This window comes from Copadichromis virginalis, linkage group LG6 (genome assembly GCF_057382275.1).
Source record: "Copadichromis virginalis isolate Kocher_CV1m ecotype Utaka linkage group LG6, C_Virginalis_male_GT1.1, whole genome shotgun sequence".
Taxonomy (NCBI): Eukaryota; Metazoa; Chordata; class Actinopteri; order Cichliformes; family Cichlidae; genus Copadichromis; species Copadichromis virginalis.
The window spans coordinates 31,484,237-31,612,715 of NC_140623.1; the positions used below are offsets into that span (position 1 = coordinate 31,484,237).

General features: G+C 40.6%; 6 protein-coding genes across 15 annotated transcripts; 5 read left to right on the forward strand and 1 right to left on the reverse strand.

Moving 5' to 3' along the window:
• Positions 1-1,857: 1,857 nt before the first annotated feature.
• On the forward strand, positions 1,858-43,576 carry LOC146708106 (phospholipid-transporting ATPase ABCA1-like). 2 transcript variants are annotated; one of them, XM_085459842.1, is made up of 49 exons: positions 1,858-2,237; positions 2,604-2,712; positions 3,883-3,976; positions 4,761-4,902; positions 5,019-5,137; positions 8,860-8,981; positions 10,626-10,817; positions 13,011-13,100; positions 22,578-22,821; positions 22,941-23,080; positions 23,165-23,281; positions 24,045-24,239; positions 25,266-25,474; positions 25,556-25,732; positions 25,815-26,037; positions 26,268-26,489; positions 26,665-26,869; positions 26,973-27,086; positions 27,210-27,384; positions 27,523-27,654; positions 27,748-27,887; positions 27,998-28,135; positions 28,250-28,479; positions 28,657-28,729; positions 28,875-29,077; positions 29,205-29,256; positions 29,473-29,577; positions 29,822-29,970; positions 30,181-30,305; positions 30,553-30,651; positions 30,791-30,980; positions 31,267-31,361; positions 31,473-31,505; positions 31,618-31,723; positions 31,958-32,032; positions 37,455-37,624; positions 37,722-37,899; positions 38,025-38,140; positions 38,236-38,380; positions 38,519-38,642; positions 38,751-38,880; positions 38,989-39,172; positions 39,296-39,402; positions 39,551-39,692; positions 39,905-40,039; positions 40,168-40,271; positions 40,385-40,477; positions 40,698-40,941; positions 41,033-43,576. In XM_085459842.1, the coding sequence occupies exons 2-49, from the start codon at positions 2,647-2,649 to the stop codon at positions 41,174-41,176; spliced, it is 6,807 nt and encodes a 2,268-aa protein (XP_085315968.1). In that variant the 5' UTR covers positions 1,858-2,237; positions 2,604-2,646; the 3' UTR covers positions 41,177-43,576. The 2 variants fall into 2 exon arrangements, with proteins under 2 accessions (XP_085315968.1, XP_085315967.1); XM_085459841.1 differs by having other exon boundaries at positions 1,859-2,237; positions 29,473-29,586.
• Positions 43,577-43,796: 220 nt separating this feature from the next.
• On the forward strand, positions 43,797-45,733 carry spink4 (serine peptidase inhibitor, Kazal type 4). The gene is made up of 4 exons (XM_085459844.1): positions 43,797-43,966; positions 44,534-44,565; positions 44,716-44,828; positions 45,582-45,733. Exons 1-4 carry the CDS (start codon positions 43,915-43,917, stop codon positions 45,625-45,627), a joined length of 243 nt encoding a protein of 80 aa, XP_085315970.1. The 5' UTR covers positions 43,797-43,914; the 3' UTR covers positions 45,628-45,733.
• A 255-nt stretch (positions 45,734-45,988) lies between these two features.
• Positions 45,989-54,200, forward strand: stra6l (STRA6-like). The gene is made up of 18 exons (XM_085459843.1): positions 45,989-46,298; positions 46,720-46,792; positions 47,546-47,646; positions 48,212-48,342; positions 48,427-48,547; positions 48,771-48,816; positions 48,977-49,102; positions 49,766-49,839; positions 50,472-50,580; positions 50,709-50,862; positions 51,146-51,221; positions 51,357-51,438; positions 51,549-51,597; positions 51,854-51,971; positions 52,072-52,191; positions 52,595-52,758; positions 53,165-53,308; positions 53,425-54,200. Exons 1-18 carry the CDS (start codon positions 46,273-46,275, stop codon positions 53,643-53,645), a joined length of 1,935 nt encoding a protein of 644 aa, XP_085315969.1. The 5' UTR covers positions 45,989-46,272; the 3' UTR covers positions 53,646-54,200.
• Positions 54,201-54,673: 473 nt separating this feature from the next.
• Positions 54,674-72,561, forward strand: tdrd7a (tudor domain containing 7 a). 5 transcript variants are annotated; one of them, XM_085459848.1, is made up of 23 exons: positions 54,686-54,758; positions 55,131-55,205; positions 55,376-55,605; positions 55,723-55,867; positions 56,031-56,145; positions 56,262-56,357; positions 56,540-56,568; positions 57,087-57,127; positions 57,396-57,566; positions 59,831-60,262; positions 60,425-60,621; positions 61,578-61,770; positions 65,190-65,301; positions 65,453-65,664; positions 66,328-66,462; positions 67,076-67,159; positions 67,291-67,425; positions 67,529-67,639; positions 68,201-68,372; positions 68,522-68,682; positions 69,233-69,426; positions 69,710-69,870; positions 71,584-72,561. In XM_085459848.1, the coding sequence occupies exons 3-23, from the start codon at positions 55,402-55,404 to the stop codon at positions 71,805-71,807; spliced, it is 3,324 nt and encodes a 1,107-aa protein (XP_085315974.1). In that variant the 5' UTR covers positions 54,686-54,758; positions 55,131-55,205; positions 55,376-55,401; the 3' UTR covers positions 71,808-72,561. The 5 variants fall into 5 exon arrangements, with proteins under 5 accessions (XP_085315976.1, XP_085315971.1, XP_085315974.1 ...); XM_085459847.1 differs by lacking the exon at positions 54,686-54,758 and adding an exon at positions 54,766-55,034; XM_085459850.1 differs by lacking the exon at positions 55,131-55,205 and having other exon boundaries at positions 54,674-54,752.
• A 909-nt stretch (positions 72,562-73,470) lies between these two features.
• Positions 73,471-93,960, forward strand: tmod1 (tropomodulin 1). Of its 5 annotated transcripts, none has more exons than XM_085459853.1 (12): positions 73,471-73,864; positions 77,120-77,378; positions 77,603-77,739; positions 83,043-83,199; positions 85,225-85,341; positions 86,992-87,081; positions 88,330-88,460; positions 88,729-88,836; positions 89,911-90,054; positions 90,429-90,573; positions 91,243-91,342; positions 92,193-93,960. In XM_085459853.1, the coding sequence occupies exons 3-12, from the start codon at positions 77,617-77,619 to the stop codon at positions 92,209-92,211; spliced, it is 1,134 nt and encodes a 377-aa protein (XP_085315979.1). In that variant the 5' UTR covers positions 73,471-73,864; positions 77,120-77,378; positions 77,603-77,616; the 3' UTR covers positions 92,212-93,960. The 5 variants fall into 5 exon arrangements, with proteins under 5 accessions (XP_085315979.1, XP_085315978.1, XP_085315980.1 ...); XM_085459852.1 differs by having other exon boundaries at positions 77,120-77,197; positions 77,319-77,739; XM_085459854.1 differs by having other exon boundaries at positions 77,120-77,197.
• Positions 93,961-94,955: 995 nt separating this feature from the next.
• On the reverse strand, positions 94,956-112,745 carry cplx2a (complexin 2a). The gene is made up of 4 exons (XM_085459856.1): positions 112,526-112,745; positions 111,096-111,179; positions 97,858-98,036; positions 94,956-96,615 (listed from the first exon to the last, which is right to left on the reverse strand). Exons 2-4 carry the CDS (start codon positions 111,124-111,126, stop codon positions 96,424-96,426), a joined length of 402 nt encoding a protein of 133 aa, XP_085315982.1. The 5' UTR covers positions 111,127-111,179; positions 112,526-112,745; the 3' UTR covers positions 94,956-96,423.
• Positions 112,746-128,479: the final 15,734 nt, after the last annotated feature.

Below are 128,479 nucleotides of genomic sequence, written 5' to 3' on the forward strand. Positions count from 1 at the left end.
AAGTCAAGGGGGGGAAATCATGTGTGAGAGTGATATAACACGTGAGCGAGGATTGATGGTAAACAAGTATTAAAAAGAAAAAAAATTTGTGTGTCTACCACTAGAGGCGCATTGGCTCTGCACTGTACGGGCTTCTCATCACTAAGCAGAACCGCTCGTGTCTCTCTGTATGCGACGCATTTCCACCACGTCGTGTCTCAGAATCATACAAATCCCGGAGGGTGGACTGATCGATAATGATTTATCGGGATGTCATGTTGAGCTGGTTGTATTATTGGAGAAAATATAGATAGAATTAAAGGTAAATGAATGCAAAGGTTTGTAATTGGCAATAAGGACGCAAACGCGGGGTTCAGTTGAGGGGAAGGGGGGTGGGCAGTTACAGAACAATAAATTTTGCCAGTAAAAAGACAAAACATATGTTTTTCTTTTTAAATCCCATGTATTTAGTAGAAAAGAATAGTGACATCTATTCACTGTGTGTGTTAAATGACGAAATGCATAGAAAGAATGCATTGTATGCATAGTTCACCATCTGCTACAGCACCATTGCTGTCTCTGATATGGTAATAAGCATGGTGTTCTCCGCATTCACCATCAGCTGTGATAAAACACAAGATCGTGCTGATGATGTTTTTTTGTCTTCGGGGTTTTCAGAATTCTCCCCCACATCCTCAGTGAATGGTCATCACAAATGGTCAACAGCGTTAAAATAATAACGAAAAATCAGACAGCTGATGTTTTGCTTTTAGTTTAGTTTTTTCAGTGAAGAGGCTCTCAACATGTCAGTTCCAGGTATCTTACATTGTTTCTCTGAAACTGTTATATATGCCCCCGAGTTCTGTTATTAAAATAAGTGACTCATGGAGAAAACAGATGTAGGAGTACAGCTGAATAAGGACAGGGGTTAGAGTATTGTTTGCTGTTCCCAAAGTTCATGTTAGTTTTTAATTGCGACATTTAATGCATTTAAGTGGATTTACTGATTACTTATAAATTCGCTGCAAAACACCTGAGAATGTGGTTAGATTGACTAAAATGTTATTTGCTTGAAATAGCAAAAATGCGGTGTAAAACCATAGAGAAGTGTATGAATGGCTTAATAAGGACAAGGTTTTTCAGCCCACAGGCAGATCAGTTAAGATCGTGTTTCAACATCACCCTGTCCTTGACATTGTTATTTTGTCATCCTGCTCTTTGTGAAATCCAGCCAGCTTTTCTCTGTATAAAGGACTTCTGCGTAATAAACAGCACAGCATTAATTCTCCCACCAAAAATAATCCAACTTCATCACCAATAAAACCATCAAATCTGAAAATACATAAAGTGCATTACTGTTAATAGTTTTTGAGCTCAGTGAAATGTTGAGATGTCAGGAATGAGCCCTTATACTATTTTTGATATGTCATGCTACAACGTCTTCCTCTCTAACTGCAGTTAACATCAAGTAAAATAGATTTCAGTGACCTTAATTAATAATTGTATCAGCCTTGAGCAGCAGTGACTCTTAAGTTCTTTATTAAAGAGTTTTTATGTTAACTTTTGATCACCAGGAGACCAAATTTACTGACTAATTCTTGATAATGCCGTGTTTCAGATTTCCAAGGCTTTCTTGTTTTAATTATTCACATTGATTAATTTTCTATCATCAGTTGTTCCTGGTATTAAAAAAAAGAAACTGAAATAAAACTATAAGTGACTGTATAGGTAGTCTCATTAGATCGCGTTGCATAAAACACATCTGAGCAAATATCCAAGGACTTTTTGAGCTGCAGATAGAGCAAACAAATAGGCAGGGAAAGGTTTCCACCCACGCAGATTTTCACAAGCATTTGAAAGAAACTCTGATTAATCAGTGGATTATTTTGTTTTAAACAATAGGAATAAATGGGTTTACGGTGATAACTTTAACTTTTAAACGAGACACAGTATTGTGTGCGATACTGAGTGTTAACAGGATGAATTTTATTTTGTGATTAAAGAAAAGAAGGGATTGGAGGGGTAGGGGGGTGGTAGCTAACAACTCGTACCAGATGACGAATTTGCCCCCCACCCACCCAGTCATTCTCCCAGAAGAAGCGTCACTTAACTTTGGTACAGACGGGGCTACATGAAGTGGACCTGAGTTTGCAGGGTTTAGCACCCTTCCTCAGTCAGTAGAGTTGGCTTCATTTGTCGACTGTAGCGATACTTTCGGCTTGGCTCTGAGTTTCAGATTGAAACAGTTTGTTAAATAGGTGAATGTTTTTGCCATCATTATTATTTTTTGATTTCTTGTTTCTATGTTCATGGCCTACTGTCACATGACGAGGCCGAGTTTACAGCCATATTCGGTAGAAATGCGTGATCTTGGTAATCATGGTTTTGCTAATGTAACATGTAACAACTTCCTGTTCTTTTTTTTTTTTTTTTTTTTTTTTTTTTTTTGTGCGTCAGTGGGGTATATTTTTTGTCATCCGTGTCTTTATCCACAGGGAATAGAGGTTTAGTTAGTCAGTTAGCTGACTTTGTTTAATTAGTGGACTTTTCACGCGGAGCAGATTGTTATTGATGAGTCCTTTATACAGTGTTTGATCCTCTTTCTTGTCTGTGTGGATTCACAGTGAGGAGCAGGAGCGTGCTCAGTGAGGTTGGGAAGACGGCAACATGGCAGTCTCCACTCAGCTGGGTTTACTGCTTTGGAAGAACTTCACCTACCGACGGAGACAGACTGTAAGTAGCAGTGTAGCTCAATTGACTGATTAATCCTGTATTTGGGTATTTGTTTCATCTGTTTGTCGTGACTCTTAAAATGTTTTCCTATTTATCAGTGTTTCACTAAACCAATTTTTTGGGGGTTAAATACCTTTTATTCAGTACCCACAAGGAAATTGTGTACCTTTTATTTTTCTTCTTTCAGTTTGGTTTTATCGTTGCTATAATTTCCTACTATTGCCCATGGTATTGTTCGTCACAAAAAAGACAGATCCATCGTTTATGATTTCCCAGCAATGCTTTGTCTCACTTTTTAGTTGGTTTACTTTAAATGTAATCTTTGAATGTGATCTTCCAATGCCACATGCCTAGTCATAAAAGCATTGCAGAAGCTTGTTTATACGGGTTATTGCATTGCATAGCCCAATGCAATGGCAACAGTGTAATTGTCCTTTGTGCCACTTGGAAAGAAAAGTGCTGCTGTTTACTGTGAATCAGTTGAAGACAGCTTGATGACACAATTATGTGTCAGATCCATTATCCAGTTACTCTTGTGTTGGTTGATGCCTACACACTCAAAGTTATGTAAATGAAATTCAGTTCCCAAGTGTTGAATAGTATTCCATTATAAATGGAGAGGCTTCTCTGTGTACAATTAAGCCATTTGTCCATCAAGTCGAAAATGCTGCTCAAAGTGACGGCTTAGCTGCGTGACTTTCGGTCCAATTATTTGCAACAATGGGATACAGTACATTTTCTGAGACGTTGGCTTTGTTCTTTATCCCTACATTGTATGTCTAGCATGCTGTTAAAGCCTGTGTCAAAAGCAGATGAAGCGAGGAAGCCATATGGAGCAGATGGACAAATCCACAGTCCTTAAATCCAGCAGATCTCTCTGTCTCACTCCATCTCCTCTTATTAACCCATATACTTTACTTTAGAGTCATGCTGGGATTAATGTTTGAAGAGCAACAGCTGATAGCCCCTTTCCTCACGCACTTGATATTTTTCTGTCTTAAAGCAGTAGAAATACCCTTAGATGAACTGTAAATACACAAACACACAAAAGCAAGGTAAAAAATAGATTACCCATTGTTTTGGGATGATTAACTTATTTTTTCACATGAAGATTTTAAAGCCTGCTTTCTTTTCATTGATTAAGCTTTGTCATCATCCATTGTGTCTTAGATCCAGTTGCTGATTGAGATCGTCTGGCCCCTGTTCATCTTTTTCATCCTGATATCAGTCCGAATATATTATCCGCCCTATGAACAACATGAATGTAAGTGTTGTTAAAAGCATCATCTTAAAAATTTCTGCAAGTTTTTCCTACTTTTAAGTGAACTTGGTATCATCGGTCTGAACTTTCTAACAGTTGTTCTGCATTTTATAAAAAAAATTTCAGGAAAACTATGCCAAATGGGTTAGATCACTACTTTACTCATCCAGGGAATTTTTGTTTTATTCATAGAAGAATCTGTTGGACTTGCCAACATTTACTTGCACTGACTGAACATGTGATAAGACTCGGGGAATTACATTACTGGCTGTCAATACAGCTGGTTTCACAACTTTGGCCCCATTTAAGTCAATAAGATTGCAACTCATTGATTGAAAGCACAAAATAATCCTGGTAGTATTCATAAAGATTTCTTTTTCCACTTTTGAAAAGGAAAGTTGTCACCTCCAACAGAATTTCCTCAAATTTTCAATTCAGCTGCATCGCAATTAACCCAATAAACTCATGACAGAAAGTTAATCATGGCTGTGTCAACTTTCTGACAATGGTTGGCTTTCTCTTCTTATCTTTTGTATTATAATAACTGGTTCTACTCTGTCAGTTGTGGTTATATCGGTAATGTTAGCTCATGAGAGTTCAAATTATGTTAAAGATAAAATCAGCACTCTTTAATACTGATGTTGCAATGATGTATATGTTCCCAGTTGGTAGTTTAATGCTATCAGGTTTTCTTCTGCAGTGTCTGTCATCTGTTTTATGACTTCATTTAACAAAAGCTGATATTATTACATCAAATTATATCTGAATTTGTATGTATATTTTTCAGGTCACTTCCCAAACAAGGCCATGCCTTCAGCAGGTACTCTGCCCTGGGTACAAGGTATCATCTGTAATGCCAACAACCCCTGCTTCCGTAATCCCACACCTGGAGAGAGTCCTGGGGTGGTGGGAAATTTTAATGATTCTATGTGAGTACTTTGGCTGTCAAATGTATTAATATTTAACAATTTATGCACTGATTCACAGAATTCAAACAACACATTTTTTTTGTTTCATCCAATTCTCATCCTTCTCTAAACACCAGAATCTCCCGTCTGTTCACTGATGCCAAGAAGATCCTGTTGTACACTCAGAATGATAAGAGCTATGAAGGCTACAAGGGACTGCTAAGAGCCCTCAGGAATCTTCAGAAAAACACTGCTCGTAAGTTTGTGCCTTTGATTATTTGGTATTTTTTGTGTTAGTAAGTGTTTGAGGATCAGGTGACTGATCATTGATCACCCTTTAACCCACTCCTCCTCCCTTTTTACTCTGAAAAAGACCCAAGAATATATTTCCAGGTACAAGTAAGAGCTGTAATGTCTTGTGATCTGCAGTGAGATAGACTTCAGTCGTTGCAGATCAATACACTGACAAAAATATGCTAAACGTAGATAAAGTGACTTAAGATCACGTTTGCAGTGTACCAGCTCGTGCAACTAATGGTACCCTGAGTACTCAGAGGCCCCTTATCTCAGTCCACCAGATGTCATGGGCCCGTTTTCTGAGCAGCTAGTGGGTGTTGCACTTCTCCACTTTTATGTGTCGCTGGTGGTAGCAAAGTCTAAACTGCCCTGACAATCACAGCATAATCATAATAAGGATTTTCTACTTTGTCTGGATTGGAGTATTGTTTCTTCCTGTCTGTTACCGATAAAGTTTGCACATTTAGGGGGGAAACATATAATGATGTTATGGAAAAAACATTATTAAAGGATAAAAAGGAGGACCAGAAGGATGGCATTTCAGGACAGTGTATAACAACATTAAACAGCAGTGATGTAACTACTAACCTCCCTTAATTGGTGATGTGAAACGAGGAAGTCTAATTAATCTGGCTGCTCTTTTGTTTGACTCATTAGTGTTTCCTTGCTTTTATACTCACACAATAATAAGTACATTTATTTTCTGATATACTGAGAAGCTAAAGCAATTATAAATTATGCAATAAAACACGGCAATCAGTTTCTTGTTATTTTGGGTACCTTAGCTGACTTTGCCGTTTTGTTAGCCTGGAGATACAATTCATTATGCAATGATTCCTACAAAGCAAAGCATGGTTTGCAAACAAATCAGCTCACACAAAGAAAATATGGACTGGCAGTTTTCAATTGTAAAGATTTCTCAGTTTCCATGCCTTGTGTGGCGTGTGATATTGTATTCCTTTTTTCTGTCAGAATTTCTTTGGAATGCCTTAAAAACCAGTGATATATCTTATCTATCTGTGCGTTATTACATTTTATTTTAAATGGAGTGAACAGGGAGCCATGGGGTTTCTTTTTAACACAGTTTCTCTGTATCTGTGCACTTCATCATAATTGCTTTGTGAAAGCGCAGCGGTCTGATAGTTGTCAATCCCATATTCCACTCAGTATCTCTTTTAATCCACAAAAGGAAATGAGCTGATATAGAGCAGAGACAGCGCTGTGTGATGCCAAAGAGGGCAAACAGAGCTGGTGCTGCTTCAGAGTGATGCTATAAGAATAACAGCCTAGATCAAAGAGCTGAGAGTGGAGCCTCTCACATGTTGGTTAATAATTCAGCACTTGTAGGGAGGTCATTTCAATAAGACCTTAACTGATAAAGGTGGATTGTGAAGTGTTGTGGACACGGATAAGCTTTTTGACTTTAGATAACAAGACAAGTGGATGACACTGTATGTTATTTTCATTGATCAGATCTAACAGATATCTGTGGTGTGAGATGACATGGACAATTACATCAAAGTAAACAATTCAGCAGTAATTTGCAATATCCAATATGCTGCATATTGCCATTGCTATATATGCAATATGTTTTTGAAATGTGTTTAATATCATAAGAGTAGATGAGAGGTAAATATATTTTGATTTTGATTCCTAACCATATTGCTAATCTTCAGAGAAGTAAAGCTTAATTGCAATTGCATAGTGAATCTTCCACCGTCTTCAATCTGCCTGACTGCTTTAAAAGACTTTATTTGAGTGTTGTTTTGTTTTTTGAGCCCGAGCTTTTGAAGTAGAGACTTTAACAACAGTTTGCAAAGACACTGAAAAACTTTCAGAACAGTGATTATAGTTCTTATTATGTAACATCAATAATCAGTGAATGGAGAGTGATCTACAACACAAATAGGCTCACATGCCAACATACTCGTAGACAGTCCAGCAGGTTTTTTCCCCCCTTGAGGTTAATTTCACCTTAAGTCTGTTAGATGAGTTTTTGTGACAGATTTGGTATCACAGAAATGACAGCTTGATTTTGAACTAGTTTGACCAGTGATGCCACGGTCGCTAAGGTGTGTGATGTCAGTACTGTTTAATTACAAACAAGATTGATAGGTAATGCCAGGAACATGTACAGACTTGCAAATGTTAATATGGGACTTGTCCTCATATCAGGCTGGCACCAACGCAGGAAAAACACACATAAACAAATACTTCAAAAACTGTTCCTGTTCCTGATAAGTGATAAGTTGCTGACTGCACAAAGTACTGCTAGATTTTCCATTTCAACAAGGTTGCACCATCCACACTGGTGTGTCCCGAAGGGTCTTTGGATGCGGTGCACCATGGGAGCTTTGACTTCCTACTGGGGCGCTGATTAGACCTTATTAATACTCCCTAGCTGTTACCAGCTGGGACTTGAGGTCACACATAGACAAAGACACACAAAGGCACACAATTAGTTGTACATGCACAGGTCCATAAGGACTGGTAAGGGTATTTAGGACTTTAAAAGGATGTAGATGTTAAAACTTTCACCCTTACAAACAATTCACACACTACGGCGCGTAGATATTGCAGGCAGTAAAAAAAGTGACAACACACATGTGCCCTCAAACACACAGAAACACACTGTTCCCTTTCATTTCCTCTCGGGGGATGTTCAGTTCAGTCGAGACAAGTGTTTCCTGTCTGCATGAGTTTGTGTGCGTTTGCATCTGTGCTTGTTATAAAAACCAGAGAGCAGAAAAAGATTTACTTAAGATAATGGGAAAGGAATGGAAGATGAGAGGGGTTGTAGGAAGATGTTTTTTAAACAAGCATTCCTGATTTATAGTTGAGAACAGACTAGATGAGAGCAGATAAAAACAGAATAGACGGCCAGTAATCAGGCAGGGTGGTAAAAGAATGCGTAAACCTTTTTTTAAAGGGAAAAAGTTGATATAAAAGTATGTCGTTCCACCAACAATCTATTCTTGCGAACTGAAGGAGTTCCTGTTCTTGCTACATGATTATTCTAGTTAGTAGTTTCATTCACGGCTAGTAAATAGATGGCTTTCAAATGGTCTAAAATGTTAGTTAGAGGGCAGAACGCTGTGTGAAAGGAGAGATGGGAAAATCTGGGGAGATAAATCCTTATAGAGGAGAAGAAGACACAATATTTAGTCCAAAGTTGAATGCCCTGTAGTAACCCTGAGTTCCAAACCTGGAGCTGAGGAATAGAGAGAAGTCAGTGTGTGTGCGTGCATGTGTTTAACCACACAGCTTACTCAAGCCAGTTTCTGAAATGGTTTGACTTCACTGGAATGCAGCAAAGTACAACGAGTGCAGATGAGACATTGTGTTTCTGGGTAAAGCCATCATTGTTCATTTCCTTTATCTTTTTTTGGAATTAGCCAAAAAAACAAGGATTATCTGTGTGTGGAGGTCATTTATCATCGAATCACTGAATCTTTAATTAAGGCCTTTAAATTTTACAATTGTGAGATTGAATTTTGACAATATAAAAACAGTCTCTTTGCAGATATGTGCTTAGGTAGAGCTTATAATTTTTTGAAAGCAGTTTGTTTAAACCTCTTCTCCTGGGATATCTGCTATTTGTCTTTATGTCAGAATCAACCACTAGAAAGTGGTATTATTATTATTATTTTTAATCAGTGTATCTGGATTTCTTTCCTTTAGGTTTCAAGCTGAAAGACTTTTTGCGTGATGATGAAACCCTTTCTCACTTCCTGCATCACAATGCGTCACTTCCTCGTCACGCCCTGAAGCATATAGTGGAGGCTGATGTCAATCTTGAGAAGGTAAATGAAGACAGTTGTCTAGAATCATTATTATTTATTTTAAAGTAACATTCACCAATGGGTTAAATGTTTTCGTGCAGCTTCTCTTACCACCTGAGAACCACTACCAATACTTGTATCACTGTTTTTTTTTTCTTTTTTATGAGATAATCATAACCACCCCTGGCCACAGTGTTTGTGAATAAATCCAATGACCTTGGCTTCATAGCGTCTATTGGGCCACTGTATTCTGCTGTGGCACAGCTAAGCCCTTAATACCCGAGAGAAAAATCAGAGTGGGTGAGGGGCAGATGGGTGAAGAGGTTGTCCCCTTATCATTAGTCTTTTTGTTCAGTTTGTTTTTTCTCTAAACCCAGTGTAATGGAAACAATTTAAATGAGGTCATGTATGCTTATATATATTGTTTTTTTCTTTTTTAAGTCAGTAATTTAATTATTTTCCATTATTTTTACATTCAAAACTCCCTTTTCTGTTGCTCCCTCCCTCACTTTTAAACGATTCCTCTCGTCTTGTGTTTAATTTTCCATAATTCAGAACATGCTCATGCGCAGGTCAACACACAGAACACTTCTTCTATGCAAACAAACTCCATAGAACATACATTGACTGATCTGCCTACCCTCAACAACAGCTCCCACCTCAGCACATCACATCATCCTTGCTTAGCAGTTGGAGGGCTGAAGTCACATGGCCGCTCCTCCTTCCCCACATTTCTCCTCACGTGCAGAGACCAAAGCTCAGAGACAAATTCCCACTCTGGGATCATGTTTTACCATCTGTTCATCTCATTCCTCTCTCCCGGACAGCTATTGATCAGATAGGGCGATGTCCTTTTGGTCAGAAATTTCATAAAGAGCATTATTGAAGGAGAGGAGAGAAAATTCAAGGAAGTATGTGTTGCCATATATTGCTGTGTCCTTTGTTGTATAAAGTGAGAGTGATTCCCAGTCCCTCGACCTGTCTGCTGTAAGCACTGATGTTTTCCCAGTGAAAACACTGGAAGTCGTGTATGTCTGTGCAGATTGTGAAGTCTAATCGACATGATGGCATAACAAAAAATGTTAAAGGACATTTACAAAACAAGATACTGACACAAATACACACATTTCTACAGTCTTGAGGAAAAGGGGCCTTAATTGTGGCTGCAGCTGCTTAATAAAATTTCTTTCTATCTTTGTGAGTTTTTAAAAGAGAAAAAGAGGGATAATTTTTTAAGGCAAAATGAATTTCTTGGAATTGAGTTTTGCTTGGAGTACTGGAGTACTTTTAACGTTTGTCCAGTTTGTTCTTGGCTTACCCAGCATCGCCATTCAGAACGTTTCTTACCTCATAATTGCTCAATAATATTTTTTCTGGGAACATCATTGTTTTGCTTACATGGTCAGCTTTCAGGAATTTATCAGTTTGTGCGTGTTTTTTGGATATTAGTCATATAAGAGCCAGTAACAGTCACCTAGCAAACTTTGTTATTCACCAAATTTTGATGCAGTTTTACTTGTAAATCCATCGTAGCTTAACTCAATATATAAAACACACACAGACATTAAAATTCTCCTGTTACATTATCTCACCTATGCATTCTTTTTCATTATTCTCTATATTATCTCAATCCTGTTTTGTCTTTTTTCCCTCCTCTCTTTTTAGGTCCTCACAAAAGGTTTCGGCTTCCATCTCAGAGATCTCTGCAACACCACACCACTGGAGGAGTTTGTCCACATTGCTGACCGCAACGTGTCCCGCATGACTCAAGAGATCATCTGTAAGAGTTCCAGTGATTGGCTGAACAAGGCCCAGAGCCACTTCCTGTCTAACTTGGACTTCCTAAAACCTGTTCGGGTAAGTTGAAATCCATGAAATGATAAGTTTAGAATGGATCTTAATTTTGACATCAAATGTAATATTGCTAATAATACCTATATAACGTCTTATTTTAGTATTTCTGGCATAAAATGAAACATAAGAAAACAGATGAAAAAAAGCAACAAACTTGTAACTCAATAGTGTGTCAGAGTACAGCACTCTAAATCTGCCATCTGTGTTTACATATTTGACCGGGATGTGGTATTTTGTGTCACGGTCTGGCTGGCAGACCGTGGGGATGTGGGGAAAGGAGGACCCAAAACGCAGACTCTGCGATGCAAACAGTGCTCTTTATTCACAGTGAAAAACTGTAAACACAATAACTCCCCGTTGCTCCCTTGAACCCCGTGTGCGTGCTTCCCTCCGACGTCTGTGCTCGTGCTCCCCGCTGTTGTGTTTCCGCACACCCCGTGCGTGCTGCCTTTCTGGACCACTCTTCCTCCTGCAGGGAAACCATAGAGGCAGCCGTCAACACTAACCCTCGGCGGGCATATACGAACAACACAGACATATGCTGACACACTAACTTGGTACGATAACTCAATGATCCCGCGCCGGTGGGAGCTCCAACACTCTCCTAAGTAGCTCCCCCGACGAGCCCTGATCACCAACAGGTGTGGCAGGAACTTCAGGTGTGGCCAGTCCTTCGCAGGGCCACACCTATCAGGCCTGCAGGTGGCTGTGCTCCATCCTCCAGCCACACCCGCAGACATACACACGTATACACCCACACCCTGCCTATACATACGAGTGGGACACAGACTAACACAGCATTGTGGAGAAAACACACATCACCAAATAACAATAATACTAACAACAATAACAACAGTCAAAACTGGTCACGGACCCCCGAGTCCTCCAGAGCCGGGTCCGTGACATTTTGTGTACCTGCCCGGAACTAGGAAGACATGCCCTTCCTGTTTAAAATGGAAAATATGCATTATTGTCACGGAACTGTGACGCTTCGTGGTTATAGTAAAACTATTACTAGTGCTCATGTATTTATTCAGATATCCCCAAAGTGTTTTTCAGTCAAACAAAGTACTTTTTTTTAGAAGTCCCTAGCTTTCTTTTGCAAGGAGAATCACAAATGTTCTTTATAAAAACACCTTTTGACCAGTCAGTGGTCAAAAGGAATTATAGTTATAACCACAATCTCTTATATTTTGTGCTCCCATGTCTATTTTTTGTTTGCTTTGGGTTTTTTTTTTTCTTTTCAGCTTAACCTCCCTTCTCCCTGCATGTTTCCAAAATGCCTGCCCTATCCCTCCAAACCCATGATAGAAATGTGAGTCATGATTGGAAGGATGGGAAGAGGTCAGCCAACATTATGCAGCACAGAATGTTCAAACAAGAAACAAACACAGGAGGAGAGAAATGGAGAATATCTCTGAATGTCATCATTGTCAGTAAAGTTAATAACCATTGCTGGTGTTGTCTTGCTCACTCGCGTGTAAATAAGGAACATTTCTGGCTCAGAGAAGCGTGATTTTATCAAGCCAAAAAATCATGTGTATGTCTTTTTAATTGAGTCTTTAAAACAATGATGCAAGACTGGGAAATTTTTCCGACAGGAAAAAATTTGAATTGCATAATATGAAGACCGGAACTTGCATAAGTCCGTTTCTCCCCATTTGTGCATGTGTATGTGCATGTGTGTGTGTGTGTAAAACAGAGGGACAGTGGAGAAATTGTTATGGCAAGAGAAAGTCAGGCAGACGAGCGAGCAACTTAGAGAGAAAGAACTTACTAGAAAGTTAAATTGTCTTTCTCTCTTCTTAGAAAGCCACTCTGTCTTCAGAAGCACCTGTGCTTTATCGAATTTCAGACATTCCAGCAGCTGACAACTAAATGTGATATATGAGAACACTCTCACGCACTTGTATACTCACAGCAGTCTGACAAATGGAAACCTAGGTCAAACTAACATTGACCTGTTGTTCTTTCTTGGGTCCCTCTTCATTCACCTTTGACCCAAATGTTATTCTTCCTCTTTACCCCACAACTTTCTCACCTTTCTCTGCCTGTGTGATAAATCTTTTCCTGTGGTCATTAGTAGTATATTATGCAAGAACAAAAGCAATTAGAAAATAGCCAATCAATTTTTATTTGTGCAGGCTACCTTAAAAATCTCTACAGCACAGTAACTGTCCTCTTTGTATCTCACAGAGGGATGTGAGGTCTGATCCAAAAGACATTCAGGAAGTCTCAGCTGCAACCGACAATCTTCTGGAAAGCCTGGGAGCACTGGCCGTTGAGGTAAACACACCGCCGATGTATACAGATAACGCAACCCCCCCATGTTAACATAACACGAACAAACAAGGTTACTGAGGTATTTGTGTCCAAAGTTCAGTCCCCTATAAAATCAATGCTTACCAAGAACCAAATCTCACTAAAGATATTTAAAGTTAGGGTCGAGGTAGTAATAAGTAATAGAAAGCACACTGTGCACTTTGATTCGAAAAGGTTGTTCTTATATGAGTCTTTTATAACACCTCATATAAAATCAGATCTCCTCTACTGACACAGTGTGCTCTGATTTACTAGGGTCCCTCTGTTTTTAAGCGATTTTGCACCACAGATCACGTTATTGTACAAACAGTAGAAAATAAATTATAGTCTAAAGCATAAAAAACTGCAGTAATGCATCTTGTTGAAGCTTAGATAAAAGTAAGCAGGCTGTGAAATATTCCTGTAAAAGCTTTGCTCAGCAGGCAACCAGGTGCACTGTCTTCACTTGTCTCACATCATTGCAGACAAGCAGTATAGAATCACGTGCATGCACGCTCACTTCCACGTCTGAGCTAATGTATCTTAGCGTTGCTGGAGTGTAGTTAGAAACGAGAGTGTCATGTTTCGGCTGTGTGGCAGGCAGGAGAGGACCCAAATGCAAACTCAGAGACAAAAGGTAAACTCAAAAAACACAGCTTTATTGCTGGCGTGGAGTGGGACACGAAAAACAATACAAAATAAACTAAACTGGGAAAACTAAAGCACAGGGGGAAAAAAAAAAAAAAAAAAAAAAAAAAAAAAAAAAAAAAAAAAAAAAAAAAAAATCACACAGCTATGATGGAGGACACAACACTGACAAAGAGAAACATGGGGCTTAAATACACTGAGGGATAACGAGGGGGAATGAGCCACAGGAGGAGAGCACAGCTGAGAGTAATTGAGCAGGACGAGGCAAGGGAAGCAAAACTAGAAACATTAACATAGAACAGACTGTGAAAGTAAAACAGGAAACACACTGACGGAACTCAAGACATGTGGACTTAACAGACTGGGGGAGACAGAACATAGGGATCTGAAACATGGAACAGAAAGGCACAGTAGATCAACATGAACATAACGCCACAGGGGAAGAGTAAAACTGAACACGATGAACACAGAAACACCAGACCTCTTCACAATAAAACAGGAAACTTAATGAGACGTAGACATGACAACCCAAACTTCACAATGTAAGACACAGACATGAAACACATGAAAAGCAGGGGAGATTTACCATAGTTGGAAACACGAGGGGGAAATAATAAGAACTAGAAACACTTAAGCATGATAACAAATGAACTTAGGAACCTGAAGGGCTTACATAAACTAAAACATCAAAATGAACTAAAACTCAAAACACTGGGTCATAAGACCCAGGATCGTGACAGAGCCCCCCCTTCAAGGGCGGATTCCAGACGCCCAAAACCATGAACAAAGAAACAAACACGAAACAAAACCAAAACAACCCGCCCAGGGCGGGCAGTGGGGGTCCAGGACGGAGGGCCAGAAACAAGGCCAAAAAACAAAAAAAACACAAAATGTCCATCAAAATCACAGGAGCGCAGGGAACAGTTCATGACTCCTCAGGGGGCCGACCCGGAGGGTGACGGTCCAGAAAGTCGTAGTTCATGTGATCAGGGGGCCGTCCGTGCGGACGGCAACGGCGGCGACATGGAAACGGTTCAGGGGGCCGACCTCGACGGCGGTGACGTGGGAACCGTTCAGGGGGCCGGCCGTGCGGAAGGCGGCGGTGGCGCCCAAGTGTCAGGCGTACCGGCCGAGGCTTGGAGGGCACAGGACCAGGCGTAGCCGAAGACTCTGACCAGGCCGGGCCAGGCGTAGCCGAAGACTCTGACCAGGCCGGGCCAGGCGTAGCCGAAGACTCTGACCAGGCCGGGCCAGGCGTAGCCGAAGACTCTGACCAGGCCGGGCCAGGTGGAGCAGGAGCAGCTGATGCAGAGGCCGGACCGGGCGAGGATGAAGGCCCTGAGGCTGCGGCTGACGAAGCACAGGCCGGAGCTGCGGCTGACGAAGCACAGGCCGGAGCTGCGGCTGACGAAGCACAGGCCGGAGCTGCGGCTGACGAAGCACAGGCCGGAGCTGCGGCTGACGAAGCACAGGCCGGAGCTGCGGCTGACGAAGCACAGGCCGGAGCTGCGGCTGACGAAGCACAGGCCGGAGCTGGTCCTGGCGTAGCAGAGGCAGAACCAGGTGACAGTGAGGCAGCCACAGGTGGTGAAGCAGAAGGTGGCCAGACGGGCTCCTCAGGCCCTCCAGCTGACGAGGCGTGAGGCTGAACGGGCTCCTCGGGCCCGCCAGCAGACGTGGCGTGAGGCTGGACGGGCTCCTCGGGCCCGCCAGCAGACGTGGCGTGAGGCTGGACGGGCTCCTCGGGCCCGCCAGCAGACGTGGCGTGAGGCTGGACGGGCTCCTCGGGCCCGCCAGCAGACGTGGCGTGAGGCCGGACATGGCGAGGCTGATGTGGTTCTCCTGAACCTTCAGCAGACGAGACATGAAGCTGGCTGGGTTCTCCCGAACCTCCAGCTGACGTGGCGCGAGGCCGGACGGGCTCCTCGGGCCCCCCAGCTGACGTGGCGCGAGGCCGGACGGGCTCCTCGGGCCCCCCAGCTGACATGGCATGAGGCGGCGTGGGAGCCGCGGAGTGCTGAGCAGACTGTTGAGCGGTTGGTTGTTCAGATGATTGGGCCAAAGAAAGGGGTATGGGCGACAAAACTGAAGCCTGACCTGGAGACAAAACTGAAGCCTGACCTGGAGACAAAACTGAAGCCTGACCTGGAGACAAAACTGAAGCCTGAACACACGACTGAGCTAACTGAGCAACAGACTGAACTATGGAAAAAATGAGAGGTTGTAGTGATTGTGGTAGTTGTTGCTGACATATCTCCGAGCCTACAGAACACAAGGACAGGGGCTGGATAGGCTCGTCTGAGACTTCAGCGGACACAGGAATGGGTGCAGGCACCCGCCGGACACGAGCCGCTCCCACCTGAGGAGTAGGTACGGGTGCGGAGGTAGGCTGTGCCCTGGCTGGCCTCACCCTGGGAGCCGGGACAGGTGGTGGAGAGCGGAGCTCAGGAGCGGTCACAGGCGTAGGTAGGTTTGCAAAGGCAGTTTCTGAATAAGCTGACTGGTGAGCAGCAAAGTCCAGGGGTGAGGCCACACCCAAAACAGTCACTTGAGGTGCAGGTTGAACTTGGTCTGACTCTAAAACATGGTGAGTGTGTTTGAACATGGCTGGCTGTGGAACACAAAATTCAACTTGATTCATGAGCTCAGTGGCATCAAGTCCAAGTCTTCTAGCCAGTTTAACTATGGTGGGAGGCACTCTGTTACTGTTTACACCTCCCAGCTGAGGCACAGAAAAAATAACTGCCTGAGATACTGGAAGAGCGTCACGTAGAGTCCCAGACACAGGATTGGAATCATGAAGGTTCGGAGGAGCTGGTTGAAAAACTAAAGTGTTCATAGGAGCAGCATGACTAACAGTGGATGAAATGGCAGAAGGTTTGGAGTCAGAATGTGGCAAACAGTCACTTTTACTCACAAAAACGGTCTGCTCAGCTGCTGTGGAGCGATGGCGGCGTGAATGCCGCTTTCTCCTGGAAGAGGGAGGAGATGAGTCGGCCCGCAAATCCTCAAGCGGACTCGTCTGAAAAGCCTCCGGCTCTTCACACAGGAGTGGCTGCTCAGTGCAGACACGCACAGTAGAAACAAGGAAGTCCTGGATTAAAGGGTGGAGCATGCCAAATAACCAGGGGAGTCCAGAGATCATCCGTTGTAAGCGGAGAGCTAGTTCCTCCTGGTATTCCTTAAATGGCAGCGCAAACCACTCCTGGCAGAGAAATTCTACCGTGTAGATCATGTCCTCCTGGAGCTCAGCAGAGGGATTGTGAGCTGCTGGGTCCATTGTCTGGTCGTAGTCTTCTGTCATGTTTCGGCTGTGTGGCAGGCAGGAGAGGACCCAAACGCAAACTCACAGAGACAAAAGGTAAACTCAAAAAACACAGCTTTATTGCTGGCGTGGAGTGGGACACGAAAAACAATACAAAATAAACTAAACTGGGAAAACTAAAGCACAGGGAAAAATCACACAGCTATGATGGAGGACGCAACACTGACAAAGAGAAACATGGGGCTTAAATACACTGAGGGATAACGAGGGGGAATGAGCCACAGGAGGAGAGCACAGCTGAGAGTAATTGAGCAGGACGAGGCAAGGGAAGCAAAACTAGAAACATTAACATAGAACAGACTGTGAAAGTAAAACAGGAAACACACTGACGGAACTCAAGACATGTGGACTTAACAGACTGGGGGAGACAGAACATAGGGATCTGAAACATGGAACAGAAAGGCACAGTAGATCAACATGAACATAACGCCAAAGGGGAAGAGTAAAACTGAACACGATGAACACAGAAACACCAGACCTCTTCACAATAAAACAGGAAACATAATGAGACGTAGACATGACAACCCAAACTTCACAATGTAAGACACAGACATGAAACACATGAAAAGCAGGGGAGATTTACCATAGTTGGAAACACGAGGGGGAAATAATAAGAACTAGAAACACTTAAGCATGATAACAAATGAACTTAGGAACCTGAAGGGCTTACATAAACTAAAACATCAAAATGAACTAAAACTCAAAACACTGGGTCATAAGACCCAGGATCGTGACAGAGAGAAGCTACAACAGAACCTTCTTTCTCTCAGGCCCCTGCTTGGTGAGTTGGCAAAACATAAAGATCCAGTCGTGAATGCAAGTGTGTGTATGTGTTGGTGTATGTTCCTCCTAAGCAGCTGCAAGAACACCAATGTACTTCTGTCTTCTCCTCTTCTCGGCAGCTGATGTTGCATTATTCCACTCTCTGTTCTGTGTAAATGATTTATAAGCATAATCTCATGAAATCTTTTTTAAAAAAGAATTTCAACTGAAATCATTCTTGCACAACTTCCTCTGTGCTTTACCATGATTATATTCATTTTGGCCACAGCTGCTTGGAAACTTTTACACGTCACTGGAGACTTGGTTATGTTTTAGGTTGCTGAAATTGGGAATGAATTGCTATCATGCAGTGGCGTAATGACCAAAAAAAGACTATAATTCTTTTCAGTCTGTTACTTTGTTAGAAGCAGATTATATGACGTTGCTTAGCTGGCTGATAGATGAGATATGCAGCTGCCAGAATGGAGACGTGCAATCATGTACCCTCTTGTTCCCAACCAAAAATCATTCACAGCCTGTGTTTCAAGCCAAGGCTTATCACTATTGAATGGCATAAAGAGCTTAATGCATTTTCAGAATTTTTCTTCAGGAGCAAAGAAAAAGCCCTTTTCCACATTACCAGCCCTGTGACAAACCTCATGAAAAAAAGTACAGATGTTAATGTTTTTAATGTGTCAGGTTTATATTGTTGATTGTCATTTATGCTTAGAAATATTTACTCATATATGCTTAGAAGTATATAATCATTTGTAGATTGAAAGAATGTCTCATCCTAGGAGGTCTGTAACAACTCTGTGTAGCATGAAGAGGGGGGTGCGTTCACTCCTCTCCAGAGTGTTCTGGCATAGATCACTCTTGGGATCATGAGCAAGGTTGTATCTTTTCTTGCTGATACATGGTATAGCAAACACATCTATATCTGTTTTACTCTAAGTGCCTTTTGTTTAGATGAACTGCTGGACTTCCAGACCAGCAGGTTTAGGGAAGTCGTTTATGGGGTCACACTCTGACCCAACGCACAGGCAAGGTACTCTTTGTGTGTATGTAGACGTCATATGTTAATGAACCTATGTATATTCATGTAACCTCAAAAAGAGCAGTGTTACGGGGGAGCGGACGAGAGCAACTGGGGTCAAGTGAAGGAACGACGTTTGTCCAGTTCTCTCCCGTGCACGAGAAACATGAAGAACTTTGCCTACTCGTGTCTTGCTTTGCTGTGTAGTTAAAATGTCTTGAACGTTCCAGCGAATAGGTTTAAGCTACAAACCTATCAAATGTTTGTTTGGGTTTTTTTTTTTCAAAAATGTCTACTTTTTAAGCTACCTCGTGGCTTTTCATTAAACACTGGATAAGTAGTATGAGCGAGCCTGGCATTATGGAGCAATGAGATGTAACTATTCTTATCAACCAGCATCTCATAACTACATGGAAAATTATGCAAAAAGAAATGGTCCATGTCAGACTTACATAATGGTCGTTGTCTGAATCAGACATCGCTGCCTTTTATTTCTCTGCTAGCCATGATGAGTTTAAATTTTTAATGTATTGTTAAACTAATTACTTAAGTACTTTATCTGAAGCCTTTTCTCAGTTTGTAAGTAGATTATTTTGGTTTTGCTGAGGAGGCAGGCATTTGTGCACTAATAATCTGGAATCCCCCCTTAGAATTTATACTAAAACCTTCATTATGATTGGTGGCAATTATTGAAAAGGGGGTCATGAATTGTCTTCTCTGGCAAGACTGGCAAATGCAGACTATTTGTGAAAAATTGATTTAAAACTCTTTTTAGAGTTTTTAAAGTCAGCTGAATCTCTTAACATGACCAGATGAACAAGAGAGAACAAGCTTATAACTTAACTTTTTTGACTCGTATAGTGTTCATTAGAATTTTTCACAAAGAAGCCCAGTTTACAGTGCATACAGCAACATTCTTAGCTTATTTACTCTTTCCTGCTTTAAAATGATCAGTGTATTGTTATGTGTTTTTCTAATAGGTTTACGTTATTAGAAAGAACAACTGTGTGCACCTGCAACTCCCATTCTATTGTTTTGTCTGAGAATTTGGATCTCTTTGGAAGTTATCTAAATGTATTTTATACTTGTGACTTGATGTTCACAATTATTTTAGGATTGCCCTCCGAGGGTCTGTTCTCGTCTAAATAGCTGTGTGCTTGAGCGGAAACTTGAACTTTAGTAACCTGTGTAGACTCAGCTGTGGGGTTACTCTAGGATGATCTTTCTCTGCTGCCTCCATGTCTGTGTCGATGTGCGTGTGTGTATTTTTGTGCAAGTTCCTGCATGGATGTGTGTATTAGTCACCTAGTCACCCAAGATAACATGGGCAGTAACCCACTAGGGAAATGACACATTAATTTAGTCACACAAAAGCGTTTTCAGCACAAGGCAAGTACGCACTCATGCAGACCTATATATAAATTTTGCCTGGTGGCTACATGCAGTGTTAAATACAAACACACACATACACATATGCACAGCCTGATATTTTTTTAATGTTCTTTGACAGCCACAAAACAAAACTTCCTAAAAGACTCTGATATGCACCCAGTCAGCACTACAGACAGACACATACTGGCAGAAATAATCACCCACAGTTCTTTGTACATGACAGAGCAGGAAAGCATGTGACCATTTGATGTGGCTGCAGGATCAGCTGCAAAGCGACCGCATACAAAACGAGCTCAGCGAGTGCAAATGTAGGACGCAACAGGTCTTTAAATTACGGCTCAGTTTCTCTTTGTTTGAAACTTACGTTGAATATTTGTTTGCCTGGCAAATAGCGAATAAATAAATGAATAAAAATGACATGGAGCAGCTGATATTAAGTGACAAAGATGACAAAGAAAATTGCAGATTTCAGTCTAAAACAGGAATGCGTGGCATTTCAGAAAGCCGTGTGCGTTTCTACTTGTCTGGCTTGAATGTGTTTATATGCGTTTGTGTGTGTGCATGTGTGTTTCTGTGTCAATGAGCATGTACTCAGTAACAGTTGTCAGAATAATAGGGCTGTACTTGTGGAGCCTGCGGATGTTTGCCAGTTACGAGAACGCCCGATAGTAACCTTTCTTTGTTCTTGTACCTTCCTCTGCTTTCTGTGCTCATTTCTACCTCCTGCTGCAGCCTCTCACACACTGTCTTGTTTGTTTGTTTGTCTTCAGTTTCTTTCTTTCACATTTTTATCTCATTTTTTCAAGAAAGGGTCTGATTTCTTCATCCTCCATGCTTAAAGCACAAAGCTCAAAATTACCGTATGCCCTAGTACCCCCCTTCCTTTCACAAAAGTCCCCCTTTGAGTGGACTTGAAATGCTTGATTTTTTTTTTGTGCGTGTGTGACGCTGGAATTGCTGAAGTTATCGTCTGTTTTCTTTCTTTTTTACTTTAACAAAAGACATCCTTCTCTGTCACGAGTCGGTGACATAATTGCGTGTGTAGGTAGCTGATGACCAGTTTGGAAACTTAACAGTGAACTAGTGTGGACTTGTCTGATGACCTATAGTAACCTCAGTGTGAACCAGAATGAACTCCCTGCTTCCTTCACTTTGATGAAACAATGCAAATGTATGTTGACATCACAATAATTCCAGTTTTTCTGGAGATTAAAACTGGAAGGATATGCAAAAGAAGATAATCTTGGTCATTTTATATTTGTTACATTTTGTGCCAATGCCAAACAAATGTTTAACAGAATGATGAGTGAATGTCACAAAGTTTATCTAACTTAAAAGTCAATTTCCCTTTATCTGTGTGCACATTAAAAACACATGCATAAGCAGCAGAAAACTAGCAGAGATAACTGCTGTTGAAATGCAATGCAAGTTCTGTGTTATTTGTTACAAAACGTACACATGTGAGATGTACACTATGATAAATATCATCATCACAGCTGCTTTTTATGTAAGTTGCTCAGCAGTAGCATGCAAGTCACGTGCAGAAATACGTGTTACATTTTATCTGACCTCTCCTCATGCACACACATACTCAGGCATAACGATAGACCAGGAACACCAGTTAAATTTATCTGAGGCAGGCAGACAGCTAAGTGTCTCCACCCCTCAGTGCAGCACTTGACTTCCACGTCCAGAATACCAACCATAGAGGAGATGATAACCTTCAATATCTTCACACCTCCTGCGTCACACACAGGCACTCAAACATTTTATATTACTGTTGTCACAAATGATCCCTTTTCAAATAAGGATGTGGGCATATTATTTTCATTTTGCTCGTTATCTGTTTAATCATTCAGGACATTTGAGAATACCTGAAGAAGAAATGTGTGCAGAGCAACTTTGAACACATATGGGATGACACTTGAAGTGATCAGCGGTGCATTAAACACACTCATGTTGTCATTCAGGATGAATTTCAACCATGTGGATCTGCATAATTAAAAAAAAAAAAAGTGACAGTCTTAAATATATGCAGTTACTTTACTGTAAAAAGGCAATATGGTAAAAAAAAAAAAAAAAGCCTCCTGCCTGAAACATAAAAATTGTTCTAATATATTAAGATGATATTTTGTGTCTAAAATAGGTCTTTTCAGGAGCATTATCTCTATTTGTGTAGACAAACCAAAGATTGTCAACCGATTTTTTGAGGACATGAGAAGTAGATCTCTAATTTGACCTACTGCCACCTAGCAATCATCAATATGTTGACATTTCTATCTGCCTCTCTCTACTACAGCTTTCCAGCATGAAGAGTTGGAAGGATATGCGAAAGGAGATCCTGTATCTTACCGCAAATGCTACAGGGTCTCCAAATCAGATGTACCAGGCCGTGTCACGTATCGTCTGTGGACATCCTGAGGGAGGGGGCCTCAAAATCAAGTCTCTCAACTGGTATGAAGACAACAACTACAAGGCCCTTTTTGGAAACCACGGCAACGATAATGACAGTGAACCCATTTCCACTTACGATAACTCCTCCAGTAAGTGTCCAGAGCTCACCTATCAATTTAGTTTCACAATAGTACAGTTTGTTAGTCAAATATTTTGTTGTTACTAATACAAGGTTCACCATTTAAATGTCTCTATTTTTATTTTTCAGCTCCTTATTGTAACAATTTGATGAAGAACCTGGAGTCCAGTCCCATTTCCAGAATGATCTGGCGAGCTCTGAAGCCCCTTCTCATGGGGAAGATCCTTTATACACCAGACACTCCAGCAACACAGAGGATCATCCACGAGGTATAGCTATCGCTTAACATATAAAATCCCCATTAGAGGTGTGTATGAACCATTAAATGAAATTATCTTTGGTGGGTCTTTCAGGTTAATAAGACCTTCCAGGAGCTGGGTGTGCTGAGGGACCTTGGAGGGATGTGGGAGGAGATGAAGCCCAAGATTTGGAACTTCATGGAGAATAGCGAGGAAATGGACATGGTCAGGGTGAGTGCGTGCAGGGGCATTTTCCTTTGGCACACATCAGCACTGTCTGCTTTGTGTGCTTCCTGTTTACATGAAAGGATCGCCTTTACTGAAATGTAATTATGTATAATTATATATCTGATGTGACCTCAATAGCAAAGAGTGTTTATGTTCTGGGATTTTTTTGATGAATTTATTTGAAGCTATCGAAATGAGAATTTGGCAGCTGAGGAAAAAAACCTCGTAAACCAAAACTAAGAACTGATCTCATTTAGGCCACACTTGTTCTCGTTCAAATAAGAAAAGAGCCGGACCAACCACACATGTGCTTGGTTGACTACTTGTTCTGCCACGATTAGTGAGCATCGTTCTGGATTCATCCTATTGGAGTCAGTTTACTTGTTATTATGTTCTCAAAAATACATCAGTGCATGGCTGTGCCTGAGAAATCTGTTCAGCATTTTCATGTGGGAATTACATAAAGCACCACCTGGTGGTGAAGGGTTGTAAAAATACTTTGATGTTACTGACTGATAATGAGCTGCATTTTGAGTTTAATGATAAGTTGCTGTCAGGGATAAACTGCCTGAACAAGCAAGAATGCATGCAGGAGTTTTTCACAGTTTGGCATTTTGCATCACAAAAAGAAGAAGGTTAAAAGACAATTTAAATGAAAGAAAAAAGAACTTTCAGCTTTTCCAGCATCTTAAAAATTTTTTCTATCAAAATCAGCATTGTTATTTTGATTTTATTTGTTATTAAATGTTATTTTTTCTTTTTGCAGACCCTGCTCCAGAATAATGCCAGCGCTATGTTCCTTAACACCCAGCTTAGTGGGACTGAGTTGCGCGTGTCAGACATAGCAGCATTCCTCTCTAAGACCTCAGTTAACAAAAAACACGCAGGATCGGTCTACACCTGGAGAGACGTCTTCAATGAAACCAACCACGCCATACAGACCATTTCTCGTTTCATGGAGGTTAGTGTTAATAAAAGGATGTATTAGCAAAAAGTGCACAACAAACTGTCATGTGCTGCCATGTTTTTTGAGATTTTGGGATTAAAGCCATAATAACGTGAGTCTGAAGTTATGTCTGTAGAATAGGTGTTCATGCATGCAGAAAAATAACAGCTAATTTCACATTTTTTGGCATCACAGTACAAATCTGCCATCATCTTCGACTGTTCAGTGCATTTGAACTGCTTTCAGATCCTCACAGCTATTTACTTCCCATATATAGATAATTTTATTACTGTAATTGATCATTTTAGTGTGAATCTCAATGTGAATCTGACCTGGTTTTGTCTGACCTGTTGTCTCTAGCCACTGCGGATAATGTTATTAAATGCACAAATGCAATACAAATCACTTAAAAAGCCTCACTTAGGGTCAATTACATGTTCAGCAAAATCACAAACAACTCACTGACCTACTGACTGTTTCACCCTTTAAGATCATATGATGTGTGAAGCTTCTTGCACTGTGAACTGTGTCGAGGACAACCGTACACAGTCAAAAATGACATACATATGTAGCATATGGTGTATTTTAATTGTTATCGTCCACCCACATTTCATTATGCTTTCTAGCTTTCTGTTGGCACAGTAGAGACTTGCTGTGGGAGGATCTGGTACAAGTCTGCTTCTGTCAACTAAAAAAGTCTGAAGCTAATCTGTAGGAGCTCTCAACAAATCAGCTAAACAATCCTGGTGTGGTTACAAAAGCACCTGAGTTTGTGCAATCAGGTGTAAAGTTCATTGCTGTTTTCCAGTTTAAATAAATGTAATTCTGAGAAACTGTGTGACTACTTGAGCTGAAACTTTTTTAGCATTCGTAAGAGCTGAGTAGTTTGTTTTGGAGCTGTTAAGGACTTAACACTTGAACTGGATGTCTGCAGGCTGATGGCGTCTTCAGTATGAACACTTTTCAGATAAAAGTTATTGCAAAAGTGCCTTTTTTCTAGCTAAACTGAAATTAAAACCATTCTTTATCAAAATCCTTCAGTGTGTGAACCTGGACAAGCTGGAGCCAGTGGCTAATGAGGAGCGATTGGTCAACAAGTCCATGGGTCTTCTTGATAACCAGAGGTTTTGGGCTGGAATCGTGTTTCCTGACATTGCCCACAACAACAGCACTGACCTGCCACCCAATGTCAATTACAAAATTCGTATGGACATCGATAATGTGGAGAGAACAAACAAGATTAAAGACGGGTAAGTGGCCGTGTTGACCAGACGTTTTTTATTTATTTTCCCTTTTCCTTTGACCCTCTTGATTTTCATCTTGTTTTGCAGATATTGGGACCCTGGTCCCAGGGCAGACCCCTTTGAGGACCTGCGGTATGTCTGGGGTGGGTTTTCCTACCTGCAGGATGTAATCGAACAAGGAATTATCAGAGCTGTCACCGGCACCAAGCAGAAGACAGGAATCTACATTCAGCAGATGCCCTACCCCTGCTACGTTGATGATATGTAAGTGAATGCTGTGGTTAAAAAAAGAATGTGTTTCAGTTCTACAGAGGATATGTGTGTAACATTCAATGCGCTTTTTCAGATTCCTGCGTGTGATGAGTCGGTCAATGCCTCTTTTCATGACCTTGGCATGGATGTACTCAGTAGCTATCATCATCAAGGGAGTGGTATACGAGAAAGAGGCACGTCTCAAAGAGACTATGAGAATCATGGGACTGAACAACGGCACCCTTTGGCTCAGCTGGTTCATCAGCAGTTTAATCCCCCTGCTGATCAGCGCTGGGTTGTTGGTGATGTTATTGAAGGTTGGTGCAGCCACAGGCACACACACGTATGCCCAATATGTCACCATGAAGGAATGTCAGCAAATTATAGAAAACAAGTGAACATGCTCGCACTGATCATTGCAGATGTTCATACTCAGCACAATTAAGTCACTCTTTTTCCATGATGTCTCCAAATTTAATTAAAAGGTGGAAAACAACTGACATCATTCTTTTCTCTCCCTGTCTCTTTTGTCTGACGTCCTTCTCAGATGGGTAACCTGCTGCCTTACAGTGACTCCGGCGTTGTGTTTCTCTTCCTGGGATCGTTTGGCGTAGTTACCATCATGCAGTGCTTTCTCATCAGCACGCTGTTTTCTCGTGCCAACTTGGCAGCCGCCTGCGGTGGCATTATATACTTCACTCTCTACCTGCCCTACGTGCTTTGTGTTGCCTGGCAGGACTACGTGGGCTTTGGAGCAAAAATTGTTGTGGTGTGTTGAATAGATTTAATTACACACTTATGAATACAAACATGATTCTTTTGCATTTTGTACTCTTTGTCTTAAAATATTACTTCTATGTTTGAATATAGTGATTAAAAACAAGCTTGCTGTATGCAGGCATAATTTTCTGTCCTAAAATTTGAATGCTCTTTCATTTTCACAGAGTCTCCTTTCTCCTGTGGCTTTCGGTTTTGGATGTGAGTACTTTGCCCTCTTTGAGGAGCAAGGAGTGGGAATACAGTGGTCAAACCTACTTGCCAGCCCTCTAGAGGAAGACAGCTACAACCTGACCACCTCCATCTGCCTCATGCTGTTTGACGCTGTGTTGTACGGAATAATGACCTGGTACATTGAAGCTGTGTTCCCTGGTGAGTTGTGCAAAAACTTTGCAGTTTGGGTATTTTTCCCTTTAGCGGACAAATTGCACATGAGCAATATGAATTATTTGACAAGCAATACATTCTGTTACAGGTCAGTATGGGATCCCTAGGCCCTGGTATTTTCCCTTCACTAGGACATATTGGTGTGGAGAAAAAGAGAACAAGAACATCTCCACCCCTCTGTCAAAGAAGGGTAACGCTGATGGTACATATCATAATCATTATTATCATAATTTTTAGATATACAACACATCTTCACTTTAAACTACTTAAAGTTTGGATGGCATACCAGGATAAATTATGCTGTTTTTTTGTGTCTGATTTGCAGCTGTCTGCATTGAGGAAGAGCCAAGCCACATAGAGCCAGGTGTTTACATTGAGAATCTCGTGAAGATCTACAGCCATGGAAACAAACTGGCCGTGGACGGGCTGTCCCTGAGATTCTATGAGGGACAGATCACCTCCTTCCTCGGACACAATGGAGCTGGCAAAACCACAACTATGTAAGATAGTGCACATGTTGTCTACAGTACTCCCAAGTTTTGCTGAGCTGAGAGTTTGACACTTGATAAAGGATTTAAAAGTTTGCTCAGCTGAAGTGCTGACTGTATTTTTGTGTTTCCTTCTTGTTTCTGATCAAGGTCAATCCTGACAGGGCTGTTTCCACCCACCTCTGGCACAGCCTACATTCTCGGCAAAGACATTCGTTCTGAACTCAGCACAATCCGGCAGAATCTGGGTGTATGCCCTCAACACAACGTACTTTTCAGCATGTACGTATGCGTTACTGGGGGACAGACTTTTGTGGAAACTTTCAGTCTTTTGTGCTTTGGCTGTTAAGTGAACTGTTGCTTGCTGTAATGCAGGTTGACAGTCGAGGAACACATCTGGTTCTACGCCCGCCTGAAGGGTCTTTCAGAGGAGAAGGTGAAGGCGGAAATGGAACAAATTGTGAATGATGTTGGACTGCCTCACAAACGAAAGTCTCGCACAAGCACCCTGTCCGGTCAGTTTAAATTTGATTTATTTCAGTGGGCAGGTTGTGCAAAGGGATTTTCTGTTTAACGCTTCTACAGAAAGTCTGTCTCTGACTTTTATTTCTTGATGTCTTTTTAGGTGGGATGCAGAGGAAGCTGTCAGTGGCCTTGGCTTTTGTTGGTGGTTCAAAGGTTGTGATTCTGGATGAACCCACAGCTGGTGTTGATCCCTACGCACGCAGGGGCATCTGGGATCTCTTGCTCAAATACAGACAAGGTAACTAGATCTGATATTGTCTTAGCTTGTTATTTTTGTAGTTTTACATAGAATTTGAGTCAAGAAATCCACCCCCAAGAATGAAATGACAAATTCAGTTTTTTCTATTCTTAGGCCGCACTATCATCCTGTCCACTCATCACATGGACGAGGCTGACATCCTGGGTGACCGCATTGCCATCATTTCGCACGGGAAGCTGTGTTGCGTAGGCTCCTCTCTTTTCCTGAAGACCCACTTGGGGACAGGCTACTACCTGACCCTGGTCAAGAGAGACTATGACTTGACACTACAGTCATGCAGGAATTCTGCCAGCACAGTCTCCTATAGCAAGAAAACAGAAAAGGTACAAGAAATGTAAAAAGCAATATTAAGCTTTTTCAAATGAAGAAAAAAAAACTTTCTGTATCATTAATACAGAAATATACTCTACTATAGTAAAATAGAAAATATACATGCTGATTGCTAATGAAGGACAACTGATTTAGTCTTCCCTCTTAACATTGTCTTGTCTTTTAAACAGGAGGACAATGTATCAGAAAGCAGTTCAGATGCTGGTCTTGGCAGTGAACCAGAAAGTGAAACCACTACTATTGGTAAGAATCAATAACAAAGTGGCTGTCTTTCTTATAAAATTAAGCCCACATTATCAGTTTGAGCTCCAAAAAGGAAAGCTGTAATGTAAAATGACCTCTGTCCGTTTACTAACTTCTCACTCTCTCTGCTTTTTCTTCCCCACAGATGTCTCCCTCATTTCCAATGTGATTTTCAAGCATGTCCCTGAGGCTCGCCTGGTGGAGGATCTCGGCCATGAACTCGCCTATGTCTTGCCCTACCAGGCTGCAAAAGATGGCGCCTTTGTGGAGCTCTTTCATGAGCTTGATGACCGACTGACTGACTTGGGAATCTCAAGTTATGGAATATCTGATACCACCCTAGAAGAAGTAAGATACTACATTTTCATTTGGTTGGAGTTAACTTTTTTACATATTTATATGTCATTTGCATTATTTTTTGCAGTCTGTTTTCACCTTAGCCAGTATTTTAATTTATTTCCCTCTAACTCTTCAGATTTTCTTGAAAGTGGCTGAGGACAGTGGAGTGGATTCAGTTGAGCTCTCAGGTAAATCTGGGATATTTATTCCAACATTTCCACACCTAACGTCTCCTATGCAATCTACATTATAACACCATTTGTTGGTAAACATTAGATGAAATAATTAGAAATTAAATGCTGTGTAACTGAGTCTTAAATAAGAAGCATCAGGGAACATAGAAAAGACAAAACAATGGAATTTAAATAGTTTAGCTCAGCTCACTGATTCTCATGTGGCTGCAGATGGAGTCGTGCCCACCAGAACCCGTCGTCGTCATGCGTTCGGAGATCACCAGAGCTGCCTGAAACCCTTCACTGAGGATGACTTTGATTTCAATGACTCTGAAGGTGACCCAGGTAGAAATGGATTACCCAGCATGAAGTGCAGTGATAGCAAAGATCTTTTTCGCTATCATTCATCAAATCTTTCAGCCTATGCTTGTACCTAAAGTTTCATTTTACCAGATATATAAATATAAACAAAATTACAAATTTGCAGACATTAAGTTATTACAATCCATGTGTCACAAGTTATGTTTCCATGTTGTCACACTGCAGTTTTGCTGATGGGTATCATGTTGTCTGTGTTCAGAATCCCGTGAGACCGACTGGCTTAGTGGAACAGATGGCAAAGGGTCATACCAAGTGACAGGCTGGAGTCTGAAGAGACAGCAGTTTGTAGCACTACTGTGGAAACGATTCCTCTATGCTCGACGCTCTAGGAAGGGCTTTTTTGCCCAGGTATACTGGCATTAAACCCACATATATGGGCTCTACACACAGTGCTAGCCATTATATGAATGTTTATGCCTCGCTCAATCATGAGGCTCTTCCTAACTACTAACTTAATTGCCCCTTGGGGATAAATAAAAGTCTTTCTGATGCTGATTCTGATTCTATAAAATAATAGCTGTATTTTTCTCTTTTAACATCAGTGCTGTTATCTTTCAGATTGTGCTTCCGGCAGTGTTTGTGTGTATTGCCTTGGTCTTCAGCCTGATCGTTCCTCCATTTGGAAAGTACCCCAGCCTGGCTCTGGATCCTGGCATGTATGGAGAACAGTTTACCTTCATCAGGTAAGATAAAATCTGTCTGCAAAGAACTTTAATCCATTGTTTTGCAAAATAGCCCATTTTTCTCAGCCCATTAAAGATGTAAAACGTTACATAACGCTGCCTATCCTTTAGTGTTCTTACCAAAGCTGTAAATGCTAAGTAGAATTTTGTGACGATGTTCTTTTAACATGTATTTCTCCTACTTTTAGAGATAGTTTAAAATGGCATGTGTTATTAAAAGGAATGTGTTTTGTTTGTGCCTTTGCAGTAATGACATGCCTGAAGACCCTCATACCAACAATCTGCTTGGAGCTCTGACAGCAGAACCTGGCTTTGGAACACGCTGCATGGAAGGACAGCCAATACCGTGAGTTAACTTACATTTAGGAAAAATATTTAGATCTATATTATAGATCGTGTAAGAATCAGTCAGAATTTCAGGAAGAATGCTTAATGCATATGGACAAATTGGAGATTTTAATATGAGCGCCCTCTTTATGCTCCAGGGACATTCCCTGCACTGCAGTTCAAGATGAGTGGTCGGTCCCTCAAGTCTCTCAAAGTGTGAAGGACATGTTTGACAAAGGAAATTGGACCATGCAGAATCCGTCTCCATTGTGTGAGTGCAGCTGCGAAGGGCGCAAGAGGATGCTGCCCGAGTGTCCATCTGGAGCTGGGGGGCTTCCACCACCACAGGTTAGAGTTCTTTCCTTCTCATTGTTACCAAAGCACTTGCTCATAGGGGGTCATATGATTATATTTTCTCTGTTTTCTTTGTATTATTCTAGGGTCTTTACTTTACAACATAAATTACCTTGAGGCGACTGTTGTTGTGATTTGGCTCTGTATAAATAAATAATTGAAATTGAGATGGCAAATAAAATCTAAAACCAGTTAAAACAAAAGTCATATAATAAGTGTGAGCAACCAACTAGATGAATAATGAACACGAAATAACTGATTTGTCTGTTTTTGTATCCAGATGAAGCTCAGTGAGACAGACACTCTGCAGAATTTGACAGGCAGAAACGTTTCAGACTATCTGGTTAAGACCTACGCTCAGATCATTGGCAAGAGGTAACACTCCTCTGACATGTTATTATTATTTACCTTGATTTTTTTTTAATGCAAATTGTTCTCATTCAAGCAACTATCAAGCACTGAGTAATTTCTTTTCCTTTCTTACAGCCTGAAGAACAAGATCTGGGTCAACGAGTTCAGGTACAGTAACAGACATGATGCATCTTTAGTTCCTTCACAAATCAATAATACTGAGTGAGTGCTTCTCCGCTGTGTCCTTTCAAAGTATTAAAATGGCTGTAATCTATTGCAGATATGGCGGATTCTCATTAGGTGCAAGGAGTTCACAATTTCTGGCCCACGCAGATGAAACTGATCGGGCAATTGCTCAGCTGAGGAGACGTTTCCATCTTGAAAGAGTAAGAGATTTTATTACATTATGTACTACATAATCCATAAACCGTTCCATAATGGCCTGCTTTGATTTTGTCGGGATAAGACTCTTACAGGGGGTCTGTCTGTGCTGTTATAATTACAGCTGTACTGATGATAAACATGGTATCTTATTACAAGTCTGAGCAGTGTCAGTTTACACATGTGCTAAAAAAAGACTTGGCTCACTTCTTCTGTCTGCTGCCTCGCCCATTCTCCAGGGAGCTGCAGCAGATCGTTTCTTTCACAGTCTTTCCAGTTTCATCCAAGGATTGGACACCAAGAATAACGTCAAGGTTAGCACACACACGCACACATGCACACACGAGACAGCAGTTATACAACAGCACGTGGCTCTGGACATTACAGTTAAGCCTCCTTGATCAATTCCTTCAACAGTGCCATTGTTAAACCTGCAGCTTGCACACAAAATGTGTAGTACTCAACTGTAACGGTGGACCCAAGAAATACCAGCCGGAGCGACTTTTGACAGTGCAGAACTTTTTATTAAGCTCGGGTTGTAGTGGACACATATACTCCGCGCTCTCTTTCTCTGCTGTCACGTTCCGTCTCCGTCTGTCACTGCCAACACATAAAGAGACACAATCACTGTCAGATCCCAGCACACCTGTTCACCCCGCCCCTGCGCCGCCCCGGGAGCTCACTGCGTCACGCCTCCTCTGCAGCTGGCCAAGGACCACACCCACGCCACACATCCCCACCGCCCGACTGAGGCCGGGGCCCATCCGGCCGAACCTACTCCCCCCCCCCGCGAGCGAGAGAGGAAATCGGCCACGACCATCTGCGCGCCCGGCCTATGGATCACCTTGAACTTAAAGGGCTGCATGGCCAGATACCACCGAGTGATCCGGGCGTTGGCATCCTTCATGCGGTGGAGCCACTGCAGCGGGGCGTGGTCCGAGCAGAGGGTGAACGGGCGGCCCAGGAGGTAGTAGCGAAGGGAGTCGACCGCCCACCGGATCGCCAGGCACTCCTTCTCTACGGTGCTGTACCGTGACTCGCGGTCCGTGAGCTTCCGGCTGATGTAAGCGACCGGCCGGTCAACTCCCCCCACCTGCTGGGACAAAACGGCCCCCAGCCCTCTGCTCGAGGCGTCAGTCTGCAGACAGAAAGGGAGGGAGAAGTTAGGTGTGAACAGCAGCGGCTCTCCACAGAGAGCCCGTTTCACCTGCACAAACGCCGCCTGGCACCGCTCCGTCCACTGGACCAGATCTGGGGCACCCTTGCGGGTGAGATCAGTCAGGGGGCTGGTCAGGTCCGCGAACCCTGGGACGAACCGCCGGTAATAGCCGGCCAGCCCCAGAAACCGTCTCACCTCTTTTTTCGTCTTGGGACGCGGGCAGGATGCAATCGCCGCCGTCTTCTCCACTTGAGGTCGCACCTGCCCGCTCCCCAAGTGGTACCCCAAATACTGTACCTCCCTCCGTCCAACCGCACACTTCTTCGGGTTGGCCGTGAGCCCCGCCTGCCTCAGGGACTCCAGCACCGCGGCCACACACCGCACATGCCCCGCCCACGTGTCACTGTAAATGATGACGTCGTCTAGGTAGGCGGCAGCATAGGCAGCGTGGGGCCGCAGCACCCGGTCCATGAGGCGCTGAAAAGTGGCAGGGGCGCCGAACAAGCCGAACGGAAGCGTCACGAATTGGTACAACCCATACGGAGTGGAGAAGGCCGTCTTTTCCTGGGACTCTGTAGACAAGGGAATCTGCCAGTAGCCCTTGGTTAAATCCAGAGTCGTAAAAAAGCGAGCGGTACCCAACCGGTCCAGGAGCTCGTCGACCTGGGGCATGGGATAAGCATCAAAACGTGACACCTCATTCACTCTGCGATAATCGACACAGAACCGTATAGACCCATCCTTCTTTGCTACAAGGACGATGGGGCTACACCAAGCACTGTGTGATTCTTCTATTACTCCCAGCCTCAGCATTTCCTTCAATTCCCGGAAAACAATTTGCCTTCTATGTTCCGGCAGCCTGTAGGGCCGTGAACGCACCGTCACGCCAGGCCGCGTCTCAAAATGGTGCTCTATGAGAGAAGTACGGCCGGGCAAGGGGGAGAACACGTCGGCAAAGCGCTGTTGCAATGCAGCAACATCCGCCCTCTGGGCCTGTGTGAGATGGTCACTGCAATGGAGGGAGGCGGGGATGCTAGACTTTGGCGCCTCCGGCCCCAACTCATCTCTCCCTCTTACCAAGCTCACTAGAGAAGCGGTCTCCGCCTCCCTCCAGGCTTTGAGGAGGTTGAGGTGGTAAATCTGCGTGGCCCCGCCCCTGTCCGACCGTACTACTTCATAATCAATGTCCCCCACTCGCTGTGTGACCACGAAGGGTCCTTGCCACTTGGCGAGTAATTTAGAGCTGGAAGAAGGAAGTAACACAAGCACCTTATCTCCCGGTGAAAATTGCCTGAGTCTAGCCCCTCTGTCATACAGGCGTCGCTGCCGCTGCTGGGCCTGGAGCAAATTCTCCCGCGAGAGCCTCCCCAGTGTGTGCAGCTTTGCTCGCAGGTCCAGCACGTACTGAATTTCACTTTTCGCAGGGCTCGGACCTTCCTCCCAGTTTTCCTTAATCAGGTCGAGCACCCCCCGCGGCTTCCTGCCGTATAACAGCTCGAAGGGAGAAAATCCCGTGGAGGCCTGGGGCACCTCCCGCACTGCAAACAACAGAGGGTCTAACCAGCGATCCCAATTGCGTTCATCCTCGCGAATGAACTTACGAATCATGGATTTTAAAGTCTTATTCAGCCTCTCCACCAACCCATCAGTCTGAGGGTGGTAGACGCTGGTCCGAATAGATTTAATACCCAGTAATTCATACAGTTCCCGCAATGTGCGCGACATGAACGACGTGCCCTGGTCAGTCAGTATTTCTTTCGGAATACCGACTCGGGAGATGACCTGAAACAGTGCCTGCGCCACGCTCTTCGCTGAAATGGTGCGTAGCGGCACTGCTTCCGGGTACCGCGTTGCGTAGTCCACCAGGACCAGCACAAAGCGATAGCCGCGTGCACTCCGGTGCAATGGCCCGATGAGATCCATGCCAATACGCTCAAACGGGATCTCCATCAGCGGTAATGGGCGCAACGGCGCCTTTGGTACGGCCGGCTGGTTAACCAGCTGGCATTCGGGGCACGACGCACACCAACGGCGCACGTCGGCCCAAATGCCCGGCCAATAGAATCGGGCCATTATGCGCTCCAGAGTTTTCTCGCCACCCAAGTGCCCTGCCATGGGGTTCGAATGAGCCGCCTGGAAAATCATTTCCCGGCGGCTTTGCGGCACCAACAACTGTGTGCGGATTTCATTAGTGTGAGTGTCACGGCTCACTCTATAAAGCCGATCGTTCCGCAATTGGAAATGAGGGTACGTTCGCGCAGCGTCGGGGCGCACCGAGCGACCATCAATATCCATCACTTGGTCATAGGCTGAGCGTAGGGTGTCGTCCCGAGACTGCTCTAGTGGAAAATCTTCCGTGGGGTACACAACGGGAGGCGGCGGGGCTTCCGTGGAAGTCCCCGCCTCCTCCTCCCCCCCAGAGTCAGCGTCGGTCGACCCCGCGTCACCGCCGAGCGCCGCGCAAACGTCACACGAATTTACAGACCGCGATCGCATCCCCGCGTACTGCCCCAGTAAGCTGTGGAACCCCGGCCAATTCGTACCCAAAATAAGGGGATGCGACAGGCGCGGGCTAACCGCCGCCTTCACTCTATGCGTTTTGCCCCTGAATTTCAGCAACAGTGACACTACTGGGTACTTGTGAACATCCCCGTGCACACATTTAACCTCCACCCAGTCAGCCTCCAACAATGCCCCGGGGCGAACCAAACTTTGGTGGACCAGAGTCTGCGTGCAGCCCGTGTCCACCAAAGCATGGCGAATACCCCCTTGACACCTTACCGGCACGCGGTACGTCACTCCTGGACCGGGGGCGGGCGCTGGAGCGCCGGCAACGCGGAACACCTGCCCCACCTCCATGAGCGGACAGTCTCGGCGCAGGTGCCCCGGCCGCCCACACTTCCAACAGTCCGGCCCCGGCGTCTGTGCGGCTCCCCGTGGCTCCGGGGCAACCTCGGCGGCCGCCGGGGTTCCGGCGGGAAGCAGCGGCCGGAACGGGTTCCTGGGGCTCCACCCTGCTGCCTGCTCCGTTCCCGCAGGGCCGCCGCCTCTCCTCTGCGACGCCGCCGCCGGTGGCCTGGGCGGCGGAACACGGGCGCCCCGCCGCGGCTCCTCACGGCCCGGTCCCGGGTCGGCCGCCAGATGGTCCTCTGCCAGCGTCACCGCCGCCGTCAAATCCGCCGGGCGGTGGCAGCGAACCCAACGAGCCGTCGCCTCGGGCAGGCCTCCCACGAACTGCTCGAGGACGACCATGGTCAGCATCCGCGTCTCCCCAGCCGAGGGGCCCGGTCGCAGCCACCTCGCCGCCGCATCCTCCAGCTGCCGAGCCCAGGCAAACGGCCGCTCCCCCCCCGACATCCTGCTGGCCCGGAACTGACGGCGGTAATCCTCCGGGGAGAGCCCCAAACGATCCAGCACCGCCCGGCACACGTCCTCGAACACCCCCCGCGAGCCGGGGGGCAGGCTCAGCGCCGCCGTCTGGGCCTCACCCGACAGAAGCGGCAGCAGCCGGGCGGCCCACTCCTCCTCCGGCCACCGACAGGCCACCGCCGTGGCCTGGAAAGCCTCGATGAAAACCAGCGGGTCCTCCCCATCCCGCATCCGGTGCAACGTCACCGACAGCGGAGGGGCGGGAGCCGGCGCGGCCGCATTCCCCAGCAGCTGCCCCAGAGCCGCGGTCTGCTGCTCCGATTGCAGGCGAAGCAACGCCAACTGTTGGTCCTGCGTGGCCGCCTGACGAGCCGCCATCGCCGCCATGTCCATCATCATCTGGCCCAAGATCTGCAGCGGCTGGGCGGGCGGTGGGGCGGGCGGCGGCGCCGCCGGGGGAGCAGGGGGAGCCGGCAGGGGACCGGACATCACGCGTGGGTTTCGGCACCAGTGTAACGGTGGACCCAAGAAATACCAGCCGGAGCGACTTTTGACAGTGCAGAACTTTTTATTAAGCTCGGGTTGTAGTGGACACATATACTCCGCGCTCTCTTTCTCTGCTGTCACGTTCCGTCTCCGTCTGTCACTGCCAACACATAAAGAGACACAATCACTGTCAGATCCCAGCACACCTGTTCACCCCGCCCCTGCGCCGCCCCGGGAGCTCACTGCGTCACGCCTCCTCTGCAGCTGGCCAAGGACCACACCCACGCCACATCAACCTACATGCTATTTATGTTGAGTATGTCATAGATAATGAACATTACATAGATTCCCCTCCACATTGGTGAGATTTATTGCCCTGTTTTCTTTCTTACAGAGTATCAAGTAATGTGTATTTTTCTTGTACTTGTACTTTCACATTTTAAATGCAAATGGTGTCTGGCACTATTTGGTGTCCAAAATAACAGCAAATGCACTATAACATTAGAACCTAAGTGGGTTTTTTTAAGTGCTACTTTGACTGTGGAAAGATAATAAGTGCTCAAGAGGGGGTAAAATAAATGAATGCTGTAGACTTTCCTTTACTCTTACAGACTTGTAACACTTAGCTGATCTCCAAGCTGCTGTTTTATGTCTAAGCTCCTTTTATTTAGTCTCTAATGTTACATCAAGTGAAACTCTCACAATTGCCTCTCTTAATGCAGATTTGGTTTAACAACAAAGGCTGGCACAGCATTGGTTCCTTCCTCAATGTGATGAACAACGCCATTCTACGGGTCAGTCTGCCAGGTGGAAAAGACCCCACAAAGTTTGGCATCACTGCCTACAATCATCCACTCAACCTCACCAAGGAGCAGCTCTCACAAGTCGCGTTGTGAGTATTACAGTGACTACAGTGCTGAATTCAAAGGTTTAACTATCTCTTTGGCCTCTCCTTACTCCCGTTGTGTCTTTTGTTATTTCTTTTCCAGGATGACAACATCGGTGGACGTGCTCGTGTCCATTTGCGTCATCTTCGCCATGTCCTTTGTGCCCGCCAGTTTTGTGGTCTTTCTCATCCAAGAGAGAGTGAACAAGGCTAAACACATGCACTTCATTAGTGGAGTACAACCCTTCCTCTACTGGCTGGCCAACTTTGTCTGGGATATGGTAAGTCATTTTAGTTTTTCGAAACTTAAGGTTCATTTGGCTCAAGACTTGAAAAAGACTTGAAAACCACAGTCGTGATACAACATCTAGCTTATTGAAAGTACATTTTTTTATCCCATTTGCAGTGTAACTACATCGTTCCCGCCACACTGGTGATCATCATCTTTGTGTGTTTCCAACAAGACGCCTACGTCTCCTCCACCAATCTGCCTGTGCTGGCTCTGCTGCTGCTACTATATGGGTAAATTAGGCACAAACACAATTTCTTTGTCTCTTTCCGTTTTTGTTTATCTTTAACCTGTTTTCATATAAAATTCTGTTTGTGTCTTTTTTCAGATGGTCAATCACCCCTCTGATGTACCCAGCTTCATTTTTCTTTAAAATACCCAGCACAGCCTACGTGGTTCTTACTAGCGTCAACATACTGATAGGAATCAACGGCAGCGTGTCCACATTTGTTCTCGAGCTGTTTGGAAGCAATGTAAGCAGTTATTAGTAGCAGGAGACTTGTAAATTTGTAAGGAATTACTCAAAAATATCTAGAGTTGCAGGTTTTTGAATGACTGACATTGAATTTTCAACCTTTCTTGGCTAAATGCTGCCTTCATTCCTCCTTCAGGAAATCGGTGGCATTAATGATATCCTGAAGAATGTGTTCCTCATCTTCCCTCACTTCTGCTTGGGAAGAGGACTTATTGACATGGTGAAGAATCAAGCAATGGCTGATGCTCTGGAGAGATTCGGTAAACACAGCAGGCAGTTGTTAACTACAGCAATAAATGTGTTCTTATTAGTTTTTGACAAGGTACGAAAAATAAGTGTTTGTTCCTAAAATGTATGTCCTGTTGTAGGTGAAAACCGGTTCCGCTCTCCTCTGGCCTGGGACATGGTTGGAAAGAACTTGTTTGCAATGGCCATTGAGGGTGTTGTCTTCTTCTGTATAACCGTCCTCATTCAGTATCACTTCTGCTTCAAGGCCAGGTGGGGGAAACTTATTACATACATGTGATTATTCTGTTTTAAATGCATTAAACTTTGTTCTCCATATCACAACACTCAGACTTAACTCCTTTCCTCCGTAACTTTCAGGTCATCCACTAGTCATCTGAAGCCCATCGGAGAGGAAGACGAGGATGTGGCAAGAGAGCGACAGCGGATCCTCAGCGGTGGAGGACAGTCAGACATCCTGGAGCTCAGACAGCTCACCAAGATTTACAAGCGTAAACAGAAGCCAGCAGTGGACCGGCTGTGTGTTGGCATCCCTCCTGGAGAGGTATTGCTGTCTTTTAGCTTTTATACATATGAGGATGAGTAATTTCTTTTTCAGTTAAGGATTAGCAAATGGCATTTTGAATGTGAAATATTAAGTAGAATATATTCTTCCTCTTTCCTGCAGTGTTTTGGTTTGCTGGGGGTGAATGGAGCAGGAAAAACCAGCACCTTCAAAATGCTGACAGGAGATTCTGTGGTAACAAGTGGCGAGGCCTACCTGGCTGGCAAGAGGTGAGAGACAAGAAAAGACGTCATATCATACGACACTATGTAGATTACAACACTACTTAATTCATGAAAAGGTGTTACATTTCAGGTTTCTTTTTCTTTCTTCATATCACTTAAAAAAAACACTTTAATCTATTTTCTCTTACTGCAGTGTAACCACAGAGATAGATGAAGTCCATCAGAACATGGGCTACTGTCCTCAGTTTGATGCTATCAATGACCTACTGACTGGCAGAGAGCATCTCGAGTTTTATGCTATCCTGAGAGGAGTGCCCGAGAAGGAAGTCTGTGAGGTCAGCAACAAGCATACACACGTGATACATATTTGCCTTTTACACGTAAACTACACCTATAATTCTACTTGTGCAGTGTTGTTGTTTGGGTTTTTTTCCTATTTTATATTTCAACTAGACACTTTACCTGATAATGATAACACTTTCAGCCATGATATGATGTTTCAGCCAGAAGTCAGTTTAACACACGCAAAACTCTAACCCTCCACTAGGTGGCAGACTGGGGCATCCGTAAACTGGGTTTGATGAAGTATGTGGACAAGGCAGCTGGCAGCTACAGTGGAGGAAATATGAGGAAACTGTCTACTGCTATTGCTCTAATAGGAGGACCACCTGTTGTGTTTCTGGTCAGTGAAACTAATAATAACAATAATAATAAAGCATTGCTGAATGTTAAAGCTCCTAAAGTCAGTGAACTGTCTCGTAAATATGATTGTGTAGCAGCAGCTGAGTACCTGCTCTTACATGTTCGCAGGATGAACCAACTACAGGCATGGACCCCAAGGCACGTCGTGCTCTCTGGAACGCCATCCTGAGCATCATCAAAGAGGGGCGATCTGTAGTCCTGACCTCTCACAGGTTCGACAGGCCCTTCCGGTCCATGTGTTTGTTTACCTGGACATTCTTTCTTTTTTTTTCTTTTTTTTCTAATTCCCCCCTTATGAATATCTTTCTTATGTGTCTTGTAATAGTATGGAGGAGTGTGAAGCTCTTTGCACCAGGATGGCCATCATGGTCAACGGCAGGTTCCGCTGTCTGGGCAGCGTGCAGCATCTCAAAAACAGGTCAGACCACAAAAAATCACCTCTCACAACATTGTAGCTCACAAAAAGTCGTTTTACACTTTTAGCAAGATTAATGGTATTATTTTATGTTTATGACTATATATGGCAGCAATCCTGATTCTGTATTTCTGTCAGCTGATTCATATGAAGGAAAGACTGGTCTTCAGCCCCATAGCAGGGGAAAAAAACTGAATGTATATATATTTAATATACTTGTTAGATTTGGAGATGGCTACACAATCATCCTACGGGTGGCGGGACCAGACCCAGACCTTAGGCCAGTAATGGACTTCATAGAAAGGGAGCTACCAGGGAGCACGTTGAAGGAGAAGCACCGCAACATGCTCCAGTACCAGCTTCCCTCATCCCTCACCTCTCTCGCCCGAATCTTCTCCCTGCTCTCAAAGAACAAAGAGGCTCTCAGCATAGAGGACTACTCTGTTTCTCAGACCACTTTAGACCAAGTAAGCAAACTTACAAACAATCATTATGAACATCCAACTTCAATTTAAGCATGCTCATTTGTTTTTCCTCTTCTTCGCCCTCCTTTTCCAGGTGTTCGTAAATTTTGCCAAGGACCAAAGTGACGAGGACCACTTGAAAGATGTCCATCTGAGCAAGCGGGACGCTGTTGTAGTGGACATTTCCCAGCTGAACTCTTTTCTCACAGACAACAAGACCAGGGAGAGCTGTGTCTGATTCCACAACATACCATCTGTGGGAGTTGCAATGCTTCGCCCACCCTCCCCACGACCGAGAAAAGATGGACCACTAAACTCTGGGGAGACAGACTGCGTTCATTTTTTTTTTCTACTTTTTAGTCTTTTTCAATTGTCATCATTTCTCAGTGGACCTGCATTTCAATGCACAGCCTCTTGAAAAGGCAGAGACTGCAGGTATTGTGACAGACACTGAAACAATGAAAGCTCAATGCAAATCAATGCAAGAAATATATATATAATTATGTTTAAGATGACGAGATATTTCTGTGAGGGTAGGAGACAGGTGCTTCTCCTTCACTAGATTGACAGAAAGAAAGGAAAGACTCAGAACACTTGAACTGACAGCAGAATTTTAATGCTGTATTAGACTGGAAAGCATGTGTAGCCTAGCTACCCACTCAATGGGCAAGACCCAGGGGACGGCAGAAGATCTCTCAGTTTTAAACCCCTTTCCTAAAGTAGTTAGCTGTGGTCAGTGAGGGTGTTAATGTATTTGCCTGTATGGAGAAATCAGGATGATATAAAAAAACAAATTTGGATCAGTCACTGCCAGCTGTTAAATCTGTTCAACCTTTTTAACCTGGTTAAAAACAGACTGACTGCTTTTTTATTCAGGGTCAAACCTTTCTAGATTTCTTTTCATTACCAAGCGCAGTTTGGGGGATTTTTTTCTATATCAAATGATGGTTAAAAAAAAAGCTTTTACAATCCACTTTTAGTCACAAATGTGCAATCATCAGCATAGTAATTTTTACTAATTACATTTTTAAAGGTAATTTAATTCCTCCAGGCAAACATAACCTTGACAGAGTTACTTTTCTTCAAATAACAATTAAGAACTGCTAACCAAGTTGTTTTGTTTTTATTTGTCGTACTTGGTGTCCTTGACATTGTCCAGCATAGTGCCTAAACTGGCGGAGACAGAAATTTGAGCACTCCATTAAAACAACAATGTATGTAGGCTGCCAAGGAATGTATAAGACAGATACCAACATGCATCAAAGCACAAAAAAAGCCCAATTTCTTTGTGTGTATAGAGAAACTTGACTGTTTTGTTTTAAAGTGTGTCCTTCATCGTGAAAAAACAACAACAACAACAAAAAAAATCTTGTGGTTCTTTGTTATATGCACAAGATGTACAGTCTGCTATGCTGGCTTGTTGTTACTCACTCTGTCCTGTTCGGACAAAGGAGGGCTAAGGATTACTGAAGAATTTTTGAAAGTCAAATGGAAATATATAGTGCATGCTTTCCAATGGGCCACACACCTGGACTGTCTGGCCTTTTTTCTGTGTACCAAAGCATGCCGCCAGATCTGAGTGTGACCAGGATGTGCTTTTATAAACATCAGTGCGAGGGTACCACGGAAGCTTTTCAGACCTGAGCCAGTGCCGATGTGGATATTATGTACAGTAGCAATTTTGTGACGTCAAGTCGAAAAAAAAGATGTTACCAGTGGAGTGAACAAACAGTATCTGTGCCAAATGAAGATGAATATGTATCCTTAACCAACCAGCATAATCTGGAGGAGGCAAATGTTTTTTAAAGTTTGTGTTGTGCTTTTATCCATCAGCTCAGTCAAAATCCTCCTATTCTCATTGTCAACAGCGTGAAACAAACTTGTGCTCTCATTCAGTCTTATTTAGACTGCAAGTTCTTTCTATCCTCTGGTCATGTTGCCAAATTCTACTCTGTCCACGTCCATAAACTGCCACACTGAAGGTATCTGTGCTGTCAGTAGCTCTGATATAGGACAAGCTGTTGAGATATTTTGTTTATAAGAGCTAGTCAGTAAGCCAGGCTAAAATCGAGGACCATGTCAATTAATACTTATGCTTGTAATGCTTTATAGTTCAGAAGTCCAATCCAGGCTTTAAGGTGATAACAGGTGCTCTGTTTCACGCGGAATCTCGGAAGGGGGTTCCAATATCTCGGGGATAACTGCTCTGGGGCTGACTCTGTTACCAACACAAAGGGTCTGATCCCCATCCCACCAAACCCCTGTTTTAAATTTGAGCACTTTATAGGTTTAGTATAGTCTTTTATTTCAACTATTTTAAAGTGGAAATCATGGCAAAAGAGACATGTAAAAACAAATCTCTGCACTGGAATACAGACAAAACAAAGTTAATCCACTGCATAAAACGATTTGTTTGAAACTTGAAATAGAGAACAAAGGCTTACATGTGATCGTGAGAAATGAGTGAAATAGTCAAAAGCAGAGATAGTAGCAAGTTAACGAGAGAGCGAGACAGTACTAAGGTAGGGATTTTTCTCTTCTCATGCTCAATATTATTATTTGTTTACATTTTTAAGTATTATGGCCGTTTGTGGTTGTTACCCATTATGTATAGTTATTCTTTACAGTAATAAATTCATACATTTTCAAAAAAAAAAAAAGGTTCACGATGTGATTACTTTGACTTTGCTTTCACAGTACCTGTGTGCTAGATTAAAAAAAGAAAAAAAGGGTGGGCTTGTCACATGGAAGTTTGTAGCTACTGGATGAACAAAAGATCAGTTTATGTTTGGGTGTGTGGGTTAATGTGTGCTGGTGACTAAGTTTCTAGAGATTTCATGCGTCTGTGTGTCCATTTTCATCTGCTGTGTTCCCACACACGTATACACACCCACCACACACACATTTTATTTGCCTTTAAAAAGAGAAGCATACTCACGGGTTCCTGTCACTCCGAGTTATTCACCCACCAACATCATGACTGGGAGAGTTGTTTTTCTGGGACTTCTGCTCATCTGTATGACTGCAGGTAACAAAGAAAAGCCCTCTATTCTAAACAAACAATCATTCTTCTGTATGTGGGGTACTTTTAAGTGAAATTATATTTGTGTTAGATCGGGGTTAGTTAGTTTGGGGAGCAGCTGCAGTTGTAGAAGCACACTGACATAATGAAGTTTTATTGTTTTACAACACTGAGTTGAAGGGTTTATGCTTCAACACTGATCACCAAAAACAACAGTCAAATGTCACAGACAAAATATCTCTGTAAAGTATAGTTAAGTTGACTTCATTATAAATAGGAAATACAGAATACTTGGTTACATATGCATACGCATTTTGCAATATGGGGCTGTTATGTCAGGTGTGTCAGTTTTACTTTAGTTATTAAATTCTATGCACTCATACACTTAGTGAACATTTTACATATTAACAATACAGCAGTAGTAGTTTCTCATTCTAGTGCACAGTTTGAATCAGTGTAGTTACTTCTTTGAAGGCCAAATTTTTTTTTTTGGCCTTTCTTTATTTCTTGACTATTATATGAACTATTTTTAATATATATATATTTTTAAAGTTTTCTTTGGGTTTTTTTAAGGTGCAGAAGAGAGGTCTGGACTCATGAGAAAGGTGACATATTTTTAAATAGAAACTTTATATTTGAGTACTTTCGGGGATTGGATTTGTTTTAACTGAAGCTACAGCTTTGTTGCTGAAATGTTGTTAGTATTATTGTATCTATTATAGAATATAAATGACAAATGTTTACCTTTCTGCCAGCCTACTTGTCCTGACACGGCAGAGATTGTGGCGTGTCCTTTGAACCTCTCTCCTGTATGTGGCAGCGATGGAAACACTTATGCAAATGAGTGTCAGCTGTGTGCCCAGAGACAGTGAGTACACACAGCTGCTCTACACTCCCAGTATTCACACATTACTTCAACATCACCCAAGCCTGCATTAAGGAGGATATAATACTTGCACATCCATCTGTTTGTAAAAAATAAATTAAAAAATAAATTAGACAAATAATTGCTTCATGATTCAAATAATGAAGCTTTCCAGGTCATTCTTGATTCATTTTTACGAGTAATAAGCATGTAGATGTTAGTGATTTTTTTAGGAAAGTAATAGTTATATCATGGGAAATGATAAAGTTCTACATTTGAACAGGTAATTTAGCAGCAATGCTCTTATTCAATATTGCCAAAAATACTGACAAAACTATAGAAGATAGGATTAAGATAAGATAAAATCCTTACATAGGGAATATTGTGAGTCTGAGTAAAATAAATAAAGTCAATGCTGCGGTAATGTGAGGGTTTTTTTTAATTATCAGATAATGATTAAAATAAAACATTATCTTATATAGGCTTGAATCTTCCTCAAATGACAGACAGATTTAGCTACAGGAAAGTAATGCTATTTTAGGATGATGTATTTCTTTTAAAAAAAGATCTCTGTCTCTGTTTCTCCCTCTTTCTGTTTGTTCATGACCCGGTAACTCCTGACACATTTTATCTCTGTTCACAGATGAAATGTGACCTGTAGTTAACATGACCTCATTTTCACTCTTTATCATATGTTAAACTAAAAGTCATTTGACAGAAATCATCCCAGTCATGTCGTTATTATTTTCTTATCAGATCAACGAAGGTGGACATTATGATTGTCAAAGAGCAGAGCTGCTGACCTCCACACCTGGTGAAGTCACTGTCAAGGGCCCAATCAGAATCAAGTGAAATGATTCCAACTGTTTTAAATACTTACCGCAATCAATAAATATCATTCAACAGTGTGCTTGGGGTATTTTCTTTTGTTATCCACCAAATTCACATTTCACCAAAGCAGACAATAATAAGGAGAGTGAAACAGACGAAAGATTGAACAAATGTTTCAGTGAAGACAATGCTGAATAGAAGAAAGAAAGAAGAGATTTGTTATTTAGAGACAGGAATCAGTGTAACATTCCTTTGTAAAGTGAAGACACAAGGTGAATGAACACTTGGTTATCTAACTGGGTGAGCTAACTGTTTACACTCCTTTCACTGAGTAACACAGTGGTCGATAGTGTATGTGTGTGGCAGAAAGAGTGACAGAAAGAGGAAGGACTGGACAGACAAAGAGCGAGACCAAACGAAAAAAGAAAAAACACAGAGGACAGTAAAACAGCAGAGTTATAAAAGTGTTGAGTCCTGAGGCCAAAGGTCAACTTCATATTAGTCACATGACTAAAACCAGGAAAAGGAGAAGTGGGATCACTCCACAGCCTGCTTTATCTTTACAGCACAGCAGAAACAAAGTTTTCTGGACAGTAATGAACCAACTTATCGAAAGATGATTAGAAACTTGCTGGAACATGAGTGAGTACAAACTTTAAACACTAAATGTTAAATGTGTTACATTACAGATCTTTACTTTGTTGTAATCAGCTGTATATTGTTGTCGCCGTTCGAGTTTACAAACTGATTCTAGGAGTTTGAAACAAAGACACAGGGACAGAACTTGAACTGACTTTATCAGTGCACTATGAACCCTTTTTATTAAATGCTCTTTTATCTCTATCTGATTTAGTAAGTAAAGCTTTGGTAAGGTTTTGTAAGGCTTATTCCACTCAGATCAGCACTTTAGTTTAAATAGGCTCTGTCCTGTTGGTGTCTTTTTAGTCTATCAAATTAATTTGTACTCAGCAGAACAAAAGGGAACAAACTAGGTGTTCCTTAATTTGTCATGTGTTACAGTGCATTATGTTACATTGTGTTCATAGTATCGTTGTGTCTCCAGGGTCTCCCCGGATGAGGATTGTCACCAAAGAGTGTCTGTGGAGCTAATCTTGCATCTTTCACTCATACCAGCAGTAAGCTATTCATTCATTAAAACTGGATCTTAGACATGGTCAACTACAACACTGCCTATAATAAGACCATATTAATAATGCAGAGTTTCAGAAACTCCCTTAATAATTGAAATTTGTTTTGTATTTGAACAACTCAAGTATGTAGTGTCCCAACTTAATTTCAGCCAGGCCTATTTTATTCAAAAGATGTCTATTATCCATGGTGGGGTGTTTTTTTTATTATTAACTTTTTTTGTAGAGAATTGAAAAATATTTGTAATGCAAGTAATGTGTTAAATTACGTTATCAAAAAAAAAATTATATTTACTATACCACCCAACAGTGGCCAGAAATACAAGCCAGAAACTGTCACCTAACTCAAGAAATGAATAAGTGTTGTGTGTGCTCACAACAGAAAACTTAGCACTCTAACTTTGAATGGTAACTTTAGTCACTTTTACTGAAGACAACATTGAAAAAAAATAAAAGAAAGTCTGGGGTGACTCTAAACTTTTGCATAGTATTGTGTAACCAAGGATTACGAGTAGCACTAGCGCAGTGCTACTGGGAATGCAGGGTAACAGCATAGCAACATACAAAAAAACTGCTGCCACAATAAGTGAGCAGCACTGACTGGTGCAGCAATATATAAGGATCAAATAAAGCCTTTATAAGAGACCCATATGCTCACCCTATTTCCTTGTTCACACAGTTGATGCGAACATGACATTATTATTTATTATAGTATTTATGATGTGATATCTTTTCATCCAGGTGTTGATTGCAGGGGTGCTGTCATTCCTTCAGAAACGAGCCCAGAGGCTGGCCATTGACGACAGACTGCCATTCCTAGATCGACGTTTTGCTATAGTTGTGTAAGTCAACAGGAGTAGTAACAACAGATGGGTCCTCAAGTCAGTGTCTTATCTTTTATTATACAATAGAACGAGACGTAAATATCAGTCATAAGTTTGTAGTTTTAAACTAATGTATTGGTGTAAAAATTAATTAAGTATGCAATCATCTAGGTAAGGAATTCTCAGAAAGTTGATTTTGTTCTTCGTTTTCAGTGGGAGAAAGTTTTCGTCACTCTTCCTCTCATGACTGAAACCAGCACCACTGATGAACAATGGGAACAATTACTCGTCAGCCCGTTGTTTGTCAGTAGTGCTAGTTTCAGTCATTATGCAAAACCACTGTTTATAACGTTGGGGAAACCTGCATTCAGCTGAGACCGAAGAAGTCACTTGGATGGGTGACGAAACCGTTGTCCTACTGAAAACGCTACGTCCAGATGACCAGAATCAACTTTTTGGGATATCCCCTACTAAGTTTCACTGACATCCTTTAAGAATCATTTACTTGTGTCTGTATGACTACAGCATCACTATGGCTTTTTCTGTACTTATGGTTGTTTTTCTATTAATCATTGTGCCTCAGCCCTTTGGATACTGTAGGCAGCCTCAGTAATCGTTGGTCTTATGGCTTTGCCTTTGGGGCCGTATCAAGCAGCGTCTTGCTCCTGTTCTCTGAAAACTATGTCCCGTTCACTGTTCCATCCTGGGCCAGAGGTACATTGTTATCCTCTTACTTTTTTACTGTAGAGTTTCCAAGAATTGTGTTGACAGATACACTGTTCTGACTGTTATCCTCAGCTTTTCTGTTCCTGATTGGAGCTTTAGAAGTGGGCTTGGTTTATTTCCCTTTCTTTGCCTGTCTGTCCACACCATTCAGAATGACAGGGGCAGTGCTGGGAATACTCTACTCTCTATTTTGGTAAATATTCAGACATAGTCTATGTATGCATGTTTTACAACATCATTTAAAGCTTCTCATAAACTAAAACAAAAATAAACTAATGGTTAATTTAAAAAAGGAACTAAAAACACAAAATATAATAAAAAAAGTTGGAGATTAAATAGATAGATTAACTGGTTGATGTGTGGGTGATTTAATTTTATTAACAACCGTATTACACATTTGTGTTTTTATGTTGTAGGATAGGAATTACAGCCTGGGAAACAGTCACTTGTCCCAGTGGTAAGGTAGGAAACCCAGCAATGTACCGTCCATCAAGCTTTCACAATATTCGACCCATGTTAATTAAAGGCATTCAAACTCTGCTGAACATTTAGCTATGAAGTTGCCTAGTGCATTAAGCTTTGAAGAACACATTTATGATTGTCTGTGTTTATGGTTTTAAAGATACTGGGTAAATACCAAAAGGTGATTTCCCAGTGGCCCCGTATGCTCTCCCTCATCTTCCTCTTCGGGCGATTTATTTACATCCTGGTCAAAGCTATTCGAATACGCCTGCACATGGAACAAGAGGTCAGAAATACCAATACATGGATTGTGATGATTCCTACTAAATACGTGTACAACATAACGTCATTACTGCCATCAAGAATATTATGTTGTTGGTAGCAAATGTGTGTGCATGTGCCCCATTCTGCCTGTAAACACAATAGCTCACATATTTTTTAAATTCTGATAAAACTTTGTAAGGGTGTAGAGTGGGGATGTGTTAACATTACATTAAAATTTGACTTACATTCACCAAGGTCTTCAAGTTGAACTTAATGATTTATTGGTTAAAAATGGACAAAAAGTCTCATTACCTCATCACACAAACTATTATTCTTACCAGTGTAGTTTGTATTTTCAACACACATACACATTTTACTAAAAATAATTACAATAAAAATTATGTCAGGTATTCTCTATTGAAATGGGCTTCAGCAGGGCAAACAACAATAGCCTGCAGTACAAACTTCCATACATTTTAAAAAAAGAACAAAGAAAACAAAATTCATACATTAAAAATACAAAGATAATAAAATGAATACTACCCAGATAGTAGCTGCCTTGGTTGAAGTCGATGTCAGTTGCTATCTTAATAACGTTTTTTTTTTCATAATAGATTAGAAAGTTACAATTTTTTATGAATATAGTGAATTTTGTCCGAGTATGAATGTCTGAATCTGTTGCCAGGACTCTGCAGAGCTAACTGAGCGACACCAGGTTCAGCATGTTAAGAGACTGCTGCAAAAGACACCCGGACATAGGTAAATACACCCACTCGTGTACACGACTGAAATTGGTTTAAGGCTGCCGGCAACCAGCGCCATCTTACCCTTCCTCCCGTACAGACATTACACAGACATCACATGGGGAAGACAGGTCAGAGAGGTAGAACAATGGAGGAGAAAAAGGAACTCCACCCATACTGATACTGAGCCGCTAAAGTGAGATCAGTTTGAGAACAAAATAGAGAACAGAATAGACATCCCCCCTCATTGCATAGACAGCATGCATCTGTTATCATGGTTCCGAATAGGTAGATGTTGTTCAATCTCCTCCATCAAGATCTGTCACCAGTATTTGTATTTTTACAAATCTTCAGGGTATCCTAGTTTCATTCTAATATAAAATGTGACTCAACATTGGATGTTAAGTTTTAATGACTGCATTTTATAGAAACCCAGTCTCAGACTGATTTAAAGTCCAGTCTGCTGTGTTCAAGCCATTTCAAAAGGTTTTAGTATCAAAAATGTGAGAGTTAACAATCCAGCTAATTGAAAATCACACGTGTCACAGTTCTGTAGAGAATTTTCAGTGCTGTTAAAAAAATGCTGCAGCTGCTATTGAACCTAAGAACAGGACAAATTGAAACTTTTCATCCATGTTTGTGTTGCAGTATGCCACTTACCTGGTTCCAAAGGAGGGTTTATGAGTGGGACCCCCACTTCAAGTATCCCAGCAGAATCATTGGCACTGTTGTAATATCCCTAATAGGCCTATATACGGTACGGAAAAATATATTTTATGATTTTCTTGAATTGTCTAATTGATTCCCTTTGTTTGGTGTTATTTAAATGATTTATACTTCTTCTGCAGGGACTCCTATATTCATTTATCTTTTCCATTCCTTTAGATGACACTAGCAGACTACAGTGTCAGTAGTTCTACTTTTGACAAAATTGAAACTTGGAAAAATACACTGAAAGATGTGGTTACTGCATGTAACGAGACAGAATCCCTGGGATACATGGTACCACAGCTGGAAGAATTTATCGTTGTGGCCAGGAGTAAGTAGTCCCTTCAGACTTTTAAAGGGGGAGCATTTATGAACCCTGTGATTAATATCACATATTATGTGTAAAGTGGATATCAGACACATTTTATTTCCTGCTGTTTTGAGAGTTAATATTGCCAGTAGGAATTACCAAATAAACCTCTATTAGAAAATTGAATAATATTTTTGTTAAATATTAGGAACACAATGGTCATCGCCATTTATAAGAATACAAAGTAATATACAGTAATATAAAGTTATGTATGTTTGAATTTATGTTTGTTTGTTTATTTAAGAATCCTGGCTAGCCACCACCATCTTTGCCAGTCTTAACTCTGTTGCCTACACCTTCCATGTTTTGGCATGTTACAGGTAAGAAATTTAAGAAACGGGTATAATGACTGTTAGCTATATTTAGTTTACAGCAAGACTACCATTTCTACTACCAGCAAGCAGACAAACAGATCTGAATTTGTCTGTAATTTAATGAGCTTACTGTTGCTTTAGGAAACACTTAAGGAGGCTCTGGAAAGGACAGAAAGTATTTCTTCCTGAGAAGTTTCATAAGCCTAGATCTGCTACGAGTGTGGTAAGCAAAACACTTGGATGCAAACACGCATACTGTAGAGCTGAAGTGATTTTAAATTATTGCATTCTTAACAAAGTACACAAAAATGTTTGTGCCATGAATTTTACCAGGCTTCCATTGCAAGATACTCGGGCTGGCAAATCGCTTTCACACTGTGGGGTAAGCTTTTCTTACCGTAAACTTTCAAAACAAGGACAACTGGCCTGATCTAAATAGGACATCCTGTATTAGGACTTGAGAACCAAATCTTAAGAATCATTTTCATACAGTAGCTTTCATCAAAATGCAAATCTATGTAGATGTAATCTATGCCAATAGATGAAATTAATCACAGAAAAGCTGTCTGACTTATTATACAGGCAGCTATTATAAGGAAAATATTTTTACAGTTGTTAATTATTTCTGCTTTTTTTAGGCTACCTGATTGTCCATTTTGTCCACTTCCTGTTTGCTTTGCTGATTGCTTACGTGGTGGTTCTTCCTATACTGAATGGGAAAGTGCTTAGCATGCTCTCCACACTGGGAACTATATTGTAAGGCTGTTTTTCTTTCTATAAGTGTGTTGCTATGATTACATATATAAATTAATGTGCACTCTGGCTGACCTTTAATGTTTTTCTGTGTCTCTTTTAGTCTGACCATCTGCATTGTAATTAGCCTGGTGATTCTTCAAATAATTTTGGTTCAGATCTTCTTCCTTCAGAACAAAATAGATGCCACAGACAAAGAGAAACCTCTAGCCCTCAACAACAGGTAGGTGTATCTCATATAAAGTGTGTTCTTGAGTCACACCAACACTCAGATCTTTCATTTGCCAGCAATTCATCGTGGTAGAAAAATGCCAAAAGGCATTTTAAAAATCCCAAAATCTCTCGTAAATCTCACATACTCAGTAAGTGGCTCATTAGATAGCAGATACAAAATATTTAAAGTAGTATGAAAGCATTATTGGCACTTTTTCAAGGAGATTTGCATATTCACAAGCAACCAGATGACCACCAGAGTCATAAAGAATTATAGTTAATATTTAATAGTTAATAGATATATATTGATTTCCAATGCTAACATCACTTAACAATTTTTTTCAAATATTAATAAGACAAAAGAATTTAACTCAAAGCACATTAACTTGAAATCACAATTTCCCCCTTTTTAGGAAGGCATTTCACTGCTTCAACTACTTCTTCTTTTTCTACAACGTGGTTATGGGGATGACCACCTGCATACTGAGGCTTCTTTTAAGCATTGTGGTGGGAACATGGTTGGTGTCTCGCATAGACCGAACTATTATGCAGCGGGGGTATGAGAACATGGATGCTGGTAAGCTTAGATTCAACTAAAAACATATAGTTAAGAAAAAAAGATCACAGCCAAACCTAAACTCTTTGGTATTTTAATATACTGCAGTAATAATGAAAAATAATTTTATCATTCATATTATTTGATGTCCAGAAGACCACATTCAGATGCATCCACGAGATGGCAGCATTTCAATGAGAATTACAAGTTACTTTGTCTCAAGGCAAATATTGGTATCAGTCAAATATTGATTAAAGCTAGTAAAAAAAAACAACAAAAAAAGATGTTATTTCACAAATAACATGTAAAAGACATGTAAAATGACAGCTTTGTGCTCATTTGTTCTTATGTTACTGCAATACCCTGTCTGATGGTGTGTGAATTTGTATCTCTGAATATTGATAATTGTATTTCCCCTTTTATCCAGGCTACACTACATGGATTGGGATGATCTTTGCTGACCATTATCACAACAACCCAGTCATGGTATCTTTCTGTCAGATGCTGGTGTCAAGTACGCTGCAGAGACACAATTCATCTGCTTACTCCACATTCGACAATAATGTGTCAGGTCAGTGGTGTGTCTGTGTGTCTCTTCCATTTATAGACACCTTTATACTGCTTTGACCTTTCTGTCATCTGATCTTTCTCAAACTTCTGTTTTATTATCACTTTCTGTTTGTTCAGAACCCCCTGTGAACAGTCGGGCCAGGAGGCGTTGGGCTTTGCTTTACACATTACTAAGGAACCCTCCCCTGATCATGCTAAGAAAGCACCACCTCTCGTCATCATCTCCCCCAGCAGACACAGTGCTGCAGGCTTGGATTTTGGCATCTCAAACACAGAGGCAACAGGCATTGTCAGAGCTGCCACCAGAGATCAAATTGCCACCAGAAGAAGACTGTTAATAACACATTTGATTCCGGTTCTTTAAAAAAATATAAGCTGGAATCCAATGAATGACGAAGACCTTTAATGGAAACTTGTTATAAAGCAGAAGGAAGTTTTTCAGCACTGCCATAATCTCACTACCTGTTATGTCACCAGCTGAGAGTGCCATAAATAAGTTTAGAACAACTTCACTAATTTGCTAGTTAGTGAATGTACTTCTTTTTAATGGAGTTCTGTGGCCTAGGGTCTGTGGGTTTTATGCGTGTATTGTTTTTTACAAATACATAGTTTTTACTCAGACTTGGCATAAGAATTCAAACATGAGTTCATGCCATCTCTTTCCCTGACTCAGAATGAAAGCATCTGCTGTGAAGGCAAATTTAAAAAAAATATAAATGTATAAATGCAGGGATAAACAAACCTTTGTATATTGTCACAACCTCTATAACATCTCGAGTTGGAGCTGGCCATACAGTTACTTGACCTACACCACACAGCTATTGTGCTTGTTATTTTTATTTTGTCTTGGCAGCATAAAATCTAACTGCTAATAAACACTACTTTTCCTTAAATGTCTGGTTGTGTTTAATAGTGAGCATTCATACAATTTTTTATAGTAGTACATATATAGAAAGGCCAGTGTAGGTTGTAGGTTGCTGAAAATAAAATCAAAATACAAATTAATAAAATGATACCAGAAATCCTAGAGTTGATGTTATTTGGATTAATACTTTGAACAATTAATCAAGGATAATGTATACCAGATGCAAAATTACTGGTATATTGTATGAATGATGCAAAACAGCATACTAATAATAAATTTACAACAAACATTTGCTTTGAGAATAGTGAAGTCTTTTTCTGCGATAAAAGTTTAAATTTTCCACAACACTTAAAAGCAGCTTTTCAAAAAAATTGATTAAACCTTTTTTGTGTGATGTAAGGAAATATGTGTTAGCTAGCTAAATGTTTACGAGACAAATAAAAAAAAAGCGACGTAATGTTTAAACGTATATGAGGCGGTTCAAAATTGCGCTGTTCAGGATAATTAACTACTGGGAGTTGTGGGCGTGCGCGAGATTTTGAGTTCGCGAGAGAAGAGTTTCCAGGCGTTTGGTTAACAGGTGCAGGTACTATTAACTTTTAACCGTCTCCCTGTCGATAAAATTACCAAATTTAAGTTGATGTTAATTGCGCAATATAGATGTTTTTCGCTGGTTTATGGTTTATGTCAACTGTGGGCCGAAATGAAGGACTATTTCCGACCTCTGAACGAGCTACTTTGTACTAACAGTTAGCCGTTAGTCAACTCCCGCGGTTTGCGCCATTTTTCTCCATGAGGATTAAAAAGGAGTCCAGTAATGAGGCACTGAGATTTTGCTCTTTGCATCAATGATACAAACGTGGTATACCAAAATCTCACACACCAAACTTATTGGTGAGGTTTTCGACACCTGAAACTCCTACCTAATCGTTAGTCACTCCTGTGACTCCCTTTACAGGCTAAATTCATGAACCTGAGTGGAAAGAAAAAAAAAAAAGATTTCGGACATAATGAGTGTGCCCCAAACGTGTTGGTATGTTAACTTAGGGACCAAAGATTTGTAGATTTTTAAAGTATCCAAACTGTAAAATATATCAGAGCTCTTTGAAAATAAGAAATGTGCTGTTGAAGCTCACATTTTTGTTACAATGTTATGTTTTTGTTTTTTTTTAAAAACATGTTTTGCTTTCCGTTTTTTCTCAGTTCTGTGCAAGTCTCAGTTTGCCAAGATGGCAGATGCCGAGTTCGTCAAGAGGATATTGCGGGCTGTCCTCCAGTCCAGCAAAGACGGCGTGTCAATTGACAACCTTCAGTCGGAGTACCGGTCACTGTGTGGAGAGAACATCCCACTGGAGAAGCTGGGCTTCTCAAAGCTCGAGGACTACCTCAGAAGCATTCCCTCCGTTGTGAAACTTGAGTACGGCATGGGTCAGGTGAGTGTATTGTTTAAAAAATGTTTTCCCTCTACACTACTGCCTCATCAAAGAACTGGGAGACGTATAACTGCTAGAAATTTTTATTAAACAATTTTTTATTAATCTTTACCTTAGTTACAGTGCTTAGCTGCAGTGTATGAGGAGACTGCCAACATTGCTCAATTGGTTGCCAGGCAGAAAACCTCGAAGAAATCTGGTCGCTCCCAGATTGTGAACTGCAAGATGAGATTCAAGCCTCCCAACTCGTACATGCTCAATGGTAGGTGTTTCTTAGTTGGAACAACTAATTAATCATGGTCTCGTCTTAGACAGAGAAGAAAAAAAAGATTAATGTCATAATGATTGGGCAGGTTTTCACACTGTATCTGTGGGGAAACATTGGTCATTATTTATATGGTTTGTTTTTCTTTCCTTGGTTTTAGTGAGGCCAAGGACTTCACTCCGCCAACCTTCTGCTCATAGTAAATGTTATTCATCAAAAAACCGTTCTTGGCCCTATGGTGGCTATAGAGGTTTCAGTGCCTCAGGGGACTACAGGTTAACAATATCTTCTTTACTTATTTATTCAAGGAATTATAAGCAATATTTAGACAATAAATTCAGCTTTGCAGAAATTCTTTGTCACACTCTGTCATAATCTTCTCAAATGCTAGGAAGTTGGACCAAGGTTTCAGCTCCATCACACCAGTTGAACACCGACAACCAGCTCCTCAACCAGCTTTAAAACCAGCATGTGTTACACTTAACAGGTGAAGATACACTTGTGGGCAAATTAAGCTTAAGCTCTCCTCAAAAAAATGTACTGTGTAATTTTAGTATGTATAGCCTTTAAGAATCATAGCTACATGAATGCAAAATTCTGTGTCCTGTTGAGTGACAGCTTATTGTTATGAAATCACATTGTGCTTTAAGATATCTATGTTGCTAACAGGAAAGAGAAGAACTTGATGAACTCCAAAGGTATTTGAGATTTTTCCTCTTTTTTTTTTTTTTTTTTCTGATAGCACAACTTTCTAAGTTGAATCCAAGTATAACAAGAGTTACACAAATATAGTGCTTTTGCATATATCTGCTTTTAAACTGCTCTTTGGGCATATTTTTTAGATCTTTTCAAGTCAGGCTTAGAAATGTATTACTAAAGAAAAGTACAAACAGTACCAAGCTTGTTAGCAAAGTGAATTTGGCCGTGCAGCATCACAATATATAACTCTTGTAATCAGCTGCACAGATGACAGTTTAACCAGCACCATATTGAAGTGTTTGACTTTTTATCAGCTATAGTGCTCAGAACAATGTATGGTCACAATAATCATAGGATCTGAAATGAAACAAAGTTTTGCTCTAGTGCTAATGATTGATTTAAGAAGTTAATACAGCATATGTATAAAGATTAACAACAAACAGCAGTGCTCTGCTTTTGAGACTGGCTTGTATCAAAGTGTATTTACTTAATTTCTATCTTTTCAAACATTTTTCAGAAGTGAACCTACAGCGAGTATCTATGCCCAGCCAATCCCAGGTACGGTCTGTTGCTGTTAATTTTGTCAATATTAGAATACAAAGTGCTCTTTAGATGGTCAGGACAATCTTAATACTTCTGAGTAAAAAAATACACTTAGAATCCATATTTATACTATTTCAATTAAACTATTTGATCACTGAAGTCACATCAGATGCTTTCTGTTTAAGAAAATAACTTTTGCATAGTTTTGATAATATGGTATAGTAGAAAGTTTTAACCCATAGGTGGCAATGCAACACATGATCGTTCAAATCCCTCCATGCAGGATAGTGAGTATGACGTGGAGCTGGTGCAGAGTCAAATAAGTCAGCTCCTGGAGAAGTACTACAGTGGACTGTGGATGTCAAAACTCTCAGAACTCTATTGTGATACGTTCAGTCGGAACCTCCATCCTCAGGTGCTCAGGGACATGGCAAAGTGGACACACGTGTGTACCGTAAGTTGAGTATTTTGGGTTTTTGTTTTTGTTTTTTGTTTTTTTGTTCTTTTTAATGTCTTGTTTTATGTTAGGTTGTAAACCCAGTGACAGTTTTCAATTTCACACTCAGTTCTGCAGTCTCAGAATCAATTATTTTGAAAACTTGTAGTTTAAAATGCCAAAAAAGGGTTAGTAAGGGTGGTTGTGGACGTATCGTGATGCCTTTTAAAAAAAGTACTTTTAGTCAAGTTTTTTTCTTTAACAAACTCTTAGGAAGTGATAGTATTTTCAGTTGAAATCGTTACCAGTACTAGTTTTCAGACCTATAGCAAATGAAAAAGTAATGCTAGGCCTCAGAGTTGTTGAAGCTAGCTTAAGAGAGGTGGCAGTCAATGAGCAGCAGTATGGCTTCATGCCAGAAGAGTGCACTAGAAGGAGCTTCACTGTGGCCTTTTCTCAATTTTAAGTACGCGAGTACGCACTCGCGTTCTCGGGGAGACCGGACTTGCCGAGACCGCACGGGAGTACGGACTTGCCGAGAACGTGAGCACAGACTCGCGATTTCTACATTTGGAACACCAGCGTACTTGATGATGTCACAGGTCCGGAGTTTTTACTGCTGTCCCCTCTTAATTTAACTGAGTAATATGTTATGAAGCTTAACTTTAATCACAGCCAAACCGATTTACTCAGGAACAAATAAAACACTGAAATAAACCAAACGTTAACTTTTAGAAGTGATCTAAGTGACTTATATATCATGTTTAACCTCAGTAGCGAAATAAAATAAAAATAGTGTACATGTATGTTTTAATAAAAACAAGCAGGTGAGATGTTAGAACGCTTTTATTTATATTTTAGTGGACACTCAATACAATAGGCAGCTGCTGGGGTTTGGGGTTTGTTTAACCTGAGTAGCGAAAAGACCGTAGGGGGGGTTGAAAATGTTGCGCCGGGAGTCCGCTGCTCTCGCCGGCTCTAGTGATCCTCAACCTCGCTATCGCCAGTGTGTGAATGTGTGTGTGAATGGGTGAATGACTGAATGTAGTGTAAAGCGCTTTGGGGTCCTATGGACTAGAAAAGCGCTATACAAATGCAGGCCATTTACCATGCAGGCCATATCTGCTATAGAGCTGGCGGGTCACAGACGTCTCCAAAAACATCAGAGCACATTTTGAAATATATGATATCTTGATAAATCGAGCAGATATTTGAAGCTTACACAGCTACATTCTCGCTTGAAAATAACTTAAAAGTTTATTTTGTGACTCAGAAAGAGTAATATTTAAAAGTTTTTAGCCCCGCACGTCCGCCATTACTGCATTTGAGTTTTGGACGAAATGCATTCTGGGATATTTAGCTGTACCAAGTCCACACAAGTCACCACCGATGCATGCTCGATAAAACGGGCGGAGCGAGAACACATCCGGGACTTTTTCGTGTTCTCGGCTTGATGCGTACTTTGAATTGGAACAGTACTTGGTCTCCGACTGATGACGTATCACGAGAACGCATATTGAGACAGGCCCTGTGTCTCTGTGGATGTAGAGAAAGCATATGATAAGGTGCCAGCTAACTATTGTACTGCACGAGGAAGTCAGGAGTGGCAAGGAGAAGCATGTGAGGTGGTATAGGATATGTATGCGGACACTGAAATGGTGGTGAGGTGTGTAATGGGAGTGACAGATGGGTTCAAGATGGGGATGGGATTACATCAGGGATCAGCTCTGAGCCCCTTCTTGCTTGCAGTGTTGATGGGCAGGTTGACAGATGAGGTCAAGTAGGAGTTTCCCTGGATGTCATCTGTGAGCACCAATCTGTAGTAAAAGTAGCGAGCAGGTGAAGGAGAGTCTGGAAAGATGGAGGTATGCACTGGAGTGAAGAAGAAAGTTGGATGCAAGACAGAATACACACGTATAAAATGAGAGGGAGGTAGCAGAGTTTAAGATGCTCAGAATTTCACTGGGAATGACCAGGATAGACAAGATTAAAAATGAGTCAGAGTTTGAGGAGACAAAGTTTGAGGCAAGGTTGAGATGGTTTGGAATTGTGCAAATGAGGTACAGTGGATTTATTAGACAAAGAATTTTAATGGAGCTGCCAGGCAGGAGTACATGTAAGATTCCTGGATTTAGTGAAGGTGGTCATGGAGAGGGTTAGAATGACAGAAGGGTGTTAGAGATGGGGTAAGTTGGAGGTGTGTTGCGGTCTTTGATTGTATGCTTAACAGCTTTATTTAAGATGTTCACTTTTTTGTGTGTCTCATTTATCTTCTTCCAAAGGTAGAGGAACTTTCCACCAACCGAGCCGACCAGCTGGTCTACCCTCCTCTGCCTACCAAGAAATCTCCTGTTCCTTTAAAGAGCACCACCAGCACTTCACAAGCATCGCTCAACAATTTAAGCACTACCAGCACACATTTTTCTTCATGTCCCTCAACACCTGAAAGCCCTTGTACACAAGTCACATTCAATCCCACTTCTGATTCTACACCATGTCCTCCATCAAAACCGTGTGCTGTTGTCTCAGCTGATGTTCGTCAGAAAATAAAGGAGCTCCTTTCCAAATACAGCCAGGGTCTGTGGGCCCATGCTATGCCCAAACTTTTTATGGAGGCATACAAGGTGCCATTCCCTGAGCATGTGCTGGACAACTTGTCTCTTTTGCTTGATATATGCAATGTGGAGTACCCCTCGCCACATGACAAGAAGAAGGTAAGAGATTGATGCAGTGTAGGTGACGTATAAGTTGAGTAAACAGCAGTAGGTGTTCTGATGGGTAACACAGAAACTGTAGGGGTGAAAATGGTGATTGTTTGCAGCTAAAACAACAATGATTTTAACAATGGTTATGTTTTCGTTCTTTCCTGTGATCAGGCCATCCTCTACAAATCAAGCAGAGCAGACATAAAACCCACAGACGGTCGAGAAAACCAGCAGGGTATAAGGCATCCTCTTCCTTCTGGTCTGAAGGTCCTGAGTCCTGTGGTTCCTCCCTCTTTAGTTCTTCCCTCAGTGCAATACCCATCAGTGCTGGTTACTGAAGTCAAGACCACCAATGCCGTTACTGTAAGGTGAGACAGACTTTATTAATGCAGACATTTTTGTACTTCTTAATGCATTATTAAATCTAAAAAATAATTTAAACCCAGTCAACAAAATGGAAGAGAAAAATCCAAAACCTTTTGTTATCAACATACCGTGATTCAGGGGGTTGGGAAGTTCATCTTGTAACCGGAAGGTTGCCGGTTCGATCCCCAGCTCTGTCTGTCTTGGTAAATGGCCTGTATTTATATAGCGCTTTACTAGTCCCTAAGGACCCCAAAGCGCTTTACATATCCAGTCATCCACCCATTCACACACACACACTGGTGATGGCAAGCTACATTGTAGCCACAGCCACCCTGGGGCGCACTGACAGAGGCGAGGCTGCCGGACACTGGCGCCACCGGGCCCTCTGACCACCACCAGTAGGCAATGGGTGAAGTGTCTTGCCCAAGGACACAACGACCGAGACTGTCCAAGCCGGGGCTCGAACCGGCAACCTTCCGATTACAAGGCGAACTCCCAACTCTTGAGCCACGATCCTGGCCGTTGGAGTAGTTCTCACCTACATATTGGTCGTTGTCCTTGGGCAAGACACTTCACCTACTGCCTACTGGTGATGGCCAGAGGGGCTGATGGCGTGATATGGCAGCCTCGCTTCTGTCAGTCTGCCCCAGGCCAGCTATGGCTACAACTGTAGCTTGCCTCCACCAGTGTGTGAATGTGAGAGTGAATGAATAGTGGAATTGTAAAGTGCTTTGAGGGTCTCGAAAAGCGCTATATAAACGCAATTTATTATTATTATTATTATTATTATTACATAATATCAATTCAGTCTTTTTTTTGTTTGTTTGTGATTTATTATGACTAAAATCATGTCTTGCAACCTTCATTATTTGGATTTAATTTGAAAATACAAAAATGTTTTCCCCCACAGTAAGTTATGACAAATTGAAGAGTGAAGTGAAAATCTGTCTTTCTTCAGGTATGTAGGTGAGAATTACTCCAACGCCCAGGAAGCCATGGAGGATGCCATGCAAACCTTTTACAGCCAAAACTCCATTCAGCATCCTGTGTCTAATCCCATAGTTGGTCAGCTTGTAGCTGTCAGAGGTGAGGATGGAGCTGAGATGGCCAGAGGGCAGGTGTTAGAGGTCACAGGCCCCAACAAGGTCAAGGTAAATTTCTTGAATTTATTTATTTTTAACCATAGTTCTGTGCTAGTGTGTTTATGAGTCCTTAAAGTCCTAAATGTTTATATTTAAAATATCTAGTTGCACCCACTACAATTTTAGTCACCCTGAGAGTTTCTGACACACAATGTCACTGTTTTTGTTGTTGTTGTTGTTTTTTTTAATCCCCTTTATGCGTCTCAGTAAATTATATTGATAGAGCCAAGCTTTTTAATTTGGCTAAACCATCAGGCAGTTTTTATAAGTGTAAGAGCATTTAACTGTCCAAAAGTCTTGATCCATGTCTCATTTCTCTATATTTTGCTGGGAAAATTGGAGATGGTGGCAGTGATTTATGAAACATGAATAGAAGTAAAGCATATACAGACTTGAACAGACTTGAAAGTCAATATTGGTATGCCCACATGTTACTCTTTAACACAGACTGAACTCTGTTTCTTGGAATTTCTTTAAGTGGTGCTCAGGAAGAGTTCTCCAGGCATATTGAAGGTCATTCAAAGCTCTTCTTTTTGTTTCATTCTCGGACTAGATCAGCGGTCCCCAACCCCCGGGCCTCGGACCGGTACCGGTCCGTGAGTCGTTTGGTACCGGGCCGCAAAAGTTGAGGCTCAGGTGTGAAATGTATGGTTTTTATCGGTTTTCAGCGTTATTTTGTTATCATTTTTATCGTTAACTCGGTTTTCCTGGGTCTTTTCACGTGTGTTATGAATAAATCTTCTTTTTTTTCGGTACCGGTACTAGTTTTATTTTGTTGTATTTATCCGCGACACCTTAAAGGCTGGTCCGTGAAAATATTGTCAGGCATAAACCGGTCCGTGGTGCAAAAAAGGTTGGAGACCGCTTGTCTAGATGATCCCACACATTGGTGGATTAAAATCTAATGATACTACTGTTTCCCTTTCTTAAGAATTAGTTGAAGAAGATGAGTTTGATAGTGTGGCTGTTAGTCTATGTAAATAAAAAAAAAAATGCAAGTTTAAGGACGAGTGACTTACGAAAATGGCATGCTTACGCAAATTAAGATAGGCAGCATAGTTTGCTTTGAAAGTATTTTAAACTTGACACACTGGAAAATTTGTATTTGCATGGGTTTCTCCAGTTTCTCACAATACAAAGAAATTTGAATTTATTGTTCTGTCTCTGCCAGAAAGTGTAATTTTGACCTCTCCTGCAACAAAAAAATGTATTTCCCTTGGATTAGTTCTCCATACTGTGCACTCTCAGTTGGGTTCAGCTATGGTTTCCTCGCTGCTCTGTACAGTCAGTAAAATGGCCAGTTCTCCACATGTTTGGTCGCACACTCCCACCTCTTACCCACTCTGCTTTACAGGGAGTGCAGAATTATTAGGCAAATGAGTATTTTGTCCACATCATCCTCTTCATGCATGTTGTCTTACTCCAAGCTGTATAGGCTCGAAAGCCTACTACCAATTAAGCATATTAGGTGATGTGCATCTCTGTAATAAGAAGGGGTGTGGTCTAATGACATCAACACCCTATATCAGGTGTGCATAATTATTAGGCAACGTCCTTTCCTTTGGAAAAATGGGTCAAAAGAAGGACTTGACAGGCTCAGAAAAGTCAAAAATAGTGAGATATCTTGCAGAGGGATGCAGCAGTCTCAAAATTGCAAAGCTTCTGAAGCGTGATCATCGAACAATCAAACGTTTCATTCAAAATAGTCAACAGGGTCGCAAGAAGCGTGTGGAAAAACCAAGGCGCCAAATAACTGCCCATGAACTGAGAAAAGTCAAGCGTGCAGCTGCCAAGATGCCACTTGCCACCAGTTTGGCCATATTTCAGAGCTGCAACATCACTGGAGTGCCCAAAAGCACAAGGTGTGCAATACTCAGAGACATGGCCAAGGTAAGAAAGGCTGAAAGACGACCACCACTGAACAAGACACACAAGCTGAAACGTCAAGACTGGGCCAAGAAATATCTCAAGACTGTTTTTTCTAAGGTTTTATGGACTGATGAAATGAGAGTGAGTCTTGATGGGCCAGATGGATGGGCCCGTGGCTGGATTGGTAAAGGGCAGAGAGCTCCAGTCCGACTCAGACGCCAGCAAGGTGGAGTACTGGTTTGGGCTGGTATCATCAAAGATGAGCTTGTGGGGCCTTTTCGGGTTGAGGATGGAGTCAAGCTCAACTCCCAGTCCTACTGCCAGTTTCTGGAAGACACCTTCTTCAAGCAGTGGTACAGGAAGAAGTCTGCATCCTTCAAGAAAAACATGATTTTCATGCAGGACAATGCTCCATCACACGCGTCCAAGTACTCCACAGCGTGGCTGGCAAGAAAGGGTATAAAAGAAGAAAAACTAATGACATGGCCACCTTGTTCACCTGATCTGAACCCCATTGAGAACCTGTGGTCCATCATCAAATGTGAGATTTACAAGGAGGGAAAACAGTACACCTCTCTGAACAGTGTCTGGGAGGCTGTGGTTGCTGCTGCACGCAATGTTGATGGTGAACAGATCAAAACACTGACAGAATCCATGGATGGCAGGCTTTTGAGTGTCCTTGCAAAGAAAGGTGGCTATCTTGGTCGCCGATTTGTTTTTGTTTTGTTTTTGAATGTCAGAAATGTATATTTGCCTAATAATTATGCACAGTAATAGTCACCTGCACACACAGATACCCCCCTAAAATAGCTAAAACTAAAAACAAACTAAAAACTACTTCCAAAAACATTCAGCTTTGATATTAATGAGTTTTTTGGGTTCATTGAGAACATGGTTGTTGTTCAATAATAAAATTATTTCTCAAAAATACAACTTGACTAATAATTATGCACTCCCTGTAGTTCAGAATCCCATGCTCACCTTGGCAGTTAATTATTATTATTATTATTATTATTATTATTATTATTATTATTATTTTATCTAAATACTATAACGTATACATTTATTTATCTATAACATCTGTCTAGCTCTGGCTCATGTTATAGCATCTTTCATGTCAAAATATTTGTTTAAAATTCAGCACCCCTAGAAATTCAGTATTTGATGAATAAGCCCTGTGTAGGAATATGAGATGATGGTTTTATTTTAACAGAGGTAAAAGGATTTTTTTTATTTTTTTTTATAAATGCCAAATTACCCCCTTTTGTGGTTCTAATGTTAAACTAAACCAACTTTATGTACACTTGCAAAGAGTGCATTCTTACTTTTGAAAATTAATACTCTGTATGTTTTTGTTGTTGTTGTTGTTTTATTGTAAGTTTAGTCTCAAATTGTGTGAGACTGATGTATAAGCGCCATCACAATACAATGTGTATTAAAAGGCGTCCAAAAGTCTTATAATATTTAGTGTGTGTGTGTGTGTGTGTGTGTGTGTGTGTGTGTGTGTGTGTGTGTACGTAGACATGTGAAACCAAAGAACCTCTCTGTGTGTCTGTCAGGTTTACTACATGGATTATGGCTTCTCTGTAGAGACTAACATGAAAAATCTGCTGGAACTACGCAGGGACTTTCTTTCCCTGCCCTTTCAAGCCACTAATGTTCAGCTTGCAGGTATGTAGAACATTAGGAAATTCTGTTTAACTGTTTTATACAGAACAAACTCAATCTCTAGATAAAGGAAGTGTTTTTAGGAGTTTCTGTTACCCTGATGCTCTTGCCATTGTCTTCATCTTTTTCCATTTCTTTACTATCCTCCTGTCAGGCCTAGAAAGATTCAGCTCCCATCCATTGGTGCTCTCACTTATGGATAATGTGGCAATTGGAAAGATCCTGCTGATGGAAACATTAGAGCCATGCCAAGAGAGTGAAGTACCTACAGCAGTACTTTATGATACTTCACAGGATGACGACCTCAACATCAACTCCGCCTGCCTGAAGGTTCTACAGGACAAGACCATGAACAACCCTCTGTCTGTAGGTTTACATATTATTGAGGATATACCTTTTTTTTTTTTTTTTTTTTTTTTTAAATAAAATGTGGTCAGACAATTAGTTCTAGTGGGGAAGACTTAGATTTGTAATTATTTTCCTCCCCTTTTCATATTTTTCTTATAAACTCAACATAACCACTAAGTGGTGCTGTGTTACCCGTACTTTATTGTGTCTTATGTTACAGTAGGGGTGTGTGTTTGCGTGTGTGGGTGGTTTGGAAACTGCAGTTTTATATTCAGCTTTGGGCAAAGTGATTTGTTAGCCCTCAGGCAGAGCTTGCTGCTTGTTATTTTTCCTGAGAAACACGTGTTACTTGATTTAAAAATGCAAGAGTACAAAAATAACTTTGGGAGTGCAGCAAAACTTTCATTATCTTCATTGTTTTTTTTTGTTTTTTTTTTAATGTATTGTAGTAATAAAATTGCTTTTTTTTTTAAATGAGTTCATTATTCTTCAATAAATTAATCTGGGTTTCATTTATTGAAGCATAATGCACTCATTTTAGCTCATCAAATGGCCAGAAATAAGATGAAAATGCAAAGACTGTTTTGTGCGTGAGACTCTAACCATTATCATCATTGCTGCATCACACAAGTTTTTGATGAATTCTTCCAGCATTGTATAATATGATACTGTTGCCTGTAGGTAAATGTTACCTATCAGGATGTGTCTGTCACAAATGTGTGTCAAGATGGCACCTTGTACTGCCAGCTCCCTTCCCGTGGAACTGCAAGACTGAGCAAGTTACTAGAAGAAACGGAGGCCTACTTCATTTCCCAGGTATATAATACTTTATAGTACATACATTCATGGAAGAGTGGAAGACAATGGAATAAGGGTATTTCCACATACTATGTGTGCAGGATTGTATTTTTCGTCATGTGTTTTTGTGAGAAGTTATAAACAGCTCAGAGAATGTAGTGATAAAGATAAGGAGGGGGAAAAATACATTCCCCATACTGGGCCTCAGGGACAATGAGGTTTTTGTGCAGTTGTTGTACCTCACATTGGCTGTTTAAATTGCTTTTCAGAAGCATGCATTTACTTTAAATACAAAGAACAATGAATGCAAAAAAACATCTAGTTTAAAAAAAAAAAAAAAAAAAAATTGTTCTTGTTGGAGGTTTTTCCTTAAGGATGACCTTTGAGCACGAATGGCTTCCTTTCTTCTTCTTTTTTTGTGCCTGTCTTTTATCTCGTTGACAGTGCATTTGATCCCCACCAAAGACTTCAGACACTTGTCTGTCATTTACTGGGATTTATTCATTATTTGTACTTCTCTCAGATATGAGTTCCTTGCAACTGCCGTTTCACCTGTGGAATGGGCAAAGCTTTCTAACACTGTTACTGGGTTTTTCTGTTTGTTTGTCGTCGTCCCCCCCCCCACTACTAGATCACATCTGAGTTCCTGGTGTCTAGGCCCTTCATTGGCAAGTTCTGTCTAGCTCGCTACAAAGAAAAGTGGGCCAGAGTTGAGGTAGGAATCAAATATTGGCAATGTATTTGTTTGAAGACTTAAAAATAATTGAAAGAAATGTTTTGAGAATGGCAAAAATCATGACCAGTAAGTTTTTCTTCTTCTTCATCTTCTGTTGCTTTTAATTTTAGATCACCAATATGTACGGTAACAGAGTGATGGAGATTTCTGTCATTGACTTTGGTGTCCCAGCAACACTAGAACTCACTGATCTTCGGGAGATCCCCCCTCTTCTTTTGAAAGACTTCATTATCATCCCACCACAGGTTAGTTACTTGTGTTTGTTCTAGGTGATGGAGAGATCAGTGGTCAGACAGGCTTCACGAGTTTTGTAACACATGTAAAGGTTTGTAAGTGTGTCTTCTCCAGGCTATTAAATGTCGCCTAGCTGACCTTCCTGTTCCTGAGGGTGACTGGAGCCAAGAGGCCATTCTGTGGGTGAAGGAGGCTGTTATGGGCTCTGAAGCCTGTAGAATGAAGGTACTATCTACATCAAAAAATACTTGGTAAATGCTGCTGATAATAAAATCTTCACTTTGAAGCACAGTAACTTGTAATTGCATACTGGAATAATGGCCAGTGTGAAAGAAGTGATTTTTGACAAATTTTCAGGTAAATGGAATGAAGTATCTCTAAACAGGAAAGATTTGACTGTTGAGACATACCATAACCAGCATTGCTAGTGGAAGAGCTATGGACAGCATCTACTAGCACTGGTCTAACGATCCACAAACCATGAACTTCTGATGGATAATGAGAATGTGTTGGACCAAATATGATTTGTGTTGGCTCTTTCACTCAAAATGCACAGAATAAAGGATCTGCTGTATTAGTGCTGTACATCACAGGGCAAATCACAGGTCTTGTAGGTTCTAACAGTGTGTTAGACTTCTGGTTGTCGTATTTTGATTCATTAGTAGACGTGCAGTTAAATATCAGTTAACTCCAAAGTGCAACTGTGTAAAGCAGTCACGATAAATTTAAGCTCTCAATTTGTACATTTTGTCCATGCATTCTTTTAACCATTCTTTTCATTTTCAGATCTTGAAATTAAACCAGGACACAAAGGACACGCTTGTCTATATGTATCTTTTCATTGGCGTTGGCGGTCAGCATTTGGACGAGAGCATCAACCATCACTTGGCCCAGTCAGAGTTGTGGAAGAAGCTCACAATACAAAACAACACACTCACCAGTTGCAACATGAATACAGGTAATGGTGCGCATCATAAACATTCTGGGTCTGAAATACTTCCTACCAGCAGTAAACATTTGACCTGAAACTTTTATTTTTAATTTTTTTTATTTAAGCTCATAATCTCTAATGTAATATTTGGAATGGGGTGCTGTTTAAACTTGTAGGTCTCACTCCTGTGATGGAGAGGTCGTCTCTCAGCAGCTCAGTCTCGAATCCCGCTGTGAAGGCTTCACCGCAGCTACGTCACATAGCAGGGGGCGGGGATGCTACCACCAAAACTCAGACGCAACTACTTCAGCTGCCACCTCTGCTGGATCTCCCCTTGGTGCGTGAAGATGAGATAACCTTCTATTGGGAGTAAAAGATGGCTGCAAGAATAGTCTGTGTGCTTGAATAGTCTCAAGCACGCAGCCCTGGCTTTAAGCACAAAACTCCTCCCTACCACTCCTTTAAATGCTTTTGTTGCCAGGGGAGCCAATCTGAAAAAAGTTGGTTTAGAGGGGAGCATGGTGAAGCCAAAGTGGTTTGTTTCAGAGAGAATAAACTGAAGTTCATCAAGGCTTAGTTTAAAATAAAACAATTGTTTTGCATGGTGAAACATGCAGTTACTCTACTACAGTCCAACAATAAAACTGTAACATTGAAGCATTGAAAATGAATAGAGTTTTCCAGTTAAAAGTTCAACATAATCTTGCTGTTCAAATTTGGGGGGGGGGGGGGTGTGTGTGTGTGTGTGTGTGTGTGTGAGCAATTTCTCACATCCGTTTACAGATTATGGTCAAATTAAATTAGTAAAGAATATGGGTTTGGGGTTATTCCAGACCCAAAAAAAGCTGGAGTACCAAGAAGTCATTTTCCTTGTCCTCTTCTTTCAGCCTGGTCAGAATATAGATGTGTTCGTACCAGTGGCATGCCACCCTGGTTACTTTGTGCTGCAGGCTTGGCATGACCTGCATAAGCTGGTGGTGTTGATGGGGGAGATGATGCTTTATTACAACCAGACAGGGAAGACCAACCCAACCACCACCATCCAGAAAGGGCACATCTATGCTGCCAAAATAGACAAAAAGTAAGTCGACACATGGCTGCTAAAGGTCTGTCAGTTTTTCCCGAAATAAATCAACTACTTCATTTATTCTCTCTCCTTCCCTAACACATTGTTGTCTTTGTAGCATATTTTTGAGACTCCAAAATTATAAAAGATATTCTTAAAGAATTCTTCTTTTATAAGTTTATATTAGGAGGAAAACCTTCAACTGCTTTGCTGTGTGATGCCAAGGTTCACAGTTTAAAATCAATAAGTTGCTATTGTGTCAGGGTCAATGGCTTAACCGATGTTTACCTGTATGTAGTTGGCACCGTGTGAAGGTGAAGGGGAGTCTTTCCAATGGCTTGGTGTCTGTCTACCAGCTGGACTACGGTAAGCATGAGCTAGTCCACAGTACGCTCATCAGGCCCTTAATAGAGGAGTTCAGACAGCTGCCCTTCCAGGCTATGACTGCACAACTGGCAGGTGAGTTATTGTCTTCATATAGCTTCACTGGTTTTTTACATATAGATGGATAGTAGGGGTGCAACGATACGCAAAATTCACGGTTCGGTTCGATACTTTGGTGTCACGGTTCGATATTTTTTCGACACAAAAAATGTTCATGCCTTTTTAATTTGTCATTCATTAAAATTATAAATATGTTTTAACTCAAAAGTAGTTTTTAAATTTAATGTTGCTGAAACAAAAAAAATAATAAAAAAATAAAATCTATCTGATCGAGAAATCACTCATCTTTGGAAAAGAGGGTTTATTACAGAGAAATGGCTCTTTCCAAAATAAAAGCTATACTATACGCTTCTTCTGGGCTATATTCTCAGCAGCATATTAAACATATCAGGTCCCCATAAGGAGAAGCATGTGCTAACGGCTGTCTAAATGACTCGGGTAAAGTTTGTAGCATGCGTGCTTATTGTTTTTGTCTGCTTCCACTTGTCTTTGCACTAGGATGATGTTGGCGTAAATGTGCAGTCATATTCATTGTGTTCCCACTAGTGCTGTCAGCGTTAATCTCGTTAAAATTACTTTAACGCCATAATGGCGCAAATCTCCATTAACGAGCTACCGCGGATCACCCCGTGTGTGGGGCTGGACGGCGTCAACACGTTAATGAGCTAACTGCGCTAACGCACTAGTTCCCACCAATGTAATTGAGCATTACGTGGCACATCCGACATACTGTTTTACTGTTGTCCATGGCGCGCTTACCTTCAGGGTCATGCTTCACATGAAAACCAAAATAGTTCCAAATGCCAGATCTGAATGAGGGTGGGGGAGGTTCAATTTCGGGTAGCGTTCAGGCATTTGCCATGTTGCAGCGAGCTTAGCTTCTGTCTCGCTAGCACGCAGTGTAATAAATACAAAGAAAATTGTGGCAGTTTCAACTTATGTGACACACTCAACTCCAGGTACACGACGCCCAGCTGAAAAAACTTCACGCAAGTAGAGTTGCCCGAGATTCACAGAATTTACAGAAAATGTAACATTTTTGTGATATATCTCGTTGTCGGGGCGATAAATGTCTTATATCGGGATATGAGGTTTTGGTCATATCCCACAGCCCTAGGTACAATTATGTCTACTATTGGAATAGCAAAATTCTGTTTGAGGGTTAGCTACCATCTGAAACCTGGAGTGTCCTTCATGGGACTGCTTGCCACTTGCAAAGAAGTGTTCAACAAGCAAATCTTGTTGCATGTGACTTAACTTGACAGCCCAACTTAGTAACCAATCAATCAATTTATTTATAAGCACATTTTAAAAAGGTAAAAAGTAGAACAAACACAAAGAACAAAACAAAAACTGAGTCAGAATTAAAAGCTAGTGAGTAAAGATGTGTTTTCAGACAGGTTTTAAAGATGTCGAGTGTTGGAGAGATCTTAGTTTGAAGAGGCAGACTGTTCCAAAGTTTGGCCTATTTTAGCCTGCTTCAAGGAAAATCAGAAGCAACTTACCAGCTGACTGAGTTCTATTTGGAGGTTTTGTTAGTTGAAAGATCAGAGAGGTGTGACGGAGATCATCCATCCATCCATCCAAACATAGTCACTACTACCAATCAATATAGTGGAAGCCAAAATGCAAAAGGCCGTGGGGGGGGTGTTGTAGTAGACATGTCCATGTTTTATATGAAATTTGTGGTGTACACATACTAGTTGTTTCCTTTTCCTGATCACACAGGTGTAACACAGCACCAATGGTCAGAGGATTCCTCGATGTTATTCAGAAATCATGTAGAGAATCGCGCACTGGTCGCAGTGGTGGACAGTGTGCAAGATGTGTCGGAGGTCAAAGGTGAGCCTTGGGAGCGCAGGTTGACAGTTTACCTAGTGGACACCACAGTGGATAATCAGGACCTTTGGATCCACACAGTTATCACTGCGATTGATGTCGAGCTGTCTTGAACTTCCTAGAATGGAAACACAAGCATGGGGATAAATGTCCTCTGTTCTGTTTCAGTGTTCATTATTCTGTACGAAGACTTTTGAGATTTGGTAGGGTCACAGTCTTGAAGTTAATAAAAATTTCCTGCATTTTTCTTTTGGTTCTAGTTAAGCCATATGTGTTCTTTATTGCATGTTTTGCTTTTTCTTTAAGCTGAGCTGACTTTGCAGAGTTTGATATTGCAGTGAATCCAGCTGTTTATTTATATAATATATATTTGAAATGTATACTTATGAAGAAATTGTTGTTGTTTTTTTTGTGGGGGGGGGGTTTGCATGTGCGTCCATACCTTCTGGCTCAAAAAGTTTAATTCTGATTACAATTTTCTAGATAGGGTCATAAATCCATTAAATTTTTCCTTATATCAACAATGTCAGTTTAACGGTTTGTTGGGCAAATATTGGGGGGGGGGGTGAGCAATTTCTTGTCAGCAGATTCTTGCAAGTGTGATGTGTATTTTCAAAATATAGAAAGCATGCACCGTATAAAGATTTCAAGTTTAACCTCTGCCTTCCAGTATCATTTTGTATAATGGACAATATAGTTTAATGTTGAATGTTTAATGTTAGCGTTTTCACATTTAACCCCTGATTTCACTTTTACATTTCACATTTCTACCTTTCTTCTAACCTTTAAAGGCACTTTTGTCAAGCAAAAGAGCTGTCTAGTAAGTTTGAAATATGTTGTTTTATAATATTAAAGGAGCTCAGATTATTCATGTCCAGTTATTTAAAATTGATACCTGGTATCCATTACCCATCTTAGTCCTACATAATGTCTGTGTAATCAAGTAAACATCTGTCATGTTACCCTGACCTGACTAACTGCATTACAAATGTCTTCAAGTAACTTTAAAAAGAAAAACACATAAAGTTAATATACATGAAATACAGTAATATTACCTTTAAAGCAAATAATGCTCAGAGTGAGCTGCCTTGGGAGAGTGCTGCTTGTTTATCAGGTGCTTTATTAAACAGCTTTGAGTTTTGCTACATAATATTTAGCATTATTGTTGTTGTTATTATTATTAACTTATTTAATCACGAAGGTAGAAAACAAAAAACTTGGTCCTATTAAAACGGTTGATTTGTAGTCAAAATATTCTGTAACTGCACATCCCCCCCCCCCCCCCCCCCCCCCACTTATTATGAACTGTAGCTTCACCCACATTAGAATGAGTATTTTAAACAGTTTTATTTGGCTGTCTGTACAAACTGAATCAGACTGAATTATAATTTCACAATTTTAATGGATTTGAGTGGACTTAAGATTTCAGTGTTAGAAACATATACTGTAACGTGTCTGCACAAACATCTGTTACTCCACTTATTATTCTACACAGTGTTTTAAATACAAGTACTTTTTAACAGACAGTCATCTGTCTGCGCTTCAGCCAACCTAAATTTAATTTGGTGCTTATTGCAGAACCAATATAAACGGATTGGTACAGATTTGCTCTCTGTACTTGTAAGAATACAATAACTTATTGCACAGTAAAATAATAGGGATCCAGAGTCCAGCACTTAAGCGGTTAATAGTCACCAAACTAACCGATATCCTACCCAGACTCTTGCAGCTTTAATGTAAACCATAAACGTTATCGTGAGCTACGCTACATAGTGAACCATTGTCCGATAATGGAGGCAGCGCATCTTCGTGACATCACAGGAGTGACACAGCAGCCGTGAGCGAGGAGAGGAGGAGGATCTCTTCCCCAAAAGTTTGGTTTGCCCTTTGCTGGAGATGAGATTCAGTCCCAACAGGTCCACAGAGAGTCGACCAGAGCCGGGGGAGGAAACTTTGTGAGCGCTGAAATCTTCTGGATTCAAGATTGTCCGCGGGTCATGGACTGTTTGATTTAGGGGAAATTTGGCGGATTCCCGGAGTTGCGCGCTTGCAGCGGACCGTACTTCGCACTGCTGCGACTCCAGGCGGCTGTGAAGGAAACCATATCTGGTCAAAGTATTCGTTGCTGTCACCCAGCGGGACCAGCCGGCTATAAATAGCGCTGGAGGAGGTAGGGAAATTAATGCATATATTATACTGCGGGCAGCAAAGCAGTCAAATAAGTTAAGGTCACTTCTCCGTGTTAAAACCGTGAACCGGATTAGTTTAAAGTGGTTTTCTAGAAAAAATGAACACCAAATATAAGTTCCCTGTTTCTGTTTTTCATCATTTGGCTGCTGCAGGTTAAATATTAAACTGAAAGATGCAGATTGGGTGGATATTTTTATTTTATTGTGATTGTATTTGGACCAATCATAACTACATCTTTTAATTTAATTTTTAAAGTTATTACAACTTTGCAGAAACAGGAGTTCCGAAGTATACAAAAGTTGCTGGTTTTCTGTGACCTCCACACATCCACTCTAGAAATAACTAAGCTGTGGAACTTCTGTTTGTCAGTCATTTTTATTTTATGAGCACAGCTCTTAATGGTGCTTCAGAAGTCTGCTGTTTACCTCCTGGTTTAGCCATGTATTATATTATTAGCTGGAGTATAACAGCACTCATTGGTGATATTACACTTAACAAAAACATTATGACACTTTGACCTCTGCAGAATGAACAAATGGCCTGACCCCAGGTCCAAGGTAGCAAGTGAGCTACTTGGTCTGGTATACAGATCATGATATATGACTCTGTGCTGGCCCCAAAGCAAAAAAAAAAACCAAAAAAACAGTGGCCACAGATGTCCTCAGCAAAATGAAGGATTATTTAACGTGTGGCCTTTAATGGTTTTGGTTGTATGCACACCTCAATGCCAGGTCTAAATCTACGAACCAAACTGTCTTTTCTTTGGAGTGCCAGTAATAAAACACGCCATCCTTTCCACAGAGCTTATTTTCTGCCACATGCATTGTGACATGTGGCTGAGTAAAGGAGAACAGTTGTCTCTCAGCTGTTGTCTGCTGGGACATTTCAGATATCTGTGCAATTTTTACAACTGCTATCTTTCCTTTAGATTGTGTGGCACAAAATTAGGGTTTAATTCTTCTACTTTCTCAAAAATGAGCAGAGTTAAGTGTGATTATTGTAGTTTTATTCCATTTCAGCATCAGACCTAGAACAAACTGAGCAGCTAAGATATGTTTGGGGTAATTTAATCAATTAAAATCACTTTTAATTTACTTTTTTAGATATGTAGAGTTATGCTTATATTTGAATGTGAATCTGTGAAGTAGTTATGCACAAAGAGGTCATTGTGGAGGTCATTTCAGCAGCCTGTAGAAGATGGCAACAAAGGCTTCACGTACCATTTGTATGCTGTTTGAAAGCAGTTAACGAGGAGTTGCAAAAAGAAAAATCAAGTTACTTTAATATTGCTGCATGAGCTTATTTCTGTGATGAATATTTCAGTTTTCTTCACTCTGAGAGCATTTGTGAATATTGCAGAAATGTCTGCGTACTTCATGACCGAAAAAAAAATCTTGCCTTCACCCAGGAGTAGCTAACTTGTATACACAGTTTTCAAAAGACTTTTATTCTGAAATCTTTTTATCTTCTGCTCTCAGTTAGTGAAAGGCTGTGCTCATGCAAGACCAGTTGCCCTCCCAAGGTTTTACACATATCTGACTTGATTAATTATCCCGTATCAGTGGGCTATTCTTAGACGCTTAAGGATTGGATAGGCCTGCTTTCAAGGGCAAGAGGCAAGTTAGATGTTTATGACTGCAGAGGGTACGTTCTGGTTCAGGTCATTTTTAGTTGTTTTGCTCTTTCTGCCCAGTGAATGTCCTGTAATGAAGCAGAGGCTTATAGAAATGTTCTAAATACAGGCAAGTGTCTGTTCGATATCATCAGAACAGGTTGCAGTCTTCCAGTGGGCTTGCAGTGCTATTTGGAGTGCAGCCCAGTTCTTCATCTCTGGTTTTGGAAACTTGTCTTGACATGGAGTGAAAAGAGAAAGCAGAACAAAAGAACAACACGCTTGACCCCGCTTTTTAGGATTAAAGCCAAAGCACACTTGGTGACATCGCTAAGATCAAAAAGATAAGCTTTCTTTCACATTTGTGCTCCTCAAAAACACAATTTTCTGCACTTTGAGCTCCAGCTCAATATTTTCTGCCTAATTTGAGATCATTCCCATCGCCTGATACAAGCTCAGTGAAGTTATAGTTAATGTTGCTATGTGGGCATCCATCGGTAGCAGCTCAACACTTGTCAGAGTCTGAACTACAGCTTTAAGGAACTTGGGGCTTAGTGACCGTGTGCGCGCCCAGTGTTTGGTGCTCTGGTCCACAAATGTTCCACTGCAGCTCATCCATTTTCAGTCATCTGGTCACAGAGCCAAGACAGAGTTCGAGAGCAAGATTTGGAATGAGTCTTCATAGCTGTTTGAGAAAGAAACAAGAGCAAGACACGTTTACGGACAGCATATTTGACCTATCCAACATTTATAAAGTTTTCAGGGCAACACTTGGAGAAAATAAGCAGATGATCAGCAGCAGGATATGTGCAAAATTACCAAGTGTCAAGCAAATAGGTGAAAACTTGTAAGCAAATCCAATTCAATCAGACAACTGTTTTTTGTCTAATTGAATCAAATTGAAATGGTGACAAATAAATGGAAAAATTCTTGCAGAGAAGAACAATAAAACACCTAGGAAGGCTTCAAAATATTTCTCCTTAAATAATAATTAACGGTGCAGTTTGTTCACCTGTCTGCATTTGTAAACTCATTCATATTTAGTATTAAGTCATTCAAAAACCTGCATAAAAGCTTAAAGATGCAGTTATATACCAGACTTGTCTTGGCTAGGAGCAGTTCCATCTAGCAATTCTGTTAACAGCTTAATTGTATATTTGCTGGCAGATGGGAATTGTTAGCTTTGAGAAGGCCTAGGTTAGCGCTTTTTATCTTTCCACTCTGTGCTAAGTTGTACTAACCTGCTGGCTGTAGCGTCATATTTAATCTAAAGATGTGAGTGTGGCACATGGAAACCTTTTGAGGACATGAAAATGAACACTCCAACAGCTCTCAAAAACTCTGTGACGATATAAGAGAAATGGAAAGAAGAACATTTAAAGCATTACCAGTGAAAATGTTTGACAAATTCTCATACATTTCTTTTGCACTCAATGAATTTCGTATTTTCAAGCCTTCTGTATTTCCGGACAGTTGCTTTCTGAGAAATCGGAGTAGTAGAGAAGAGATGACAAGCAGAGAAATATGATGTTTCACTTCTTTCCATGTTCATGACGTACTATTGTTTTCTAATTCTGCGAGCTATTAATCTCTCTTCACACTATTTACTTGTGCCTCTTTCAGGTGTAATTGCTTTCCCAAGAGGGCTACGGGCACTTGGCTGCCTTTGCTGTTATTTTACCCGAGGTGGGGGTCATTAAGGTCAGTCTGTCTTCTGAATTCCACTGTTAAAGCATTGTGTTGCTTTTCTCTGATCCTTCAAACCCACTGTTATTCCAACATTCATTTTAATTACTCACTTCTTGGTTGTTTCCATCCATAGATATAATCTAGGCTCCTGATCTCCTACAGTTTGCCTTTTTCATTTGGAGGCGTTGCTGAAGTGAGAGAACAGTTTGAATATGCCTCACATGTTGAACACATCCCAAGAATAACAAAGAGCAAAGAGAATACAAGAAAATGATAAATACGGTTATGCTTTATTGCCACGTATATTCCCTCAAACAGTATAACTCTCAAATTGATTGCCATCATTGCTCATAATTGATGTGTAAATATTTTATTTCTGTTGTTTTCCAAGATATTGTACTCTTCTTTCCCCCCCAGGTGTGCTGTCCACAATGGCGCTTCTGAGGAAGGAGATGGAGAAGTACAGAGACATAGACGAGGACGAGCTGCTGAAGAAACTGTCAGAAGAAGAGTTGCAGCGGTTAGAGGATGAATTAGAGGAGCTGGATCCTGATGTAAGCTTATAACATTGAAGTCCATAAGGAGAAGCTATGTCAGTATGCTGGTATCAGTGGGGATTAATGGGGGCATACATGCTCAGCAGACAGCACGATGTAATGTATCACATTGTATATCACTGGAGCTGCAGTGTGCTTTCGTTTGAGTTGCTGTTAGCTGGTAATTTCTGTTTTTAAAATAACATAAATCTTAGTTTTTATAGTGGTAGTACAGTAGTAATTGTTAAAATATGTTTGAAGGAAAGGACTGAAAACAAAAGTCTACAAAGCCATGGCATTTATGGTCAGGAGTTTACATAAACTCATCATGGGAATGAATGTCGTGATACTTTTGAGCTTTTAATGATTTCTTTAAGAAATTTTTTCCCAGGGTGCATTGATTATAACCAGGGGTGCACATAAGTGGTCCGCAGGTGCGCATTCGCTGTCAAAATAAAAGACGCGCACCAGATAAGAAGTTGCAACACGCGTTTGCGTCCATATAAAAGGCACTGTTTTTGTCCGCTAGAGTGGGATTTTCACGGCAAATTCTGCACCACATCTCTGTGCGTTCATCATTTGTTTGAAGCCAGCTCACCTCCTGCAACCACTTTTCTGAGAATATGCGGTTCTTTTGCAGTTCGGACTCCTTCTGACATTTCTTTGGAGGTGGAGGAACACCAAAGTAATTGCTTAAAGGAGCTTCTTCGACATCTTTAAGAGTTCTAAACAAATGTCTGTCCTCCTCCAGAAAATCTTATGTACGCAAACGTGCGTTGCAACATCTTATCTTGTGCGCGTCTTTTATTTTGACAGCGAATGCGCACCTGCGGACCACTTATGTGCACCCCTGATTATAACAGCATATATCTCTAATGACTTGTAAAAACAAGAATTGGGTGCACAAGCAGCAATTTATTTTGGATTTCCTCTGATCCACACCGGCAAAAGTATATACAAAATAAAATATACATACACTCACATTTTTTCATAAGCGGTGCTGAAGGTTCCATAGTCTCTTTTAAATTGACAAAGCCAAGGCCTACAACTGGTACTTTCTTTGCCAGCATAAAAAGGATTTGTTTCATAGCAGTTGTCTATTGCTCTGAGTGTTGGTCACTACTCAGAGCAATAGAAAAGAGTAGATTTGCACAGGTTGGGAAGGTCTCTTGGAGCCATTTCTAAACAAGTGCACATTCCAAGATGATTCAAAACAGTTATGCGCAAGCACATCTTGTCTGGATGTGTCACCACTTTGCCAAGGTCTGGAAGAAAACCCAAACTGTCACCCTCAGATGATGGTTGTTCAGGAAAAACCCCAAGTTCAAGGTTACCAGAAACCAGAAACTACTGGAATACCAACTGCACAGGGAAGCCAGTTTTTACATCGCCATGCCCTGAGAGGGTCCCACATGGACAAGTTAAAATCCCTCTTGGTAAAGGTTTTTTGGTCAGATTTGACAAAGATTGAGCTCTTTGGCCACAATGGCAACAGGCATGTTTGGAGAAGTAAAGATGAGGCTTTCAAACCTATGAACACTGTACCAACTCTCAAGCACGGTGGTGGTTGCATCATGCTCTGGGGCTGTTTTGCTGCTAGTGGTACTGTTACATTACTCAAATAGATGGAATTCTTCAACTTTACTCCACACTAGACTAAACATGGACAGAATTGGGTGTTCCAAATAAAACAGGTCAGCATTAAGCTTCTTTAATGGCCTTCCCGAACCTCCAGCCTTAACCATGTTGAAAATGTTTGGGATAACCTGTAAAGCTGGTTCTGTGCCACAAAATGAGCCAAAATAAATGAGCTCCACCAATTTTGCTTAGAAGAATTTGATTAACATCTATTCCAGGTGCAACTTTCTAAGGGACGTTTAACCAAATATTAGTTGGGGTGTAATCCACACTTTTGACCTTGTGTGAATTAGAGAAAATCCTAAATGAATTAAATTCTTTATTCTTTATTTTTATGTTTTGAAGTCATTAAAGATAGATGCTGTATATTCATTCCACCCTGGAAAAATATCAATTCAAATAAATCATTTAGAGCATTTACCACAATGAGCTTATGCAAACTTTGGACCGCGACTGTATTAGAAGTTGCTGAGCGCAGATTAGATTCTCTGTGTAAAAGTATTACAACTAAACATGAAGGTCTTTTGTGTCTGCGGCAGGGTTTGATTCAGTAATACATGTAAAAATGGTGAAACAAACGAAAAACGAAGAGTGAAAGTGTGAAAAAGTAAAATACTAACCTTAAATTAATAACCTCTTGTTACTGTTTAGTCTTCCCTGTTATTCAAAGTATTTCTCCTTTTGTATTAAGTACAGCTAAAGCACTTATAATACTACATCAGCACTCGTGTTTATTCGCTGCTGCTTTTTATGATATGTTTATTTCTGCATTTGATTCTCGTCCACCGACAGACCACCGAGTAATAAATCAGGGGTCAAGGTGTGGACAGCTGCTGCAATAGCTGCCAGATGAATGTCTAACTCCTCATAAAGAGACCGGAGTCCCCCTCAGTGCCAAGGGGATGACTCGAAGGGTATAATGTGGAGTAGATATGTGTGTGTGTTTGTTAGCGAGGCTCATGCCAGCAGTGAGTGACTGCAGGGACTCGCTGACGTAAACAGAGGAAACAGAGAGAAGCAGTGCGTATGTCCTTACCTTGTTTGTGCCTGTTTATGAGGGTCACCTGTTACACAACAGTAAAGTGCCCATTTGCTCTGACTGTAACATTCCCAGCACGGTTTCCCACATCGGTTCCAGTAAACAGACTGAAAGTTTGCACGCATGTCTGCCATTATTGATTATTCAGCAACAATTACAAGAACATTTTGTGTTTTACAACACACAGTACTGCCTCACAAGTGTACTGACCCAAGCTTGCTTCATACTCAGTTGTTTGTGTGGATTAATACAAATCACACGTAGAAAAAGTTCCAATCAAAGTGAAAAGTTTGGCATAGATTAAACCATCAAAATGGCTCTGAGACTGCAACTTCCCATTTTCAAAAAGTTGTAGAGAGCCTGTAGCTACAGAATAGATGGATATTTTCCTGAGGAGGTGGAGGTGGTGTTTTGCTGGCAGGTATTATTGGATATGTTTATTAGAGCGTGAGAAAGTTGAAATCTGTGCTGATGTTTGTTTGCATTTGTTGCAGGTGGTCATTTTTATTTGCATTGTGCATTTTTATATGCTGGTATCTGAAATGAATCTTGATGTGTCATATATCTTGAAATGATATCGTCTCAGCTTCAGGCTCATAGACACATAGACACACGTATTGTACATGTGACTGTTAGTTGATGGGAGAGAAACAGAGGCCGACTCATGCTGTTAAAAATAAAATACTGGGACTGAGCGCTGTAATCTAAAGCTGATATCAGCTTTGTGTTGGTGATATCTTAGATTGTGCTGACTGCGCAAAGTGTCGGGTATGTTCGGTTGGGTTTTTTTTTTTTTATTGCTGTACAACCAGATTATTATTTGGAAGCTCCTAATGTAAGGAGAGAGTCTGACTGAAGATGAATAACAGTGAGAAGCAAAAAGAGAAACAGACTTATAAAGAAAGGGAGGCCCCTAAGTGCTGAGAAGCAGATAAGATATGCAGCTATAAGTAGCACTTCTAAGAGCATGGTTTTGAATGTTGCTTTAGGTTCAAAATAACTTGGTGTGCACTAATGGTCTGGGAAATTTCTTGGTCCTGTGTTGAGCTAGAGGAGAGAGAGAGAATTATATGGTGTCATGCTGTCTAGGCCTGACATCATACAGTTCACTCAGCAGCTCATAAAACTTGTTACAGAAGAAAAAAATCAAAGTCATTTGTTCTTAGCTTTGTGTTTTGCTTCAAAATATTACAAGACTTAACTAAAAGAGAAGTTTGAACAAGATAAAGAAAATAAAACCACATAAGCACCTGTTCGAGACCACTTTAGCATGAGATAACTGCTGACAGAGACATAGGGAAACATAAACTAAGTGATCCGGTGCCAACACAGCTACTTACTGACTTTAATCCTAATATAAAGAAAGATATGCTATGCTGTGCTTGAAGGATGTGATTGAAAAGCCTGATTAGTGTAATTTTATCATAGACTTTGCACTGCCCTGCTTTTGCAGTCAAAGAAGCTGCCCTCTGTTGACCATTAGAAAGAATGCAGATGTAAGTCACTTCACTTTTCAGAAGCTACATACATCTTGACACCTCATGAGGTGAGATATGAGATACTTGGTTGGACTTAGTTAAAGCACTCAGAAATGCTTTAATTCTTTGTAGCTCAGATTCAACATGGTGCAGGAAACATTCCTCTGGGATTTTGGTCCATGTTTACACGATAGCATCACACAGTTGCTTCGGATTTGTTGTCGGCACATCACCGCAACCTGAAGATGCTCAATTGAGCTCGTGTGACTGTGGAGGCCATTTGTGTGCAGTGAGCTCACTGTCACTGAGATGGTTTGAACTTTATGACATGGAGCGTTAATGTTGCAGCAGCAAAAAATCTCATCATCTCACATCATCTCATCTGTTCTTAGCTGACAGCAGGTGTGGTCTTGTGCTATAAAGCAGAGATGACTGTGTGGGGAAAATCCCAGTCGATGAGTACTCACTAAAATATTCAGACCAGCCTATCTGGCAAAAAGAACAATGTTACATTCAAAGTCGCTCAAACCATCTTTGACTCCAGTTCTGGTGCTCGATTTAGACCTCACCAGGTAGTCTTGACCATGTCTGCATGATTGAGACCAAGTTGTTGCTATGTGATTGGCTTCTTAGCAGGGATAGCTCAGTAGGTAGAGTGGTGGCCCCATGATCGGAAGGTCGGGGGTTCGATTCCCCTGAACAGCTACCCTGAGGTACCCCTGAGCAAGGTACCGTCCCTACACACTGCTTCCCATGCGCCCAATGGCTGCCCACTGCTTCACTGAGTGAATGGGTTAAATGCAGAGAGGAATTTCCCCACGGGGATCAATAAAAGTACATTTTCTTTCTTTCTTCTTTCTTGGAGCGTAATACAGTCTCTGCTACCAAGTTCTGTGGGAAAAAAAACAAAAACCTTTTTAACATGATAGAATAAGTAGAAAGGCACTTTGGGAAACTCAAGGATTCATTCTCTGGGGAATGAATGTTGAGTTACATTAGGCTGGATCGGAATTGTAAAGCAGGGAGCAAGTCTGGCTAAAAGCATCGAAAAATTCCTTCACACTTCACACATAGACTTCACACATAGACTGGTCAAATTAGCAAAAGTATGGGTTATTTTTCCAACATGCAATACCAACATATTGTAAATGTTAATCCGTGTCTAGAATGCATTGTTGCCTGCTGGGATGCGCCAGAAGGACCAGACAAAGAAAGCACCAACAGGGACGTTTCAAAGAGACAACCTCCTGGCCCATCTGGAGAAACAGGCCAAAGAGCATCCTGACAAAGAAGACCTGGTGCCCTACACCGGGGAGAAGAGAGGTAGGAACTGGTGTGTTTAATAAAAATCAAGTTAATCAGGCAAATCTTTTCATGATTAATCTTTTTATTAAGATATTATTGTTATTATTATTAATAAATGAAAGCTGTTTAAAGCTTCCTTAAACATGATTTAAATGATGGTGTTACTTTGTAATTAAACAAATATCTCTGGACTCTTGGATGGATTTCAAAAAGGCAAATTGATCAGTGAAAACAGCCAACCTGTAGCTCAGGTGTTAACACTAAAACTCGGTTTATCAGAAATCCACAGCGTAGACACAGACTTGACTGGTGGTGAAGAACTTCAGCCATGTCAAACTCTTTAAACTCTGTAAAGTTTCTTTCTGTTTTTCTGACTTTTGTTACGTTCTGATTTGCTGGTGTTGTTGCTTTGGGACTCACTCCACTTGCCGCAGCATTTGCCGTGCCCTCAGCGGTGCCATGACATTTAACCAAGACAGGTCACACGTGACTTTCCAAAAACTGCTCTCACAACTCCTCTCACAGAGCCACGTGTTCATATGAGCATCAGAAAAAATGTCTGGCTGAAACTCGAGGAGCAAGCCACACAAATACAGACATAGCAAACCTATCGGTAAAGACATCTCTGGGCTTCTAGAGTCAGCCGCTTGTCAGGTGTGACATGAAAGCATACTCACCTCACACAGCTTGTGTAACAGAACTGATTTTGGCAACTGGACTGACCTTGTCTTACATGTCCTCACCTTAGACTGACAGTTACATTCAAATTCCATACTACTGTATGTACTGTATTCAGTACTAGTTATAGGTTCTAACAGGTTGATGGTCTTCACTGTTTTTGTAATTCACATTTACTTAGCTTTTGTTCTGTCTTTTTTATACATGACTTTCTATGACAAAAGAGTGAGCCTTTGTTAATGGTAGTAGCAATGAAAATGATTGCTGTGTTTCAGGAATAACAGAGTGACAGACAATCATTCATGTTCACATACACACCTACACCCGATTTAGAATGTCCAATTAACCTAACATGGGAGGACCGCAGGAGGAAGCCAGAGTATCCAAGGAGAACCCACACAGGCACAGAGAGAACATGCTAACGTCACACAGAAACACCCCGACTGTCTAGTGGATTTGACACACCTCGCTGTGAGGGGACAATCCAAAGTTGTTTATGCCATTATTTTAAGAAATAAAACAATATATCACAGAGTTATCATAGATTTTTTTAAATTATTATTTTCTTACTAGTTTTTAATTTTACTTCATTTTGACTTTTTGTTAATTCTGTTTAGTTTCAGTTTGTTTCCAGAGTGGGTTTGCTTGTTTCAGTTTAGCTTTTATTGTTTGAAAATGTTTAGCTTTCATTCGTTTCAATCTTTAATTCTTATTATTTCATTTACGGCAAACGCCAGAGGCAAGAACTGTGAAAAATGAGTGTAGATACAATATAAATACAAACCTTTCGACTTTTTGGCCTCAATAGAAGCATTCATCAAATCCTCATCAGGCAGTTTATAATAAATGACAAGGAAAACACATTTCATCTGTAATTGTATTTTAGTTTAGTTTTCCAAATTCACAAAATCTTTTCCATCAGTTTTATTTTTTTTCCAAAGGTGTAGTTTTGTTTGTTTTTTCATTTTAGTTCACAAAAATATGTGTTCATGCCTAGTTTCAGTTTTTATTACTTTAGTTTTTAGTTATATTTTTAACTTTAATAACCTCAATACACAGCAGTTCAACAAATTCAACCTTAGAGAGAAATTCAGTGCATATACTATGAAGCTGCATTTCCACTACATGCGGTCACACCACACAGAATGTATAGAAATTTTGGGTCATTTTGAGAAAAAATGCTACTTAAGAAGCAAATCTGTAGCCATAGAGGTCCCTAAATTGACAAAAATCCAGGAAAAAACTGGAGTCTGTCAAATGTAACTTGTAAGCTAAATGCTAAATTAAAGTTACTGATAATTGTCATTGTAATAGTAGTGCTTGCAGTCACTTACTTTGCATAAAATATATCCCCTCATATTGCAGGGAAAGCCTGGGTGCCTAAAACAAGAGTGGATCCAATCATAGAGTCTGTGACTCTGGAGCCGGAGTTAGAAGAAGCCCTGTCCAGTGCTACCGATGCTGAACTCTGTGATATTGCAGGTAACTATCACACAACATCTCTCTGTAGGCTAATTTTTCCAAGAAAATGAACAAATAAAAGTACTTAAGTTTAATTGGATTTTATGTCTGCACATGTAGCTGAACTGTAACTTTTCTCCATTTCAAGAGTTGTTTCTATATATTTCTATATGAAGGTTTTAGGCATGCTCTCACTAATGAATGTAAGTAGACTACCATAGGTGTAACTAGCCCTTGTTAATCTAACTTTCACTCATTTCCTCTAGCACTCCTTTCATCTTCATTCCACTCTTACCGTTCAACTCTTCATCATCATCATCCGTACCTTCATTTTCTGGATCTTTCTATCTATTAGTTCATCACCGTCCAGGGTATCTGTACGCTGCACATAGTCCTGCATGGAACAACACTGGTCTTCTGTGACATTTGTGCTTTTTGTTTTACTTTGTAGTCGTATTGTTGCATGTGCGGACCGTGCATTGTATTTAACAAAAAACTTGGTTCATGCAGGGCGAGTGGACCTGCTGGTACATTTTTTTGCATAGTGGGGAAGGACGATGTAAGCTACATCACAAAAAATTGTAAAAATGATATTAATGACGATGTAGAAAACACCCAGTGTTTTATCAGCTTGCAGCTTGCAGGTGGCGGCAGTTGGGAATGTAAGTGCATGACACCGCTATAGCAGGTATGATGTGATATGACGCAGCTCTGCTTTACACACTGCAGTTATTGTCATTTGCTGGATTTTGTCTGAATAGTGTTTGAAGTTATTTTTCTTTGCCTTAAAATATAAAATAATAACTTTTTCGATGTCCATACCATCAGGAGAAACTCGAGCTGCCATTAAAACAGTGTTGCTGATGTTTCAGGGTTTTTTCTGTCTGTTTTGTTTCTTTGTTTTTAGCCTGCCTGAGTTATTGCAGTCAATGTGCTGAACTTATTATATTAATGATGACAGTGAGTTGACTTTGTGGGAAGTATACTTACTTATACCATGTAAACACATTTAGTTTTAACCACTGTCAGAGTAATTACAAGACGATGCATACTTCATGTGTGACAAAAATATTATCCAACCCTGCTGCTGTTAGAAGACGGAGATTTAAAATGAGAAATGCTCGTGGTGAACAAGCCTCTTAGCTTGTTGCAATACACGCACTTCACTGCATTCAGTAATCGAATAAACAGTCAGATACTCTCAATCTCTCTGACAAAGAAACAAGGCAAAGACTCTCTGTTAATTGTGTCCTCAGAGTAACTGCTTGGCTGGAAACATATTTCAGATTTCCTGCTGCCAGAGCACATCATAGATTTTTTTTGCCTTGGCTGGCTGATATCTCATTATTTTTTTTATAACAAATAAAGTATATTGCACATTGATTTGGCTTCGGCCTGCTAAGAGCAGAAGGTCAGCTGTGGTTGCAGAAGTCAAAGCCAGTACACGGGAGCTGAATCCATACAGTGTGCAGGTTTTTTTCTTTCTTTTTTTTTTCCTCATGCTTGCCTTGATTGCGATGCTGAAAGCGACTGGTGCATGGTGGTCTGGTCTAAGGTTGCAAGCCAATCAATAAGTCCACTCAGTGTCAGCACTGCTCTCTTGCTTTCTCTTTCTCGATCCTTTTTTTTTTTCTCAAATGTTCATTCTTCAGTCTCCTTCTCTTCTTCCAGCCATCCTGGGCATGCACACGCTGATGAGTAACCAGCAGTACTATGAAGCCCTGGCCAGCAGCACTATAGTCAACAAGCAAGGCCTTAACAGTATGTGAAACACATACACGCTTGCACTCACCTACCGAAATGTATACTACTGGACACAAGTACACATGAATTATAGGGACTTTCGAGGAACAAGTAAAAGTACTCTAAAATAAAGCAGATCACTCAACTAGTACCAAAAAAATTGCATCATTTAAGAAAAATGCTGCAGTTGGATTGGAATAAAGTGTGATCTCATGTTTGCAGAATGTTTATTTTACCAAAAACAGTGTATGCTCATATTTTTTCTGTTTTGCACTTGATACATGCACAAATAATGTAAAACAGGTTAAAGTAAAATAGATAGGTAGATAAAAGAGTATAAGCACACATACATTTTGCTATTATCCTGCCAGGAATACACTATCGCTGGTTCATCTGTTTGCACTTCATGTTATGCTACATCGTGTAAACGATTGAATTGTGGGATTACTTTTAGCTCTCCTTCACAGGTTAATGAGCTATTGTTTATCTTGTGTGGTGGCTCATCCTATAGTTACACTTCCAGCTCTAAACAGAGACTGAGCATCTCACATCCAAATATGACTACCTTATAAAGCAACCCACAGTCTCCTGCTGAAGTTGTCACTCTGTTTTGAGTAGTGATACAGAGGAGGGCACAAAAACCCTTTTTACAAAAGCATTGGTCCATATTAACCTTAATGACTGAATCTCAGAGATTTGCAATCCATTACTAAAGTAGGTGCACATTTCTCGTGCTGGTAAACCAAACGGATTCTAGTTTTTCCGTATTTTAGATCTTCTGCTGCAGAGCACTTACAACGAGGTACTCTGTGCAGCTTTTGCAAAGTATAAAAAATATTAAGATACCTTCTTAAGATTGATACCAATCCCCTGTCAGTAAAATAAATGTGAAGCTACACAGATGTTTAGCCTGGATTACCATAAAAAAGGGGGCAAGCATGGAGAAGAAGAACAGCATTTCTGAACCAGCAGAGTACTCCACGACCAAAAGCAACACTGAATGTGGAAAACTATACTTTCACCAAATAAATGTGTTCTCTTTGCTTGACACAAGCAAAGTCTCAAGCAATCATCCAGAAAATGCTGTTTACAGTGTTTAGAGTCGCAGATTCAGAAATTGAGTCAACTACTTAATGGAGAGGTTATTTTTTTGTGCTGCTTTTGAAATGAGATTTAGTCCAATCAGACCCTGAGTAAAGCAAATTTATCCATCAGCAGTCTGATTTTGTAAATATATTTTTATATTATACGTGTGTTGCACCCCAGGTGTGATCCAGTGTACCCAGTACAAGCCAGTCCCTGATGAGGAGCCCAACTCCACTGATGTAGAGGAAACTCTGTTGAGAGTAAAGAGGAATGATCCCGACCTGGTAGAAGTCAACCTCAATAACATCAAGGTAAGAATGCTGGGTTGTGTTAAAAAAAAAAAGAAAAAAAAAGAGAGAGACAGTGCAGGTTTAATAATCTATATCTATTATAAAAATTATATTTAAATTTGGATGTATATTGGATTTGGTTTCAAGTTTTATACATAAACTTCAAGCATTTGTTTCTTTATGAATCACAGCAATTAATATTTTTTTTACTGTTTATGACAAGGGAAAATGCAAAAATACATAGAAATAAGTTTTTCCAACATTTAATTTTTTGTTTTTCTGCACCCAGAATATTCCTATCCCAACTCTGAAGGCATATGCCGAGGCTCTGATGAAGAACACAGTGGTGGAGAGGTTCAGTATTGTAGGAACAAGGAGCAATGACCCTGTAGCATTTGTAAGTCTAATGCTTTTCAACCTAACTTGCTTTTTTTTTCAGTTCTCTTCCCTTTTTATCTTAACAGCTTCCCAGTTTTTCACTTTTTATCATTAATGGGGATGAGTCCTATTTTGACAAACAATATGAAGATTAAAATAAACATGTGGTTTGACAAAGTTCCTCCTAAACAGATCAAAATACACCAAGAGGGTAAAAAAGCAGGGCGTAAACAAAAAGAAGAAAAAGCTCTGCAGAACAAGAGCAAGATATCCAAACTCAAGGCAACAAGGAAAATTCGTCCCAACAATACAGAAAAGAAATGTGACGCAAATAGGAGTACATGTGGAGTCAAGCAGATGATCAGACAAAGGGAAAATGGTAAATGGCTTGCATTTGTATAGCGCCTTACTCAGTCCCTAAGGACCCCAAAGCGCTTTACACTACATTCAGTCATTCACACACACAGGCAATGGCAAGCTACATTGTAGCCCCAGCTGCCCTGGGGCGCACTGACAGAGGCGAGGCTGCCGGACACAGGCGCCACCGGGCCCTCTGACCACCACCAGTAGGCAAACACGGGGTTAGTATCTTGCCTAAGGATATTTGGCATGCAGCCAGGGATCAAACCACCGACCTTCTGATTAGTGGCTGACCTGCTGTGCCACCTGAGCTACAGCCACCCCCCCCAAAAAAAGAAAAGACTTGCATATACTCAGTGGCCAGATTTTAGAATGAGACATAGGTGGACATAAGTGGCAGATAGCACAGTGGAAGGAACTCGGATAGGCGAAGACACAGATGGAAACAAGCAGGAAATGAGAAGAAAAACAAAGACAGGAAGTGAGGGCACAGATGACGCACAAGGAATAGCAGTTACCAAAATGAAGCAGGAGATGGAAACAAGCAAGACGAGGGAACTAACACAGACAAAACAGAGACTAAGAGTAGGAAACAGTGGAGACATTTGTACAATATGAACAGAAGAAAAACCAAATCAAAATCAAAACGGGGACCAAACCACAACGAAAGCCTGACAAGAGCAGCCTGGCTTCAAAGCTGCTCCTGAATACAAAGTGCTGTGTGTTTTCTCAGGCCCTGGCAGAGATGTTGAAAGTTAACACGATGCTCAAGAGTCTGAACGTTGAGTCCAACTTCATAACAGGGACTGGAATCCTGGCCCTCATAGAGTCGCTGCAGAATAACACCACACTACTGGAGCTCAAGATAGACAATCAGGTAAAAGCTCACACCCTCCATAGAGTACAGAAAGATTTAAACACACTGGAACAGTATGTATGTGTCATGCAGTGTACACAGTTCATCATTGCCACTTTGGTCTAATGCTCGCTGATTGCATTGCAATGTCTCATATGCCATAGTTGGACATCTGTGACTCATTGCCCACTAATGCCTACTTTTATTTCTCTCCTTGTTCTTGGCCCTTTCTTTTTTGCTTTTCAAGTCCAGTTATTGAATGAAATCAACTTTTTTTTTTTTTAAACCCTCAATCCCACCACTGATTTTTTTTTTTTTTTTTTGCCTTTAATCATCTACTCCTCTCTCGTCTTCCTCTCTCCACCATCCTTTCCTGCACTCTCTGTGAACTCCAGAGTCAGCCCTTAGGCAACAAAGTGGAGATGGAAATAGCCAACATGCTGGAGAAAAACACCACATTGCTGAAGTTTGGGTATCATTTCACCCAGCAGGGTCCACGCCTCCGGGGCTCCAATGCCATGATGAACAACAATGACCTGGGTGGGTACACACACCTGCATGATCACTGTATGGATGTGGCATTAGGTCTCGAACTGACAGAACGTCAAGTAAATACTCAAGTAATATTATTTTCATTCTTTTAGTTATGTCTTTTTGTAATGTTTCATTTGGCAGAGTTAGACGTTAGTATGGGCACGAGTGCACTTTATCATCACTATATCTCCTTGAGTTCTACTTCAATCAGAGGCTAATAGAAGAATGAGAGTGATATCATCAGTTGGTTACTCAGTAGAGCTGCCAAACAGCCTCAGCCAATCATAACAGTACCTTCCTGAGTTATGACCTCAGCACTAAGAAAAGCCTGTGAGCGTGAGAGAGAACATAATGAAGCGAGTGAGTGGAGTGTTTCCTGTCATGCACAAATTTTACCAGTAATTGTTGTGTTTGCTGACCTGATTTCCAACTTTTTTCCCCCAAAATATTTACTTTGTACAACAAACTAGGGCAGAATAAATCCTCTCTGACTCGATTGCTGTAACATTCACGCTACAGAATGTAGCTTCAAAACTAAATTAGATGTGGATATGATTTTGTTTGTGTTTTGTTTTAAATGGTCTTACTATCTTCTTGTATTTTGTGTATATATATAATGTTCAAAACCACTTTACATCATTTATGATGCTTTCTCTTCCCCACGTCATCTTTAAGCCCGGGTCGTCAGGTCGGAGACAGACGGCTCTTTCACCCTCACTCTATCTGTCCCTGAGCTGGAGAGGGCCTTTGGGAAAAAGTTCAAGTCTAAGACTAAGTAAAAAAAAAAAAAAAAGTACAGTACAGTCACACACTGTATGACCGCTCAGCCTTGCCTTTCTGCTGCCAACATCTCCCGGTTCTTTTCCGGACTACCGGAAGCTCTGCTGCCTTCTGTCATACTCTTCTGAGAGTTTCTATTGCTTGTCCACATCTTCACTCTTTTAATCATCTCTAGCTTACGGAGACTGCTCTTTAGTCCCACGGCATTCCTGAAATAGTGCAAAAATCTTGCAATTCTGGAAACATGTAGATGAGATAACTACCTGTATAAAAAAAGAAAGAATCTCATAGCACAGAATTTGACTTTGAAATTATGCTGTATTTTTCTATACTGACTTTGAGTGATTAGTCTTTGGTCTTTCTGCTCTTTTCATCTGCATTTTTGGAGGAATTTGGTTCCTCCTGTTTTTTCACTCCTTTCCAAAGCCCCAAAAGTGGACCCACAGGACTCTCATGGAGTCTCTGATCACCTTTTAGTAATTAGTTTCTGGTTGTTGAACATGCATTATCACGTGATCTTGAGACAGAATTTTCTTCAGAGCTGAACATATATTCTGTTTTATTGTGCACAATAACCACAAAGTAATCACATTTAAGAAGACGCTGTCCTGTTCTTTCCACTTGCTTACGTTTGTCCTGTGTATTTATTCACAAAGAACTCTTCTTACACGTTGCAGCCACCAATTTGTTGTGATGTTCTTTTTGCCTTGCTTTTTTTGTCAGCTATCTTGCTTCCTGTCAGTTAAAGAGGTCAGCTTTGCTGTGCTGTTGCTTAAGATGATGAGGTTGATGTTGTCTTTCATCTTTCTTTCTCCTGTAACCTTCCATTTTCCCTCTGTCTACAGTAAGAAAGAGAAGGCTTGAAGGAGGACCCATTTTCCCAAAGTGTCGGACAAATGTGTAGAAACCAGGGCTACCTTCAACTCCTGCCATCTGTCACCCCCTTCCACTCTATCAGGTTCAATTGTTTTGGTTTCAGAGACAGTGTCTGAACTTTTTCACTCACAGACTTTTACTTAGTAAATGTTAAATGATCCATTTGGATTAATTAACAGATCCTTCTGAGTTTCCAGTGCATGCAACAACAAAAAAAGTGACATTAATATTATTACTTTGTGCTCTGAAGTTTGCATTTTGACATATTTTCTAGGCTTGGACAGCTATAACTGCAGCTTTTTGTACAAACCAACTCCTACTCTGTAATTTTGAGTCTTTCAATGCTTCCTCAGTGAAGGGCTTAAGGTCTGGTTTTGAATGTGGTCCCATATGAAAAGTGATGGGCAACTTTTAGCAGTCTGCTGAGTTGAATTTTAATAGTTATTATTATTATTATTATTATTATTATTACTACTGTGCTGTAAATGACTGGTGTTGTCACTACTGCTGTTGCTTCCAGGACACCTTACAAGACTACGAATTTCTGCCATGTCAGATTATTCATTTAAATTGAATTGAGAAAAAAAATGAACATCTGGTTTTGCCCCCATCTTCTGATGTTTTTCTCTTTTCATTTTTCAGTGTGAAAAAAAGTATTTAGTGACTCATTTCGATACTGAGCTACACAGATTCTTGAGCAATTTACAAATGGCTGTATAAACCTGGCAACTGTGAGATTTGTCACTACATACGTATTTATTGAAACAGACCTGGGAAAGAGTCAGAAGCCATTCATATGACTTGGTTTGATTATGCTGGATAATCAAATAACCAGTAGTAAAAACGTTGCTGTAAAAGAAAATGTACTGTCAAATTACACTGTGACGTTATCCAGTGTTTATATTAGCACTCGCTGCCTGTTAATGTGCAATATTCAAATGCCAGTGTAATGTGCTTTATATTTTCCTTTAAATATCCAGCGAATACGGCACTGTTATATAGAAGTGTTTACAGCAGCGGCATTGTAAGAGCGCCAGAGAGAGAGAGAGAGACAAGAAGCTCAACAAATTCTGAGAGAAATTCCCAAAACTAAAGATGGTGTTAGAAAAAAAACTCCCAGAGAGTAAAAAGCTTTTGAAAAACTTTGTGATGGGACAAAATCTGCAAAGAAATGTAACAATTTTAAACATAATTTGATGAGATTCTTTACATGCAGTTTTTTAGAATAAATGTTACATAGCTGCCGAGTGGCAAGAGGGTTTTTGCTTACAGTCACCAGATTATATTAACCCAAGCAACTTGTGAATATTTGAATGGATTTGTTTTACACTTTCAGCCAGGTCTGGTTTGTTGATTGTTTGTGTTGATTTGTATTTACTGGAGCTACAATGTGTGTTTTAGTATGAAATGACTTTTTTACTACAGGTTTCACATTAATCCCTAAATCCAGGTTTGTTGTATTTTTGTATGCAGGAAACCTTTCATGTCTTTGCAGCTTTCAGACTATAACAATCCCCCTTATTCGTATGAAAAACAGACTATTTACAAGCATGTCTGGCTATGACAGGTACTGCAAATCAGAGATATGGTATTGCACCGTAATCCTTTGGAGATCAAAATGAAATGGTTCTCATCATAGGCCAAAAAAACACCCGAATAAATGTTGATTTTATGCTGCTGTATACTTTGGAGCAGATAGCGGGATTTCTCATAACTTTAAAAATCAGCAGTGCAATGAGGGATGCTCAAAATTCTGATTGCATGTTTAAGGGCTAATAACACATTCAGTGTTATTATTTATCACCACTTTGTTACTGACACTGTCAGTAACAATGTCCAGTGAATGGTTGATATCTTCATTATAAAGATGAAGAATTGAAAGCTAAAAGTGAAAGAGGACTCTGCTCTCACAGTCTCTGTGTGTCATGTTCTTTTCTCCTGTGTAGGGCTTTTTTCATATTGTACTGCTTGACTCGGTTTTTTCATAGATAGTTCACATTTTTTTGTTCTGTTTTATGAATTAAATAAAGCTTGAAAATTGTCTTTGTTTATACACCTTCAGCACATTTGATACAAAGACCGCAGGGCCCACAGTGCCACTCTGTGGCAAAAGAGAAGAATTACACCAAGCTGGTGAAGCTTTCCATCCCTCTTGGCTCTCTTGGCTACGGTCCTCAATGGTGGCGCTTGGTTGCAATTGATTTTATACAGCAACAAGGAAAAAAATCCACATGTCATATTTATGAAAAATTACAGGTTCTCATTGTCATTCCAGGGAGGTTGTAAGAATGATCTGGAAAAAAAAAATTATTTTAATTTCATTGGAGGGAAAAATTACAGTTTTATGCATCATTTGTTTCAGTACAAGGTTATTAGAGTTAACTGGACTAAACTAAAACGATTTTAGTTAATCGTGATAAAAAATAAAAATGAGACTGATTCAGTAAAAGGGCTAGATGTTAGAATCCCTGATAATTGTGGAATGGAAATGGAATTTTATTATTACAAAAGTAACAAATGAAATAAAATTCAGGAAGGAAGGTCTTTAGTTTTTGTTAATTTGGTGAAATTCAACATGGCAAACACAAACACATATTTATATTCTATTATTGTACCGTGCAGAACGTCTTAATTGTTCCAATCTAACAAATACTGCATGTATACTGAGACTGTAAAGTGCAACTTACATCATGATTTAAATATGGAATATCACAAATAAGACAGCGACACACTTTTATGTGTGAACAAGGTTTTAAGTTTTTATTGAATCTCAGGCAGAAACATACATGATAAACCTTTATTGCTCATGGCAACCTCATTGGACCATCATCACATCTAAGCCAACAATAAGAAACTGAATCAAGCATCACTTTAAATCGTCTTTGAAAACACACCAGCTTTTTTCTGTGTAGCTAAATTAGAAGGCAAACTGCAGTATTCACTGTGTGTCTGTGCGTATCGAGGGAAGGCGGTCTTTTTCTCACAAATCATTGTATAATGCGAAACCTGGTCTTATAATTCACTCTCGGCTCAACGCTGCTTATTCAAAAACACATTTTTTTTTTATTCACACTGTTTTGTTATTATTCTTTCCCTTTTAAGTGATCCTGATGGTAATAGTATATATACTGTAAATTCTGGTTTTATGGCTGAAAGCTTAAGGTTTTTGGCTATTATATGAACAGCCAAGCAGTCATTCTTCATCAAAACAATAAAATAAAAAAATAAAAACCCTGCAAACATGTAAATTAAACTTCCTGAAAGCATACATATTTATTTATATATATATATATATTTCTTTTTATTACTAATAATATTAACGGCTATATAGACATGAAAACACAGTCAAACTCAGGTGTTATTGCCATATTATTTTTTGCATGATAACAAAGAGGATAAAAGGAGACCGAGATGATGGGAGCACATATTCACACGACTAACTCTTACAGACAAATGGCATGCAGGACGTGAAGAGACACAGAATGTGAGAATGGAAACATTTTAAACACTATACTACATGAAGGGCATTGTGGGAGTGTGTGGGGAAAGTAGACGACAGGTTTTACAGAGATTTTAACATTGTGTGCAAAAGGTTTCACATTAATTTTAGACAAGGCTGAACATAAAACGAGCTTTAGGAGCACACAAGAGTAGTCTTTAAAGTTCCTTTTTAAAATATGGCTTATCAAGTTATTACTTTTTTTCTTTTAAAGACAGACATACAGAATAATATTTTTAATATATAATATTTTTGATTGTTTTTTTGCCCACATGGAGGGTTGTTATGCACTGCCTTATTTATGTACAAACTGAATGAATATGGTGTACAAGGGTATTATTTTCCAGTGGTGCAAGAAAGCTTTTGCATCCCTTGCAGGGGACAGAAAAGGGAGTTTAAAACTTCTCAGACTAGAAGGATAAATCGTCTAAGATTTGTCTTTGCCCTCTGCTTGCTGTTAGCTTTCTAACATAACTAACGTTCACATGGCCGGTAAGCCAGCCTAGCTTAGTCCAATGGCTGCAGTTCACACTGTTGGTGCATTTCTTCATCACAAAACCTTGACTTGCCAAACAACATAACACCTTGCCAAAATGTAACTTCATGTTATTTGTTTAGATGTGTTTGAAAAATGAGAAAAACTAAATTAAAGTAACTGTAGCCTGTGAACTAAGCTAGATAGTGTTAGCTAGCTACCTAGCTTACTTCTTGAGCATGTCTTGCAGTGGGCCTGGCAGGTATTTCATCACTGTGTCCATGATGCTTTCTTCCTCCTCCTCATCACCACAGCCAGCTGGCACAGCCTTCTTAGGTCTAGTCAAGCTGCCCGCTGCAGACTCTTCTTGGGCAGCTGCTGCCTCAGCCTCGGCCTCTTCACGCTTTTTCAAGCCATACTAGAGTTGAAACAGAAACACAAGTTTGCTGATAAGAGCTCAGACAAAAAATACATTGCAAATTTGTATTTGACAAAAGCACACAAAGAAAAAAAAAGCATCCATTTAAAAAAAAAAAACATGTTTCAATCAAAACATCATGGAAAAAGAAGTATTATTGCGCTGTCAGCCAGCTTTTTAAAGAGTGAGTGCTTCTTGTGAATCACATTTTTATAGACGCCTACACACTACATTTGTAAGATGCCATTTCTGGTTGACAAATGTCAGTCAAGTAATTTGGTAATCATAAAATAAAGCAGCTATGCATGTGACACTGCTAGCTTTGCCATGCTCCAGCAAGGACATGGACATAGTGTGGGCATTTTTCACACAATCTGGCACAAAGGAATGAAGCTGTGGAGGAAACTGACAGTATCCTTTTGGTGACAAGCACTTTAGGAGCTGTTCCTCACTCTTTGTTTTCCTCCGGGAGAACTTAAGAAGTATAGACGAGGTGACGAACCAAGGGAGGAGTGCTGCTTTTCAACCCGCTGATTCACAGTGGGCTATTCCCTTCAGACCTGTCCCACCCACAGACTGCCTGCCTTTCACACTGCAGTGAAGTGGTTACACTGCAGCCACTGCAGTTTCAGCGTCTCTACAGCCCTGACTAGTTTGTATAAAAGAAATACAGTGTGTAATCATGGAACAAAGACAAACGTCCAAATAATGGCCTAATAATGTATATGTAGCTTCAATTGTATCCTGGCTACCATTACTGTTTCTAAATCAATCTAATCTCATCTCATTTTTCAACAGCTTTTTACTTCTCTACAGCTCCTTCCTGATCTACTGATCTATTTCATGGGTACGAGAGCTTTAAAAATAGCACAAAGCAAGCACAACAATGTCACGGTAGTCTATTTTAAACAGGTTTTTTATATATATATAAATAAACAGTTGTGCTGTCAAGCCACCAAGATGAGAAGCCTTTAGAAGGTACGTGAAAAACAAAAGAGAGAATGGCTTCTAAAAATCCAAGTTTTTTGCCCATATGCATCTCTCGCGCAGTAAGCAGTGCTCATTGTATGACATTATTTAATTCTACATTAATTGTTTCTTTATTGTCTTTGTTTTGGTGGTTGTTTTCCTTACAAGACTGACTGACTTACTATAGTTCTGTTTGTTGGGTTGAAAACTGTAAATTTTACTTTATGACTACCTTAGCTAGCCACAGAGCAAAATCCATTTTTTTCATTATACCTTATCTCTGATGCCTTGTCTCATCGATTCCCTCTCAGCCTCCATCTTGGCATATTTGTCCTTCCTCTCCTCCTCCTGCTGCCTCAGTGCCTCCTGTCTCTCCTCCTCTTTTTTCGCTGCATCAGGGTCCTCTTCCTTTTCCTCCCCACCAAGCATTTTGCCAACATCAGGAGGGCCTCCTGAGAGACACGAAACAAAAAAGAAACACATTAGACACAACAACTGCTCCAGCAGGCTTTCAAGATTGAGCTGTCAAATTAGTTTGCGAGACACGAGATGACAAGCAGATAAACTGACTGAATGAAATAGAGGCAGATGTATTTCACAAACACAGGTACAACCTTCAGCATTTCACCTTAGAGCTATTATTATCTGCCAGTATCCAATGCTATTTGACATCAAATGCAAAAACATTTCCGTTTTTGGTCTTTTGTTGGCCCTTTTCACTCACTATTTGATTTTCTTAAACAGATACTGTCTGAGCAGTTATTAATGGCACCTCTAATATGTTTACAAGCTGATTTCAAAGATTGTTTTAGCACAGCTCCTTTGCTGCCTGAGTTAGTTACAAGCATGGTTTAAATTAAAATGTGGTACTTCCAGCTACACCACAAAAGCAAGGGCTTACCTTTTCTCATGATTAGCTTTGGACACCACAGTTCTTCTTATTAATCTAGCATGCCATCCACTTTGTTGAATGCAAACACTGCATTACAAGGGCACCCAATAAAAACAAGTACTCTACTGTAGTGTCTTCAGTTACCCACAACTGACTGAAATTATTCCTGATGTCTTTACTATTTGTATTTTTTTTAGTCCTGCACAGTTGCCGTGGAGCACCCATAATTTCGCTTTATTGTCATTGCTCTTTGTTGGCTCTCTGATTCTTCTATTCTAATTCCAACCAGATACTGTTTCACAGTCCATTTGGGGAACATGTGTTTATAGTTGGTGCCCTCACATGTCGTGTCACAATAAAATAGAGGGAAATGGATGTCTGCATTGACCATGATGTTCACCCTCTGCTGGTAACACTTGGTTATTAATTCAGAACTCACAGTGTGGCCCATTTTGCTTGATTTTGGGAAATGAAACCAAAACATATCAGGCAAAGCCTATTTAAAAGACCAGTGCAGATGATCTGGTCCCAACAATCATCTGACTCATACAAAACTGAGACACATTTTGATGAAATGGACAGCAAAGTATACCAAAAAAGGCAGCAAAATAGAACCTTATGCTGGACCCTATTTAATATTGCTGGAAAGGCATTTGCAAGTTCCTTGTAGATGAGATCATTAAAAGCCTTTTAAAAATAAAAAAAAGCAAATATTGACGACTGGTGGCAATTAAAACATAGCTGAATTTGCCCTTTCCTTCTAAATTCCAGTCGTCCACAGAGCTCTGTGCTGAAAGCAATGGATTTTATATTATACATGCTTCCCTGAAGTCATGTTATCATAAAACACTGGATACATGTTCACTATTATGCAGATGATACCCAGCTGTTATTATCTAAAAAGGCTGAAAAATGAATACTTCACGTGAATGGATGTCTTAAAGACACAAAGGTCTGGATGACCTATAACCTTTCACTTCTAAAATAAAACAAAGCTGGGATTATTGTTTTTGCCCCTAAAAATCTTGAATTGAATGTAATAAACTTCTCCTGATATACAAAGTTTTAAAAAAAAGTCAAACAACATAGAAACCTCATAGAATCACATTATTTAAACAGAGCATTTGGCTCCCACACAGCATGTTTGCTTGTGGTTCCTAGAGTTTTAAAAGTAAAACAGGAGGCAGAGTCTTAGGTTATCTGACCGCTCTCCTATGGAACCATCTCCCAGCTTGTATTTGGGAAACAGACACGCTCTCTACTCGTAAAAGCAGGATTACAATTTTTCTATTTTTCCTTTTGAAGAAGCACATAGTGAGGGCTACAGCAGGTGACGCTGACCTATCCCTTTGTTAATCTGCCTTATGCTGCTGGAAGATGACCCATGATGCACTGAAAATGACTTCCTTCAGCTAGTAAACGCCATGAAATGCAGTCTTTTCTCCCACAGTTTGTGTTTTGTCCTTGTGTCTCTATGCTCTCCTTTTTTTCCCTCTTCTCTTTCCCCTCATCCCATAACCTGTCCCTGATGAGTTTGGTTGTGCTGGGAATCTTCATGTTGAAAAGGAGTTCTTTTGTCCCACTGTTGCCGAGTGTTGCTGCCAGGTAAATGCCTGATGGTTGAGTCCTTACCTTGCAATATAAAGCACACTGAGTTAGTGCTATGTAAATATAACTGAACTGAATGGAATTCTGCATTAACTAAGTAGTTTAAATGTTAGTGACCCCAGTAATGGCTGCAGTCCTAATAAGTCTCAATGTGGAATTTGAGGAACATAGATGATATCAGATAGGCTATGGATCAAACAGTTTTTGCATAGCACACTGTTGATGTATACAGTTATTTGCCAGATGACACGGCAATACGCTGTTTCTGCAACAATCAGAAGCAAACAGGAAAAAAAGACGTACTCATGAGACTAACAGTATAATCAGTATGACACAGGATGAAAGAATGGTGACAGATTTCAGAGAGTACACAGTTCTGTATATTAATCTACAAGGCATAAGCCTTTGAATATGCTTTGCACAAATCTGCTTCCTGTGCCTGTCAGAGTTATACATCTAATAAAATAATACCTCCTGATTTCAGTACAGAAAATGTTGACTTCTGCAAACACGAACAATAGAAAACAGTAGAAACAGTCATCAAGCATCATGATATAAAAGATTAGGAGAAAAACCAGTGGTCTGAAGAATCTTGGCAAAGACGGGAGGAGATAAGTAGCGAAGAGGCGGAAAGAAGAACTGGAGAATAAGGAATCTAGGATATCAAGGCAGTCTACATTCGAACATTTTGACACAACAAGAAGGGAAGCAAGAAGAGTGTGATGAGAAGGAGAGAATCTGTCAAAAATAATCGTCCAATTTGTTGAAGTGTTCCAGTTAGTGGGATTATCCAACAGTTCATGTGAAGTTACAGTGTGACACAGAGAGAGGGAAAGTTGGAAAGGAAGCAATATGGAGAAAGTGCTCAATGAAGGAATAAGTTGTGTTAGAAAACAGTGAAGTAAACGAGAGAGTGAGCTTAGAACGAAGAGTGGGATTGAAAAGGTAAGAGGCGGGCAAGGACGTCGGACGAGAAAAATCAAGCAACCAAGGCACAAGACTGACTACTCCTTCAGTCTTCCCCTGGTGCTGTTAGTTTTTCTGATTCATCAGCATAATAAAAACAAACTGTAGCAAAATGTAGAGAGAGATAAAAGACATCTAAGGCAGAAGACGAGAAAAGATGAGTTGGCAATGGGCGAGCACAAGGGTGCTGAAGGACAGAAAACGAAAAACACATTTTTGTGTTGGGTAATTAACAAAACACAAATGACACCAGTTTTTCTGCTCACATCTCAAAATAAATTGCATCAAATATTCAAACAGAATTTAGCATAAAAAAAAGCAACCTGAGTAGTCACAAAACACAAGTTTTAAAGGATGCCTGTATTTCCATAAGCAAAAAAGGTTATCTGGGCTTTGTTAGAACAGACTAATAGTAAAACTGCGGGACAACACTCGTAACATTGAATCATTACAGCTTGTATGGAGAAGTAGGCTTATTTGCCCTCTTAGTTAACCCCCAAATTATAAATTTTTTTTTGCAAAAATTCTAATTGTAATAAAGGCCCTACAGCTCATTTGATCTATAACCTCAATAAAAATACATTTAAAAAGTCACATTTTTTATTTTAAGTCACATTTAATACAACAGATTATATACATTATAGCACATATAATTTACAACTTATAGTCCTAAAATGGAAATAGGGTACGATTTAGCACAGAACTACTTTAACTGACAAGATGCTAACTTAAGCGTATTGAGTGTCCTCATTTTCTTAGTCAGATCCACTTCTCACTCGTGATTTAACTAAACAGGATGGTGACGGTAAAAAAGCTCACAATAAGGCTTCAAAACAGGACCTCAGCTAAAGGGCCGTGGCTACACTTAAGTATGCTGAAAGATCGCCTAGAAGAACACAATATCAAAATCTAAAGCTCTCCAGACACAATGAGGAAGAGGGCGATTGAAAGACATCAGTCTTAGAAATGTTACAAGGCTATTTCTAAGGCTCTGGGGCTCCACAGCTTCTCAGAGACTTTATTACAAAGGAAGAAGACTTAAAACAACAGTAAGACTCTGACAGCTCAGGTTGCAAACACACACTGTGCCAGTGCTTGTGTAAAAAAGTACACTCAACGGAATAAGCTCCAACTCGTGCATGAAATGGAACACATTAATGTTCTAATGTTAAAAAAACATAAAAATAAAATCTATAACAGGGAGGAAAAGTTTTCTAACCCTGGAGCTACACCACCTACGGCTGGTTTCACCCGCTTATACTTTGCTAGGCTTGCAAAAATAAGGGATTGACAACTGGAGAACTAGTAATAGCTCTAGCTCAGGGGCTAGGAAAGAAGACTGTAATCTCAAGACAGTTTGAACAGGTGTTGTATGGGAAGTGTAGAGCAGCAAAGCTACAATTATTAACAAGCTCAGTGGTTCTCAGACCTTTTTCCCACCGCAGAGGCTGAAAAAGTTCATACTCCAAATTCCTTCAGTTCTATCATTCAATGAGAATAAAAACAATCCAAACTGAATTTCTTCTATTTCTTTTTCCATCAATACAAATTATGTTCATGCAAGTTAGTTTCACTCCATATCTGTGTTCCCTGCTTATCCACACCCAACCAGCAGTGAGTTTATTCTCAACCAAGATTTTAAGCATTGCAATAGCAGCACTTTTTTCAGCATTTAAAGCAATTTATCAACAGCATTAATGAGCCACTTGTATTAAACTGAAAAGGACAGAGAAAGTCAGAATCTCTTTATTAAAGAGAATAAATTCAGAGGGAAGGAAAGAAATACAAGGTAAAGTGAGGTATTAGCTGCATCAGCATTGGATGAGCAGCACATAGAAGCCAACACAGCAACATCTGGCATGCTATACTTGCTCCTTTCAAGTCTGCATCTGTATCAGACAGTGAAAGAGAGGCAGGTTACAGCTAAAGTCCTTAGTTGTCAACATATATGGTCAAACATGAGGTTTTGCATGGTTATGCAATTTCTTTTTATATGTCTTTGAATGCAAGTGATAAATGTGCACACATGTTCACACGATGATAAACATTGTATTGCTTTCATATGTGCTGAGAAAAGGTGCCATTTAAATGTTAAATGGACTAGCAGTTATAGATATATAGTACTTTTATCTAACATTCACACACACACTCAAATGGATGCATTGGTGGTAACTCGAGGTTCCGTATCTTTCCCAAGGATGCTTCACCACATAGATTGGAGGAACTAGGGATCAACCGACCTTCCAATTAGTAGAGAACCTGCTGTATTAAGTTAAAAAATTTTGAATGTTACCAGCCCAGACAATGATTACTAATAAACACCACTATTCTTTGACCACTGGTTTAGTCAGGAAAAAGGCACTGCACTATGCGAAACTATGGAAACTGAAATAAATGTTTACATGAATCGATACTGTCAGTGTCAGAAAATCCCAGATAAACATGGACTTCAAGATCAGCTTATGGCCCAGATCTGGAATATTTCCAGCAGAAGCTGTGTAAACAATGCCGCTGAATCCCGTCAGTAATGCAATGACTCACAACTAGCTGAGCCTCACTGTCAAATAATTCCCTAGGAAAACACGGTGAAAAGGGCCCTCAGCTCTTATTTTAACAACACTAAATCAAACCAAAATAAACTTGGTCTGGTTTCACAAAATCCTATTTGTGCATTCAGATCATATTTGTTCAAATAGAATAAAGGACGATAGCTTTAAAACTGAACAATGAGTCTGGCTGTTGTTTTGTAAGCCATTTGCCACAGATACATTAACGCCCTTTTAAACCAAAGTAAATGTATTTAGCTTGCTCTTATCACAAAGCTGTGGTGAGCTATGTTTTTCAATTAAAATCAGTAATATCAGCCACTTTATCCATAACAGACATAGACATGCCCTGCTGTGCCACTGGATATTGTAGATAATCTTGCTACTGACCACATCGAAAATACAATTCCAAGATAATCCAAGTACAACATTTTAAGTCATTTCCTGTATCACCTCTCTTTTTAATTAATATACTATGATTTCTTTCCTCCATGTTTGGGCATTTCCTGCTTAATAAGAAGTGTCATTTCTTTAATCCCTTCCTTCTGAAAGTTCTTCAGTAAATCTTTGTTAAATCCAAAGTCTTGAGGGAAAGTGGCAAAGAAGACTAACCTTAGCTAACTCTCACAGAGTTTCAACTTTTGACAGAATCAGATAAACAGTACTTATCTCTCTTTTCCCACTCAAAGTTCTCGGGCAAATCCCCTCTAAGCCCAGTGTGTGGCGAGAAAGTTCACAAGTGTGCTGTAAAGATTTCCAGCAAGTTTGGCCTTTGGGATATAAGTCATTGTCTCAATAACAGCTTTGTGAGACGGTGGAGGAGATGGTGGGGAGCATGTTAACTGTGATTTTGATTTTTTTTTTTTTTGCCTACTAATTGGTAGCAGCTTTAATGCCAGCTTATATTCCTCTCCCAAAAGTGTCCCAAGGAAGCATCTCCACCCCATTACACCAACAGCAGCCTGACCGTTGCAGCTAAAGTGAAGATGGGGTGAGCAATCTTCAATTTTCTAATTTTGGATAGCCCATGCAAACTCTACTCTCAGTTTCCTGTTTTTAGATGTCAGGACTGGCAGCCGGTGTCGTCTTGTTCACTGTTCAACATGTGTGTTCTCCTGCATTCCTTCGTTTTAAGGTGGTTATTTGAGTTACTGTTGCCCTCCTATCAGTTTAAAGCAGTCTAACATCTCCTCTACCACTCACTGGATATTCTCTTCTTTTTCAGACCATTGTCTGTAAATCAGAGATGGTTGTGCTGGAAAATCCCAGCAGATCAGCAGTTTCTGAAATACACAGACTTTCATTATCGTTCTGTCAGTCTTCTTTTTATTCTGGTGCTTGATTTCAACTTTGGCAGGTCGTCTTGAAAATTTCCACAAGCCTGAACGTACTGAATTGCTGCCATGTGATTGGCTGATTAGATAGCTGCGTTAACAAGCAGTTGAGCTTATGAGCTGTCTTCTAAGCAAGACTTGAGATTCGTTCTGAAGGTACATGGCCATTTCAGCACAGGAAAAATGGTATTAGTAATAAAAATGCTGCAGCAGCATGTAACAATCGTCAGGCTATGAATTCGAAAAGTGATACTTTCTGTGAATTTGCCTTTCTCAGAACCCCTCCCCCGTCTCTCTCTTTCACTAATCATGCCTTATACGGTGGAATAATTTAGTTGTTGAATCTGGATGTACCAAACAGACATGCAGTCACGCACACCTTGCACTCTAGCAAAAGCTCAAGGTCACTTTTGCAAATGATTTGATTTCTTGGAGTTAACACAAGAAGAAAATGGGAAAATTATGTGTGGGTGCCAGCTGTAGACCTCCACACCAATCAAGTAATGACGGCCTCACTCCCTTTGCCAATCATATTAGAAGCTTGCTAAATGTGATTATCTCTACTTTGAGGCGATGGGGTGAGCAAGCAAAATCTCAAGGTGTCTCTTCTGTTCATTCCACCTCAAATAACACAGTTTTGTCAGACTTAACTAATGAAAATGTCTTATGATCGCATTTATGTGTTAGAGTAAATAACTAAATATTATTACAGCAGAGAAACGATGGGGTTTCATATTTTTACCAGGAAAAACTAGCATGTTCCCATTTTGTTTACAATATGTAGAACACTAATTTGCTGAAGCGGTAAATTCTTTGTAGTTTTTAGCCAACAGTTAGCAGTCTGTGTGTAAGCGTGTTTGATCATGGTAAAATGTGGTCTTGGAGTCTTTTACTGCAGCAGGAACTACCAGATATGTGGTGAAGAAATTATTACTGGGTGCTCATGGGTCAGACGATGGTATCTAGCCTTAATGGTTTCCAGACAACAGCAGAAATGAGCGATTCAGCTATGCTGGCATACTGATCTTTTAATTTAATGATGAAGGAACTGTGTGTATTTAATTATGAGACATTATTCATGTTATGGTCTCAGGTCTTTGACCAAGCATTTCAAGTTTGGGACTGAGTCTGATTTCTTAGCTCCAGCTTTTGGTTATAGTTTGATTTTCATTGTTTTCATTAGTCTATGGCCTTCTGGTTTTTCCATATAATTGTCATGCCTCAGTGTTTAGTTTCTTTGTTCTTGAAATCTTTTTTATTTGTTTTTATTTTTCAGTCTTACCTTGTTTATCCCCCCTGAGTTCTCTATGGGTTATTGTAAAAATTTTCACCACTATTGGCGATTTCCTGTTTGGTTACCTCCTGTGTTACTTTGAAAGTCATATGTTCCTTGCGCTTTTATTTATTTATTTTTTAACCTCCCCTTGCCTCTTTTCCCATTTTGAGTATATAGGCCCAGACTGTTCTTTTCTCCTTTGTGAGAGCATCTGTTTAACCTCCTCTGTGTTTCTAGTCAGTCTTACATTATGTTTTACCACCTGTTCATGGACTTTTGCCATTCATGGACTTTGATCTTCACCCAAACAAAGGTCAGCTTTCTGTTCATTGGTTTCACATGCAAGTCTCCATATCATTCACAACATCTGACAAATAAAACAAAATACTCAATATTAAGCATGCACTCTATTTAATTTCTAATTCCTGCCTTTTATTCTTTGGGTGTCATATTGATGATTATATCAATATGATTATATCAATATCAATAATTATTCCACTGTGCCGATTCAATTAGCTGTCTACTGTCCTACTGCAAAGTCCCCCTAAACAGATCTTTAAAGCTGGCCTTCAGGTGTACTTGAACTTCACACCTGTAAAGTTTCATGACTGTGTTTTGCACATTTGGTGCCACCAACAGACAAACACATAAACTCTAGTGTACACGCATTGCAAACTTCTGTGTAAAGACAATCTTCTTGGCACATCTAACCTTCCCATAGCTGAAGAAATTGTTGAACAAATGGAAAAAATATAAAACTTGCGTTAACGTGCGTTAAATGAGTAATTAAATGTGACTATTGACTAGACGATTGCACTTCTGACTTTTCTGCAGATGCAGCAGTCATGGTGTCACTGCTGTTGCCTGAGGCCTTCAGAGTTTGAGCTCCAGACCTTGGGACTAAATGACTAGCGCATTTAACAGCTTCCCATTCTGTCAAACTAACTTCAACTTTTAGTTAGGAGTCAGGAGGTGCCAAGTCAGCACCCAAGCATTCAGAGGTCGAAGCAATCACTTAACAAGGAGACAAAAGTGGATCTGGAATTTTAAGATGCATTACTCTGTACCATAGCTCAGAACTAGCAACAGATCTTCACGGATGAATCATAATAATAAAATCTAATCTAACTGCATAATTTTTTGTTTCCATAATGGAGATTTTTAGGATGCTGTGGGCTTTTAAACTGTAGTCCAAGAAGCTCAAGGTACTGTATAATTTAATTTAATTTAATAATTTTTTAAAATGAGATAAACATGCCTAAACATACCTGTTCAAGTGGTTGTAAGCACCCCTCATCTGTATGTGCCCATCCGTGCATGCCATTTTACTCTGAGAAGTTCCTTAAGTTGGATTAAAATACTTGTTTCATCTCATTACATCTTGTTCTTTTCTTTGCATTTCTTTTGCTTCTCAGTAAGACGGAAATTTATAAAAAACAAAAGAAGTTTCATTGTATTTTAAAATGTCTGCATCACCAAGCAGGTGCCTACAAATTTTTCAGTTACACTGTTTGTATATCCCATCTAGGAGCTTTCTGCAGCTTGCACACAGCAACAGTATAAAAATACGTTGGTAGGTTTTCATTTTTTTTTTTTTTAGTTGTTGTGTGAGGAAAAATAATATGTCTGGGAGTCGCGTGACCAGCGGTGTCGATTGTGGCAAATGCAGCAAACTACCCAGCACTCTTCAAGCTTTGGATCTTAGTCCTGCTGAATCATCACAGTTAAACATCGCTCTGTTTTCTTTCAAGTATCTGTAACTAAAGAAGCCTTGGAGGATTACTTAATGCACTGGCAGCATCCTCTGTCACACAGACTCTCATCCGCACATCGCCAAACATACTCAGCAAAACACTCAGTGGCAGGATAGCAAATCCAAAAACAGGTAAAAAAAAATCATCACTGGATGGAGACGAATGCTGTAGAAATGAAGAAATGCTGCTTGATTTATTCTGTTTTCTGTCTCTCAGCAAGCTACCTTTCTGCAGATTGTTTAAATTGTCTCATTAAGGTTGTCTGAATATTGACTTAAGGAGAAAAGAAATAGTCACAGGAATAAATGGAGGTCATATAAATGTTTCTGTCAGGAGTTTTTCAGTGTATACATGCTAGTGTGGATTTTAGAGGTCAACACTAACAAGGTCAACACTCCCGAGCCAGCTTTTCCAGCTCTTCTGAGGGAACACCAAAGCTTTTCCAAGCCAGAGCTTCTGGGTCTCCTTAAGGTTGCCCATGACTACACAACCTCTCGGAGACAACATTGTTGAGGAGTTCTAATCAGATCCCCAAGATACCTCAGCTAGATCCATTCTGGTAAATGGACTGGCTCTTATATAACACTGTTCTACTCAAAGCATTTTTAACTTCCAACATGGTGAATGGCCTGTATTTGTATCCTAAGGACCTCAAAGCGCTTTACACATCCAGTCATCCACACACTGGTGATGGCAAGCTTATAGCCACAGCCACCCTGGGGCACACTGACAGAGGTGAGGCTGCCAGACACTGGCGCCACCGGGCCCTCTGACCACCACCAGTAGGCAACGGGTGAAGTGTCTTGCCCAAGGACACAACGACCGAGACTGTCCGAGCCGGGGCTCGAACCGACAACCTTCTGATTACAAGGCGAACTCCCAACTCTTGAGCCACGATCGCCCTTACTTGTAAGCATATTTCCCCAACAGCACCACAAGATGTTCCCTCTAGTCTAGTGCTATGGAGACCAGGCTTTTGTCGAAGTCTCCATTTTGACATCCAGGATATTTCTAGCCTGACAAGCTATGCCACATCCCATGCTAGGCAGGCTAGCCTAAATATGTGTTGGAGGTTTTACATTGACACCATTTCACATTACAGGTTGTGCATCCTGACCATTTAATAGGATATGTTTAAGCCTGTAAGTCATTGTTTGACAGCTCCACACATAGCAGGGGGGGCTGGGAGCAGTGTGTTGCTGCACAAGTTGACAATGTTGAAAAGGATGACAAAACTGAAATCAGGAACAGTGATATTTATGGCACGGTCAGCATTTTGATTGATACTTTCCCTGATATCTCATTAAGCACAGTGCTGCACAGATTAAATTTAGAACTGATGTTGGTGCTTGAGTCGGTACCTAAGTTACGCTCATGTCATAGAAATCCACCCAGTATTACTGAACATATTTCAGTCTCAATTAGACATCCACTGTAAGACATTGCTAATTAATAAAACATGTTATTCTGTTTCTTTTCTTTTTTTAATTTCATAGCTGTCACTGAAGCCTCGGGGAAATGCGAGAAGGGAAAGAGGGGTTTGACACATAACAAAGGTCACTGGTTGGAATGAAACCACAAGCACTGTATAGCTCAAACTGCTAAAGCACGGAGGAGACTCAATGATCCAACTTAATTAATTAAATAATATTTCACAAATATTGATTTACTGATTTTCAGGCTCTGAGCATCAGATTGATAGCTGAGCTCATTGATTAACTGGCTAACTGGCTTGCCTCCTTCATTAACCTTTCACCCCCCCTTAGGGAGCTTTAATGATGTTTTGCAGTGTCAATACTTTGTGGACATTTTCGTGGAAAGAGGTCACTGTGTCCAGACTGGAACTACAGCTTGTGTAACATACAAAGGCATTAACAGCAATGCATCCCAGAAGGAATAATTATTAAATATTAAATATGACACCCATCCTGATAATCGTCAAACTTTCTCTCTGCATCCTTACTCTCTCACCTTTCTCTCACATATACAACAAGGATCTGTTCACGCAGACAGGCCTTTGCATTCACTGTAATTTATCTTTTATAAGGTGCACACATCTATATAACACACTACCCCGCCCCTGCACTGGCAGTGTACACAGATAAACACCCACACTGTCAAATCTATTCCCAATGTCTGCAGGGGGAGTGCAGCCCAACCTATGCAGAGCAAAACTACATCCAGTGCAGTGCAGTTGATTTAAGAATTCACAGCACAGCTGCACAGCACAGGAGCTATGCAGAACAAGGCAGCGCTTGCATCCTTTGCATCCCAATGAGGAGTTGGGGCTATGCTTTAACTCCAGCTGTAACTGCCTAACATCTCTGTAACCTGGACAACAGCTCAACATCATGCACGACTGACCAGGTATGAGTGAAACCGCTGCATTGTAGCTACTGGTACCACTTTCCTGCCCTTCACCTTGAAGCTATAGCTGACGAGAAGGATGAATTACAGAGCTATAATGAGGATTAATTAGGGGGCAAATAATAGCTGAGATAATATTCTAAGGGATAATACCTGAAGGCTTTAAAGGACAAAAGTCAGCATTAATTCTTGGCAAAACCGCCCTTCTCTATCTCTCTTGCCTCAAAAGGTGCCACTGGTTGGACTTGAAAAGCCGAGTCTGCTTGGGTATTAAAACCATGTGAAAACCTCATGCATTAAAATCAACCTACAGTAAGGCTGCCTCCATCCTCAGAAGGTGACATTTTGGAGATACGCGGCTTTTTCACTTGACAGACGTATTATTGGTATATGACTAGATCTATCACTGCTGCTGCCGCCGTCCTATTTCATCTGCAGCGGTCCTTAACCTGGTTCCAGACTGATATGCTGGCCATAAAGACAAGGTTAAAACACTCAGCAGTTCTTGACAATAATGAAGCACTGGCCAACAGAATGCATTTATTGAAACAAGTTATGTTGCAGCCTTGGAGGTTTTAAAAAACAGTTGGCATAAAACAAAGAGGAAATATGATGCTATAGAGAGTAGTTTGATGTTGGATGCAGTCCAGTGTCTCCATAACTATGAGGCCAGTACCAGTATACTGCTGCTACTGCCGCCAAGCATCCTGTTAAATCCTTTACGCTGCAGTGCTGTTAAATCAACCTCACGCCGGGCAGTCTACTCACCTCCCAGCGCAGCTTTCATTACAAAATTCATGATGAAGCAGTTCTGTGTTCTCCTCCTTCAGTGGTCGCGTTACAGGGACAGACCTGCAGCCAGGGAGACAGAATACACAAGCTGTGACTGTAGGAACACCACTGTTTCACTCCAGTGATTCTTACACAAGTTTGATGGGATGGGTTTGGGGTGGGGGTAGAAATGACGAGGCACAATGCGGACACAACACGATGTTCAGACGGAGATCCCTGTTTGGTAAAGGAGTCACTCTAAAGAGAATATCTTCATATTTAGTAGCTCTCTGGAATTTTATTTCCATTAGCTGCGCTAAAAATGTACAGAAACCATCTCAAAATGTGAATAAAACAGGGAATAGTTAAACTTCGAGCGGTTAAAACATCGTTACCCTTCAGGATAACACTGTGTCCTGAGTTTGGTTGAGGCACCTGTGCCCTCAATTTACAACTGCGCTCTGTCTTGCGCATTTTATGCTGACAGTGCTGGACTGCCTGCGATTTGTCTTCACGGAGATAACTCCCAGAAGCAAAGGGAAACAAACACGGGGTCAAAGATGAGCAAACCTAGGCACAATTTGTGTCACTGCATGGGTCTTAGAAAGATTGACCACACTGCTTTTAATATGCATTCTGCTGATTTCTTATAGTACGTCTGATTCTTTTGTGTGAGTATATTGGTAACTGTGGCGTTTTCCTGCATGTCTTATTCCTATAATAATCATTTACATTGGATTTGTAGGTATTCAGAACAAATCAGCAGTTCATTTAAAACTTTAAAAAGAAAAAAGCTATGATTCTCTACGCTGCTGCTAAGGGGCTCACAAGTGGATACTTTGTAGTCATTTCAAAAGATTATAATGTCCCAAAGACATTTCTACAGCATTCAAAGCCTGAGTTAAGTCCCTTTTTAGGACATAACAACCATGTAAAGTTCTGCAGCATTCGCACCATCCCACTGACATTGCAATACACACTATAGCAGAATTTTAAAAAAATCCACTTGAGAACTTGCTGCACGGTTGCGGCATCGCTCTTTCGTCAGCGATTTTATGCTCAGATGCTCAAATCATTTCCTGGATTCCTTCCTCTTCATCGGTCTCCTTAGCTGCACCTTTTTTCCTTCCCCCCATATGAACCCTCGCAGTTAACACTGTATTATTGTCTGCAGCATGTCGCCACAGTTCGTGCACAGAATGTACTATCTACTCTACAAGCTTAGAGCGATGCATCCCCTACTCTTTTCAGGGGACACAACTTACACACATGCCAGTGTTTTTGTTTCTTTGTTATTTTTTGTTGTTGTTTTTCAGTGGACGGAAGCATCGGCATCTTGTACCAAGTGCCCGGACCTATCACGCACCCTGTCCCGTACAGTGAAGCCACACGTCAACATCCCAGTGGTTGCTCGGGACATCCTTTACCTTGTTTTTGATCCTCGTCCAAGTCCCTTCTAAAAGCTTCGTCGCGGTGTTAAAATCTTCTCTCCTTCAAAGGGAAGGCGCAAAATACAAGCCGTGTGTCTTAAAGGCTGGCTTGTGTCTTTCTCCGTGTCTCACCGCTCACGCTCTCAGTTTGCGGACATGCCGGGCTGCAGCGGTGGAGGAGGAAAGACTATTCCTGCAGGACGAGGGAAGAACATGCAGAGGGAGAGGGAGGGGGAGGGGGCAGGAGGGATGCTCATGAATCTAATCCGGGCTAACTGGAGGGTCTATCTAGTTTCCAAACTCCATTTCTTTTTCATTATAACAACGTTAAAAACTAACAGTAACAGTAAGTAACAAGAGCGCCTTAATTACCCGGTGCAACGTGCAAGAAGTAAGCTATAACAGCGTTGGTTCGTTACCTCAGATATTCTCACACCTCTTAACTAATTAGCTCTTGATTCGTTATTATTCACAATTCAAAATTCGTATTTTTATTATCTCTTTATAGAGAACGTAATCATAATGTAAATACTACGGCACAGGAAATGGTTAACATAAATAATTCATACATAGATAAATACAAACTGACCTCAATTGAAATGACCAGTGTTCACACACAAAAGAAACATGCTCCAGATTTGTTTGTTAGTATTTATGAATTCACATTATACAAAGTTCATTATAAACAACAACAACAACAACAATAATAATACTAATTAATGAATAACTAAAGCTATGACGAGATACTAAACAGGTATTATTGAGTAGATATGACGTCTTCCGTCATTGTTGAGATCAGACTGTTGCAAGTTTTGTTTTTAGTGAGTCAAGCCAGATGTTTTGTATCAGTTGTTTACTGTCATGATGCTGAAGGAGTCCTCATATTATTTCCTCGATACACTGTGTCACAGTACTTACAGACTAGCATTTATATAACACTTTGGTGATCTTATTGACTACTAAAAGAGTTGTCAAAGGAGCTTGCAGAGAAAAGCGTCTGGACTTCTTTAAGTTGCTTGAAGACGTTTCACCTCTCATCCGAGAAGCTTCTTCAGTTCTAAGGTCAAATGGTGGAGAGTCCCAGATATGTAGTCAAAGCTCCTTTGACTACGATGACCTGGATGACTGAGAACCTTCACAGACATACTAAAAGAGTTAAGACACATTTCACATGCATTCATACAGTGCCTTATTCTGATTTGTGACCTTATACACTTTAAACATTTTATCTGCTTCTCATCCATAATCAGTTTAGGGTTAACAGTTAACCCAACTGCATGTCTTTGGACTGTGGAAGCTGCAGCTCCTGGAGGTAACAACAACAACATAACATACAATTTGAAACAAGAACTTTCTCACTGTGAGGTGACAGTGGTTACCACTGTACCGCTATGTCCACACCAGTTTATGTAGTACTATGGATTTAAAGAAGCAGGATAACAAGTAAAGTAACAAACACAACATGTTGTAAAAGAAATGTCAACCTTCAGGGATTAAAAAATGAAGATAGAAATACCAAAAACTGCAGTTCCTGGAATAGCCACTTGAAGCTTGCTCAAAAAGCACAGACACAAGTACGGCCAGAGGCTCCACATATTTCTGACTCTGCCTCCTGGTCTCACTCCATAGCTGCAACATGCAGATGACGCTCTGTGTAGGCTCTTGTAGGAACTCCAACACACAACAATGCAGGCCCTTCAAGAAGTCTATGCTCCAGTTTTGATGAGATTTGATGAGATAAATTTTAGTAACTGTTTCTTTGCAATGCTCGGAATTGAGTAGGGAGGCCGGTACCATGACTTTAGTTCACAGTCTGAACTTGTATGTTTTAGGTTTATTGACCATTCATAAGTCAGATTCACGCGTACTTATGCAGTGCTTTGTGACATTCAGTGTGCATGGTGCTTTTATCACACGCACCCACACAGTAATGGCTGCGTCAACTGGAGATTCAATATCTTCCCCTTCTTTAACCTGTGGACTGGATGAGTTCAGATCAATCTGTATGGTGGGCAACCCGCTCTATTTCTCCTGAGCCACAGTCTGTGTGAACAATGTCTGGAGCCAAAAAGTATCCACATTTTCATCCAGAAAGCATATAGAGGTATCACAGCAGCTGGATCAGGTCAGTTCTTTTAGGTTTATAGCTTGTTTTGTCTCCACCTGAAATCCACATCTTCACCTGTTCCCTGTTTGCCTACCAGCCCACCACCATATTTGCCCTTTCTCCTCGTTGGTTTGTAATGCTCTGTGCCACAGTTTTACTGCCTCCTGGGGCTGTTTGTCTGTCTATGCTTCGGTGTCAAGCTGTTTTACTGTGTGGACCCTTGTGTTTGCAGGCATTTGTATATTTCTAAGGTTAGAAACTCTTAATTGTTCCAGTCTGTCCTTATGCGAGTCTTTCTCTCGTACACACCCTAGGAGATGACCCACATAAAGGACAAAGTATATATTTATCACCTGAACTTAACCTTGTTTCAGATGCTACGGGCCTAGTGAACCTCCAGCTCTAAAAGAAGATTTTTTTAATGCCCTTGTAACTACTTATAATGTCCGTGCTTTTTTTTTTTTCATATTGCAACATTGACACACTTTGCAGACATGGTGAGACAGACAGGCAGAGAGAACACTATGCACCAAAGGGAGCTTGTACTGCTGAATCTGCCATCAATTAATCAAGACATAGGAAGCTGTGTCCAGTCAGCACACTCTGACACACACATCCATCATGCAGTTTACAACCTAAGAATATTTAGTAACAATAGCATCCCGCATACGCACGGAGATACGCCATTGTCCCGTGATTGTCCTCCATCACTACAATGTGTTTCTTCTAATTTGGGTTGAGGCTTCTACTTAGACACCTCATTATTCAGCAGCTTGTAGAGTCACCTTTAACTGTAGTATTCATTTTCTGGAAGATGTTAACCGTCTCTGTTCTTCTAAAGGAAATTTGGCCCACTATTCTTCATAACGTTAACTCAGTCCATTTAGGGTTTCAGGCATTTCTTTATGCACAGCTCGATTAAGGTCCCATCACAGCATTTATTTGGGTTGAGGTCAGGATTTTGTCTGGCCTACTCCAACACCTCGATTCTTTTCTTTTTCAGCCATTGTGTTGTAGATCTTGCTGGTTTAGGATGATTGTACTGTTGCATAACTAAATTTTGGTCAATTTTTAGCTGTAAGGCTGATGGGCTCACATTAGGCTCTAGAATAATGGGAGGTCAGAGTCAACTCATTACATATATGGTGCACAGGTCCTGTAGCTGAAAAACAAGTCCAGATCAGCACCCCTGCACCACTGTGTGGGACAACTGGATGAGGTAATTGTGTCTGTCAACACTTTGGATTTTTTTTTAGCAATTTCTCTGAGCATTTTGTGGTTTGACCTTTGGGTTAATTTGCTGGCGTGTCCACTCTGGTGAAGATTTTCAACAGTTTTTTTGTTTTCCACTTGTGTATAATCTACTGTAGAATGATGGATTTCGGACTGTTTGGTCTTATAATCCTTTTCAGATAAGCAGAAACAATCGGTTCGCTCCTGATGTCTTTTCATTGGCGTCATATCAACACACACCTGAATGGTCCATTCTAATTCTCACAGTGTTCGTATTTTTTTTTCATTGCACCATAGAGTCATTGACAACTTCATATATTTATTTATTTACATGACTGTACAACATCATAATGTGACCTCAAAAGTTATCTTATCCAGCATCTTAGTTTACAGTGTGAACATCTGCCGTTTAGCAATTTTGTCAGGTTTGAAGGTATGTGGCTAGAAAATCTTCATCAGAGAATAGTTATAAGTATGGAATAAATGAAAACGGCAGCAATGTTAGAATAAATGAAGGATAATCAGCAATGGCCTTCAATTTATAAACTTCAATTTCCATTGTAGAAATTGTTACTTGGACCTGGTCTACTTAAGCTGGTGCCACAGGAAATAGAGAAGCTGACAGTAAAATACAACACAGTGGGTGCTAAATTTCTGGCTTATGGCACTGCTGCTGTTGAATTATAGATTATGGCACATGAAGAACCTTAGTGCTGCTGTACCATTTCTTAAAGAAAGGTTTGTTTGTTTGTTTTTTTAAAGCCAGCTGTTAATTTCATTGCAGACAACTCTTCTTCATAGCTGTATGTTTAAATGCTGCCTGCACACATCAGTAAATATGTGGATTGTATCTTCTTAGACAACCCAAATCCACCAATCCCATCCCCCTAGACTGATTGACTAACCAGTAGGCCCCTGTTTTATGACCTTTTACTGGTGGTCCATTCAATACTTAAAAAACCTCCTCCACAGAAATAAGTGTGACCTTTTCACATGATGAAGAATAAGGGTAAGCGTTATTATGAAATTAAGAATATAAACACCTTGAGGTTTCGTGATTTGACACTAAATAAACTGAACTAAAATGAACTGAAATAAAATGAACCGAACTGAATTGAATAAGATTAAAATATGTATTTCGTTGAAAAGTTATTTCTGTTTTATTGTTATTTACAATTTTTTTTATCACATTACATATGATATCCCTGCTTTCATTTCTATCCCCTTGCAGACCCAAGCAAGTTTCTACATAGTTACTGTCCTAAAATTGCATAGAGCATTCATGCATCACCTCCTGTGTGTTGTCAAAGGTGCCTCTAATGATCTTCACAATGTTAAAAACATAAGATCCATTCTACTTCCATAATTGTAGTCTTAAAATGTTAAATAGCATGATTCACTGGGGACATTGTGTGCATTAGTCATATTTAAAGTCCCCAGTGAATCAGTGCATTCACAAGGTGATAATTGCATGACAATGAAATGTCTATGTCTCTAGAGCAGATGTTCAGTATTCATATTTTAAAGAACAGATTACAATATTGATGACTTCTCAGCCCGCCCCTTTTTCTTAGTGCTGTATCATTGCCAGCGTTTCCTCTCTTTCAGTGGTAGGTCATGTTATTTATTTATTTATTTTTTCTGAAGGGCATACTGGCCTCTCTCCGGCTATTCTGTGAAGTCAGAGGGGAGGGGTGGTTTTCTTTGGATATTAGTCTGCTGTCCATCATTCCTGCTGCACTCTGAGGTCCTCAGAGATGCTGAAAGAATGAAAGGGAGGAGGTGAAGTGAGGGATAAAAAGGAGGGGAGGGCAGTTGAGGGATTGCATGTAATTTATGTGTGTGTCTCTATATGTGTGAGTATGTGTGTGTGTGTGTCCATCAACCTCTGAAGTCCCAGACATTGGGAGGTGTGTACTGCTGCAATGCGTAAAGGCATTACAGCTTCAAGCAGTGAGCAGACACTGAGTGTGACTGACTGAAATGCTGAATGACTGACTGGTTGACTGATGGGATCAGAGTTTCATACAGTACAGTTCTCTTTATGAAAAAACAACAACAACAACCTGTCAAAATAGTTAACTGCTTTTACAGCCCTTGCACATCTCATAATCACAGACCCACTGGTCTGCTTCATCTTGTGATAAATCTACTTTATTGTTCTGATCTTTCCTCATCAAACCAATCTAAGTCAGCCCTAGAGTTAATGCGATGATCTTCACTATGTTAAGAACACTAAAAAGCATTCTTCCAATCCACCCTTTGTTTGTTTTTTTCTCCCATATTCACAAATTCATATGAACTACATGGTTTCTCCCTTCAAAACTACACTCAGAAAGTAAAAGTAAAAAAAAGTAAAAAGAAGAGAGTTGAAAGTGCTGGCGAATTATGAAATTTTATATAGAAATCATTACTTACTAATTAAGAGAAGAGAAGAGAACAGAAGGTGCAGCAGGTGATTGAGAATGGCTATTTTTCCTCTTAGTTCAGGAGTGCAAAAGCTGGGCGTGAAGGATTGCAGGAAAGCCATTCAGCGGTGTCCAGTCTGCACTGCTGCTTACCTTTTTTTTTTTTTTCTGTTTGATTTAATTTCATCCTTCCTGTCAATGAAGGGTGGTTCAGCTTTCTGTTGTTCAAATGTATATCTTGTGATGCACATATATACTTATTTTGAACAAAGGTAAAAATTTTCCTCAGTTATTCGTTATTTTAGCTTTGACACACCAATGTAAACGCTCCATAGCTGAGACGTTCATACTCGAGCATGATGTCACCATAGCTTGCCATATTGTGGTGTCAGAAGATCATTAACTTCCTGAGGTCTGACAGCAGGGCAAAGGAGTGGTGAGGGAAGCATCTCAGTGTGACAGCTGGAAACACTCCAGTTTGAAGAAACACACGGACAGATTTTAGAAAAAATATGAGGAAAGGAAAGGAAAGGATTAAGTCATAGCTGAGCTACAGTGCAGTAATATTTTTCCTCCATCTGTCTGTGAAAAAAACATAATTTGGACTTGACATTTCCAACTGAAAGCACAGCCAAGACTCAGAGCTGATTTGTTCCTTCACTGTGCTCTGGTGGCAAGGTCACTGGACACTATTGTTTACCAGTGCAAATTTCTTGCAACCTTCAGTATCCTTTTGAATCTTCCCCTGTACCTGTCTGAAGGCATAAAATACTGCAGGAGGCTGGGCTCCCCGCTCTCCTGTACAAAAATGATTGGAAAGCATCCAGAGTGAACGCATCATGCCCCAGAAAGCTAGTGCAGTAGAACTGTCAACAGGACGGCTGGAGCTGAATTCACACCCACCACAGTACCAAATATGAGCCTGCAGCTAGTGCAGTGGACGGGAACCCCAGAGATTTGGGGCTTTTCTGAAGACATTTGAGCTACAGCTCAAAAAGCCCTACTAAGAAACAGACTAACAGTGAAGGGGGTCTAAGGAATTATCTTTTAAGGATTCAATCATTGTTAATCTTTTGAATCTGATGCGTCAATTTCCATTATACAAAATGGACACACGTGATTAAAAATGAATGATGAAATGCTTTATGGCTGTACGTGACAAATTATAAAAGACATTGTGGTTCAAGTGCAGTTTAAGTTTAAGCTAGATCAAAAGCTACTGTGAATGCTCAAATTAGCCTGCTCTTATAAAGTGACACCCCCTTCTCAGCCCCTGGAAAGGAATGAAAAACAAAGCGCAGAGAATCAGGTCCAAAGTGTCTTGTTTCCTGTGGGGAAGCATTTTCCAGTGCACTACATCTGACAGTCTGACTGTCTAACCAGCTTCTCATTTAAGATACCAGAGAGAGCTGCTTGCTGTCAGACATTCTGCAGTGCAGTCATTCACACAAATATTGAAGAGATAAATGCATGAAAAGCAAGGAAATAGGATTTTAGTTTTTCAGGAGCAGTCTAATCTTTTTCATGGCTTCATTTGTTTAGAGACCAATCAGACTGGATATATTTTAATTTGTTTTTAAATTACATCTACCCCCACATCAACACCAGGATGTGGGGGTAGAAAGTATGGGCAAAAAGCAGAGCACAACAGACTTGTGATTCAGGTGAGAGAGAGAAAATGTGAGTGTGATACATGGGATAAGAGACGCACCACCCCCACCTTTTAGAGACTGAGAATAGTGTGTTTGTATGTGTGTGTGTTTTTGGCTGGTCTGTGAAGTCAGCCTAATTAATAGCCAGGAGTGTTTGGCTTAAAGCAGTATTCTTAAATTAGAAAAAGCTTTCTGGTGTCCAGCTTGCCAGAATAAAGCAGCCACATTACTGCTATGTTCCTGAAAGATATGTAAAATATCTTTTCTGAATGTTTTACTTTCCTAAACAAAATAACACAAAGCTGTATTCACATACTTGTCTTTCAGTCTGCCTGTCTATCTATTAAATCGATGCTTCATTGCAGCCCCAGTTGCACAGGTCTACAGACTGGTTGGTGACCATCTGCCAACCATCAGTTGCAAGGGTATAATGTGTATTCTCCGACTGATGTTGAGTGATTATTGGCAATATCTGTGAAATTGATTGCTTAAGCCCCATTGAGACCAGTCGGAGACTCCCTGGTAACCACCAGTGAAAGTGTATTCCATGACCAGGTGACTGGCTGCTGGAGGTTACCTGCAGTTGCTAGTGTGAAACTGGTTGTAAAGAGATATAAAGTGATCTGCCCAAAACCTTGCGATTGCTTTGATTGGCAATATTTCGCATGGAAGATGTCAACTTGTCTTCAATCAAAAACTAATCACCAAGGGATAGTGAAATTGAAAAGTACCACTTAAACCAGAAATGGAGAATATTTGCCTTTAAAGGAAAAGTTGGACCTTCTGAAATGTGATGGCAAAACTTCTGCTTTGTAGATGAATATTTTCAGTGCAAACCATAAGCAGCATTAATTATGTTAACTAATAAGTTCCGTAACAGTTTTCGTCAACAACTTTTCTTTTTTCTGACAAAAAGGAAATGATAACTAAATAAAAACTAAGGCATGGGGACAAAAACTATTACGAAATGTATTGACATAACTAAAAATATATTGGAGAAGCAACATCCAATCTAAACTAATTAAGTTGGGTAGAAAGGCAGGATAAGTTTGGAATTGACCCGATCAGAAGTAATCTCCTTGTGTTGTAAGGTTATTTGCTTGGGAGGAAGAGAAGAGTAGACATATGGGCACATTTTGCATTTCATGTCAAGGAAAATAAAATGCTTCATGTCAGTCACATTTCTGGCTCTAAGCCTCTGCAAGATCAGTATTAACCACACCAAAGGGGAGGACTCTAAGCAATATGGTGGATTGGTGAATCTAAAGATGTGTGGGTCTTTTGGTATGTGCATGTTGATTAAAGTAGCCTGACTGTAGTGATCAATACTCTATGGGTCACTATGGTCCTTTTACTGCTTTTATTTCACGTGTCAGTCACCAATGTGCGTTGTTTCTTTCTCTCTGTCTCACACACTGATCCACAGCACCTATCCTTTGAGGATAAAGATTCTGCTGACAGAACAATCTTGTATTAACCACCCCATGGCTCATGTCCAGTGAGTGTGTGTGTGTGTGTGTGTGTGTGTGTGTGTGCGTGCGTGTGTGTGTGTGTGTGTGCGTGTGTGTGTGTGCGTGTGTGTGTGTGTGTGTGTGTGTGTGTGTGTGTGTGTGTGTGCACGCATTTCTTTCATGTATCATTACTGAGTATAAGCCCTCTTGGGTGTACTGACAGTAGTGTCACATTTTTTAAGTATCATTTTAAAAGTATGAAAAGGTTTACTTCCTGCTGCCAACATTGCCACTTAGTGAACCATACAAATCCTGCACAAAATGTCAGAGACCCAAAAGTACAGTGAAGTCATGGAATATGATGCACTTCTCATTAGGCTTTAATAAGAAAATATATGAAGTCATAGAGTTAAAAATTAGGACGTGAGAGTTTTTTAAGTTTACTTATTATTTCAGTTTTGTTAGTAACCCATATATGAGAAAGCATTGTTTTTTATTCTTTTTGATGATTGCACAAGCTTTTAGATATACAGAAATGTTTGCATTTTCAGTGAAATTTGGTTAAAAGCCTGAGCACTAGAGCCCCACACAATGCTGTCTGTTCTATGTGCTGAGCACATATGATTACTCTGATTTCAGCAAAACATTCACCAAATTTCCAGATGACACTGCAGTGGTGGGGCTTATTTCTTGGGGGAGGAGTCTGCTTATCAAGATGAGGTGGAGCAGCTGTTTCAGTCGTGCAGAGGCAGAAACCTGATCTCTAACATGTCTAATACTAAAGAAGTGCTCATTAGCTTCAGGAAGACATTAAAAATATTAAGCCTTTATTTATCAGCAAGGAGTATGTGGACAGAGTCACAGACTTCCATTTTCTGGTGGTTTCGGGGAAATAAACACCACAGAGCTTCCTTTACTTCCTGAGGGTCATCAGAAAGAGCAAAAAAGAGTGTTGGTGTCCTTCTACTGCTGCTCCATATTTGAACATATTGCTTCTGTGTGTGGTTCTCCTGTTCACAGCGGCACAGATAACGGAGCTCCAGAAGGTTATCAATATAGCCCAGGAAAATAATTTCTTGCTCCTCTCCCTACTCTGGATGACCTATACATGTCTGGCTACCTCAACAAAGGGCAGTGACATCATAAGGGATACATTGTTAATGTCAGTTAGATAGTACTGAAATTTTTTTTAAAAAAGGATAAAAAGACTGAAAAACCATTTTGGTCCCAGAGCAGTACAAGCATTAAATGCTGCAAAAACAATATCCATATAATTGTGCTTGGTGCAATAAGAGATTTGTGTAGTTTGGGAGAATATAGAAGGGTTGTGTTTGTCCTGGTGTGGTTTCATCTCGTAGATGGTTTTATATAGTTTATATTTTTATATAGGTTTTCACATGATTGTTGTGATCTTCACACTGTTGAGAAAAACATTTAATTTCGTTGCACATGTTCCATGTTACAATGAAAAAGATATTCTATTCTATTAAAATGAAAATACATTACACTTTTGTTGACATATTCAGAACAAGCAGTCCAAAGCCGCTCACGCTACGCCTTTCTTCCAGAATGGGTCTTCCATGAATCATTTTATTGATTAGGCTTTCTGTCTTATTCTGAAGATGCACACACAAACTGCTGATGCAGGGTTTCCAGTGTGCTGGAGATCTGTGAATACATTATATATACACACTCAGAGGGGCCATACATATTTGATGACTATAAAAAGGTAAGACTGGGGGAGAGCTATGATGGCTCTCCTGCCCTTTCAGGTTGAACAACACAGCTTCTACCTTACTATGCATCACTATGTGTAATAGCACATAGATTTTCATTAGAAGCAGCGCAGCAAGGATGCTGTCTGTCATTACCTTGATTGAAAACCGAATTTCTTGCAAAACAAGATGCATTTGTTATATATGCATCTGTCCTTTTTTTTTTTTTTTTCATGTCAGCATGTTAGTAAACATCCTTTATCTGCTAAACCTACATGCTTGCAATTTATGTTTACTGGAAATTAAGGTTTCGCCCTTGAATATTTGCAACTACAACAAGGTGTCAGTGAGTGATTTGTGATTAGATATTTAGTGACTGTCTAGACTAAGCTTCAGCATTCTCTGCCCTACTGCATAGTCTGTGTGATAAGCCGAAAACGCCCATACAGCCTCTCCCTGCTTTACATGTGACTTTGCAGATATGATGTGTGCCCTTGAAAGAAACCTTGGCTTGCATTGCAGTCACGATGATGGCTATGAGAGCAGCAATGTGGCTGCGCTGCTGCTCCCCTGTGGACAAAATGAAGAAGTGCAACTGCAGAGGTTTTTTATTTTTTTTTAAATGTGCTGCAAATAGTTTCAGCGTAAGTACAGAGGGGAAAACCCATTGAATGACTAAATATGAGCTGAGCTCCTCTAGCACTGTTACCCACGGCTATGATAATGATGATTAAAATGAGAGATGTGTTATGAGGATTATTTTTGTTCAATTTTATGTGTGACAAAACCAGAACAAGATAGGACTCTTTAAGATAGGAGATCTTTATCTCTTCCTTTTCCCACCTCTTCTTCTGCCTTTCCTTCTTTTTCTTCTCTTACCTGCCATCTCTCCACCAACCTCTCTCCACTTTCCTGGAATCCCAACTGCCCATATACTCATCACATTCTCAAGAAACAAACAAGTAAAGTCTCCAAATCAAATTGGGAAAAACTGCAAGAGTTTGTTAAACTCATCTTGGTCACCACTAGCCTCTTTGGCATACAAACACTTCTGCAGATTAACTACCTGTCAGTGCCACTGACCTGCTGATTAAACCCTGCTCTCACTATTCAAATAGAGTTGGTAAAACTGCTGTTGGCTTCTAGGTTCTGATGCTTGAGCCCAAGCTCTGGTTTAGTAAGACAAATTTCTGACTAAACATCTTAGGGAAAACTTTGGGTTCAATGTGAGTTTAAATTTTTTTTTGATGTGGGCTTATTGTGAATTTGTGGGGGAAAACACCCTAATTAAAAACGAGCCACTACTGAGAGCATATTGTGTGTTACTGTGCTGGCTGCTCACACCCAGATATCAAACTGCTCCAAATCTGTCAGCAGCTCTCAAAAGGAAATTACCCTGTTCTTCGGTGAGCGCTCTCAAATAAAAAAAAACAAAAAAAACAGGCATCATTCTTTTTTTTTCCAGACAAAAGAAGTCTGACGCTTAATTCTGGATTCTTTTCCTCCCCACACCTGAAATTCACTGAGGAGATGATGGAGCGGGTCTGGGCTCAGATCTACCCCCCGTCCCAATCCCTTTTTGTCCCCCATAAACCCCCCACCAGAGCGGCCAAAGGTTCGCCATCGAGCCCCACCCTCAACAGAGCAATCGAAGTCACATTGCCCAGCCTCGCCCCCCTTAGTTCCTCTTCATGCTCTGTCTCCGCAGTCTGATGCGTGATGTGTGAAGGGTCCGGGCTGTGAGGATTATGGCAGTGATGACTTTTCCCAGGAGAAGCTGGGACCCTGTTTACTAGAAGGTTTTAAAATTTCTGTACTTTTAGGTGACAGGAGACATGTGGCCTGGTCAAAACACAGAGAGCTGCACTCTAAAAGATCTTTAAACATAGTAAACATACCTTGTGTGCCACAGACTGCTCCCAAACACGAGGGGACAAGTAATACCTCTAAAACACTTAAGTTGGCTTTATTAAACATTAGATCTCTAGCTGGGAAAACATTTTTAATTAATGATTTAATCACTGAGCACAGCCTTGATTTTATGTTTTTAACTGAAACTTGGTTGGACCAAAGTAACAGTGGAGCTGTTCTCATCGAGACGACCCCTCCTAACTACAGTTTTATCAGTGAGGTCAGGGCGAGCAGGAGAGGAGGAGGGGTCGCTGTCTTATTTAATGAATCATTTCAATGTAAGCAGCTATCTCCTGGAAGTTTTCAGTCTTTTGAATATGTGGCTTTACAGCTGAAGGCCCCATCCAAAGTTGTGTTTCTTAATGTTTACAGGCCTCCCAAATACTGCACAGACTTTTTTAATGACCTTAGTGAACTGCTGTCTGTGATCTGTGTTGATTTTGTCTGTGTAATTATTGCTGGGGATTTTAACATTCATGTGGACAACCCTCAGGACAAAGGGACTAAAGACCTGAGTAACACTCTGGGCAACTTTGGGCTGACTCAGCATGTAACAGAGGCCACACATAATAGAGGACACACTCTTGACCTACTGATCTCCAAAGGCCTGAGCATTTCAAAGGTTACTGTGTCTGATGTGGGCCTGTCTGATCATTACTGTGTTTTCTTTGAAAGTAAAATCTCAGCCCACACAAATATATCAACAACAGTGATCACAAAACGGTGTATAACTGAACACAGTAGTGCAATTTTTAACCAGGTCTTCCCATTAACACCTGACCTGCCCAGAGGGTCAGTCAATGAGCTCGTCAATAGCTTCAATGCTAACATGTTAAATGTAATGGACACTATTGCTCCCATTAAGGTGAAGGTTATCTCTGGAAGGAAAAAGTCTCCATGGAGAAACTCCACACTGGTGAAAAATGAAAAAAGAGAGTGTAGGAAAGCTGAGCGCAGATGGAGAAAAACAAACCTCCAGGTTCATTATGACATTTATAAAGAGAAACTTCACAATTATAATTTACAACTGAGGAATGCAAGGAGGTCCTACTTCTCTGACATCATCACTAAAAACAGCCATAATGCTCGGGTCTTATTTTCTACAGTTGACAGGCTAACAAACCCTCCTGTGTCAGTGGCAGCTGTGTCAGTGGCAGCTGAACTTCATTCGACCATGGCCTGCAATGACTTTGCCAAATTCTTCACTGAAAAAATCCAAAAAATTAGACAAGCAATTGGTACATCAACAGCAGATCCAGGATATGTACTGTGTCCACCAAAAAACTGTTTAAACACCATGAAACAGTTTCAACCTATTAACAGCAAAGACCTGGAGGACATCTTAGGTCAACTGAACTCCTCCTCCTGCTGTTTAGATGTCCTGCCAACAAGTTTTTTCAAAAAGGTCTCAAAGACTTTAGAGTCAGACCTGTTACAGATCGTCAACTTTTCTTTATTATCAGGTGTGTTTCCAGAACCACTAAAAACTGCTGTAATCAAACCTATACTGAAAAAGGACAATCTTGACAAGACACAAATGAACAACTACAGGCCGATCTCAAATCTCCCGTTTTTAAGTAAGATCATTGAAAAAGCAGTTTCTCAACAGCTCAGTTACTTCTTAAAACAGAATAATTGCTACGATGCCTTCCAGTCAGGTTTTAGACAGAACCACAGCACTGAAACCACTCTGACCAAAGTGTTTAGTGACATATGTCTGAATACAGACAGTGGAAAAATGTCAGTCTTTGTTTTACTGGATCTCAGTGCAGCATTTGATACAGTTGACCACAACATATTACTCAAACGACTGGAGAACTGGACAGGTCTTTCAGGAACTGTACTAAACTGGTTCAAAGCATACGTAGAAAACAGGAAATACTTTGTATCAATAGGTAACTTCACATCTGAGCAGACAAGTATCACATGTGGAGTTCCCCAAGGTTCCATCTTGGGACCCCTTCTGTTTAACATCTACATGCTCCCACTGGCACAGATTATAAACAACAACAAAATAAACTATCACAGCTATGCAGATGACACACAAATATATATCACAATGTCACCAGGAGACCGAGGCCCTGTACAGGCTCTTGGTAAATGCATTGAGGAAATCAATGACTGGTTGTGCCACAATTTTCTCCAGCTAAACAAAAACAAAACTGAGGTAATAGTCTTTGGCGCCAAAGAAAAATGATTACAGGTCACCAGAGAACTTCAATCTATACATCTAAAAACCACAAACCAGGCGAGAAATTTGGGTGTAGTGATGGATGCAGACCTAAACTTAGAAAAACACATTAAGACAATAACAAAGTCAGCTTACTATCACCTCAAGAATATATCAAGGATAAAAGATCTGATGTCTCAACAGGACCTGGAAAAACTAGTCCATGCATTCATCTTTAGTAGGCTTGATTACTGTAACAGCATCTTTACAGGTCTACCTAAAAAATCAGTCAGACAGCTGCAGCTCATTCAGAACTCTGCTGCTCGAGTCCTCACTAAGACCAAAAAAGTGGACCACATCAGTCCAGCTCTGAGGTCCTTACACTGGCTGCCTGTCCGTCAGAGGATAGACTTTAAAGTTCTGATGCTGGCCTATAAAGCTCTGAATGGTTTAGGACCAAAATACATCAATGACCTCCTGACCCAGTATGAACCATCCAGATCCCTCAGGTCATCTGGATCCGGTCTTTTATCAGTTCCCAGAGTCAGAACCAGACACGGAGAAGCTGCATTCAGCTTTTATGCTCCTTATATCTGGAACAAACTCCCAGAAAGCCTCAGATCAGCTGAAACACTCAGTTTATTTAAATCCAGGTTGAAGACTCACCTGTTCTCAGCTGCATTTGAATAAAGCACCAAATCCACACTTTAAGCTTAAATTTCAAAACTTACATTTAACTACTGATTTTATCTACTGTTCTGATTTTATCTGTTTTGATTTTATATACTGCTGTTTGTTGTTTGTTTGTTAATTAGTTAGTTAGTTTATTTGCTTGTTTTAATCAATTTTAAATCATGCTTTTTATTTGTTCTTGTTTCTAATGTCTCTGTAAAGCACTTTGAATCACCTTGTTGTTGAATTGTGCTATACAAATAAACTTGCCTTGCCTTGCCTTATTTATTCCTAATGCACCTGGAGGGATGTATTGACCAGTGAAAGCAGATAGTGACAATGGGCCATAACAACTGATAACATGTGTATCTGGGTTTTGTTTGTCTGCTGTTTGTTTTGCTGATCTCGTGTAGGTGTTTGTCTTCAGGAAATCTGACACTCTCTGTTATCTCTCAGAGCCACTGTGATAAGCTTCTTTCTGCACCCCAACTGGGTTAGCCACGAAGAGAAATACAACATAGAGATGCTCAAGCCTGCAATGGCATGGATATAAAAGGAAGAGGTGGTATGATTAAGGAAAAAAGAAATGCTTTGTGGGTATCCTGGAGCACATGCTCACAGCTGGATAAGGA

What these genes read in the sequence shown, in the direction of transcription:
- cplx2a (XM_085459856.1), bottom strand. Translation starts at nt 111,126, where the DNA reads ATGAATTTTGTAATGAAAGCTGCGCTGGGAG. An exon ending in AATGAAAGCTGCGCTGGGAG is followed by an intron (nt 98,037 to 111,095) that starts GTGAGTAGACTG and finishes CGTGTCTCTCAG; the next exon opens with GAGGCCCTCCTGATGTTGGC. An exon ending in GACAAGGCATCAGAGATAAG is followed by an intron (nt 96,616 to 97,857) that starts GTATAATGAAAA and finishes TTTCAACTCTAG; the next exon opens with TATGGCTTGAAAAAGCGTGA.
- LOC146708106 (XM_085459841.1), top strand. Translation starts at nt 2,647, where the DNA reads ATGGCAGTCTCCACTCAGCTGGGTTTACTGCTTTGGAAGAACTTCACC. An exon ending in ACTTCCTAAAACCTGTTCGG is followed by an intron (nt 10,818 to 13,010) that starts GTAAGTTGAAAT and finishes TGTATCTCACAG; the next exon opens with AGGGATGTGAGGTCTGATCC. An exon ending in TTGGCATCCCTCCTGGAGAG is followed by an intron (nt 39,173 to 39,295) that starts GTATTGCTGTCT and finishes TCTTTCCTGCAG; the next exon opens with TGTTTTGGTTTGCTGGGGGT.
- tdrd7a (XM_085459850.1), top strand. Translation starts at nt 55,402, where the DNA reads ATGGCAGATGCCGAGTTCGTCAAGAGGATATTGCGGGCTGTCCTCCAG. An exon ending in AGTGGACACACGTGTGTACC is followed by an intron (nt 57,567 to 59,830) that starts GTAAGTTGAGTA and finishes CTTCTTCCAAAG; the next exon opens with GTAGAGGAACTTTCCACCAA. An exon ending in AAAAGTGGGCCAGAGTTGAG is followed by an intron (nt 67,160 to 67,290) that starts GTAGGAATCAAA and finishes TTTTAATTTTAG; the next exon opens with ATCACCAATATGTACGGTAA.
- stra6l (XM_085459843.1), top strand. Translation starts at nt 46,273, where the DNA reads ATGATTAGAAACTTGCTGGAACATGA. An exon ending in TGTTCCATCCTGGGCCAGAG is followed by an intron (nt 48,343 to 48,426) that starts GTACATTGTTAT and finishes TGTTATCCTCAG; the next exon opens with CTTTTCTGTTCCTGATTGGA. An exon ending in CCCTAATAGGCCTATATACG is followed by an intron (nt 50,581 to 50,708) that starts GTACGGAAAAAT and finishes CCATTCCTTTAG; the next exon opens with ATGACACTAGCAGACTACAG.
- tmod1 (XM_085459851.1), top strand. Translation starts at nt 77,617, where the DNA reads ATGGCGCTTCTGAGGAAGGAGATGGAGAAGTACAGAGACATAGACGAG. An exon ending in CTACACCGGGGAGAAGAGAG is followed by an intron (nt 83,200 to 85,224) that starts GTAGGAACTGGT and finishes CTCATATTGCAG; the next exon opens with GGAAAGCCTGGGTGCCTAAA. An exon ending in CAACAAGCAAGGCCTTAACA is followed by an intron (nt 87,082 to 88,329) that starts GTATGTGAAACA and finishes GTTGCACCCCAG; the next exon opens with GTGTGATCCAGTGTACCCAG.
- spink4 (XM_085459844.1), top strand. Translation starts at nt 43,915, where the DNA reads ATGACTGGGAGAGTTGTTTTTCTGGGACTTCTGCTCATCTGTATGACT. An exon ending in GCTCATCTGTATGACTGCAG is followed by an intron (nt 43,967 to 44,533) that starts GTAACAAAGAAA and finishes GGTTTTTTTAAG; the next exon opens with GTGCAGAAGAGAGGTCTGGA. An exon ending in GGTCTGGACTCATGAGAAAG is followed by an intron (nt 44,566 to 44,715) that starts GTGACATATTTT and finishes CCTTTCTGCCAG; the next exon opens with CCTACTTGTCCTGACACGGC.